This window comes from Eleutherodactylus coqui, chromosome 13, assembly GCF_035609145.1.
Source record: "Eleutherodactylus coqui strain aEleCoq1 chromosome 13, aEleCoq1.hap1, whole genome shotgun sequence".
Lineage (NCBI taxonomy): Eukaryota > Metazoa > Chordata > Amphibia > Anura > Eleutherodactylidae > Eleutherodactylus > Eleutherodactylus coqui.
The window spans coordinates 117,151,944-117,296,122 of NC_089849.1; the positions used below are offsets into that span (position 1 = coordinate 117,151,944).

The window sequence follows — 144,179 nt, forward strand, 5'->3', positions numbered from 1 at the left end:
ACCATTTCTGTGCACTTTCACCCCAAAGTAATACCAATGAAAACTATAGCTCTTGCCAAAAAAAAAAAAAGAGCCCCCCCCTCACAGAGCCCATCAATGGAAAGTTAATTTTTTTAATTTTTTTTTTTAAAGAAAGGTTATATTGTGCAAAAGTGAAAAATACCTAAAACCATTTTGGTACTAACCAAAACTACAGCTCGTCCTGCGAAGAACAAGCCCTCCTACATCCCTCAAATTCCCCACTGGCCGGCGGATAAAGGATGGGGGTTTGCGACCCTGCATTGATTTAAGAGAGCTAAACAAAATCCCCAAACGTCATTTGCACCCATTGCCTCGCATTCCCCATCTGTTTTCACAGTTAAATGGCGCCAACTGTTTTTCAAAATTGGAATTACGTGGGGCATAGAATTTGATTCGGATTAAGGAGGGGGACGAATGGAAAACTGCCTTTAACACCCCTGAAGGGCATTACGAGAACTTGGTGATGCTGTTTGGTTTAACAAACGCTCCTGCGGTTTTCCAGTCCTTTATCAACGAGGTCCTCTATAAATTTATCAGCCCCTTTGTTCTGGTGTACCTCGACGATGTTCTTATCTCTTCGTCGGATGTTGATTCACAGATTTCTCATGTTCGTCAGGTTCTCCAGGCATTGCGCAATAATTTGTTTGCAAAAAAGGAAAACTGTGTTTTTTTTCCGTACAAGAGATCACATTTCTGTGACACATTATTACCCCGAGGGGGTTAAAGATGGATCCAGAGACGGTCCGGGCGGTATGGTACTGGGTGCTACAAGAGAATGTGAAGGTGCTTCAGAGATTTCTGGGGTTCGCCGATTATCGGAAATGTATTAGGGGATTTTCGGTGGTGGTCAAAATTTTGACGGATATGACAAAGAAAGTTAGCTCCCTTCTAAATGGTCACCAAGGGCATTTAGAAGGAAAGCAACCTTGAAGAGATGTTTAGCGACAGGTCCGATTCTGGTCCAACCAGAGTCCTCCAGACCATTCTTATTGGAGGTTGATGCCTCAGAAGTTGGGTTTGGGGCTGTGTTGTTTCGGAGAACCTGTACGTTGCAAGATCTTCGTCCTTGTGCGTTTCTTTCATGTAAATTTTCTACTGCTGAGCGAAATTACGATGTTTGTGACGGAGAGCTGTTGGCTATTAAGCAAGCTTTTGAGGAGTTGTGGCACCTCTTAGAAGGGGCTCGACATAAGGTGGCGGTTTTTACGGACCACAAGAACCTGATCTACTTAGCCAAAAGACTCAACCCAAGACAGGCGCGGTAGTCACGGTTTATTTCGCGCTTCAACTTTATGGTTACATGTCATCCTGGCAGTAAAAATGTTATGGCAGATGCGCTTTCCAGAAGCTTTGTCCCGGTGGTTTCAGATGAACCCCCTGCACCCATTCTTTCTGAGGGGGTTGTAGTGTCAGCAGTTTCACTAGATTTGGAGATCTGTAAGGCACAGGATTTAGCCCCAGCAAGCTTTTTGTCCCTGTTTATTTGAGGCTGCAGGTTCTGTCTGCAGTACATTGTTCTGTGTTAGCTGGTCGTCCGGGGATTAATAATACCCGAAAATTACTCTCAAGAACTTTTTGGTGGCCATCATTACGATGAGATGCTTTTAGTTTTGTCTCTTCTTGTGAGGTTTGTGCCAGAACAAAATTGCCTCGTACTGCCCCTGCCAGGAAGTTGATGCCTTTGCTGATGCCAGTGAGATCTTGGACTCATTTTTTCTATGGACTTTACTACAGATTTGCAGCTTTTTGAAGGTAATACTGTCATCTGATTTGTGGTAGATCGTTTTAGCAAGATGTGTCATTTTATGGCTCTTCCCAATGCTAAAACGTCCAGATTGTTCATCACTTATATTGTGAGCATATATTACCAGCAAATATCCTCTCCAATAGTGGGGTCCAGTTTGTTTCTATGTTCTGGCGTTTTGTTTGCTCTCAGTTGGGAATTCAGCTCTCTTATTCCCCGGCATATCACCCATAGACTAATGGGCAACCAGAGTTTGGAACAATACTTGCAGTGTTATGTCTCAGAGAATCAGGAGGATTGGTCAGGGTTTTTGCTTTTGGCTGAATTTGCACTTAACAATAGATTGTTGGAATCTATAGGGGCGTCACCTTTCTTTTGTAATTATGGGTTTCATCCATGTTTTGTGTCAGAAGTACCAGAGGAAAATGAGCTCTCCTCTAATATAGAGGTGGCATGGGAAGTTATTCAGAAGAACCTCCAGAGGACTGTTGAAAATTTCAAGTGGGTAGTGGATAATAGGCGTTCTGAGGGGACTCATTTCTTGGTGGGAGATTTGGTGTGGTTGTCAACCAAAGACATAAAACTCAAACAACAGTCCTTCCAGTTAGGCCCACGATTTATCGGCCCTTTCAAAATCATTGAAAAAATTAATCCTGTCTTTTTTGGAGATTCCTAGTTCTATGAGAATAACTAATGTTTTCACAAATGTCTCTTAAAGAAGTTTGTTGATCCAGGAAATGGTTCATCTCCACCAGCCCTGAATCTGGTGGATGGAGATATTCAATTTGAGATAAGTCGCATAGTGAACTCTCTTCAAGTTAGGAGATCCATACAGTATTTAGTATATTGGCGTGGTTATGGTCCTGAGGAGAGGACATGGGTACCGGCAGCAGATGTGCATGCGGAACGGCTTGTGAAAAATTTTCACAGACTGAATCTGAATCAACCTAGTCCTAAGGGTCCTGGCACCCCTTCTAAAAGGGGAGGTACTGTTGTAGCAGTTCTGGGATTGCTGTCATGCTGATAGTCTGCTGCAGGTTTTGCAGGTGGTTCTCCATCTTGTGGCCCTGGTGGGTGTGGTATTAGGTGAGGCATGCTTAGCTGCACCTGTGGGTGATTGTCACTTCTATTTAGTCTGGCTGAGGCTGGACTGAATTGCCGTTAAATCTTCCGTCTAGCTCTGACTGTGGTCCTGGACCTATCATTTGCCTGCTGCATTGCAAAGCTAAGTTTGTGTTTCTTTTCTTTTGTGTTTCTTATGTTATTCCCCTGTCTCATGTAGGGTTAACTAAGGACCAAAGTACCAGGTCAGGTACGTCCTTGTCAGAGCAAATTGCCTGCATGCAGGCAGGTCCCTGTCCCTGAGATTATTTAGATAGGGAAAGAGTTCCCATGTTTTAGTTTATTATTGTTTCGCCACAATTTGTGTGTTTTTATGTGCGAGATCTGCGGGTTACGGTTCGAGTACGTCTTGGGTGAACGTGACCGTCTTCTTACCGCATCTTCTCCAGTCTCCTGGGTGACCTCCCTGCACACCGGCTGGATCCTTTTCTTCTTGTTATGATGCGTCCATTCTCTGCAGTCTTCCGGCAGGTCCGTGTAGGTTACGTCGCTAGTGACATAATGTTCACTGCCTAGCAAAGAATGCCGATCTATTGCTGAGACTGAACATGTGTGCTGTCTCGCCGTGAGTGTTCACATACTATTGCAGGGACAGTGCGCATGCGCAGTCTCGACAATAGCTCAGCATTCCCTGCTAGGCTATGAACGTTACATCACTAGTGACCGGGTACACTGACCTGCAGGAAGGAGAATGGCAAGAATGGACACTGCGCCACCGGAAGAAGAAGAATTGGACAGCTTACGGTGATGTGACTCGGGGACTGCGGGAGACAGGAGAGGATCGGCGGGGAGAAGATGCGGTAAGTAGACTGATGGGGGGGAATAGGTAAGTATAGGATTCTTTTCTTTTAACCCCTTAACGACCAGCCAATAGTGTTTTTACATCCTCCCGAAGTGGGCTTTATTCCCTGAGGACGTAAAAACATGTGTCCTGCAGAGAATAAAGCCACGTGGGCTGTGGACGTGACAGCTCCATGCTGTCGGTGTCCACAGGTAGCCGACAGCATGGAGCTGTCATCCCGGGCTGTTCGGACCCCCCCCCCCCCCCCCCCCGGCAATGGATAGCGCCGATCGCAAAAAAGTAAATAAAACTGCAAAAAAAGTGACATATTCAGCTGCTCTGATGGATCGGATCCATCGGAGCAGCTGAAATTACTCACCGAGGTCCGCCACACGACTCCCCGCTGTCCCGATGCTCCGGGCGCCATAGCCGTCCTTCTGCGCATGCGCGCCAGGCGGCATTACGTCAGCCGCATGCGCAGAAGGCCCGGCGGCGTGGGAGACTTAAAATCTCCTGGCTCCCGGATCCTGTAAGTAGCCGGAAGGCAGGAGATGTCAGCGGGGACCACGGTGAGCGGTCCCCGGTACCGCGATTGTCGTTATCCAATGGATAACGACGATCGCGGAAAAGTGAAAAAAAGTGTAAAAAAAGGAAAGTTTCACCTCCCCTCATGGATCGGATCCATGAGGGGAGGTGAAAATACTCAGCTCAGGTCCGCCGATGTCCTCCGGCCGGTGTCGGGACCCCCCGCTGGCTTCTGCGATGTGCCGATGTGGCGCGCATGTGCAGAAGGCCGGCGAGCCCGGCAAATTCAAAATCTCCCTGCACCCGGCTGTCACAGTTAGCCGAGTGCAGGGAGATATGACTGGGGACCGCTGTATGTGGTTTCCAGTCATATGATCACCGTTATCCATCAGAAAACAGTGATCATATAAAGTTAAAAAGTCAAAAAAAAAAGTTAAAAGTTAAAAAAAAGTTTAAAAAGTTAAAGTTTCATCTCCCCTTACGGATCGTATCCGTAAGGGGGGATGAAATTACGTACCCAAGGTCCTGGATTTGTTCCCTGGTGGGATGTTGATCTGTGGACCTTACCCCAGCTTCGGCGCATGCGACCGTCAGCATGATGGCGGACGCATGCGCAAAAGTGAAATATTGCCCAAGAAATGTAAAATCTCCCTGCTCCTGGCTACCAAAGGTAGCCAAGAGCCTGGAGATGTCACGGGGAGCCGCGGTATGCGGTTACTGGTCACGTGATTGCCGTTATCCAATGGATAAAGGCGATCACGTAAAAGTTCTTTATATAGTGGCAGTTTCATCTCCCCTCACCGATGCGATCGGTGGGGGGAGATGAAACCTCTTCTTGGAGGCTTCCGCATTTGAATCCAGATGCGATTATCCTCCATGGACCCTTCCGACTTCTGCGCATGCGCCCGCCGGCAAGATGCCGGACACATTCGCAGGAGCCGGGGAGCCCAGGAAATTTTAAATCTCCTTGCTCCCAGCGACCAACGGTTGCTGAGTGCTTGGAGCAGTGACCGGCGGCCTCGCTGAGCGGTCCCCGGTCACGTGATAAAGTAGCGATCTAACATTAGGCTGGTCACATATGACCGGAGAGGAATTACGGGTTCTGCGTGCGCTTAATCAGCGGTAATCCACGGATCAATCACATGCATTGGATCACACAATTCCCCCCCAATTAGCGGGTCGGAATTACGGAATCCACTCGCAGAAACAGAACACAGCATGCTATATTTTACCACGGATATCCGCGACCTAGAGCCCATTGTGCTCTATGACGGCGGATATACTCGCAGCCCATGTGCAAATACATTGTGTATGAGCTGCGGGTACCCGGGTCATCGCTAAGCGACGGCGCGGGAAATGCAGTTCCAGGAGCAGTTCCAGGAGCACCTTGTTGAGCGCCTTCTCTGTGAGACCGCCGCACCGCAGCAAGATTACAAAGCCTCACAGAGGGCCACTTTTTACACCCCATCCCCACTGCTGAGGTCACGAAATACCCCCCAAAATACATGAGAGATGGGGGGATACCCGGTTTTCTTGCCCCATGTGCCCAACCCAACCAGCCTCCGTAATTCTTCGGACATAAAACGCAGTTTATATTATTACCTTTATCTAATATTTAGGGAATGCCAAAAAATGGGGATGGCGGGTGTGGGGTGGGGGGGATTATTTTTAGGAAGTCAATTTTTTTTCTGTATAAGTGGGCAATGGGGCCTGGAATTTATTCAGTTCTGCCCTGAAATCCAGCGGGCATTCCCTCCATTATGGCCCTAGCCATGTGTCCTGTAAGTAGATTAGGGCCACAAAGGGTATGTTTCTGAACACAGGACAAACGGGGGTATCCATTTTGGGGTGAACGTCTTCATTCCTATGTACACTGTACAAAAAAAACAGTTTTTAAATTGACAAAATTGCCAAAAAAATGAAAATCGTAATTTTTTCCTTTTGCTTTGCTTAGATTCATTCAAATACTGTGGGGTCAAAATATGCAGTACACCCCTAGATGAATTTGTTAAGGGGTCTAGTTTTCAAAATGGGGTCATTTGTGGGGGCTCTCTATCGTTTTGGCCGCTCAATGGCTCTACAAGTGGGCAATGGGGACTGGAATTTATTCCGTTGTACCCTGAAATCCAACGGGTGTTCCCTCCATTACAGGCCTCGCTATGCTTCCTTTAAGTAGATTAGGGCCACAATGGGTATGTTTCTGAACACGGGACAAACGGGGGTATCCATTTTGGGGTGAACGTCTTCATTCCTATGTACACTGTACAAAAAAAACCTGTTTTTAAATTGACACAATTGCCAAAAAAATGAAAATCATAATTTTTTTCCTTCTGCTTGGCTTAGATTCATTCAAAAACTGTGAAGTCAAAAAAGTCATCGTACCCCTAGATAAATTCGTTAAGGGGTCTACTTTTCAAAATGGGGTCACTTGTGGGCGTTCTCCATCATTTGGTCACTCAATGGCTCTACAAGTGGGCAATGGGGACTAAATCTCCTTCAAGCAAAATTTCTGTTCCGAAAGCCACCGGTTGCTCCTTTCATTTTGGGCCCCATTGTGCATCCAGACGTAAAATTAAGGCCACAATGGGTAGGTTTCTGAGCACGGGACAAACAGGGGTATCCATTTTGGGGTGCAAGTCTTCATTCATATATGTGCGGTACAAAAGAAAATGCTTTTGAAATGACAGAATTACCGAAAAAATGAAAATCGTAATTTTTTTCCTTCGGCTTGGCTTAGATTCATTCAAAAACTGTGAAGTCAAAAAAGTCATCGTAACCCTAGATAAATTCGTTAAGGGGTCTACTTTTCAAAATGGGGTCACTTGTGGGCGTTCTCCATCGTTTTGGTCACTCAACGGCTCTACAAGTGTGCAAAAGGGCCTAAATCTCCTTCAAGCAAAATTTCTGTTCCGAAAGCCACCGGTTTCTCCTTTCATTTTGGGCCCCATTGTGCATCCAGACGTAAGATTAGGGCCACAATGGGTATGTTTCTGCGCACGGAACAAACAGGGGTATCCATTCTGGGGTGCAAATCCTCATTTTCATGTGTACTATAGAAAAAAGTCCTGTCTTTAAAATGACATATTTGCAAAAATATGAAATTTTAGTTTTTCTCTTCTAAATTGCATTGACTACTAAAAAAAAAAACTGTAGGGATAAAATACTCCTGACACCCCTCAGTGAATACGTAAAGGGTGTAGTTTTTAAAATGGGGTCACTTGTGGGGGTATCTATCATTTTGACTCCTATGAGCCTTTCCAATCTTGGCTTGGTGTAGGAAAACAAAGTGTTCCTCAAAATGCTGAAAAGTAATGTTACATTTGTACGTCTCCTAAATGGTTAAAAAAAAACAAAAGTTTTTCCAATGTGCGCCCAAAATAAAGTAAACGGATGGAAATATAAATCTTAGCAAAAATTTCTATATTATGTTTGTACATATTTGAGATATTGCAGTTGGAAATGTGAAAAAATGACGATTTTTTCAAAATGTTCCCAATTTTGGCGCTTTTAATAAATAAACACAAATTCTATCGGTCTTTTTTTCCGCCTAAATGAAGTACAACAAGTGGCGAAAAAACAATGTCAGAATCGCTTGGATATGCAAAACCTTTCTGGTGTTTTTCCATGCTAAAGTGACACATGTCAGATTTACAAAATTTGGCCTGGTCATTAAGGCGCAAACAGGCTTGGTCACTAATTAATGATGGAACCCCTTTATGGGTAGTTTCACATGAGCGATTGTGATATCATGCAAGAAAATGGTGGCAAGCAATTTCGCTCATGAGACATCTGAGCGTCAGCACTGCTTTTTCTTGCAAAAACATTGTTGCCACTTGCGATTTCTCGTGCGATTCTCTCGCGAAAAAGACAATAGAGCTTTCTAATGTTAAAAACGCATTGCGGGAAAATAGCAAGTTTGTGCGTTGCGATAAAACGAAGGCTACATATGGAAACATGGGTGATAGAAAAGAGCGAAACGCAGAAACATAGGGCATGCCACAATTATTTTTTCCCAAAACCTCGCAAATGTGAAAGAAATCATTGAAAAGCATGGATTTCATAATTCTGCGTTTTTACATGCTCTCGCATTGTGCAAAAATGCGCGATTTTATCGCCCATGTGAAACTGGTCTAAGGCCTGTGTCACATAGGTGTACGCGCATTTCTGTAATGGGTGTTGCATATATCCGTGCAAAAATGCATGCTTTACTTTCATTTTTGCGTGAGCAAAAAAACCCAATGAAAACACGCAAGCACGCGCCAATCATTAAAATGGGCAAATATGCTAATGAGCTCAACATGGGTGCCAACGCCCTGGAAAATAGAGCATGTTGTGTATTTTTTTTGTGCAAACACAACATACGTGTGTGTGAGCGACCCCATATAAACCAATGGATTCTAATCACTGCGCAAATGTTTGTGATACAGGCCTAAGGAGCGACTCACACTGGCGTATTGCTGCATCTGACAGCGGATCTTACGCACGCTATCATGAGCTGGCTTCCTGCTTTCATTTTTTTTTCATTTCCCGCTGTCGCTTAGCAACACTAATCTAAACATCAAACATTCGCAATGTAGTTGTGTACGTACAGCGTTTAGACCGCTCCCATAGAGAATAGGGCTCTGTCGCACGTAATAAGCGGTAGCATATAACACGCCGTCTTTTTTAGGCCGCCTGCAGACGGCCGTATTGTATTCTGCTGCGAGAATTCTCGCAGCGGGACCCGACCCGAGCCCCTGCAGGGAGCAGTGCGGCGCTCACTTCTCCCGCGGCTCCGGCTCTTTGATGTGTCGGCCAGCCGGCGCATGCGCAGAGCGAATCCGAGCAGGGGCGCCAAGAACGACATTTCTGTGCGGGCCTTTGCGAGCCCCGCAGAGAGAGAGAACATGCCGAGATTTGTTTTCCACGAGGACAAATCGCGGGCAGGGGCGGAAATTCTGCGGGAAATCCGGCCGTGTGCAGGGGGCCCTAGGCCTCCTTCCCACGGACGGATTTCCGCCGCTTAATACGTGGCGAAAATCCGCCGTGTTGCCCGCAGCAATTAGGTTCTATTGAACCTAATAGCTCAATGCTTACGGTGCGGAATTCCATCACGGAATTCCGCACCGTGAAATCTCCCGTCCTCACCCACCGCATGCTCTATTTGCCGCGGGTGTATGCGCGGACTGTTTCCATTGCAGTCAATGGAAGCCGTGCGTCACGCTATCTTCCGCTGTAGCACAGCGTAAGATAGCGTGAAACCGCTTCCCCGCCTACCGCGTCATATGATGTGGCGGGGCGGGTCGTGTGACGCTGTGGGTGTGTCATGTGACGCGGCGGTACGTCGAAGCGTCATGCAGGAGTAGGACGCCGGATCCGCAGGTAAGTATTGGTGTCTCTGGGGGGGGGCCGTGACAGGCGCCGCCGCGGAAAGGTCGTGTGCAGCCGGGCTTAGGCCGGCTGCACACGAGCGTGACAGGCTCCACCGCGGAATATTCCGCGGCGAAGACCGTCACGGCGCCCCCTACAGACCCCATACTTACCAGCGGATCCATTGTTCTGGGTCCCGCATGACGCTTCCCCGCCCACCGCGTCATATGACACGCCGGCCGCGTCATATGACGCGGCCGGCCGTAGGCGGGGAAGCGTTTTCACGCTATCTCCCGCTGTGCTACAGCGGGAGATAGCGTGAACGGACGGCTTCCATTGACTGCAATGGAAGCCGTCAGCGCGTACACCCCCAGCAAATAGAGCATGCCGCGAGAGAGTTCACGGTGCGCAATTCAGCGATGGAATTTCGCACCGTATGCCCTGAGCTATTAGGTTCAATAGAACCGAATAGCTGCGGGCAACGCAGCGGATTTTCGCCGCGAATTACGCTGCGGAAATCCATTCGTGGGAAGGAGGCCTTACACTTACATAATATATGCAATGAAAAAACGGAAATATGAGCTCGACAGTGAAAATCAATATATTTAAATTGCTGCCATATACCGCGTACAGTGCAATGTATAGCAGTACTGGCACTCCGCCGCTAGAGGACTTCCTCGCATCCTCCTTCCTGGCTGCATATTAACACTAATCGCTTCGGTTATGCACGCTGCCGATTCCAGCCAATAAGGTGGCTGGAATCGGCACCACGTGACTTACCATCATGCACGAGCAGCACAGTTCAGCAGCCGTGCACGATGAGAGCTGTGCCCACGCGTCACGTGACCTATGATGTCATCGACCCTTGAATTTGCCCGGGGATTCCGAGCCCTATTCACCTACAGAGGAAGCTGATGGTTGGAGCCTTTTATACAACTTACAACGTGGGAGAGGAAGATTTGTGCGCTACGTGTGGTGAGTACCCACCTGAGATTTGTGCGCTGTGCGCTACGTGTGGAGACACGGCCACCTGAGATTTGTGCGCTACGTGTAGAGAAGCGGTCACCTGAGATTTGTGCGCTGTGCGCTAAGTGTGGAGACGCTGTCACCTGAGATTTGTGTGCTCTGCGCTACGTGTGGAGACGCAGCCACCTGAGATTTGTGCGCTCTGCGCTACGTGTGGAGACGCAGCCACCTGAGATTTGTGCGCTGTGCGCTACGTGTGGAGACGTGGCCACCTGAGATTTGTGCGCTGTGCGCTACGTGTGGAGACGTGGCCACCTGAGATTTGTGCGCTGTGCGCTACGTGTGGAGACGCGGCCAACTGAGATTTGTGCGCTCTGCGCTACGTGTGGTGAGTACCCACCTGAGATTTGTGCGCTGTGCGCTACGTGTGGAGACGTGGTCACCTGAGATTTGAGCGCTGTGTGCTACGTGTGGAGACGCGGTCACCTGAGATTTGTGCGCTGTGCGCTACGTGTGGAGACGCCGTCACCTGAGATTTGTGCTCTATGCGCTAGGTGTGGAGACGCGACCACCTGAGATTTGTGCGCTGTGCGCTACGTGTGGAGACGCGGTCACCTGAGATTTGTGCGCTGTGCGCTACGTGTGGAGACGCGGTCACCTGAGATTTGTGCGCTGTGCGCTACTTGTGGAGACGCGGTCAGCTGAGATTTGTGCGCTGTGCGCTACATGTGGAGACGCGGCCACCTTAGATTTGTGCGCTGTGCGCTACGTGTGGAGCGCCGTCACCTGAGATTTGTGCACTGTGCGCTACGTGTGGAGACGCCGTCACCTGAGATTCGTGCGCTACGTGTGGTGAGTACGTCACTTGAGATTTGCGCGACGCCACCTGACGCAACCTGACTTTTTTTTGCAGATTTGTGCGCTACGTGTGGAGACGCGGCCACCTGAGATTTTTTGCGCCTTTTTGCAAACTTACGTGTGGAGAGGATCCTGACGTTTGGACGCGTTTTGAGAAAAATTTCGCTTCGCTCGGACACCATCTGACATAACTCGGCGAGGTAAGCTGCTGCATCTGCCAAAATTTTCATCGCGTGCATCTGCTCATACGTGCATATTTGCGCATATTAGCAGGTTTTTGCTTGCATCTGCTCATATGTGCATATTTTGCGCATATTTGCATGTTTTCGCTTGCATCTGCTCATATGTGCATATTTTGCGCATATTTGCAGGTTTTTGCTTGCATCTGCACATATGCGCATATTTGCATGTTTTCGCTTGCATCTGCTCATATGCGCATATTTTGCGCATATTTGCAGGTTTTCGCTTGCATCTGCTCATATGTGCATATTTGCAGGTTTTTGCTTGCATCTGCACGTATGCGCATCTTTGCAGGTTTTCACTTGCATCTGCACATATGCGCATATTTTCCGCAAATTTGCAGGTTTTTGCTTGCATCTGCACATATGCGCATCTTTGCAGGTTTTCACTTGCATCTGCTCATATGCGCATATTTTCCGCAAATTTGCAGGTTTTTGCTTGCATCTGCTCATATGTGCATATTTTGCGCATATTCGCAGGTTTTCGCTTGCATCTGCTCATATGCAAGTATTTTGCGCATATTTGCATGTTTTCGCTTGCATCTGCTCATATGCGCATCTTTGCAGGTTTTCACTTGCATCTGCTCATATTTGCAGGTTTTTGCTTGCATCTGCTCATATGCGCATATTTTCCGCAAATTTGCAGGTTTTTGCTTGCATCTGCTCATATGCGCATATTTTGCGCATATTTGCAGGTTTTCGCTTGCATCTCCTCATATGTGCACATTTTAATGTTTTTGCTTCCATGTGCTGAATTGCTCTCCGTTTTCCACAGGTTGACTGTTGTGGAGAGGAACCTGACATGTGGCTGCGTTTTGTACAACGTTCGGAACCGGAGATTGTCGTTTTAGGTGCTGATTTCACATTTGCCCACCTTTTGGAGAGGACGACTCGTGTGGAGAGGAATTTTGCTTCGCTCGGACACCACCTGACGTCACTCGGCGAGGTAAGCTGCTGCATCTGACAAATTTTTCATTGCTTGCATCTGCTCATGTATGTATGTATGTATGTATCTATCTCACACAGCCGGCCATACTTGCCAGCAGCTGCAGGCAGCAGCCGGACACTTCCTGGTTGCGTAACCGCGAGACCTCACTGACGCGGTCAGGAAGTATCCGGCTGCGGCAGCACCTGCCGGATGACATGATACCCGGTGTATAAGATGACCGCCGACTTTGGACAAGAATTTGCTGTGTTAAAAATTCTTATTATAGGCCAGAAAATACATTACATAAGATCTGAGTATTTTATTTTTCTTGTATTTTTGGATCCAGTAATTGCTTTTATTATCTTTCTAGCAAACGTACAGGTGCCGAATTAGTGAACAAACCTTCGCAAACATACCAACTGTCCAAATAAGATGTCTGTATGCAAACCTCCGGAATTAAGCCAATTGCAGGGTTCATTTTTCTTCTTCTTTACAGGTCAGCTGATACCTTTTTGCCTGAATACAGAGTTGACGCAGCATAGAGCCTGAGGTCCGAGATGTTGGCTCAGAAGGACGCTTACAAGCTGGTAATGGCCCATCACATACTATGGAAATACATAAACGGGACCTGATGGAGGAATACGATGAAGATTATTGTCGGGCTGCATGTGTTGCTGCTCACTGTCCCTCATTAGTGGCTTCAAAGTTTGTACACCAAGCTATTTAACCCCTAAGGGCTCATGTCCACGGGGAAAATAAGAATTAAAATCCGCAGCGGATTTTAACTCTTCTCCCGCGCGCGGATCCGCACCCCATAGGGATGCATTGACCACCCGCGGGTAGATAAATACCCGCGGATCGTCAATAAAAGTGATTTTAAAAAAAATGGAGCATGAAAAAATCTGGACCATGCTCCATTTTCATGCGGGTCTCCCGCGGGGACGGCTCCCGCGGGCTTCTATTGAAGCCTATGGAAGCCGTCCGGATCCGCGGGAGACAAAAATCATATTTTACTCACACGCTCCGGTTCTTCTCTTCGGCGCCGCGCCATCTTCTCTCAGTCGCGGCCAGATCATTTTGCTTCGGCCCGGCGCATGCGCGGGGCACGTCACCGACGTCATCATGCACATCCGCCGAGCCGAAGAAAGAAGATCCGGCCGCGATGAGAGAAGATGACGCCGCAGCGAAGAGAAGAAACGGAGCGGATGGGAGGTGAGTTTATTCTCATTTATTCTTATTTTCAGCGCTCATGTCCGCGGGGCAGGAGGGACCCGCTACGGATTCTACATGGAGAATCCGTAGCGGATCTGATTTTCCCCGTGGACATGAGGCCTTAGTGGCAAAGCCTGTTTGTGCCGGAGCGAACTTTTAGAAATCTCCCATGTGTCACTTAACATATCATAACTCTGTAAAGGCTTTGCATATCCAAGTGATTCTGACATTGTTTTTTCATCCCCTTGTTCTTCATTTAGGTGGTAAAAATAGACTGTTAGAACTTGTGTATATTTATTGAAATGGCAAATATTGGCAAAAATTTCAATAAACTACTTTTTTCACATTTTCAAATGTTATATCTCTAATATGTGCTAAGATATATATTTCCATCTCTCTACTTTATTCTGGAAGCACGTTTTGAAAACATTTTTTTTCCATTTAGGAGACGTACAAATTTAACATTACTTTTCAGTGTTTTGAGGAACACGGTGTTTTCCGGCACCAAGCCAAGATTGGAAAGGCTCATGAGTGTCAGAATGATAGGTACCCCCACAAATGACCCCATTTTATAAACTACACACCTTAACGTATTCACTGAGGGGGTCAGGAGGATTTTGACCCCACAATTTTTTTCAGGAATCACGCGCAGAAAACAAACTGCGGCATGCTGTAATTCTGTGCGGGGCTCGCAGAGCCCCGTACAGAAACGTCACTCTCCGGCTGCCGACTCTGCGCATGCGCCGGCTGCTGGCACATGAATCGGAGCTGCGGGAGCGGGCAAGTTCCGCACTGCTCTCTGCAGGCGCTCGTGTCGGGTCCTGCTGCGAAAATTCTCGCAGCCGGATCCGACACGGCCGACTGCAGGCGGCCATAGGCCTCATGTCCACTAGAAAAATACAATCCGCGCGGAATCAGCTTTCAATTGTATTATTTTTGCATGCAGATATCCTTACACATTGCTATCAATGTGGCCAATCCGCGGTAAAATGGAGCATGCCGCGTTTTTTCCTCCCACGCGTGAAAAACGCAATTCTATTAAAATTCCATCCGCGGGTGCAAAAATCAGTTTAATGGACCGCGGATGGCCAATGATTCCCTATGGGCAAATCCGCTGCGGAAACCGCAATTCCATTTTGCTAGCGGACATGAGGCCTTAAGGCTCCTTCCCACAGACTGACATCCGCTGTGTTGCCCGCAGCTATTAGGTTCTATTAAACCTAATAGCTCAATGCTTACGGTGCGGAATTTCACCGCAGAATTCCGCACCGTAAAATCACCCGTCCTCACCCGCGGCATGCTCTATTTGCCGCGGGTATACGCGTGGACGGCTTCCATTGCAGTCTATGGAAGCCGTCCATTCATGCTATCTTCCGCTGTAGCACAGTGGAAGATAGCGTGAAACCGCCTCTACGCCTACCGCCAGCCGCGTCATATGACGCAGCCGGCGCATCACATGCCGCTGCGGCACGTCGCGCTCTATTGCACATGCGCGCCGAGGCGTGATGCGGGACGTGGGACTCGGGATCTGGAGGTAAGTATTGGGGTCTCTGGGGGCCACTGTGACAGGCTCCGCCACGGAATTCCATGGCGGAGCCCGTCACAGCCCTGTGCAGCCAGCCTTACAGTGTGGGAAATCAGGAGTCAGAAAACATAAATAAGGTAAAACAAAAAACCAAATTCAAATCACGTTTTATTATTTATTAAAAATGTGGATTTTACACCAAGTGTCATTCCCTGATAAACAAAAGGCCGCTGTGTTTGCGGGTCTTTTCTGTTTACTCCATCGTAGTAAAATATTGTGCAGTTTTTCAGGATCCTCCGTCATAATTCTTTGAAATAAAAAGCTTATAATAAAAAAAAGGTGAGTCACAGGCAAAAAGCAGTCCATAAAACGAAGGGTTTCAAGATTGCTGAACGTCGAGGGTCTCTTCACTGTCGGACAGCCTTCCCATTCTCAAGGACGTCAGATCTGCAGGAAATGACGAAAAATCAGCAGGTTAACAGTCACATCACACCAGTATTACTGATCCCTAGATCCCTAGATCCGCTCCACCCACTTACATTGACCACTACTCCCCCAACCTGGACAGAAGAATCATATACACATATATACATACATACGTACGTACGAGCAGATGCAAGCAATGAAAAATTTGTCAGATGCAGCAGCTTACCTCGCTGAGTGATGTCAGGTGGTGTCCGAGCGAAGCGAAATTCCTCTCCACACGAGTCGTCCTCTCCAAAAGGTGGGCAAATGTAAAATCAGCACCTAAAACGACAAACTCCAGTTCCGAACGTTGTACAAAACGCAGCCACATGTCAGGTTCCTCTCCACAACAGTCGTCCTGTGGAAAACGGAGAGCAATTCAGCACATGGAAGCAAAAACATTAAAATGTGCACATATGAGGAGATGCAAGCGAAAACCTGCAAATATGCGCAAAATATGCGCATATCAGCAGATGCAAGTGAAAACCTGCAAAGATTCGCATATGTGCAGATGCAAGCAAAAACCAGCAAATATGCGCATATGAGCAGATGCAAGCGAAAACCTGCAAATATGTGCAGAATATGCGCATATGAGCAGATGCAAGCGAAAACATGCAAAATATGAGCAGATGCAAGTGAAAACCTGCAAATATGTGCAAAATATGCGCATATGAGCAGATGCAAGTGAAAACATGCAAATATGCGCATATGAGCAGATGCAAGCGAAAACATGCAAATATGCGCATATGAGCAGATGCAAGCGAAAACATGCAAATATGCGCATATGAGCAGATGCAAGTGCAAACCTGCAAATATGCGCAAAACATGCGCATATGAGCAGATGCAAGTGAAAACATGCAAATATGCGCAAAATATGCGCATATGAGCAGATGCAAGTGAAAACATGCAAATATGCGCATATGAGCAGATGCAAGCGAAAACATGCAAAATATGCGCATATGAGCAGATGCAAGTGCAAACCTGCAAATATGCGCAAAATATGCGCATATGAGCAGATGCAAGTGAAAACATGCAAATATGCGCATATGAGCAGATGCAAGCGAAAACATGCAAAATATGCGCATATGAGCAGATGCAAGTGCAAACCTGCAAATATGCGCATATGAGCAGATGCAAGTGAAAACCTGCAAATATGCGCATATGAGCAGATGCAAGTGAAAACCTGCAAATATGCGCATATGTGCAGATGCAAGCAAAAACCTGCAAATATGTGCAAAATATGCACACATGAGCAGATGCAAGCAAAAACCTGCTAATATGCGCAAATATGCACGTATGAGCAGATGCACGCAATGAAAATTTTGGCAGATGCAGCAGCTTACCTCGCCGAGTTATGTCAGATGGTGTCCGAGCGAAGCGAAATTTTTCTCAAAACGCGTCCAAACGTCAGGATCCTCTCCACACGTAAGATTGCAAAAAGGCGCACAAATCTCAGGTGGCCGCGTCTCCACACGTAGCGCATAAATCAGCAAAAAAAAGTCAGGTTGCGTCAGGTGGCGTCGCGCAAATCTCAGGTGATGTACTCACCACACGTAGCGCACAGCGCACGTATCTCAGGTGACGGCGCTCCACACGTAGCGCACAAATCTCAGGTGACGGCGCTCCACACGTAGCGCACAACGCACAAATCTCAGGTGACGGCGCTCCACACGTAGTGCACAGCGCACAAATCTCAGGTGACGGCGCTCCACACGTAGCGCACAAATCTCAGGTGACGGCGCTCCACACGTAGCGCACAAATCTCAGGTGACCGCGTCTCCACACGTAGCGCACAGCGCACAAATCTCAGGTGACCGCGTCTCCACACGTAGCGCACAAATCTCAGGTGACCGCGTCTCCACACGTAGCGCACAGCGCACAAATCTCAGGTGACCGCGTCTCCCCATGTAGCGCACAGCGCACAAATCTCAGGTGACCGCGTCTCCACACGTAGCGCACAGCGCACAAATCTCAGGTGACCGCGTCTCCACACGTAGCGCACAGCGCACAAATCTCAGGTGACCGCGTCTCCACACGTAGCGCACAGCGCACAAATCTCAGGTGACCGCGTCTCCACACGTAGCGCACAGATCTGAGGTGACCGCGTCTCCACACGTAGCGCACAGATCTGAGGTGACCGCGTCTCCACACGTAGCGCACAGCGCACAAATCTCAGGAGACGGCGCTCCACACGTAGCGCACAGCGTACAAATCTCAGGTGACGGCGCTCCACACGTAGCGCACAAATCTCAGGTGACCGCGTCTCCACACGTAGCGCACAAATCTCAGGTGACCGCGTCTCCACACGTAGCGCACAAATCTCAGGTGACCGCGTCTCCACACGTAGCGCACAAATCTCAGGTGACCGCGTCTCCACACGTAGCGCACAGCGCACAAATCTCAGGTGACCGCGCCTCCACACGTAGCGCACAAATCTCAGGTGACCGCGTCTCCACACGTAGCGCACAAATCTGAGGTGACCGCATCTCCACACGTAGCGCACAGCGCACAAATCTCAGGTGACCGCGTCTCCATCACAGCGCACAAATCTCAGGTGACCGCGTCGCCACCACAGCGCACAAATCTCAGGTGACCGTGTCTCCACACGTAGCGCACAGCGCACAAATCTCAGGTGGGTACTCACCACACGTAGCGCATAGAGCACAAATCTCAGGTGACCGTGTCTCCACGCGTAGCGCACAGCGCACAAATCTTTAGGTGATCGCGTCTCCACACGTAGCGCACAGCGCACAAATCTCAGGTGTGTACTCACCACACGTAGCACAGAGCGCACAAATCTCAGGTGGCCGCGTCTCCACACGTAGCGCACAAATCTCAGGTGACCGTGTCTCCACACGTAGCGCACAGCGCACAAATCTCAGGTGACGGCGTCTCCACACGTAGTGCACAACGCACAAATCTCAGGTGACCGCGTCTCCACACGTAGCGCACAGCGCACAGATCTCAGGTGACCGCGTCTCCACACGTAGCGCACAGCGCACAAATCTCAGGTGACCGCGTCTCCACACGTAGCGCACAGCGCACAAATCTCAGGTGACCGCGTCTCCACACGTAGCGCACAAATCTCAGGTGACCGCGTCTCCACACGTAGCGCACAGCGCACAAATCTCAGGTGTGTACTCACCACACGTAGCACAGAGCGCCCAAATCTCAGGTGGCCGCGTCTCCACACGTAGCGCACAAATCTCAGGTGACCGTGTCTCCACACGTAGCGCACAGCGCACAAATCTCAGGTGACGGCGTCTCCACACGTAGTGCACAACGCACAAATCTCAGGTGACCGCGTCTCCACACGTAGCGCACAGCGCACAGATCTCAGGTGACCGCGTCTCCACACGTAGCGCACAGCGCACAAATCTCAGGTGACCGCGTCTCCACACGTAGCGCACAGCGCACAAATCTCAGGTGACCGCGTCTCCACACGTAGCGCACAAATCTCAGGTGACCGCGTCTCCACACGTAGCGCACAAATCTCAGGTGACGGCGTCTCCACACGTAGCACACAAATCTCAGGTGACCGCGTCTCCACACGTAGCGCACAGCGCACAAATCTCAGGTGACGGCGTCTCAACACGTAGTGCACAGCGCACAACTCTCAGGTGACCGCGTCTCCACACGTAGTGCACAGCGCACAAATCTCAGGTGACCGCGTCTCCACACGTAGCGCACAGCGCACAAATCTCAGGTGATCGCGTCTCCACACGTAGCGCACAGCGCACAAATCTCAGGTGACCGCGTCTCCACACGTAGCGCACAGCGCACAAATCTCAGCTGACCGCGTCTCCACACGTAGCGCACAGTGCACAAATCTCAGGTAACCGCGTCTCCACGCGTAGCGCACAAATCTCAGGTGACCGCGTCTCCACACGTAGCGCACAGCGCACAAATCTCAGGTGACCGCGTCTCCACACGTAGCACACAAATCTCAGGTGACCGCGTCTCCACACGTAGCGCACAAATCTCAGGTGACCGCGTCTCCACACGTAGCGCACAAATCTCAGGTGACCGCGTCTCCACACGTAGCGCACAAATCTCAGGTGACCGCGTCTCCACACGTAGCGCACAAATCTCAGGTGACCGCGTCTCCACACGTAGCGCACAAATCTAAGGTGACCGCGTCTCCACACGTAGCGCACAGCGCACAAATCTCAGGTGACGGCGTCTCCACACGTAGTGCACAGCGCACAAATCTCAGGGGACCGCGTCTCCACACGTAGTGCACAGCGCACAAATCTCAGGTGATCGCGTCTCCACACGTAGCGCACAGCGCACAAATCTCAGGTGACCGCGTCTCCACACGTAGCGCTCAGCGCACAAATCTCAGGTGACCGCGTCTCCACACGTAGCGCACAAATCTCAGGTTACTGCGTCTCCACACGTAGTGCACAGCGCACAAATCTCAGGTGACCGCGTCTCCACACGTAGCGCACAAATCTCAGGTTACCGCGTCTCCACACGTAGCGCACAGCGCACAAATCTCAAGTGACCGCGTCTCCACATGTAGCGCACAGCGCACAAATCTCAGGTGACCGCGTCTCCACACGTAGCGCACAGCGCACAAATCTCAGGTGGCCGCGTCTCCACACGTAGCGCACAAATCTCAGGTGACCGCGTCTCCACACGTAGCGCACAAATCTCAGGTTACTGCGTCTCCACACGTAGTGCACAGCGCACAAATCTCAGGTGACCGCGTCTCCACACGTAGCGCACAAATCTCAGGTTACCGCGTCTCCACACGTAGCGCACAGCGCACAAATCTCAAGTGACCGCGTCTCCACATGTAGCGCACAGCGCACAAATCTCAGGTGACCGCGTCTCCACACGTAGCGCACAGCGCACAAATCTCAGGTGACCGCGTCTCCACACGTAGCGCACAGCGCACAAATCTCAGGTGACCGCGTCTCCACACGTAGCGCACAGCGCACAAATCTCAGGTGACCGCGTCTCCACACGTAGCGCACAGCGCACAAATCTCAGGTGACCGCGTCTCCACACGTAGCGCACAGTGCACAAATCTCAGCTGACCGCGTCTCCACACGTAGCGCACAAATCTCAGCTGACCGCGTCTCCACGCGTAGCGCACAGCGCACAAATCTCAGCTGACCGCGTCTCCACGCGTAGCGCACAAATCTCAGGTAACCGCGTCTCCACGCGTAGCGCACAAATCTCAGGTTACCGCGTCTCCACGCGTAGCGCACAAATCTCAGGTTACCGCGTCTCCACACGTAGCGCACAGCGCACAAATCTCAGGTGACCGCGTCTCCACACGTAGCGCACAAATCTCAGGTGACCGCGTCTCCACACGTAGCGCACAAATCTCAGGTGACCGCGTCTCCACACGTAGCGCACAAATCTCAGGTGACGGCGTCTCCACACGTAGCGCACAAATCTCAGGTGACGGCGTCTCCACACGTAGCGCACAAATCTGAGGTGACGGCGTCTCCACACGTAGCGCACAAATCTGAGGTGACGGCGTCTCCACACGTAGCGCACAAATCTGAGGTGACGGCGTCTCCACACGTAGCGCACAAATCTCAGGTGGCCGCGTCTCCACACGTAGCGCACGGCGCACAAATCTCAGGTGGCCGCGTCTCCACACGTAGCGCACAAATCTCAGGTGACCGCGTCTCCACACGTAGCGCATAGAGCACAAATCTCAGGTGGCCGCGTCTCCACACGTAGCACACAGCGCATAAATCTCAGGTGACCGCGTCTCCACACGTAGCGCAGAGCGCACAAATCTCAAGTGACCGCGTCTCCACACGTAGCGCACAGCGCACAAATCTGAGGTGACCGCGTCTCCACACGTAGTGCACAGCGCACAAATCTGAGGTGACCGCGTCTCCACACGTAGTGCACAGCGCACTAATCTCAGGTGACCGCGTCTCCACACGTAGCGCACAAATCTGAGGTGACCGCGTCTCCACACGTAGCGCAGAGCGCACAAATCTGAGGTGACCGCGTCTCCACACGTAGCGCATAGAGCACAAAACTCAGGTGACCGCGTCTCCACACGTAGCGCACGGCGCACAAATCTCAGGTGACCGCGTCTCCACACGTAGCAGCGCACGGCGCACAAATCTCAGGTGACCGCGTCTCCACACGTAGCAGCGCACAAATCTCAGGTAACCCCGTCTCCACACGTAGCAGCGCACAGCGCACAAATCTCAGGTGACCGCGTCTCCACACGTAGCGCAGAGCGCACAAATCTCAGGTGACCGCGTCTCCACACGTAGCGCACAGCGCACAAATCTGAGGTGACCGCATCTCCACACGTAGCGCACAGCGCACAAATCTCAGGTGACCGCGCCTCCACACAGTGCACAGTGCGCAAATCTCAGGTGACGGCGTCTCCACACGTAGCGCAGAGCGCACAAATCTCAGGTGACCCCGTCTCCACACGTAGCGCACAGCGCACAAATCTCAGGTGGCCGCGTCTCCACACGTAGCGCACAAATCTCAGGTGACCGCGTCTCCACAAGTAGCGCACAGTGCACAAATCTCAGGTGGCCGCGTCCCCACACGTAGCGCACGGCGCACAAATCTCAGGTGGCCGCGTCCCCACACGTAGCGCACGGCGCACAAATCTCAGGTGACCGCGTCTCCACACGTAGCGCAGAGCGCACAAATCTAAGGTGACCGCGTCTCCACACGTAGCGCACAGCGCACAAATCTGAGGTGACCGCGTCTCCACACGTAGCGGACAAATCTGAGGTGACCACGTCTCCACACATAGCGCACAGCGCACAAATCTGAGGTGATCGCATCTCCACACGTAGCGCACAGCGCACAAATTTCAGGTGACCGCGCCTCCACACGTAGTGCACAGTGCGCAAATCTCAGGTGACGGCGTCTCCACACGTAGCGCAGAGCGCACAAATCTCAGGTGACCGCGTCTCCACACGTAGCGCACAGTGCACAAATATCAGGTGACCGCGTCTCCACACGTAGCGCAAAAATCTCAGGTGACCCCGTCTCCACACGTAGCGCACAGCGCACAAATCTCAGGTGGCCGCGTCTCCACACGTAGCGCACAATTCTCAGGTGGCCGCGTCTCCACAAGTAGCGCACAAATCTCAGGTGGCCGCGTCCCCACACGTAGCGCACGGCGCACAAATCTCAGGTGGCCGCGTCCCCACACGTAGCGCACGGCGCACAAATCTCAGGTGACCGCGTCTCCACACGTAGCGCACAGTGCACAAATCTCAGGTGACCGCGTCCCCACACGTAGCGCAGAGCGCACAAATCTCAGGTGAGCGCGTCTCCACACGTAGCGCACAGCGCACAAATCTCAGGTGAGCGCGTCTCCACACGTAGCGCACAGCGCACAAATCTCAGGTGGGTACTCACCACACGTAGCGCACAGCGCACAAATCTCTGGTGACCGCGTCTCCACACGTAGCGCACAAATCTCTGGTGACCGCGTCTCCACACGTAGCGCAGAGCGCACAAATCTCAGGTGACCGCGTATCCACACGTAGCGCACAGCGCACAAATCTGAGGTGACCGCGTCTCCACACGTAGCGCAAAAATCTCAGGTGACCCCAGCTCCACACGTAGCGCACAGCGCACAAATCTCAGGTGGCCGCGTCTCCACACGTAGCGCACAAATCTCAGGTGACCGCGTCTCCACAAGTAGCGCACAGCGCACAAATCTCAGGTGGCCGCGTCCCCACACGTAGCGCACGGCGCACAAATCTCAGGTGGCCACGTCCCCACACGTAGCGCACAGCGCACAAATCTAAGGTGACCGCGTCTCCACACGTAGCGCACAGCGCACAAATCTGAGGTGACCGCGTCTCCACACGTAGCGCACAGCGCACAAATCTGAGGTGACCGCGTCTCCACAAGTAGCGCACAGCGCACAAATCTCAGGTGGCCGCGTCCCCACACGTAGCGCACAAATCTCAGGTGGCCGCGTCCCCACACGTAGCGCACGGCGCACAAATCTCAGGTGACCGCGTCTCCACACGTAGCGCAGAGCGCACAAATCTAAGGTGACCGCGTCTCCACACGTAGCGCACAAATCTAAGGTGACCGCGTCTCCACACGTAGCGCACAAATCTGAGGTGACCGCGTCTCCACACGTAGCGCACAGCGCACAAATCTGAGGTGACCGCGTCTCCACACGTAGCGCACAGCGCACAAATCTGAGGTGACCGCGTCTCCACACGTAGCGCACAGCGCACAAATCTGAGGTGACCGCGTCTCCACACGTAGCGCACAGCGCACAAATCTCAGGTGACCGCGCCTCCACACGTAGCGCACAGTGCGCAAATCTCAGGTGACGGCGTCTCCACACGTAGCGCAGAGCGCCCAAATCTCAGGTGACCGCGTCTCCACACGTAGCGCACAGCGCACAAATCTCAGGTGACCGCGTCTCCACACGTAGCGCAAAAATCTCAGGTGACCCCGTCTCCACACGTAGCGCACAGCGCACAAATCTCAAGTGGCCGCGTCTCCACACGTAGCGCACAAATCTCAGGTGACCGCGTCTCCACAAGTAGCGCACAGCGCACAAATCTCAGGTGGCCGCGTCCCCACACGTAGCGCACGGCGCACAAATCTCAGGTGGCCGCGTCCCCACACGTAGCGCACAAATCTCAGGTGACCGCGTCTCCACACGTAGCGCACAGCGCACAAATCTGAGGTGACCGCGTCTCCACACGTAGCGCACAGCGCACAAATCTCAGGTGACCGCGCCTCCACACGTAGCGCACAGTGCGCAAATCTCAGGTGACCGCGCCTCCACACGTAGCGCAGAGCGCGCAAATCTCAGGTGACCGCGTCTCCACACGTAGCGCACAGCGCACAAATCTCAGGTGACCGCGTCTCCACACGTAGCGCAAAAATCTCAGGTGACCCCGTCTCCACACGTAGCGCACAAATCTCAGGTGGCCGCGTCTCCACACGTAGCGCACAAATCTCAGGTGACCGCGTCTCCACAAGTAGCGCACAGCGCACAAATCTCAGGTGGCCGCGTCCCCACACGTAGCGCACGGCGCACAAATCTCAGGTGGCCGCGTCTCCACACGTAGCGCACAGCGCACAAATCTCAGGTGACCGCGTCTCCACACGTAGCGCACAGCGCACAAATCTCAGGTGACCGCGTCTCCACACGTAGCGCACAGCGCACAAATCTCAGGTGGGTACTTACCACACGTAGCGCACAAATCTCAGGTGGGTACTCACCACACGTAGTGCACAGCGCACAAATCTCAGGTGGGTACTCACCACACGTAGCGCACGGCGCACAAATCTCAGGTGGCCGCGTCCCCACACGTAGCGCACAAATCTCAGGTGACAGCGTCTCCACACGTAGCGCACAGCGCACAAATCTCAGGTGACCGCGTCTCCACACGTAGCGCACAGCGCACAAATCTCAGGTGACCGCGTCTCCACACGTAGCGCACAGCGCACAAATCTCAGGTGGGTACTTACCACACGTAGCGCACAAATCTCAGGTGGGTACTCACCACACGTAGCGCACAGCGCACAAATCTCAGGTGGGTACTCACCACACGTAGCGCACAGCGCACAAATCTCAGGTGGGTACTCACCACACGTAGCGCACAGCGCACAAATCTCAGGTGACCGCGTCTCCACACGTAGCGCACAGCGCACAAATCTCAGGTGACCGCGTCTCCACACGTAGCGCACAGCGCACAAATCTCAGGTGGGTACTTACCACACGTAGCGCACAAATCTCAGGTGGGTACTCACCACACGTAGCGCACAGCGCACAAATCTCAGGTGGGTACTCACCACACGTAGCGCACAGCGCACAAATCTCAGGTGGGTACTCACCACACGTAGCGCACAGCGCACAAATCTCAGGTGGCCGCGTCTCCACACGTAGCGCACAGCGCACAAATCTCAGGTGACCGCGCCTCCACACGTAGCGCACAGTGCGCAAATCTCAGGTGACGGCGTCTCCACACGTAGCGCAGAGCGCCCAAATCTCAGGTGACCGCGTCTCCACACGTAGCGCACAGCGCACAAATCTCAGGTGACCGCGTCTCCACACGTAGCGCAAAAATCTCAGGTGACCCCGTCTCCACACGTAGCGCACAGCGCACAAATCTCAAGTGGCCGCGTCTCCACACGTAGCGCACAAATCTCAGGTGACCGCGTCTCCACAAGTAGCGCACAGCGCACAAATCTCAGGTGGCCGCGTCCCCACACGTAGCGCACGGCGCACAAATCTCAGGTGGCCGCGTCCCCACACGTAGCGCACAAATCTCAGGTGACCGCGTCTCCACACGTAGCGCACAGCGCACAAATCTGAGGTGACCGCGTCTCCACACGTAGCGCACAGCGCACAAATCTCAGGTGACCGCGCCTCCACACGTAGCGCACAGTGCGCAAATCTCAGGTGACCGCGCCTCCACACGTAGCGCAGAGCGCGCAAATCTCAGGTGACCGCGTCTCCACACGTAGCGCACAGCGCACAAATCTCAGGTGACCGCGTCTCCACACGTAGCGCAAAAATCTCAGGTGACCCCGTCTCCACACGTAGCGCACAAATCTCAGGTGGCCGCGTCTCCACACGTAGCGCACAAATCTCAGGTGACCGCGTCTCCACAAGTAGCGCACAGCGCACAAATCTCAGGTGGCCGCGTCCCCACACGTAGCGCACGGCGCACAAATCTCAGGTGGCCGCGTCTCCACACGTAGCGCACAGCGCACAAATCTCAGGTGACCGCGTCTCCACACGTAGCGCACAGCGCACAAATCTCAGGTGACCGCGTCTCCACACGTAGCGCACAGCGCACAAATCTCAGGTGGGTACTTACCACACGTAGCGCACAAATCTCAGGTGGGTACTCACCACACGTAGTGCACAGCGCACAAATCTCAGGTGGGTACTCACCACACGTAGCGCACGGCGCACAAATCTCAGGTGGCCGCGTCCCCACACGTAGCGCACAAATCTCAGGTGACAGCGTCTCCACACGTAGCGCACAGCGCACAAATCTCAGGTGACCGCGTCTCCACACGTAGCGCACAGCGCACAAATCTCAGGTGACCGCGTCTCCACACGTAGCGCACAGCGCACAAATCTCAGGTGGGTACTTACCACACGTAGCGCACAAATCTCAGGTGGGTACTCACCACACGTAGCGCACAGCGCACAAATCTCAGGTGGGTACTCACCACACGTAGCGCACAGCGCACAAATCTCAGGTGGGTACTCACCACACGTAGCGCACAGCGCACAAATCTCAGGTGACCGCGTCTCCACACGTAGCGCACAGCGCACAAATCTCAGGTGACCGCGTCTCCACACGTAGCGCACAGCGCACAAATCTCAGGTGGGTACTTACCACACGTAGCGCACAAATCTCAGGTGGGTACTCACCACACGTAGCGCACAGCGCACAAATCTCAGGTGGGTACTCACCACACGTAGCGCACAGCGCACAAATCTCAGGTGGGTACTCACCACACGTAGCGCACAGCGCACAAATCTCAGGTGGCCGCGTCTCCACACGTAGCGCACAGCGCACAAATCTCAGGTGACCGCGTCTCCACACGTAGCGCACAGCGCACAAATCTCAGGTGACCGCGTCTCCACACGTAGCGCACAGCGCACAAATCTCAGGTGGGTACTTACCACACGTAGCGCACAAATCTCAGGTGGGTACTCACCACACGTAGTGCACAGCGCACAAATCTCAGGTGGGTACTCACCACACGTAGCGCACGGCGCACAAATCTCAGGTGGCCGCGTCCCCACACGTAGCGCACAAATCTCAGGTGACAGCGTCTCCACACGTAGCGCACAGCGCACAAATCTCAGGTGACCGCGTCTCCACACGTAGCGCACAGCGCACAAATCTCAGGTGACCGCGTCTCCACACGTAGCGCACAGCGCACAAATCTCAGGTGGGTACTTACCACACGTAGCGCACAAATCTCAGGTGGGTACTCACCACACGTAGCGCACAGCGCACAAATCTCAGGTGGGTACTCACCACACGTAGCGCACAGCGCACAAATCTCAGGTGGGTACTCACCACACGTAGCACACAGCGCACAAATCTCAGGTGGGTACTCACCACACGTAGCACACAAATCTCAGGTGACAGCGTCTCCACACGTAGCGCACAGCACACAAATCTCAGGTGGCCGCGTCTCCACGCGTAGCGCACAGCACACAAATCTCAGGTGGCCTCGTCTCCACACGTAGCGCACAGCGCACAAATCTCAGGTGGCCGCGTCTCCACACGTAGCGCACAGCGCACAAATCTCAGGTGACCGCGTCTCCACACGTAGCGCACAGCGCACAAATCTCAGGTGGGTACTTACCACACGTAGCGCACAAATCTCAGGTGGGTACTCACCACACGTAGTGCACAGCGCACAAATCTCAGGTGGGTACTCACCACACGTAGCGCACGGCGCACAAATCTCAGGTGGCCGCGTCCCCACACGTAGCGCACAAATCTCAGGTGACAGCGTCTCCACACGTAGCGCACAGCGCACAAATCTCAGGTGACCGCGTCTCCACACGTAGCGCACAGCGCACAAATCTCAGGTGACCGCGTCTCCACACGTAGCGCACAGCGCACAAATCTCAGGTGGGTACTTACCACACGTAGCGCACAAATCTCAGGTGGGTACTCACCACACGTAGCGCACAGCGCACAAATCTCAGGTGGGTACTCACCACACGTAGCGCACAGCGCACAAATCTCAGGTGGGTACTCACCACACGTAGCACACAGCGCACAAATCTCAGGTGGGTACTCACCACACGTAGCACACAAATCTCAGGTGACAGCGTCTCCACACGTAGCGCACAGCACACAAATCTCAGGTGGCCGCGTCTCCACGCGTAGCGCACAGCACACAAATCTCAGGTGGCCTCGTCTCCACATGTAGCGCACAGCGCACAAATCTCAGGTGGGTACTCACCACACGTAGCGCACAAATCTTCCTCTCCCTCCTTGTAAGTTGTATAAAAGGTTCCAACCATTAGCTTCCTATGTAGGTGAATAGGGCTCGGAATCCCCGGGCAAATTCAAGGGTCGATGACGTCACGGGTCACGTGACGCGCGGGCACAGCTCTCATCGTGCACGGCTGCTGAACTGTACTGCTCGTGCACGATGGTAAGTCACGTGGTGCCGATTCCAGCCACCTCATTGGCTGGAATCGGCAGCGTGCATAACCGAAGCGATTAGTGTAAATATGCTTCCCGGCTGACTGACTGCCCTTATGGAGCTCCGAGCAGTCCGCCAGCCGTAGCCCCGCCCCTAGGAATGTGTGGATGACGCGCATCCAGGAGACCACGCCCCTTACCCACGTTCTCGGGCCCAACTTTTATGTATAGGGGGCGTGGCTCTGGACAGCCAATGAGCGGCTTTCTAGTTCCGGTTAGCGAGCTGTTCCCGCCACAGTAAGGCTGACTGAGTAGAAGCGATGGTTGTCATGGTAACGAGCGGGAAATGGAGCGGGATAACGATATTATTAACGTTTATTGGTTTTAGTGAGGAGGCGGCGGGCAGTAACGTATCGGTAGCCGCTGTCTGAGCGCGGCTCTGGGCTCACTCAGCAGACGTGCTTGTAGCGCTGCAACACTGGTTAGCTAGCCGCCATTATTGTTACTTCTGAGGTAACAGTGTAGGGGACATCATTGGATAATAAGGCTTGGAAGGGGCTGATGATTTCCTGCGCACGGAAGTTCGCAGCATGCTTCATTTTAGGCTGGGTCCACACGGGGCGGATTCCCGACGGAAATGTCGCGGTTTGGCCGCAGCGAAAAACCGCGACATTTCCGCCAGAAGAACCGCTGCTTCAAAACCCGCGGCCATTTTGAAGCAGTCTGGCTGCAGCGGAAGAAGAGAATAAGCTGCATTCACACAGGGCGGATTTGCCGCGGTTCTGCCGCAGCAGATCCGCCCGCGGCAAAACCGCCCGCGGCCGCTAATCTCGGGATTAGCCAGCCATGTGGACGAGGTTTCTCAGAAACCTCGTCCACACGGGACGGCTAATCCGCTGCGGTAAATCCGGTTGAAACCGCGGCTGCGGTCTCCAAAGATTGAGCATGTCTGTTTACCTTCCCTTTTTTGTTTATTTACATCGCGGCCCCGCTCTCCTCTATGGAGCGCCGGCCGCAACGGAAAAGCATGCGGCCGAGCCGTTTCAAAGCCGCCGCGGCTTAAACCGCGGCGGTTCTCCCGGCAGAGATCTCGCGGTTTGGCCGCAGCGAAAAACCGCGACATTTCCGCCAGAAGAACCGCTGCTTCAAAACCCGCGGCCGTTTTGAAGCAGTCTGGCCGCAGCAGAAGAATAAATGAACATGCTGCGGTCGGCAAATCCGCTGCGTCCTGTGTGAACGAGATTTCTGAGAAATCCACATGGCTGGCTAATCCCGGGATTAGCGGACATGGGCGGATTTGCGCGGCGAAATTCCACACGGAATTTTCGCGGCAAATCCGCCCCGTATGAACCCAGCCTCAGCGTGGTGTCCGCACGGACGGCTTCCATAGAAGTCAGTGACATTGCGGATGGGTCGCTAAGCGACAACGTGGGAAAATGTGCTACGGCGAGCCGTCCAGACCATCCGCAGCACAGATAAGGAAGGCGCGGATGCCGGCCGGGCTCCCGTATCTGACCCGATGGTGTGCTGCCACTCCATCACTCGCTAACCGTATCGTTGGTCAGCCGTCTGACAGCGCATATGGGGGCCCGGTGGAATCATTGGGTGTTACTAATGGACCGCGGTTCACCACAGCTGGCAGCGTATGTAGGCGTCTCGGGCGTGCCGCGGTTCCTGCCCGTCTGATGGCTGACAGACGTTTACGGTTTCACCTCAGATCTCTGCCGTTACCGCCGCTCTCCCAAGTGAAGCCCTTTAAAGCCATGAACCCACAAAATGCGCTGTAAGGTCTTCGACAGACAAGCGCATACGCAAATACGCTCACCGCTGCGTGTGAACTCGGCCGAGGTCCTTTTTTTCTTTTTGTTCGTTTGCAGTTCAGCCTCGGCGCTTTGTGTGCAACCAAAGTAGAAATGCGGGTTGTCCGTGCGAGATCCGCGCTGTGCGAACCGAACCATTGGAATCAATGACTTCACTTCATTTTGCACTTCCGGTCTCGACCTCCGCGACTGTATTTGCACGCGCAATGTGCAGTTAATACAACCGTTCATGTCTGAGGGTGGTTCACATGCTTTATTTTCCTGCGCATTTGCGCACCAAAGAGCGGCGTGGAACGCTGCATAATTGCGCAGGAAGAACTCATCTGGAGCACAGCGGTGCGCATTTATTTCATTGTGCGTGCAGAATATACGGTAAATTACCCCGATGCGCGAGCAAGAAAAGTGAATTTTGTCCGGGAAAAATGCTGCACTCAAGCATGCGCAAATATGTATTCGCTCGCGTGAATCCGGCCTGAGGGCGCTTTCACAAGTAACGGATTTTACGCCTTTAATTGAAGGGATGCAATATGTTGTGGATCTGCTCCCAATGATGCGGGCTTGCTGCAGGTATTCTCTGCTGTGGCACATCTGCCCCGTGTGAACGGACTCTTAGACTGGGCGGATTTGCCATGGAAATTCCATCCGGAATTTCGCTACAGCAAATCCGCCTGTGGCCGCTAATCCCGGTATTAGCCAGCCACGTGGACGAGATTTCTCAGAAATCTCATCCACACGGGACGGCGAATTAGCCGCGGCAAAGCTGGTGCTGCGGCGCGGATTCGCTGGCTGCAGCATGTTTATTTTTTTCTTCCGCCGCGGCCCCGCTCTCCTCTATTGGAGCGGTGGCTGCAACGGAAAAGCGAGTGGCTAGGCCACTTCAAAACACAGGCTAAGCGCCGTGGGTTTTGAAGCAGCGGATTTCCAGCAGAAATCTCGCCGTTTTTTGCTGCGGCTCCGCCCAGTGCGAACCCAGCCTTAAAGTGCATGCAGTTCTTGCCATCTGGTTCTCAGTATCATGGCTGAAACCTCATCACAACCGCTACGTGTGTATCAACTCTCAGGCCCCCTGTCCGCGGGCGGTTCGGATCCTATCCGGGTCTTCTGTTTTCTTCACTGCCGATGTGTGTGGATCGGCTGGCACGCCGCCGTACATGTGCAGTAGAGGTTTTTTATTTTAAACTCCTGCTTTCCTGCGGAATCCACCGTCTGGGAACCGCACTGAAGTGGAGCAAGCTGAGACTTGTCTTCAGGACTAAAAGGTCCGCAAAACAAATCTACATGCTTTAATTCATGTGTGACACCCATGCTTCCGCCAATCAGATCCGCCTGTGGACATTGGCCTTAGGGCTCATGCCCACGAACGTATTGGTAAAATGCTGCGGTATCCCTGTCGCGCTTTACCGATTTTACAATCAATGGCTCTGCCGGCAGAGACCGCGTAGGGCTGCGAGTGTACTGCGTGTGCCCACGTATCACATGCACACGGTGACTTTTTTGCATATGGACAGTGTTTCATACGCAGCCCATACAAGTATATAGGGCTGGCACAGCGCGGTGGGCAGAGAAGTAGAGCATGCTGCCATTTATTTCTCAAGTGTATCTATGCGCAGTGTCTACATGTGCAGGGGCCAATGAAAGTCCATTGACTCTATTCACCGTGTATCAGGTGGCCTCACTTCGCACGCATAATACGTGGTGAAAACGCGGTCGTGGACACAAGCCCTTATTAGTGATCTTAGGCTTTCAAGAACACTTAACGATGATATGGCTACTAAAATTAGGGTGCCCGAATGCAGCAGAGCCGCACAGTCCCTGTGTGCTGCCCGACAGGCTCTGTTACTTGCAGTACCAAGATATGTAGAAGCTGCTAGAGGATATCGCTTCCGTATCAGCAGAATTTACTGGAGCCTGCCAAGTCTCTGAAGCATACGGAGGGTCGGTGAAGGCCCTATGCACAGCCTATTGGGGGTTCTGTACAAACCAGAGGCATATTATGGGCATGTGTACATGAGTTAAGGATACTCTTAGGCCTCCTTCCCACGAACGGATTTACGCCGCGTAAATTCGCGGCAAAAATCCGCTGCGTGGCCCCCTGCTATTAGGTTCTATTGAACCTAATAGCACAATGCTCACGATGCGTAATTCCACCGCGGAATTACGCACCGCGATTTCTCCCGTCCTCACCCGCAGCATGCTCTATTTTCTGCGGGTGAGGACGGGCTGTACGCGCTGACGGCTTCCATTGCAGTCAATGGAAGCCATCCGTTCACGCTATCTCCCGCTGCAACCAGCGGAAGATAGCGTGAAAAAAACGCTTCCCCGCCTACCGCCGAGCGTCATATGACGCGGCCGGCGCGTCACATGACGCGACGGCGGTGGGCAGGGAAGCGTCTTCACGCGATCTTCCGCTGGTAAGTATGGGGTCTCTGGGGGGCGCCGTGACGGGCTTCACTGCGTAATATTACGCGGCGGAGCCCGTCACGCTCATGGGAAGGAGGCCTTATTGAGGCCTCATGTCCACTAGGAAATTCGGGCCTGCGCGCATTCTCCATGCAGAATTCCGCAGCGGGTCCCTCCTTTCCCGCAGACATGAGGCCTGAAAATAGATAATACTCACCTGTCCGGACGCTGTGGGTTCCGGTCCGTCGCAGCCGGATCTTCTTTTTTTTTTTGCCTGGCGGATGTGTGCATGCACCTTGCACACTTTTTTTTTTAACTACTGCTTTCCCACGGCAGAGCAGAAATACAGCTGCGGGTGTACCGCGGGAGCGGACGGCTCCCATAGGCAGTAATAGAAGCTGCAGAAGCGTCCGTGCGGGAAACCTGCAGAAAATGGAGCATGCTGCGGGTTTTTTCCCGCACGTGTGATCTGCGCGGCAGGGAAAAATGACATCCGCAGGTATTTAATTACCTGCAGGTGTCCAATGCATCCCTATAAGCGCGGATCACGCGTGTGGGACACCCGCACGGATTTACTAATTACATTTTGCTTTCATATGTCAACCAAATTGCACAATTTTCCAGCGATGCCAGGGTGCTACAAAACGCATGTTTGTGAAATCCAAACATGGTTACTTTCACATTAGCAATGTCTAATCTGATGATCTGTTGTGAGAAAAAAAAAATCGCAGCATGCTCTATCTTTCTGTGATTATTATTATTCTGTGACTATTTTTTTAATTTCCAATGTTCCCCTATGGAAGGGGGCGGGGGGGGGGGGGGGGTCTTGTTATTTCTATAGCGCCAACTTATTCCGCAACACTGTCAGGTAATTTATTTACTACCCCTCCCCCCAGTCTCAACCCCCCCCCCTTCCCCACAGTCCTCTCTGTTTTCAGGATATCACAGGCTGCTGCAGCCAATGACAGAGTTCAGCGTTCAATAGCTGAGCTCCGTCATTGGCTGCAGCAGCCTGTAAACATGAAGTGAGACACGTTGGGAAGGAGAGTGTCTTCCGTCAGCCGTGGCGGAGGATTGCGGAGTGTCTCCCGTTTTCAGTTGGGAGACCTTGCATCACTTCACACTCCTGTGCACCTAGCCCATGGTGCGATGCTGCCGCCGGCGCCATTGAGAAACACCCAAAGATAGGATGTGCGGAAATTTGTTTCTCATGGGTATGACCCCATTCTTGTATGATTTTATCGTCTCTGTAAAAACAGCCTAAACTGCACATATTCTACTACTCATGGGAACTGTGTTGTTTGTAGCTACTTGCTGTCCGGATTGACTTTCTGAAATCTTTTTCTTTTAGATCTTGTGAGATTCAAGTGATTGCAAAATGTCTCAGATTGAGCACCTAGTTACATTACAGAGTCCAAATGGAGGCCTGTCCAAATCCAAAGCTCAACTCCTATACTGGAACACAGAGGTCTTTATCTGTAATGGGACCAGATTTGTGTATGTCTTCAGCATCGAAAAAAAGCATATAACCGTGAGAAACTTTAGATTCTATCAATGCTATGTACATTGGACCGCACAACAATTGCCACATGTTTTAGTACTTTTTTATAGTTAAGTTGAAAATGAAGGTGAAGGCGTATGAAAGAGACTACAGTGGGATCTAAAAGTCTACACATCCCTGGTAATATGCCAGGTTTTTGTCACGTTAAACAATCCAACCAAGATTAATCCTTTCAGACTTTTTTCTACCTTCAATGTGACCCGTTATTGGTATAATTCCACTAAAGAACAAACTGAAATGATTTTAGGGTGGAAAAATAAAAATAAGCGAAAATAATGTTGTTGCGTAAGTGTCAACACCCTCCTATATTTGGAGATTAGATTCTGTTCAGAATTAACCAATAACATTTAAACTCATCTTAACCCCTTGAGTGGCACGCCTGGAAATTTTCCGGGACGAGCTCCACTGCCCATAGCGATATAGCCCGGAAGATTTCCGGGCTATGTATCACTATGGGAGCTGCAGAGCACAATGCCACAAGCTGTGGCAGTGTGCTCTGCCTGCACAGTCCCACAGAGAACCAGTGCAGAATTTGAAAAACAGAAGCTGGGAGATACTGCCGATCTGCCGGCAATCTCCCGCTTTTAATTTCAAACTCCTGCACTAGTTTGTATACAGGTTGCCATAGAGACCACTGGCTTGTCAGAAGCCAGCCCATGGTCTCTGTGGCAGGGAGAGCTGGTGCTTGGCTGTCAGAGGACAGCCAGGCACCAGCTCTTACAGCAGAGATCAGAGAGAACCTCTGATCTCTGCTGTGTTAACCCTTTAAATGCTGCAGTTTATGTGACTGCAGCATGTAAAGGGCTGTCACCATTGCACCCCCGGAATGTGATCAGGGGGTCCCGATGGGTCTCTGTAAAAGTCCCCTAAAGGGACAAAAAAAAAAAGTAAAGAAATTATTAAAAAAATAAAAAACAAAAACACTTGTCTCCCTTTACTTTGTAAAAAATGAAAAATAAAATGACATGTGGTATTCCTGTGTCATAATGACACAGAGAAGGAAGTTAGTACATTATTTAACCTCTTAATGACACGGCCCCTTTTTTCTTTTTTCCCCATTTCTTTTTTTCCTCCCCCTGTTTAAAAAATCATAACACTATTATTTATTCATCGACGTCGCTGTATGAGGGCTTGTTTTTTGCGGGACGAGTTGTATTTTTCAATGCTGCTATTTAAAGTACCATTTAATGTACTGAAAAACTTTTACAAAATTCTAAGTAGAGTAAAATGAAAAAAAAAACGACATTCTGCCATCTTTCAGTGCGTTTTGTTTCTACGGCGCACAAACTGCAACAAAAATGACCTGATAACTTTATTCTATGGGTCGGTACGATTACTATGATGCCAAACTTGATTATTTTTTTTTTGCTGTAGTACTTGTATTTTTTTCCAAGACATTTAATTTTTAAAAATTATTTTCTGCTGCATCTTCTGCGCGCAATAACTTTTTTATTTTACCATTGACGTACTTGAGCAAGGGCTCATTTTTTGCGGGATGTCCTGTAGTTTACGTTAGTGCTAATTTAGAATACATACGACTTTTTGATAGCTTTTTATTGCATTTTTTCTGAGAGACAGGGTGACTGAAAAAGTGCATTTGTGGCGTTTTTAATTTTTTTTTCGGACTACGTTCACCATGCTGGGTAAAGATTGCGCTACTTTAATAGATCGGACATTTACGGACGCGGTGATACCAAATATGTATTTTTCTTTTATGATTTAGATTTTTTATTATAGATATGGCAAAAGGAGGGGGATTTAAACTTTTATAACTTTTTTATTTAAGTCTGAAAAAGTCGTGAAAAAGAAAAAAGAACTATTACAATTCGGTATTGGCATAATTGTACCGGCCTGTAGAATTACTTTAATACATTATTTATACTGCTCAGAGAATGCAGTGGAAAATAAAAATACAAAACATGCAGAATTACAGATTTTGTTAATCTTGCCTCTAGAAAAAATGGAATAAAAATTGTATAAACTTGGTATCGGTGGAATCGTGTGACTCAGAGAATAATGTTATCACACTATTTATTCTGCACACTGAATGCCGTAAAAATGAAATAAAAAAAACAAATGGCAAAATTTCTTTTTTTCCCCCCAATCTCCCTACAAATGTTTTTACAAAAGTTATGCAATACATTATATATACCCAAAAATGATGCCATCAAAAAGTACAATTTGTCCCGCAAAAAACAAGCCCTCATATGGCTGAGTCAGTGGAAAAATGAAAAAGTTATGGCTCTTGGAACTTGACTTCAAAATTAGTTGAAATTAAATGATTAGACCATTTAAAAAACCTGCCCTGGTGGGTCTGACAGGGTGGTAAGAAACCCCTCACTCAAGGGGTTAAATGGTCGCCAGTACACAGCTGCCATTATTTAGGTACTTTCACATGGCCGAGAAAATCACGAGATTTGTGTTTTGCAAGATGCACAAATCTCACATGAATATGAACCCCGTTGAATGGGGTCATATACCTGAGCAGAAATCCGTAAATTGTGTGCACCAAAGCACTGCTAGCGTTGACATGCTTCCAACTTAAATTCCTCATGGCAGGTCGATTTTTCGCACTGATTTAGACCTCATGTCCACGGGCAAAAGAAGAATTAAAATCCGCAGCGGATTTTAACTCTCCCGCCCGCGGATCCGCATCCCATAGGGATGCATTGACCCCCCGCGGGTAGATAAATACCCGCGGATGGTCAATAAAAATGATTTTTTAAAAATGGAGCATGAAAAAAAATGGACCGTGCTCCATTTTCGTGCGGGTCTCTCCCGGGGACGGCTCCCGCAGGCTTCTGTTGCAGTCTATGGAAGCCGCCCGGATCCGCGGGAGACCAAAATCAGAATATACTCACCTGCTCCGGATCTTCCCTTCATCGCGGCTTCATCTTCTCTCCGTCGCGGCCGGATCTTTATTCTTCGGGCCCGCGCATGCGCGGCACGCAACCGACGTGCCATGCACATCCGCCGGGCCGAAGAAAGAAGATCCGGCCGCGACGGAGAGAAGATGAAGCCGCGACGAAGGGAAGATCCGGAGCGTGTGAGAGGTGAGTTAATTCTTCTTTTCAGCGCTCATGTCCGCGGGGCAGGAGGGACCCGCTACGGATTCTCCATGGAGAATCCGTAGCGGGCCTGATTTTCCCCGTGGACATGAGGCCTTAGGGCAGATTTTTAGTGCAGTGATTTTGAAAGTGTCATCCACGTTGCTGCTATTGAAATCGCTTTGGATTTTTCTTGTGAAACATTTGAACAGAAAATCAACAGCAAATCTGTGATTAATTCCTTACAGCGCAGAAAGCGTGCATTTTCTAAATACATCTATAGCAAATTCTTTCTCCAAATAGCAGCACAAACTGGCTGTGGTCCAGGCTGAGATATATAATATAGTGAGGATGACGATCCAGAGACGAGTTAATCCCACTTGCTTACTAATATATATGTGTATATATATATATATATATATGTATATATGCATACATACATACACACACACGTGTATATTAGTAAGCAAGTGGGGTTCAATCGTCTCTGGATCGCTGTACTCACGGTTAGGAAATGGTCACCACACGCATGCAAATAGGCTCCAGCAGACTTGAGTTTCTTTAAGTTTGGCTCCTGCCGGCTTTATTCCACAGCACATGAAATTAAAGCAACTGGATATAGCAAACAATTGCGGCCTTTTACCTCGGGATAAAGCAGCGAAGTGAACGAGATTTACAAAAATCTCGTCCACGCTGCGGCTGATCCGTTGCGGCAAAGCCACGCTGAAATTGACATGCCGCGCAGAATTCAAAGACACGGCATGTCAATTCTTTCCCCGTTTTCGCGGCGGATGCTCTCCTCTCTATGAGGAGAGATGGCCGCAGGGGAATGCAGGCGGCGAAGCTGTTCCAAAATCCGGTGGCAAAAGGCCGCAGGTTTTTAGGCTGCATTTTTCCTGCGGAAGTCTTGCGGTACTTCTGTGTGGTCACTCCGCTGGATTTCGGTCCTGTGTGACCCCAGCCTTAAAGCACCCTACCTGGGTGTGAGAGTCAAGGGTTGTCGTCCCTGTCTCACTCGAGGCTTTTGCTGGCCCTCACTGGACCTCAGCTTGCAGCCCATTCAGCCCTGCTAAGCTGTCACTTCCCCCTGATTCTGGCATGATTTGCTCCTTTTATCTTGTTCTTATCATAGAATGGTAGAGTTAGAAGGGACCTCCAGGGTCATCTGCTCCAACCTCCTGCTCAGTGCAGGATTTACTAAATCATCCCAGACAGATATTTGTCCAGCCTTTGTTTGAACATTTCCATTGAAGGAGAACTCACCACCTCCTGTGGTAACCTGTTCCACTCATTGATCACCCTCACTGTCAGAACGTTTTTTCTAATATCTAATTTGTGTCTCCTCACTTTCAGTTTCATCCCATTGCTTCTAGTCTTTCCTTGTGCAAATGAGAATAGGGCTGATCCCTCTGCACTGTGACAGCCCTTCAAATATTTGTAGACCGCTATTAAGTCTCATCTCAGCCTTCTTTTTTGCAAGCTAAACATTCCCAGATCCTTTAACCGTTCCTCATAGGACATGATTTGCAGACCGCTCACCATCTTGGTAACTCTTCTCTGAACTTGCTCCAGTTTGTCTTTGTCTTTTTTAAAGTGAGGTGCCCAGAACTGGACACAGTATTCCAGATGAGGTCTGACTAAGGAAGAGTAGAGGGGGATAATGACCTCACGTGATCTAGACTCTTTGCTTCTCTTAATACATCCCAGAATTGTGTTTGCCTTTTCGGCTGCTGCATCACATTGTTGACTCATGTTCAGTCTATGATCTATTAGTATACCCAAGTCTTTTTCACATGTGCTGCTGCTTAGCCCAATTCATCCCATTCTGTATGTGCTTTTTTCATTTTTCTTGCCCAGATGTAGGACTTTGCATTTCTCCTTGTTAAATACCATTCTGTCAGTCGCTGCCCACTGTTCAAGCTTTTCTAGAACTTTTGAATACTCTCTCTCTCTTCCCTAGTGTTAGCTATCCCTCCTAGTTTTGTGTCATCAGCAAATTTGATCAGTTTCCCATCAATTCCCTACTCCAGAACGTTTATAAAAAAGAATTCTAAATTTCAGCTGCACATTTCTGCTACATGAGAACTTTAGAATCCATGGGAGAATAGCCCAGGGCAAATCCTAACCATATGACTGTACCCTAAAGGCCTTTTTACATCACAGGATTATCATGCAAACTTCTTGTTAGATCTTTTATGCAGACCTAAACATCATCGTTGGCCTGCTGCTGCATCGTTCTGTGTAAACTGGAAGTCGTTCATTTATATGTGCAGCGTCCTGTTTACTGTGAATGGAGGCGGGTGGCCCAGAATGATTTCTGGCCGCGCTCAGCCTCCATTTACTAAATGCGATGGCGCAGGAGTGATCATCATTGGGACAGCTTTAGCACCTGTCATGGAATATAAAGTGTTAATTTTCAGAATGCAATAAGTATATGTTTCTTACCTTGTATTGGACTATTGACCCTTAAATAAAAGACTAAAACCTATGCTTTGTAGTGCCGGGAACTAGGATTTTAAGATAAGAAGTCAACAGACAAATTAAATAAGGCTAAGCTATGTTAACAGAGAAGACACACAACTGTTACAGAAATATTGTCTAATGCAACAGCAATATCCTGACCTAAGTAATTGCTATGTCTGAGATGAGCCTTAAGAGCTTTGAGACTATTTGGTAGATGTCAATAAGCCTTTTGATCAATAAGCTTTGTCACCTATGTAACACTAATCTTTGTACCAAGTAATTTTGAATCCGCCTTTTCTTTCTGTATAAGAGTTGGTAATGTTGATAATAAAGTAGACTTCATTGAGTTCTCATGGAGAAGTGTCTTGACATAACAGGGAGTGATTTCATGCTATTGATAGATATTTGCCAGCAAATCTTCTCATCACGGGCTTCCATATCTACCAATTTGGCACCTGGCAAGGAGGTCATCAGATTGGTACCGGTGTGGTCCGATAACACACCCAACTGTCGTACCGTGTAGGAAGGCCTTAACACATGACTGCGGGATTAGATTGTACACTGGGCAACTTTGAAAATACTCTTCATTAAAAATCCTCTCTCTTGTGCGGGCAGTGGAGTGACACGATTGTAGGATCAGACCACAAAAGGTTTCTTTGTAACTATGTAGACGCATAGGTCTGCATAGAGCTGTATACACTAAATGCTGGGAGATTTTTACTCAAGACCTGAGTAAAAAAATCTTGTATTTTTATATTTTGCAGGCTGTCTATCAATTTCCCTCCATAATTTGGCACATAGAACTTTGTGCAGGTTCGAGCCAGCTTTATGTCCTTTGTGCCCAGAATGGATTATACCTTCTAGAATGGAATGAACAAGGAAGGTGAGCTGACATATTGAAACTGGTGCTTTCTGAAAGGTGGTGTGTGTTCTATCTGATATCCTGTCAGAATAGTACTAGATGGTTTCACCCTTTCATCTACTACGAAGGTAACCCTGAATAGTTGAATATGTTGCAGCCAATGGTCTGTAATATTGTCCTTCTTCTTCTAAAAAAGGCGTGAAGGGGTTAAAGAGTCTACAAGGAATTGAGACCACTACAGCAACTAAAACACTCCCTATCCTATGTCATTTCCCGGATTTTAGTTCACACCCAGCCCCGTTGGCAGATCAAGTTTAAACTGGACCAGAAAAACAATAAATCAAACTATTGCTGGCTGTAACTTTCTCTTTTGATATATATATATTAATGTTCTGTTTGTCGCCTTTGTAATGCACAACCTGTAAGGCTGGGTTCACACGGGGCGGCTTTACCGCAGTATTTTGCTGCGGCAAATCTGCCTGCGGCCGCTTATCCCGGCGTTAGCCAGCCATAAGCACGACATTTGTTAAAAATCTCGTCCACACAGAGCGGACAATCCGTCTCTGCAAAGCCGGCGCTGCATGTCAATTCTTTTCCCTTTTTTTCCGTTGCGGCCTTGCTCCTCTCTATGGGAGAGTTGGCTGCAACGGAAAAGCATGTGGTGAAGCCACTCCAGAACCCGCGGCACTTATCCTGCAGAAATCCTGCGGTTTTGCAGTCTTGCGCCGCAGCACAACCGCGAGATTTCCGCGGTGAAACAGTCTTGTGGGAAGTCAGCATAAACGTTCCATCACTATTGAACACAATCTCATTTGTAATTCTTTTCTATTTAGGTTGCTGATGGAACCAAGCTCTGCAATGAATAAAGGAGACCTGACCGTATACCAGATAGGCTCCCATTTTGGCCTTCTGCTAGATCCATCTCTCTGCTCATTCACTGTCGCCAATGAGGTTCTTGTTGTTGTACTAGTTCAGCAGGATAAATGGAAGATCACAATGTTTCAAAGGGAAAGCTTACACCGTGAAGACTTGTTCACAGCCCCGTCCAGAGAGGTGAAGTTTTCTCACAGCCATGGAATGAATAGTCGTGGTCTGCAGCCCGTGCTCTGCTGCGCTTCTCTGTGGAAAGAAAAAGCAGTGCGCACCGATGCTGCATGTAACGTAGCACTGAATGCAGTGTTATTTACCAGGCTTTTTGGAGTTGATGTTGCAATTTTGGAATCTCCCATGATCCTTTGTGGGTTTCCAGATGGTCAGGTAGTTAGCTTTCCATTGAAGAGTGCTGGCATGCATCAGTTTGCAAATCAAAGCTTATCAAAGCTACTTTACCACTTAGAGCAACCCGTGGTTTCTATCGGCGCCATAAAGATGGAACCATGCAACCAATATGCAGAGCAACCATCGATGGAAAATAGAGCCTGTAACTGTTTACTAATTGTTGGCCAGAAGGGTCTTATAGTGTCGGTAACAGGCAGTGATAATCCAGATGCTGTCTCTTGTGTATACAAGGATTACAAATTACCTGCTCCTGTGAGCTGCACCTCCTACTCTGCATCTGGTGTCTTCTGCTGCACATCAAGCGACCTCATCCATGTAACCATACCACACCTGGAGAAAGAAGCAGCAGCCAGCACTGCCGATTTCACAGTGTCATCCTGCTTTCATAATATACCTATGTTGGTGGCGTTATCACAGGCGTCTACGTTGGGTGGTAAGTTACAAGGAAAAACTATTTTCATTAGACTTAAAACCTCTGACTTTGCATTCGTCACATGTATGTTGGGAAGGAGAATTACTATGAATTTACTACCACGAACATAAGAGGATTTTGCATTGGTTGACCCCCTTTGTCCTGCACTATGAGGCTAGAACATGCTTGCATGCCGTGGAACTGTATTACTTGTAAAGGTTTTTAGTTACTGTATTTTGCGCTTTATAAGACGCACCGAATGATAAGACGCACCCCTGTGTTAGAGGGGATACATAGGCAAAAAATATTTTGTAACTCCCCAGGGACAGGCGACGGAGCAGAAGGAGCAGCAGAGGTCTGAAATCCCGGAGCTCCGTGTCACAGCGGTGCTTGTTCAGCAGGAGGAAGAGAAGAAGCCAATTGGTGGAGGCGGGGAAGCAGCAGCAGTTCCCGCCAGCGCTCACCACTAATCAGGGGCACGTATGGGCGGCAGTGGGGAGGAGAGGGAAGTGGTAACTGATCCCACATTTGTTTGCACGATTACAATTTACTTATTTTTTGCACGACAGCGATTTAGTTAGCACGATCGCACGTACATTTCAGTACATTCGCTTTAACCCCTTCATGACACGGCCTATTTTGGCGTTGAGGACCAAGCGATTTTTGGTATTTTTCCATCTCCATTTTTCAAAAGCCATAACTTTTTTATTTTTCCGTCGACGCGGCCGTATAAGGGCTTGTTTTTTGCGTGGCGAACTGTAGTTTTTATCGGTGCCACTTTTGGGTACATAGACTATATCGTAAAACTTTTATTATTTTTTTTATGATAACAGGGAGAGAAAATGCATCAATTCTGACAGTTTGTTTTTTTTTACAGCGTTAATCATGCAGAATACATGACACACTAAATTTTTTCTGCGGGTCGGTACGGTTACAATGATACCATAATTCTTATATTTTTTTAGGTTTTTACACTTTTTTTGCAATAAAAAGCCTTTTTTTTGGAAAACTTTTTTTTTTCTCTATAGCTGCATTCAAAGTCCTGTAACTTTTTTATTTTTCCATGTACGGAGCTCTATAAGGGCTTATTTTTTGCGAGACGAGCTGTAGTTTTTATTGGTACCATTTTGGGGAATTTACGGCTTGTTTGATCACTTTCATTGCAATTTTTGTGAGGCAAAATGCTAAAAATTAGCATTTCGCCTGTTTTTTAGTGTTTTTTTTAAACGCTTTTTGTTGTACAAAATAGAAAGCGTGTTCAACTTTTTGTACACATCGTTACGGACGTGTCAATACCCAATATGTGGGGTTTAAATTTTTTTTAACCTTTTTTTTATGCTAATATTAGAAAAAGCCTAAAAAAAGGGGTTTTTTTACATTTTTTTTTACATTTTTCATTTCTTTTTTTTACACTATTTGAGTCCCTCTGAGGGACTTGCAGCACTGTGCCTATGATCGCTGTCATAAGGCATGGCAGAGCTACTGCTCTGCCATGCCTTATCGCTTATACAGCGATCATAGGTATAGGCAATACAGGACGCCAGTGTCTGGCGTCCTGTTGCCATGGTGACAGGCCGGGCTCTCGCGATAACATCGCGAGAGCCTACTGGAGACACAGAGGGAGCGCGATCCCTCTGTGAACTCTTTCTCTGCCGCGATCTACTTAGATCGCGGCAGGGAAGGGGTTAACAGCGGGGGGCGCATCTCCGATGCCCCCCCGCTGTTGCAGCGGGACGCCGGCTGTGACTGACAGCCGGCTCCCGCTGCGAGATAGCGCGAGGTCAGTCATGATCTCGCGCTATCCCGATGACGTACCGGTACGTCATTTTGCACGAAGTACCAGGCACCCATGACGTACCGGTACGTCATGGAGCGGGAAGGGGTTAAAGATGCAGAGACTTTTTTTCCCCGCTTTGGGGGGGAGAAAAGTGCGTCTTATAAAGTGAACAATACGGTAGTTTTATCTCTGGCACCAAGGTTTTTTTTGACTATGTGCCTAAGTGAGGAGCTGTGTGATAGCTTATGTACCAGAGTCCTTTACTTCATGGTTCTCTTCTATTGTTGCTTCTGGTGCATGACTCCCATGTGTTATCATCTGCTGCCAGATTCAAATATAGCAAAATTTAACTTGACTCTTAATGCATTTTTTTGCCACAGTTTGTTTCCCCTTTCAATTATTTTGCAGTGTTTTTTTGTTGTGTTAACATAACCTAACAATAGAGTTACAATAGCTATCCAACACAGAGGATTCATTGGATGACTTACTGCTGTTGAGGTCTACTTAAAGCAAAGGAAAAAGCGAGGGTGGGCGCTTGCAAGGGTGTTTGAGTTAAAGTGTGGTTGTTTTAGTGTTTGTGACTTAAAATCAGGTGGAATCTTTGCTTATTTTTATTTGTGTTTTTATATCAAGTCACAGCGGTCTTATAGGTTTTACATTGTAACTTTGTCCTTCCTAGAGGTTACATTGTGCTGAGCTGGTATATTGGGGATTACATTGTGCTATATTGGGGATTACATTGTGCTATATTGGGGATTACACTGTTACATTTAAAAACACACCTGAAAATACTAGAGGACAAGATTATTCTAAAACTTAACCCTTTCCAATCCGATTTGTATCCTGGTTTTCCTAGGGGGCTTACTCTCTTTCTGTTGTTATACAACGGCGCTATATGCTGGCTAAAGCCAGTACTGCATGAGGTGACACGTTGGATAGGCTCCGACAGCAGAGAGGCTGGCAATATACAGTAAGAGAACCCCGACAGACGTCTTCCAACATCGGAGCTGTACAGCCTTAAATCATAATGTCTTCAGAGGTCAGACCGTGGATTGGAAAGGGTTAACTCAGCATTTTTACCCAAATCATAGAAACCAGGAAATAATCCTTCCTCCATTCTGCAATAATGCTAAAACCAGTGGAGACATTTCACCACAAAAAAAAAAGGAGGCAGGACAAAAATTTGTTTATCCAATTTGAAGGAAAAAACAAAAACAAGGAAGCTTCAAAGAATGCGCAAAAGAAGTGGAGCTTCTCCAAATAAATCTGAAATCCAATTGGTGCAGTGAGGTTTGAGAAATTGTTGTGAAGATATTCCTAAGATGCTGCCGGCCCAAAGGACACCACCATTGTGCAACAAGGAGGGAAAATAGAGCGGGAAGGAAACTAAAAAGGCTGGGATAAATGGCGCAACTCTTGATAAATAACAGGAGACGGGCTCCTCTTTAATGAATACACAGCCAGCACATTTACGGGACATGACCCCTTTTTCAGAATAGATGAGGGAACGCCAGTCATAACAATAAAATACAGAAACGTGAAGGAAGAAGAGAAAAGAATATAATAACAAATAAACTACTTAAAATCCATGAGCAATATGTAAAGTATTACTTAAAAAAAATCAGTATGACAAACAGGAAGTAAATGGATAAACGCATAATTAAATATATAGACATTTAATAAAACTATATATTAAAAATACATTTAAAAAATTCTCTCCACGCATTAAAAATGTATAAGTTAACGATAACTACACTGGGATACACCATCAACCATAATAAGGTATACCCAAAATATACCAAATGCCCAATTATTTCAATAAAATATCTTATGGTAAAAAGCAAAAAAATCATGATTGTAGAGATAGCAGGTTGCACTCTAAACCATGGTATGAATGCATTCTAGCCAATATAATTCATAATCAATAGTGGAGAAATTACTGGAAACAATGGATACTAAAAATACAGCACACATAGTAAAGGGCCCAATGTAAAAACATGACCTAACAAAAGTATAAAAGATATACAAGCGTCCAGGGCAATTTAAGTAAGGTGATACAGTTAAGGATAAAACTCGGCAGTGGAGCGTGATGATATGCATCTCATGTAGGTGGGGCTGGAAGTGAATAAACAAAAGATTGGATGGTATAAAAAATATAAATCAAAGAAAAATGGCAATCCAACATTAATGTGATAGAAATCCTAGATGGGGTCATTTCTTACTGGCTCTTAAAGCAAACCAGATCCAGGACACTTTCAAGACTAGAGGATGTGACAGACTGCCAGTGTCTGCGCGGCCAACTGGTGATGTCTCATAACAGGGGAAGCCATGGGACGTGTGCTGCTTCCGTGGTCCCATCGGGGGCAGCGAGTGATGACATAACAAGGCAGAGGATCCATTTACCAACGCATCCGTACTGAAACGAGTAGTCCCAGGACGCATATATCTATATTACACTCAAGCTTGACACTAGCAACCAATTAGGTTGAATCAGGGAACCCAAACAACCAATCAGGTTGAATCCCACAACCTAAACAACCAATCAGATTGCTGGAATTGGGAATCAGAACCAATGATGTTGCTGGAATTGCTCCATAGTACGAAGCTTGAGAGTAAGAGGCTAATATGCTCCCAGGACAGGGCTGGAGGGAAAAACCCACTGCCTATGCCCCTGTAGGGTGCATTCAGACAAGCGTGTGCTGGTCCATATTTGCCCACAAATCGGCGCGCCCACGTACATGCAAAAGCACGCGTGAATGCAGGTCTGTGTAGCATTGCTTTTAATGGGGCCATGGCTGCTGCCTGGTGGCCCCATCGAAAGCAAAGGTCTGCCGACAACCCCTGCAGTGATTTTCAGGGAAGGGCCCTGTCACGGTAATGAAGTTCTTTCAGCAGGTGTAATTCACAGAGGCAGAGGGATATAGAAGAAAGGCTTTCTCAAAATATTCACTGGGTATATCCCTTAAAATATAACTTTTATTAATCAATAAATATAAAATGATTGGGCCTCACAAAAAACAGACAAACTGGAACTAACAAACACAGAGCAAGAATTTTAAACCCTGGAAAAGGACCAGAGAAAATACATGCAATTGACACCTCTATTACAATGCAGAAGTATCCTGCAACATGAGACACTCTAATGCACTCTTTTTCAGTCACCATTGGGGATGGATGTCACCCAATAAAGATTAGAGGACCATATTAGGATGCGTCCTTCACAAAAAGATGAAAGGAGGATGATCGTTCCATCAAGGTTAGTGGTTTACGGAACACCTCCAATGGTGACGTACATTCGGGCTCCTATTGTGTCTCATCAACAAGGATCAGAATTATTAGAGGTGAAATGACAAGAGGCCACCAGGCCTATGTCTTCTTAGTACACAAACCCTCTTAAATAAGAGATAAAATCTGGTTCTTGACCAGGTAACTGCCCTATCTGGATAATAGCACCGGGCTAAAGATGCTGAAACAGTAGGACACCAGCAGCAGCCTATGATAGGTCCTTGTCCGTGATGAAAAAAAAGAACTGTATATAGTTTCGTTTAGATTAGAATGGACAAACCACAAGCAAAGCTTCTGCTGATGCCCCCCGAGAAAAAATACACAAGTGGCTGATAGATTATCAACCACAGGTTATCAATCAATGAAGAATCAAATTCTGCTAGAAATATCCAGAGAACCACCATTAAGGTACTGATGCGTTCTCATGCAGAATATAGCTTCAATAACCATTCAGGACGAGATTCAGAAAAACCTTCTGAGAGAATTATTAATGCAGAAATGGTTCGTACTGGTTCAACGCGTTTCTGTCATACACAGACTCATCAGGAACCGTAATCTATGATGGTGTCATCAAACACGAAATTGTCCTTGGTAGTTATAACGTATCTCTAATCTATGATACAAAGGTGCCATACACTGAAAATAATGCTGTTATCAGGCAATGAATATGCTACCCTGAACTTCCCTAAGTAATTAAGTCCTCCTAGATGAGAAAAGGAGGAATTCGCTCCTCTAGATAAACCTAACCAGATTAAAACGGGACACTAAAATAGAAGATAACGCGTCCCGCATAACCCAAAAATTGATTAAACCCCTAAAAAAGGGGAGTTTTGGGATAGAAATGACAAACTGGGAACAATATCCACAGAAAACCAGCAACCCCACGATATGTGGAGAAAGCTTCTAACACAAAGGTAAACCCTAATCCGGTAGGAGACAGAGCAAAAAGTTGGAAGAAAAGAGTGAGAACAGCAGCTCCTGTCTTGATGGTAGACAGGAGGGAAATCATCTACCATCAAGACAGGAGCTGCGTTATAACTACCAAGGACAATTTCGTGTTTGATGACACCATCATAGATTACGGTTCCTGATGAGTCTGTGTATGACAGAAACGCGTTGAACCAGTACGAACCATTTCTGCATTAATAATTCTCTCAGAAGGTTTTTCTGAATCTCGTCCTGAATGGTTATTGGAGCTATATTCTGCATGAGAACGCATCAGTACCTTAATGGTGGTTCTCTGGATATTTCTAGCAGAATTTGATTCTTCATTGATTGATAACCTGTGGTTGATAATCTATCAGCCACTTGTGTATTTTTTCTCGGGGGGCATCAGCAGAAGCTTTGCTTGTGGTTTGTCCATTCTAATCTAAACGAAACTATATACAGTTCTTTTTTTTCCTCACGGACAAGGACCTATCATAGGCTGCTGCTGGTGTCCTACTGTTTCAGCATCTTTAGCCCGGTGCTATTATCCAGATAGGGCAGTTACCTGGTCAAGAACCAGATTTTATCTCTTATTTAAGAGGGTTTGTGTACTAAGAAGACATAGGCCTGGTGGCCTCTTGTCATTTCACCTCTAATAATTCTGATCCTTGTTGATGAGACACAATAGGAGCCCGAATGTACGTCACCATTGGAGGTGTTCCGTAAACCACTAACCTTGATGGAACGATCATCCTCCTTTCATCTTTTTGTGAAGGACGCATCCTAATATGGTCCTCTAATCTTTATTGGGTGACATCCATCCCCAATGGTGACTGAAAAAGAGTGCATTAGAGTGTCTCATGTTGCAGGATACTTCTGCATTGTAATAGAGGTGTCAATTGCATGTATTTTCTCTGGTCCTTTTCCAGGGTTTAAAATTCTTGCTCTGTGTTTGTTAGTTCCAGTTTGTCTGTTTTTTGTGAGGCCCAATCATTTTATATTTATTGATTAATAAAAGTTATCTTTCAGCAGGTGGGGGCAATTCAGTGATGGCCGAGAGCTGTGACCAATCGCAGGCAGCGCTCAGCTGTCATTCAATGAATAGTTGAGCGCTCAGCCAATCAGATACAGCCCTTTCAGCATTTAAAATCTCCGCTTGCTGAAAAAACTTCATTACAATGACTGGACCCAAGCGGCTAGACGTGCTTGAGCCCCGGCAGCAGCAGAAAGGTGAGTGTATATATTTTTTACACCAGATATGAATTATTTTCGGGAAAGGGCTTATATTTAAAGCCCTTCCCTGAAAAATCACTGAGGGGGTGCCAGCAGCAGCGGCTGCCCCATTGAAAGCAATCTGAGACCTTTGCGATCCTCTGTCACAGCTGTGTCAGGGGATTCTTTACTCTCCACGGGGAGTGCCCTTGTCACTCAACACTGACAGTGCTGTCACAGTCTTCAGTGACAAGGGGACTCCCCGCGGGGAATATTGACACGGACCTATGGTGCACGCATGTCCTATATTTTGTAGGTGTGTGTGTTTGCATGCGCGGGAACTAATGATTCTAATAGACGCATGGTTATGTGCGCACTTAAATACGCTCGTCTGAATGCACCCTAAGTGAATGGAGAGTCTTCACAGGTGCTGGATAATGGAAGCTATGAGGAGCTTGATTAACAAGCAGAGTGGAAAATGCATATCAGTCTTTAGTATCCATTGTTTCCAGTAATTTCTCCAGTATGTATTATGAATTATGTTTGGCTAGAATGCATTTGCCACTAGTATATTGGTTATATTGGTTTCTGCTTTTCCCGTGTATCGAGCCAGTCGCCCATCTAGTTACTGATCATGGTCCTCTTCAGTGATGTGGGACAAGAGTTAATAACATTGTTATTCACATCCTAGTTTTTAGTGCACCCGCGCTATATCTGTAATCATGAATGTTTGCTTGTTACCATAAGATGTTTTAATAAAATAATTGGGCATTTGTTCAGCTCTTGTGAACCAGGCTGGTTGACCTGAACCTAGAGATCGCTCCTGAGGAAATAGTGTTTGCTAGAGATGAGCGAACGTACTCGGTTCGGGTGTTTGTGGACTTGAGCACCGCTTTTTCTGAGTAACTGACTACTCGGACGAAAAGATTCGGGGGGTGCCGGGGTACGGCGTGGTGGAGCAGGGGGGAACACAGGGGAGCTCCCCCCCCCCCCACTCCCCTCTGCAACCCCCCACGCACCCCCAGCGCCCACCCCCCCCCCCCCCCCGAATCTTTTCGTCCTAGTAGTCAGTTACTCGGAAAAAGCGTTGCTCGAGTCCAAAAACACCCGAACCGAGTACGTTCGCTCATCTCTAGTGTTTGCCATTAAGGTGTTAAAACTCAAAAAAGGCCATGCCCATATGCCTACACTGCCCTGATATAAAGACTGTTAAGCCATTGTGAGCAGCCAGGGTCTGCAAAATCAGCTTTTTGGGGGCTGGATCGTAATCTCAGACCCATTATACATTGTTTGCAATCTTCATGTTGTGTATAGTGAGTTTGCATTTATAGCTATAGAGATCCACTTTCCACGGTGTAAACCTTTTGTGAATAATGTGTTTTGTTTTTTTTTCTTGAAAGACACTCATTTAGTTGCCTTGTCCAAAAGGGGATGTCTTATGCTTTACAAGGTAAATCCGAAAAGAAGCGCAGATCAGCAGCATGGATTAAACTGTGTGAATGCTGGAGAGCGGATCAAGGAGCTGTTATCTGGAATAGGCTCTGCGTCCGAAAGGTGGGAAAATATTAAGACGTTTATTAAGATAGAAGTTTTAAGTTGTGTTACATAGGCCCTGCCCTCCCATCGTACTTGTGCTTATGTGATAACTAGCAAAAGTGCAGATTGCTCTATTTGCCTAAAGTGATGTTTTTGTGCTGAAAAATTGCTCCAAAATGCTGCCCACTGCGACTCTCCCTTTTTATTTGCTGTCCACTGCCTGGTTTAAAGGGGTTGTCCCGCGCCGAAACGGGGTTTTTTTTTTTTCAACAGCCCCCCCCCCCCCGTTCGGCGCGAGACAAACCCGATGCAGGGACCTAAAAAAAAATCTGCACAGCGCTTACCTGAATCCCCGCGCTCTGGTGACTTCTTACTTACCGGTTGAAGATGGCCGCCGGGATCTTCTCCCTCGGTGGACCGCAGCTCTTCTGTGCGGTCCATTGCCGATTCCAGCCTCCTGATTGGCTGGAATCGGCACGTGACGGGGTGGAGCTACCAGGAGCCGCTCTCCGGGACGAGCGGCCCCATTGAGAAAAGCAGAAGACCTGGACTGCGCAAGCGCGTCTAATCTGGAGATTAGACGCCGAAAATTAGACGGCACCATGGAGACGAGGACGCCAGCAACGGAACAGGTAAGTGAATAACTTCTTATAACTTCTGTATGGCTCATAATTAATGCACAATGTACATTACAAAGTGCATTAATATGGCCATACAGAAGTGTATAACCCCACTTTGTTTCGCGGGACAACCCCTTTAATGTAAAGTCTTTCTGTAGTAATAGAGACAAGACAGATTCTAGGATATAGGTGGTGTATTCTCTCATGCTGTCCATAGAGGTCTGAGGAGAGGTGGAGATGTAGTTGCTACAGGCAGATGGAGACAGACTCACATAGACATGATTGTAGCTTCCAGCAAGTGTATTATTTCCTGTCACTGCTCAAAGATTATACAAATCGGAGGTTCTTTATCAAGCAATCACTGCACGACTTACCCCCATAAAATATATAAACTCTATCACATTGTATTACTCTAGAGCCGCCTGAACACGAATGGATTTGCATTGCGGAATCCGCAGTCGGCGTCTGCGCCAAATACAGTTCATAGCATGCTATGGAAAATCGCTTCTTCCTATAGTGTTTTATATCGCCTCAGTGCTGGATTCACATTCCAACTGCTGATCATAGGCTGCTGATGCTTCTGTGTGTGTGAGAGATAGTGTTAGGGGGGCGGGATCTCCTCTTATTTGTGTGCAGTGAATGGGAGACGACATAGCGGCTAGAGGAGTAAACTGGTGAGAAATGCAAGATAAGTCATAATAGTCCATAATGGAGTTATTCCTCTGGTAAATACAGCAAGTTACTCTTGGAAAATCATCTGAAAGAGTTGGTGTCCTTCTACTTATGTAAATATTTGGTGGACACTTAGACTTTATTGGGTTCCAAAGATACACTTTTATAGATTATACATTGGACATAAAATCTGCAACTTCCCCTGAGGGCTGAGAGCTTCACCTCCCCACCGAGATTACAACTATCTATCTCTCTATCCCGAACCCCCCCCCCCCCCTTTTTTTTGATCATTTTTGTTTTTACCTACCCACTAACTCTCTTATTTATGGATGTAACTGTCTGAGGGCTTGTTTTTTGCGGCATGCGTTGCATTTTTCAATGGTACTATTTATGTACCATATAAAGTGCTGAAAAAGTTTTAAAAACTTCTAAGTGGAGTAAAATGGAATTTAAGTAAAAAAGACATAACTTTATTTTTTTGGGTCAGCGCAATTATGATGCCAAATTTCAATTCCCAATTCTGCCCCATACAAACCCCGTATCCCCGTGACATAACTTTGTCCTTGGGTGTTACCTGTTGGATGAATGCACATTTGACCAACAGCCATTCCTCAGCATACATTGTTGTGAGGTATGGGGAGAGGAATAAGATACCTCTGGTAGTGGCAAACATGTTCTGAGGTGTGTGTGCGGGGGCCTCCCATCTCCCCTCTGACCACATTTAGACTAGCTGGCCTGGTAGAGTTGAACTAAATGTCGTAGTTTTGTCTAGTGCTAAACTGGAGATAAATCTATGCCAGCTTAATGCTAGACAAAAGTACGAAATGTAGTTCAACTTCTACCAACCGGCGATCGCATGGACTATTCATATGTATTCAGTGATACAGCATTTCCTATAATAGAGGTACAGTTACTCTTATTTAGCTGGATTTGCCTGCTCTAATTAGCACTGATTAGCTGTGTAACCAATAGAAGAAAATACCAGAGAACAGCATGAAAACCCAGGGCTCCCAACGCACAAATACACAGATTTGCATGACGGATTTTTTTGCTCGGACTCTGCAACCAGTCTGCTGCGAATCCTATTACTTTTAATGGGAAAGTACACCCTAGTCCATTCGGCTTAGATTGGTTTTCCACATGTGGATTTGCTGTGCAGTTGGGAAGGGAGAGAAGTGACGTGTCGCTTCCTGATGTAAACGCCACATGCAGGTTCGCTCATGGTAAAGGCCTAAATCTGTATGCGTATCCTCGGGCATAAAACTGCATAGCTATGGCAGGGCTGAGCTGCCAATTTCCACTGCTGTTTTTGAGGTGGAATCCATACTGGAAAGTTGACAGACATTCAGCCCTTATGAAAACCTCCTTTGTGTTCGTCACATTTGGCAGATTTGTGGATTTTTCTCTGGAGAACAATTCCCAGAGGATTCACGTTAAAATCCATACCAAATGGGATGTAGACCGGCGCGGATGTCACCTCTTCAAAGGTCTGCACCATTTAGTGTGGATTCGCTATGGATTTTTCTGCTGTGTGAAATCCACAACAAATCTGCCAATGGTGAATGCACTGGCAAGTGCGATAACAATGCGTGAAGCTCGGCCCGATATTGTACTCGCCAACGGGTGATGCCCCGCAGAGCGAAGCGTTTTTGTGTTAAAACTGCCTCACATCACTTCAGGATAGTAGCGATTCTCCACTGCAGCTTCTAGCCGCGGCGGAGGATCGAGGAGTGTTTCCGATGAATAAACATTGCATCGCACTCACGTGCACCTCGCACACCATACTCTGCTGTGCCAACCCCAATGAAAACAATGGGTGATGCCAGGCGTTCCAAGGGAATGCCCAAAGATGGGAGACAAACTATTGGGCACAGTACAGAGCATTTACTCTCTTCATCCTGAACAATTAACTTAATAGCACAACCATAGGACCTTTCACTCACCGGGACACATAGGCTGGCATGTTTTATATAGGTAGATGGCATTATCTGCACCACATTTATTTAAAGGTGCATTTTCATGTCCTACACTCAGAAATTGCAGACTGACAAAATTTGTGCCATTTGCACAGATTTTTCTTCTTTGCAGACCACATCCACTTTTCTCGGTACTTTCTGAATTTGATAAGTCTGATAAATTTGTAAATTGCACCATTAAAATTCTCCACATAATCACAACATTGTAGCCACACAGTCTGCGTTAAAACCCGGTGTCCGCTGCTTAATAAATGTGAGCCATTTAACTAGTAGAGAACCACTTGAGGAAGCCCACTGAGAGGAACATGATGAATATATATAGATTCTCCTTGTGTGGAATTGGATCCAAGGCCTCAGTAGTGACCAATTTCGCCCCCTGCTGCTTGTAATGTTTACTGCAGAGAGACATGGAAACACTAAAGCTGTTTAGAATAGTATCATCTGTGCTCGCAGGTAGTTTTACAGTATGGGCACAGATGATGTTATATTACAGCCACCTGCAACCCAGAATACATTGTCACATTTCTTATTGGACTCTTCCGTCGTGTTCAGCTGTCTCCCCCTAATGTGTGTATTGGGCCTTTAGAAACTGAAGCCAAGTTATCGCACGTTACTGGGATGTCAGATAAACGTATTCATTTTATCCTTGTTGCTCAATGGATATGTAATATAAAGCTTTCCATACTTGGAGCCTTTTCCATTTTATTGAAGACTTCTCCCCGTTTTTGTCATTCTTTTAGATTCTCTGCATTGAAGACTGTGGCAGATGAGAAGAGGGGATCTTTGGCCAAGCTCAGCCAGGCCATGTCACTGAGCCAGGAGCTGCTGTCTGGACTGTGGACGACTTGTCCAGTCAGATGTGCCATCAGGGTGTCCTGGACCCACATGCTTCACAAAGCCTATATGACTGTATACTGCAATCTGCAAAACAACAGTGACTATGTCTTGGAGCACGGGTGGACCTTGTGTCTCCTCATAAGTACAGACCCAATCACTTCATATACCTTTCCTGTTTTGTTATTAAAATCAAGGGAGACAAAAGAATTTGCTTTTCCTTTATGTGGACAGAAATCGCACAGTGTGAATTTCCCTCTGCAAATAACTTGCTTCTTATTTTATAGTTTAAAGGGATTTGCTGAACATTGTGGCAATCCTTCAGAGCTGTACATGTGTTCCTCATACCAACACGGAGTCTGCATACCTGTACAGGATCACGTCCTTGACATATTGCAATGCCTGCGGCTAAGCCCTTCAGCTGCCTATTGCTCTGGTTTATCACATACTTTCCCAGAGGATGCAGTGCAAGCTATTTGGAAATCATCTTCTGAAAGTGACCAGTTGGGGGCGTCCTCCATGACTGTTTCTAATCAGGGATCTAATTCTACACTGCCTTTGAAAGCTTCAGTTCGGTTGTCCGCTGTACTGTTGGCTCATGCTTTAAGGAATGAGCCATCAGGTGAGTATCTGCTGTGTGTGATATCTGTAGAGGATATATATAATCTTGGGGTGCTTTTAGACAACGATTCTAGAAAAAAAAAATCATTCAAACGAGGGAAAGTGAACGCTAATCATTCTGTGTAAACGTGCGCCAACGACCGAACAACAAAGATAATTCGCTTTTTGCTCGTCGTCCCGGCATAAAAATCATCGTTTGCTCGTTTACTTATAGTTCGGTTTAAATAATGCTTTTTCAGTCGTTCTCGGACACTGCAAGACTTCTATTTACCCGTCGGGGTTTTCTCTCTTCTGCACTGCGGATGTGTGCGGAAGCGCCGGACGTCACGCTGCTGCACATGCGCAGTTGAGTTCTTTTTTTCCTTTTTTTAAACTCCTGCTTCCCTGTGGAATCCGCGGCCCATCCATAATTCAATTGCGGATCGGACAGTTTCCATTAACTTCAATGGAAGCCGTCCGTGCCAGGTCCACAGTGAAATGGAGCGTGCTGCGAATTTTTATTTAATTTTTTTTCCAGACAAAAAGGTACGCAAATCAAATCTGCATGCTTTATTTCAGACACCCATGCATCCCTTTTGGTTTGTGGATCTTCTGCCTGTGGACATTGGGCCTAAGATTGTGAGAATAGAATGTGGTAATACGGTACCTGCTTCAGATTTGTCATTGCTTAGTCACTGCTGGAATGCATTTCTGTTCTGTGATTGATGTCAGTGGAACGCTTCGCATCGGTAAAGAGGTGTAGCTTGAGTTGATCGGTGTCTTGTAAAGAAAACAAAAGGTCAATTGATATTTCGGGCAATCTCGAGTCATTCCAACATTTCTTGCTTCCATTCTAGTCTATTTCTGCCTTTTTTATATATGGCTGAACCAAGGATATTCATTAAGGGTAGTTAATTGGGTGACATAATAATTTTACTGAATTCATATAATTGTCAAGGCTTCTGTGTGTAATGGAGCTATGATAGTTATGCTGAATTCATTTTTAAACAGATACTAGAGAATCCCGTTGGATGGCATTGACTTATAATGTAGTCTGCACCACTGGCAGGCCTGGACTGGCCCACAGGGAAACAGGTGAATGCCCCTTTAGGCCCTGAGCCTGGAGTGGGCCAATGGCGTGGTACATCCTCCGCACTACAAGCGGATGGGCAGTATACAGCATCTCAGATGAGTAATATTTGCATGTAGCTGTTCATAGGGAACCCAGAATAAATGTAACTGATTGGCCTTAGGCTCTCTTGTCTGACAATGACCATGCATCCCGCTGCTGAATCCTCCACTGATCAACTTTTTATGATAATGCAGCCCGTTGCACATTTCCAAACGTGGTAGTGCATATGGGCAGGGGGGCAAGCTGCTGCATGGCCACAGAAATCCTGCACCGCATGCCTTGTAGTCTTGTATTGTGGGGGCTGAATAATGTAAGCTAAAATTATAATGTCTGCTAACTTCAAAATATGTTAGTCCAAGTAAAATAACATCTGAGTTATTTTAATTACAGCGTTCTGTAGCGTTGTTTGGCTGATTGAACACAACTCCCAGCAGGAATCTAATATTTAAAGCCAAAAATTGGGTCAGATCCTGCCATACTGTATGTAATTGGGAAACCTTTCCTGAAGCTTGACTACACTGGATGGACAGGTGTCTTTTTTTGGCCTTACATACTATGTTACTATGTATATTACACTTGATGCAATTCCATTTTTGGCTATAAGTAGTTGGCTTCTACAAGGAGCTGTATTACGTCTTTACTTAGACAGTGCAGCTACAAGGAGAGAACTTGGTGCCGACGCGGGACCACCAATCTCACAAGCGAGTATGAAGACTTTATTGAATCGTAGGGAAACAGCTACAGGTATCAAAGCCAAACTGATTTCTTCCTTAGGCAAATCACTCCTGATACAGTGTCCTAATGCCCAATTATATACACCTGATAACCCACAATCATTCATCAAACGTGCAGGAAAAAACGATAAAAACAAGTCACTGGGCATGAACAAAATAAGACACATTTAACGTGGATCAATTCATATAAATTTACATGCACAAATGTCATTCTGGGACCAGTAGTACAACTGAGGCAGACGGTCTCCCCTATAGAGACTATTTAAAAAATTTTTTTTTTATTTCCATTTTTATTTTTTGGATAGACCAGGACATAAGAGGGAGGCAGGTCTCTCCCTGTTAACCCACCGAGGAGTGCAAACAGAATGGAGTTAAAGGGGTTGTCTCGCGGCAAGCATCAAAATTTTACATTACCCCATTCCCCCTGTCACCCTCCTGGCATAAAATAGCAAATTAAAGCGGTTTTTAAACCGCTTGCTACTCACCGATCCGACGAAATAAGGAGTTTAAAAAATCTTCTCCCTAAGATGGCCGCCGGTCCTTTCCCAGGGATGCACTGCGGTTTTCTCCCATGGTGCACCGCGGGTCTTCTCCCATGGTGCACCATGGGCTCTGTGCGTTCCATTGCCGATTCCAGCCTCCTGATTGGCTGGAATCGGCACACGTGACGGGGCAGAGCTACGATGACGACGCGGTGACCAGCTCTCCGGCACGAGCGGCCCCATTCACCAGGCAGAAGACCGCACAGCGCAAGCGCGTCTAAAAAAGCAAGAAGCCAGCGAAATTAGACGGAGCCATGGAGACGGGGACGCCAGCAACGGAGCAGGTAAGTGAATAACTTCTGTATGGCTCATATTTAATGCACGATGTACATTACAAAGTGCATTAATATGGCCATACAGAAGTGTATAACCCCACTTGCTTTCGCGAGACAACCCCTTTAACCTTCTGTTGTCTGCCCGGTCCCTCAGAAGACAAGGAGGCATATTCAGGACCTAACGTTGATGTGACCCGACAGCCATAGAGCCCCCCTACTGTTTCTCTTTTGGTTTAGCACCCCCTTCCTTCTCAAAGGCAGGCGATGGTGGGGAAAGAAACCTCTGCTGGAACTGGGGAGACTTCCTACCTCGGTCAAGAGGTAAGTATGTTCCTTTATTTATTTCTTTACAACAGGGTGTACTCCTGCTTTTATTAATGTATGTAGTTTGTCGCTGGGGGCGACAGGTAGTGCTCTGGGGCTGCCGGCACCCTGTACTGTATGGGTTTTTCTTTTTTTGCTAGTATGCACTGAGTCCCTTTCCCCCTCTCTCCCCCTGCTGACGCTAGCTTGCATCAGGGTAGGGGACTGGCCTCCATTCTTGTTGCCCTGGACTCGGCACTGAGTCTTCGGGTGCAGACCTGCGCTGGTTTCCCTCTATGGACCGGGACCCATGCTCTGGTCGGGGTCCCCTGTAAACCCGTCAGTCCTGGCCTTGTGTTCTAGCGGGGGCTGCAGTCTTACCTGCAGCGGCCTCTCCTCTAGCTCCTGGGGTTCCACGGCATTGTGCCGTCGGGCCTCTTATATTGGGATGCCTGGCTCGGGCCCGCAGGTAGCCTACTGTGCTTGTTTTTGGCCGGCCAGTGCTGGACGCCCGCCAGTAATGTAGGCGCTGGGCCTACTTAGTCACCCATCACCCTGACGTGGGGTAGGGAGAAGGAGAGAAAGATAGAGCGGGCTCTCCCTTCCAATCACAGCTAAGCGCGTCAACGGGCCTGAGTCCTCAGTGGCTTAGTAATTAGACCCGCCCCCCTCATCTCCAGAGTGGCCATCTTTCACCACGCTGGGCCCTGCAGTTCCACACAAGCGCTTTGTAAGGCTGAAGCGACCTGACGTCATGTTACCTTCGCTCGTTCTACACCCGACCCCTTAAATGGACCATCTTGTCAGGAATGGAGAAGGCAGTGACTTCCCTCGATCCAGAGGATCAGGATTCCGCTGAAGACACTATTCTCCCTCCATTGGTGGTTAGACGCCCCTCAGATTCAACTGGACCGATCATTTCTGCCTCTCCAGTGGCAGATCCTCACCACAGACACCAGCCTTTCCGGCTGGGGGAGGGGGTGGGAGGGACTCTACGGAACCTGGTGGCACAGGGAAGCTGGACCAGACGGGAAGCTGTGCTTCCGCTCAATGTGTTGGAACTTCGGGCCATATTCCGGTCACTACAGCATCAACTGACGGGGTTACCCAGTCCGGGTGCAGACGGACAACGCGACGGCTTTCGCATATGTAAATCATCAGGGAGGAACCCGCAGCAGAAGGATCACGGAGGAAGTGGGAAACATCTTGAGCTGGGCCGAAGAACATCTTCCCGCACTGTCGGCAGTGCACATACCAGGGGTAGAGAACTGGATAGCCAATTTATCTCAACAGGAAAACGGTCGATCCAGGCGAATGAGAGCTACACCCCCAAAGTCTTTTGAGATGTTTGCAAGAGGTGGGACAACCAGATGTCGATCTAGTGGTGTTCAGATTCAACCACAAGCGTCCGCTCTTTGTGGCCAGGTCGAAGGACGCCAGAGCACGAGCCATGGATGCGCTAGCAACTACGTGGATGGAATTCCAGTTTCCTTACGTGTTTCCACCTTTCCCACTCATTCCCCGGCTGCTCAGGAGGGAAGGGCTCCCTGTAATTCTCATCGCCCCGGATTGGCTCCAGCGAACGTGGTATCTGGAACTCATCCAGCTGCTGGCAGACTCCCCCTGGCATCTTTCTTTGCGAAAGGACCTTCTCTTACAAGGACCCCTCTTCCACCCGAGTTTATCCACGCTATGTTTGATGACATGGCTGTTGAAGTGGCGGTCTTAAGAGCCTGGGGATTTTCGGACCCGGTGATCTAAACAATGATCAGGGCCAGAAAGCAGTCTTCATCAAAAGTGTACCATCGAGTGTGGAAGGGGTTCCTCCTATGGTGCGAACGGCGTTTTAACCCTATGCGCTTTTCGTTGTCTCACCTCTTGTCCTTCCTACAGGATGGCCTGGAGATAGGTCTCAGCCTTAGCTCCCTCAAGGGATGGATATCATCCTTGTCCATTCTTTTTCAGCGTCCTTTTGCAGCTAGTTCAGCAGTGTGCACTTTCCTTTAGGGAGTTGCACATGCCGCACCTCCGTACTGCTCCCTGGTACCACTTTGGGATTTGAACCTGGTCCTCAATGTATTGCAGTCTCATCCTTTTGAGCCGCTGAGGGAGGTATCGGCATGACTATTGACCTGGAAGGTGGCTCTCCTGGTAGCAGTTACCTCCATCCGTCGAGTCTCTGAAATCACAGCGCTATCGGCAAGTTTACCTTTCACAGTGTTCCACCAGGATAACGTAGTATTACCCTAGATCCCTTCTTTCCTCCCTAAGGTGGTGTTGGCCTTCCATCTCAACGAGGACATTGTGTTGCCATCATTCTGCCCTTCCTCAGTTTACCCGAGAGAAAGGGCTCTGCACAGGCTAGACCTGGTGCGAGCCTTACGAATTTACCTGAAGCGGATAGCATCATTTCAGCGCTCTGACTCCTTGTTCGTAATTCCTGAAGGCCTAAGACGTGGCCTGGCGGCCTCCTAGGTGGTCCTCTCTTGCTGGATCTGTTCAGCGGTGGTAAAGGCCTACCGTATTAAGGGCAGGACGCTACCGTTTCGGGTGACGGCACACTCTGCGAGGGCAGTGGGAGCTTCATGGGCGGTATGCAAGGGTGCCTCAGCCTTGCAAGTGTGCAGGAGGGCGGCTACTTGGACGTCCCTGCATACTTTTTCTAGGTTCTATCGAGTGAATACCTTTGCGTCGGCGGACGCCTCTCTCAGTCGAAGAGTCTTACAGACGGCTGTTAACTGACCGCATGTGTCCATAATTCTCCCGCCCCCGAGGGACTGCTGTAGAACGTCACACTCTCTTGGCTGTGTCCTCCAATGACACGAGCGAGAAAAGAGAATTTTTGACTTACTGTCAAATCTTTCTCGTCTTGTTCATTGGGGGACACAGCACCCACCCATGTAATATTTATAGGTCACAGTTGCACATGGTTGTTGTTTAGTTGCAGTTGTAACTTTTATTCCTGTTTTATCTCATATTCAAATCATAAAATTCTAGAATGTTAGAGTTGGAAGGGACCTCCAGGGTCATCGGGTCCAACCCCCTGATCATTCCAAGATCCTGCATGGCTGCTCCTACTGCTGGCATACAAACTGATCAAGCAAAAAAAGTATTAACCCCTCCTGCCGACATCAGGCTAGTGTCGCCTCCTAGTGGCAGTAGCTATACCCCACAGTCTTGGCTCTGTCCACCAATGAACGAGACGAGAAAGGGATTTTGCAGGAAGTCAAAAATCCTCTTTTTAACCTCCCATTTTATGTTTCTTAACTTATTTTTTAGACACGTTTCATTCTTATGCATATTTTATGGATTCCTTGGGTTTTAGTGTGGGTCAGTAGACCTGTGGCACTATGATCCATGAATGGCATTTTTGCATGTAAACTTGTATGCATTCATGCACTGTCATTATTTTTTATTCTTGTACATAGATATTGATATTGAAAAATTTTAAAAAGAAAAATCACTTAACCCCTTAGTGACGGAGCTTTTTTGCTTTTTTCAATTTTTGTTTTTTCCTACTCCCTTTTAAAAAATCGTAGCTCCTTTATTTATCCATCGACGTCGCTGTATGAGGGCTTGTTTTTTGCGGGATGAGTTGTATTTTTCAATGGCACTATTTATTGTACCATATAATTTACTGAAAAACGTTTTAAAAATTCTAAGCGGAGAGAAATGGAAAAAAACGACATTCCACCATCTTTCGGTGCGTCCTGTTTCTACGGCGCACAAACTGCAACAAAAACGACCTGATATTTTTATTCTATGGGTCAGTACGATTGCTACGATACCAAACTTATATAGTATTGTTTTTGCTGTAGTACTTGTATTTTTTTTTTAAGATATTTAATTTTTTTCAATTATTTTCTGCGGTCATTTTGTGCGCTCAATAACTTTTTTATTTTTCTGTCGACGTAATTGAGCAAGGGCTCATTTTTTGTGGGATGTCCTGAAGTTTCCGATAGTATCAATTTGGAATACATACGACTTTTTGATCGCTTTTTATTGCGGTTTTTCTGAGAGACAGGGTAACTAAAAAAGTGTATTTCTGGCGTTCTTTATTTTTTTTTTCGGACGACGTTAACTGTGCAGAAAAAATAATGCACTACTTTGATAGATCGGACTTTTACGGACGCGGCGATATCAAATACATATTTTTATTTTATGATTTAGATTTTTTAATAATAGATATGGCAAAAGGGGGGTGATTTAAACTTTTATAACTTTTTTTTTTTTTTTAACAATTAAAAAAACTTTATTGCTTTTTTTTTTTTTAACTTTACTTTGAAGTCCCCCTGGGGGACTTTAACATGCGATGCTTTGATTGCTCCTGCAGTAGGACGTAATGCTATAGCCACCCTGTGTGGATGGCTTGATAGGCAGTCTGTTAAGGCAGCCCTGGGGCCATTCATTAGGCCCCCGGCTGCCATGACACCTGCACGGCTCCCCCGATCTCACCGCGGGGGGCCGTGCGGGACCCCCGAACAGCGTTCGGGGCATTTAAAGGGTTAATAGCCGCGAACGGCCGAGCGCAGCTATTGCCCGCGGGTGTCAACTGTAATAAACAGCTGACGCCCGCGCTGTATGGAGGGAGATAGCGGCGCTACCTCCCTCCATACACGTCCTGCAACAGCAGGACGTAGTTTTACGATAGCGCCGTCACTAAGGGGTTAAAGTTCTTAAGCCCTTTTAACACAATAACTTGATTTTCTGATGACCTTCCCTTTAACCCCTTCCCGCCCCATCACATAATGGTACGTCATGGCAGGGTGGTACTTCCCGCAAAATGACGTACCCGTACGTCATAGGGATAGCGCGAGATCATAGAAGGTCTTGCGCTATCCCACAGCGAGAGCCAGCTGTCACTAGTAGCTGGCCTCCCGCTGCGACAGCGGGGGGCATCGGAGATGATCCCCCCCACTGTTAACCCCTTCCCTGCCGCGATCTAAGTAGGGTTCACAGCCGGCTCCCGCGATACCGGCGTCCTGTATTGCCATAGCCTGTGATCGCTATAGTAAGCGATAAGGCATGGCAGGAGAGAAGTCCTGCCATGCCTTATCGCAGCGATCATTAGTGCTGTAGTAAAAGTCCCTCAGAGGGACATAGATGGTGGGAAAAAAAAGGGAAAAATAAAGTATAAAAAATGAAAATGTAAAAAGAATGTTAAAAAACCCTTTTTTTATGCTTTTTCTCATATTAGCATAAAAAAATTTAGAAAATTAAAAATCCCACATATTTGGTATCAACACATCCGTAACGACGTGTACAATAAATTAAACATGCTTTTTATCCTGCACGGCAAAAAGCGTTTAAAAAAATGCTGAAAAACTGAGGCAAAATGCTAATTTTTAGCATTTTGCCTCTCAAAACACAATAAAAGTGATAAAAAAACGTGTGTACCCCAAAATGGTACCAATAAAAGCTACAGCTTGTCTCGCAAAAAATAAGCCCTCGTAGAGCTCCGTACATGGAAAAATAAAAAAGTTATTGGACTTTGAATGCAGTGAGTTTAGAAAAAAAAAAAATTTTTCCAAAAAAAAGGGGGTTTTATTGTGGAAAAGTGGAAAAACCTAAAACAAAAATAAGAATTTTGATATCGTTGTAACCGTACCGACCCGCAGAAAAAAATGTGCGTCATTGATGCTGCATAATTAACGCTTTAAAAAAAAAAATCTATGGCAGAATTGATGCGTTTTCTCTCCCTGCGATCATAAAAAAAAATGATATAAGTTTTACAATGTCGTCCATGTACCCATAAATGGTACCAATAAATCTACAGTTCGCCACGCAAAAAACAAGCCCTCATACGGCCGTGTCAACGGAAAACTAAAAAAGTTATGGCTGTTGAAAAATGGAGATGAAAAAATACTAAAAATCGTTTGGTCCTCAACGCCAAAATAGGCCATGTCCTTAAGGGGTTAAAATGTGGTCATCAACTAGGACCTTCCAAAACTAGTATATTATGCAGATAAGTTACGGGTGACTAAAATGTACTGTGCATTCATATACTTCTAATGTGTTTATTTTTATATTTGCGGACTATTTTATAAAAGTCAGTTCTAAAGTGAAGCCGAGGCGCTTTAGTGCTACGATGAATATGTATTCTATATTCCTGTACTTCTTTCCTTAGGGAGGTCCCTATGCTGTGTCGTACTACACTGGCTGCTGGCAGATGTATTGGTCAAGAAGCAAGATCTACAGGAGGTGCGAGGTTTAACCCCCGATGGAAAGGAGTTTTGTATCCGGGTTCAAGAGGTCAGCTATTCTGTATAAATTGGATAAACAGTATGTAACTATATAGAGGATGCACTTCTATAGGGATTAACCGCTTGGTATATAAGCAAGAATATTTCACAAATCTTTGTGTTGTCCTAGTGAGCTTCCATCAAAGCAATGGAATAAATATTGTGCAGCTTATTGAGAGATCAGCTCCAGATTTGAATGCAGATCAAACACCCCTTTTACATCGCAATACATGATCTGTCGATTGACTACGTTGACATTTGTGATGCAAATAAATGAACAATGTGTAAGAATTTCTGGTGACCATGCTTACACCTAAGGACAATGCATTTTAAACTTATGCTTCTACTCCCAAAAGCAGCTAGATGTAAAGCGTTTCGACCCGGCAAACATTTGTACATTTTTCTTTTAGGTATCGGTGTCACATCTTTCATTAGAGAGATCCATCCAAGCTGTTGAAGTACAAATACTAAGCTCCTATTTACATGTTGTGGCCGCTCTACATCTGGCCGTCATCTGCCGCTTCAAGGTAACATTGCAACAACAAGTCACATATTATTATTTAGTTTCGAATTGGAGCATAAAGAGTGTGTATAGCGTCACAGCTTATTATATCCCAAATGCTGATTCCTTAGGACCTCTGTTGCAGGGAGCCATTACTTGTCCACATGTGCTCACTATGGGATTAATTTCTGAGTCTCATGACAAATGAATAGCAAAAATGTGTCAGAATTGTCTTTATATGGCATACATGTGCAACAGACATTGGTAATCAGTCCTATAGAGCGCTCTTACATGCAGTCACTGCTCGATTGAAGCCATGGTCTCTGAGATTAATGATCAGGAGCCCAACTGTGACATGCAACTGTAGTTGTAACTGGTAACCCTACACATGCTCAGTTCTTAAGGGAATATGTCTTCGGTAAATGATGTATTGTTTAAATCATGGTAAACATATCTTGAAGACTTATTTTTTTGCATTTACACATCACATTCTATTTTTGAGAAAATCCTGAAATATTGAAGTTTTCATTCTGGCCACATAGCTTCATAATAGACTGACACTTCCTGTTCCCTAGAGGTCACTTTTAAATAATCATCCCATTATCTTTACAGATTTACAATGACGGGTAACATCTATAAATAACGAACACAGAATAACCCCATTCACAGTGATGGTCACAGCTCACCTCCTCCTCCTGCGCAATGACCTCTGGTTAGGTCATAGAGCATGCCCACAACACTCTCCCACAAAAGTCAAAATCAATTTACAGGTTCCTGCAGTCCATGTGGCTGCTGTAAAACATATCTCTAAATTGTGTTATTAGCAGCTAAGACTAGATGAACATTCCCATAATCATGTACCGAAAAAAAAAAAAAAAATCTAAGATAAGAAAATAAAAACAGATTAGAAAAAAAGAAAATGTATCAGTATCTGGTTTTATTAATAAAAATATAAGCAGTGCCTTCCCTTTAACCAGTGTGAATACTTTATGCAATGAATAGTTACTCATTAGGGTATTAGTATAATATGTCTCCACCAGAAGTATGGGCGTTCCGAGGCTGAGCTAGAGGTCAGTGGGCGTGACCTGAGCACTACCTCTACTTCAGCCCGGTCACGCCCACACTTCTGGTAGAGACATATTACACTAATAATACCATAATGAGTAACTATTCATTACATAAAGTATTATATTCACACCGGTTAAAGGGAAGGCACTGCTTCTATTTTTATTTATAAAACCAGATACTCATACATTTTCTTTTTTTCTAATCTGTTTTTATTTTCTCATCTTAGATTTATTTTTTGTTTTCTGTACCTGATTATGGGAATGTTCATTTAGTCTGAGCAGCTAATAACACAATTAATACCACTCATTAGTCCCTAATACTAAAAAATTGTCTAATTTTATTTCCTAGATCTTACTTCAGCAAGATGAGCCAAACAGTGATGGCCTTTGCCAGGGTTTGAATTTTCAGAAGGTTCAGCATCTGTTCACTGCTCAAGAGGTAAATCATTTTTTCATCTTACTGACTTTACAATGTGAAACAATCTAGGCCGGTCACATCAGAGGATCTAAAGGCTAAGTAAAACATGTACCGCTTATGATTCTCATGACTTGGAAAGTGGATCCTCAGGCTGCAGCTGGTTTTGTGCTGGTTAGATTGGGGTGCAAAAAATCTAAGGGATCCCTAGGTTTTCTTCCTTAAACCCTGCAAGGAGGTATGAACTTTAGTGCAAAGTAATCTCCACGTCGCAGTCCCCAGAATAGTTAGCAGCAAGATGGAGCAACTCGTACTGGACAGGGGTGTGAGGACAACACAAGAAGGTAGTTCATGTACAAAATAGGGTTATCAGAACTTTTTTTTTTTTTTTTGCTGTACTAGTTATATTTTTTTTTAAATATTTAATTTTTTTAACATTATTTTTTGTCTCCATCTTCTGCGCACAATAACTTTTTTTATTTTTATGTCCTTTTCCGTCAATATAGTTGAACGAGGGCTCATCTTGTGCGGTACGACGTGTTGTTTCCGTTGGTACCATTTTCGAATACAGAGGACTTTTTGATTGCTTTTTATTACATTTTTTCTTGGCAACAAGTTCACCATGCGTGGTAAATAATGCATTACTTTGATAGATTTAATTTTTATGGACACAGCGATACCAAATATGTATTTTTGTTTTATTTAGATTTTTTTTTATTGTAAATATGGCAAAAGGTTTTTTTTTTTCTTTTTTTTTTAAATATTCACTTTTTCTTTTAGTCCTCCCGGGGGACCACAACTAGCGATGCTTAGATCGCTTATGCAGTATGATGTTATGCCACTGGGGTGGCTTGATAGGCATTCTGCCATGACAGCCCTGGGGCCTTTTAGAAGGACCCTGGTTGCCATGACACCTGTACGGCTCCCCCAATCTCACTACGGGTGAAGGGGGGGCGTACGGGACCCCCGAATATCATTCGGGGGATTTAAATGCCGCTGTCAGATTTGACGGCGGTATTTAAAGGGTTAACAGTCCCGATCGGCCGAACGGGGCTGTTGACCGCAGGTGTCAGCTGTAATAAACAGCTGACACCTGCGATGTATGGAAGGAGATAGCAGCGCTATCTCCCTCCATAAACGTCCTGCAACGGCAGGACGTAAAAACACAATAGCGTGGTCACTAAGGGGTTTGAATACAGTTTACCACCTATAACCACATTGTGTAAACTTTTAAATGAAAGTAATCCAGTCTTGTATAGCTCTATAGGGAGCTCAAAGTGTCTTATTCAAGTGTCCTACGGTAAGTAAGGGCCATGTCCACCTTTGCAATTATTGCATCCTAAATATAGAAAAATGTGATGAATTGGTCTTCATCAAAAACATTCCACCATTTTATATATGCAGCTTCTCTGCAGAGTTATATACACTAGTTATACTCTTCTATGCAGAGTTATATACACTAGGTTGATGCAGCTGCATTTCCATAGTTTCAGGTTGCAAAAAAATCCTGTAGTCTGGTCCTGGAACCATGTGTTAGGCCCAATGTTCACGGGTGGATCTACTTTGCGGGTCACTCACAAATCAAGCCGCCCATAGGGATACATGGGCGTCCACAAATGAAATAAAGCATGCAGATTTGATTTGCGGACCTTCTGGTCCGGAAAAAAATATTGTAGCATGCTCCATTTCACTGCGGATCCCGCATGGACTACTTCCATTGAATTGTGGATGGGCCGCGGATTCCGAGGGAAAGCAGGAGTTTACAAAAAAAAAAACCTCCATTGCACATGTGCAGCGGCGTGACGAGCCACGCTTTCGCACACATCTGCAGGGAAGAAAATGAAGACCCGGACGGGTTAGCAGAAGACGGGGTCCTTGGCCATGGGCATGGTTGGATTCCGCTGCCCGCGACTAGAGCAGTGCAGCTGTGCGCACAGCTGAGCGTTTGATTAATCACACCCTAGGCTCTGCAAACAGCTTGTGGAGGCCCATTTACATGCAAATGTAGATGATAAGATGTTAATGGCCATCAATCTTTTGAAAGATTATCTTTGCGTGTAAATGGGCCTTTAGGCAGACAAAAGTTCCCCACTGCTTGTAATGTACGGAGTTCATTCAGATTTCAGTGTTGACGTTAGAAATTGAAAATCAATAACCAGATTACAAATCCTCTGATGACTTATTATCCATATTTAGCTTTTACTAAAGGAAGTGAAGGACCTGAGAGCGCGCTTGGGTATGGATGAAGACATCATTTGCTCTGCAGCTGCCCAAAGACTCCTTCACATCTACAGAGACTTGCGTGATCCTGGCCTGTTCTTCGTTTGAGTCTGAATGTATTCTTCATTCCTACGCTGAGGATGAAAGGTGCCTCCATAGTTATGTTAGGATCAGGTTCCAGTTTAGAAATGTGAGCGCTGGTTGACACTATGCAATGTTTTTTTTTGTTTTTTTTTTAAGCGACAATTTATTAACATTTTTTCAGCCCAAGCCATAATAGAACATTGTAACAAGTACATCATTGCCACACGCTGTGGTACTGTTATTTGTGTAGTGATGGTGTGTGCTCAGGAGCTATGCCTGTGGTATTACTTGCAGATGCCAGTTCCATTATACAGCTGGCACCCTACACTAATTTTCCAGCTGCCGCAAATATGCAGTGTGAACACACCTTTAAAAAAAAAATAAAAAGGTGTGCGCACCTGAGAGGATGCCCTGGCAGTTCAAATCTTCTGCTTTCCTAAAAAATCGCTATATGAAATTTAGCTGGTTTTGTGGTGCGCTACTTTGTTTTCAAAATGTAATTCTGTAATTCCATGTAGTGAAAGGGAACATTTAATGACACAAAAGGTATAAAAAGTTGTCATTCACAGCAGCATCACAGCTTCAGGACGTCTATCACTAACTTCTACTAAGAAACCAGGCCAAAATAGCACAGCAAGCTGTAAAATGCTAGCTTTCAGTCCGTTGGGCTCTGCCATAAGACAGATCCGTTCGGCCATGAGTCATCATTGTTTTTTTTGCTTCCCAATCGGAGTAGAAAATAAAAAAACGAATCCCGGAGCACCAATGTAAATGAGCCCTAAGTGCTATAAAAACGTAAATGTGCGTGGATGCCTTTTCCTATTTATGTATAATACACGAGAAACTGTAGTTGTTTCCTCTGCTGGAAATGGAAGGGAAGAGAACAGCATGATGGCTATATAATAGAGTAAGGGCCAATTCACATCTGCGGTATGGAAATAATACAGAAATAAACGTTTCCACTTTTTCCCCCACACAGAAAGCTCTCTTTTTGCTTCCATTCTGTTTGGTTTCCTTTCTTTTGGATGGAAAAATAGCGCAGGCAGCACCGTCATCTAACCGTCCGGGAAACTGACAACATTCTGCTTGCTTTCTGTTTAGTTTTTTAAACCCCATTGAAATCAATGTGGGCAAATATGCAAACCTTTGTTTCCGTTTTAATTCTACCTCTCTGCTCTTGTCTGGGATGATTTAGTGAATCCTGCACTGAGCAGGGCGTCGGACCCAATGACCCAGGAGGTCCCTTCCAACTCTACCAGTATAGGATTCTCTAAAAACAGAGCAGAGGGACAGAAAGACCAAGCGAAGCCCTAAGACAGGTGTAAACAGACCCTAACTGCTTCTAAGGCGTCATTCAGATGAGCGCTGTTTTCATGCTGTTAGAAGTGTACAGAACGCACCTCTAATAGGAACCAAGTGTTCACATGACAGAATGTTAGGCACGCTGAATCAGCGCATCTAACAACGGTAGGACATGTGAGTGAAAACCTACATGTCAGCTCCGAGGTGCGCACAAAGATAGGACATGTCGTATCTTTGCTGCGTGCTTTCCATAGGCTCCTACGGGAGTCTTAAAAGCACGCGGCGCGCACCTTGGAATGTGTGAACAGTCTACTTCACGTAGCTTGAAGTAGCCCGTTCACGCGATTTTTTTCTCTATAGTGCGTGAAAACGGCGCTTGTCTGAATGAGGCCTAAGAGGAATGGCCACAGTGACACATCGGCATTGAGGAACACCGCACTCCGTATGAGCGCTGTGTCCAGAGAAGTTTGTGATGGAGAACCAATTATTTCAGTTCCCTGTCACACTAGAGGATCAGACTGCCAATGTGATCCGTGTCAGCGTACGGCGCCATCACCCTGTTAATTTGCACGTAGTGGTCAAACGGGTTACATGACCATTCTGGAGAATCCTTGTGCTGTTCCTCTGTTGACCTTCCTAAAAGTGTATGAATAGATTAACAGACATGGCAGACTGGTGCCGGGTGCTCTTCAGTGCCCATTAAAGGCTCAGGATCTTAGTCCTGCAGATAGGCTGCTGCAGCCTGTAAGCCATACGTCACAGTGAAGACCCTGAGGTGTCAGCGGGGGATACGCTGGGAGGGGGAGTATTGCCTCACTTGTTGGTTTCCAGCTTAGGGAACCTGTTACGATATAAATGTATGTTGGACATCCCTTTAAGAGAATGGGTTTGTGCTGCAGTACCGGGAACAACCACTGGACACACGTTGCACTGTTTCTGGGACAAAACGTCAGACCCTTTTTCTACTCTCAGGGTATGTTTTCATGTCCCGGAAAATGATGTGGGGCGTCTGCAGAAGACAATCCACACCAATGTCCAAGCCAAAACCGTTGCGGAAAATACGGCAAAATCCACCCAGTGGTGCAGATCTTGATGTGTTTATATTTTATATGCGGATCCTCAATTTAAAGAGTTTGCATCAAAAATTGCGTCAAAATCGTATCTACAAAAAATATTTGCATACAGAAACGACAGTGTTAGTCAATTTATGGAAATGTGGGAACCATGGATAGTTTACTCCCAATTAGATAACTTTGCACCTCATCAAATAAACACAAATAATACAGAGGCACAAGATTAACAGTCCGAGTGGTCGCTACAAGAAAAGTCTTGGTTCAATTATATATTTGCTTGGCTAGAGTTCTGGATTAACACCCTGTCATTCTACACCCCCCTCCCCCCCCCCCATCCTTAGTTGTACCTTTTTTTTCATATGCTTCAGTTCATATGTAGATTTAAAGAAAAATCGTAAAACTGCAATCACATCTCTGTATAATTAAAGTTAATAGTTTATGACAGTCTAATTGTTGAATGCAAGAAACAACATGTAAGGAAGAGAAATTACCAGATTGTTATGTAATGATGTGCAAAATGTTAGTAAAAATTTACTGAACATTAAAAACTGCGTCAAAATCCACGTGACGTGTTATGGACCACCGTTTTGATGTGGACTTTGGTGTAGATTGTCTGTTACGACATCCCACACTGTTTTCCAACGCGTATGCGTTGCTGGTTTTTGCTTGTGTAAGGCATGTGTTGAATGCGCAAAAAAATACACAGCAGTGCTCCCAGCCTTTGAAATGGCTAATTAGTCTAATGAGTTGCAGATGTGTTCTTTCCCTGCGCAATTCCGCAGCATATCCTCATGCATTTCTTTGCATTTTAATGACGTTTATGCGGACTTTTGGAACGAGAATAGAGCATGCTGCGTTTTGGGTTTTTTTTTGGGGTGTGTGTGTGTGTGTGTGGGGGGGGGGGGTGACCGATTTGTGCTCTTCTGGCCCTATTAGCAGGCACATCAGGTGAGCCGTCTGGGTCACCTCTGACGTCACAAGGCCAGCAGTGATGCTAAAGTGGCTCCATGATTATACTGGGTGCTTCCGTTCACGCTAAGTGATGTCTTTTAGCTCAATCTAGTAAGTAGCGTAATTATTGTGATTGAGCCTGCAAATTAGTCTGTTTCCTGTGGAGCAGAGAACAATATTCTGTGCATTCAGCAATGTAGTTAACACTGCGGATAATTCAAATAAAAGCTCTAGGAGTGTCAGAGAGCAGCAGGGTAATGGTGTTGTATGTACCGCGTGTTATCGTCATGGAAGCTCGCAGACTTGGGTTCTCCTAAGGACACAAGTATTAATGGGGTGAGAGTCTTCGTTCCATTTTTCTGCGCACCCATTGGGTTAAATGGGTGATTGAACTGTCATCCGAAAAGTTGGACCAGATATGACGGGCTAGGATTTATTTTTTGTGAAAATTGATTGTATTAACCCCTTAGTGACGGCCCAACAGTGTTTTTACGTCCTGCCGTTGCAGGACGTGTATGGAGGGAGATAGCGCCGCTATCTCCCTCCATACAGTGCGGGCGTCAGCTGTTTATTACAGCTGACACCCATGGGCAATAGCCGCGATTGGCCATATAGCCGATCGCGGCTATTAACCCTTTAAATGCCGCTGTCAATTCTGACAGTGGCATTTAAATCCTCCAAACGATGTTCGGGGGTTCTGTATGGCACCCCCCGCGGTGAGATCGGGGGAGCCGTGCAGGTGTCATGGCAGCCAGGGGCCATCTAAAAGGCCCCAGAGCTGCTTTGGGAGACTGCCTATCAAGCCATCCCAGTGGGGTGGCTTGATAGGCTGCCTGTCAAAAAGCAGTATGACGTAATGCTATAGTATTAGGTCATACTGCAGGAGTGATCAAAGCATCGCTGGTTGTGGTTGTCTAGGAGGACTAAAAAAAAAGTATAAAAATAAGACCAAAAAGTTTTACTAATTTATTAAAAAAAAAAACAAGCACTTTCGCCATATTTGCAATAAAAAAATTCAAAATATTAAACAAAAAATACGTGTTTGGTATCGCTGCGTCCGTAAAAGGCCGATCTGTTAAGTTAATACATTATTTACCCCGCACGGTGAACGTCGTCCAAAAAAATAAAATAAAATAACGCCAGAAATGAACTTTTTGGTCACCCTATCTCCGAGAAAAAATTTAATAAAAAGGATCAAAAAGTCAATTGTTTGCAAAAATGATACCAACGAAAACAACAGGACATACTGCACAAAATGAGCCCTTTTAACTATGTCGACGGAAAAATAAAAAAGGTATTGTGCACAGAAAATGGACACACAAAATTATTTTAAAAAATTTAATATCTTAAAGAAAAAAGTACTACAGCAAAAAAAAAAAACTACAAGTTTGGTATCGTAGTAATCGTACTGACCCATAGAATAAAGTTATCATGTCATTTTTGTTGCAGTTTGCGCACCGTAGAAACAGGACGCACCGAAAGATGGCAGAATGTTGTTTTTTCTTCCAATTTACTCCACTTTGAATTTTTTTAAAGTTTTTCAGTACATTATATGGTACATTAAATAGCACCATTGAAAAATACAACTCGTCCCGCAAAAAACAAGCCCTCATACAGCGACGTCGATGGATAAATAAAGGAGTTACGATTTTTTAAAAGAGAGGAGGAAAAAACGAAAATGGAAAAAAAGCAAAAAAGCTCCGTCACTAAGGGGTTAATAAGGGCTTAAGAATTGGCCATTTAAAAGGTTTTATAAGGTCCAAGAAACGTGGCGGCACTCGTTTGAAAACCTTCTTGTCTTTCGGCTATGTATTACAGTAGATACGTGAATGGAGCCACAATGTCAGACATAACCTACGGACGAGTGTGCATAACAGGAAGTAGCCATGGTTCTGCATCCTCATAGATCGCCTTTAAATGGCTCCTCACATTCATACTTGTTGTCATTATATTCCTATTTCATGAAAGGAATTCTATAAACATTTCCTAAAACTATTTATTAAACAGGGAAAAGAAATGCGGGGTGCAGATGGGTTACCATGACAATCCAGAGGTCCGCCATAGTACAGTAGCAATGCCAGAGGGATACCAAATATTTTGAATCATTATGTAAGAAATAGCAGCTTCATGTGATAAAAAAATAACATTTATACAATTTAGTAAAAAAAAAAAAATCTCACAACCCAAAAAATAACTAAACCGATTTTTCATTAAAATCTATTGATATGTTTGTTGTTTAAAAGTAATATACTAAAAAATATATAGTTTGTTTTGCTTATTTATATAAGGCACGAATATTCCTCATCACAGCAGTAGCGGCCCCCGAGACTGCGCTCACAGACACATTTACCACGTATTACGCCCGTGTGATACACAGTAACTCGCAAGCAATCAGTTACATTGGTGTGTCAGAACTGTGTAATACGCGAGCACAGAGAAAAAAAAAAGCGCAGCATGCTTTATTTTGCCACGCAATGGTCACGTAATTACATTGTGTATGGGCAGCGCAGCAAATATAATTGAAAAAAAAACAACTGATGGACTACCCATGATAGTGTACATGAGATACGCTGTCGTGCGCAGTACAATTTCACCGCTATACATGGCAGTACACAAGGTCACGGCCAGTTCCACAGCTGTAAAAACGCTGCGGGACCCCCATGTGAGCCCAGCCTGAGGCGGACTATTGAAATTTCAAACTAACCTATTTGGACTGTGGGAAGAAATCAGAGTAACTGCAGGAAACACTGAGGGAACATACAAACTGCATGCACATGCTGCCCTTGGCTAGAGATGAACGCAGGGCGAATCCCTTTCCGAATCCCTCTGGCCCAATGGCTCCGTCTCAGGATGTTCAGTTCAGTTTCTGCTCACCTGCCCGGCTTTTATACGGAAGAAAGATCGCTGCATGCAGCCGGATCCACTGCGGAACCTCCGCCCGGATGTGAAACCACCCTAAGCAACAGTAATCATTGAGCTTTACATAAATACAAATTTGCTATTGCCACAAATGTGACAACATGTCGAACAAAAGGAGTACAGATAGTCCCCGACTTGCGAATGTTTGATTTACAAACTTCGCAAGATGCGAACAATCTGTCCTGCACAGTATGATGTACTGCTATGGCACAGTGTGATGTACTGCTATGGCACAGTATGATGTACTGCTATGGCACAGTATGATGTACTGCTATGGCACAGTATGATGTACTGCTATGGCACAGTATGATGTACTGCTATGGCATTACATCATACTGTGCAGGGAACGCACAAGCTTCTATCAAGCCTGATAGAAGCCTGTCCGGTCAGCTTGCGGGACACTGTGTGGTTGCTAGGCTGCCTGGGGCCTTCTGAAAGGCCCAGGGCTGCCTATGCAGAGTGCCTATCAAGCCGTGCGCTTGATAGGCACTCTGCATAGGCAGCCCTGGGGCCTTTCAGAAGGCCCCAGGCTGCCTAGCAACCGCACAGCGTCCCGCAATCTTATCGCGGGACACTGTACAGGCCCCCTGAACTTCAGGTGCAGGCTGTTTCTTACAGCCGACACCCGTCGGCAGCAGTTCCGACGAGCCGCACTGCTTGTCAGAACTGCAGCCGCCGGGTGTCCGCTGTAAGAACAGCCTGCACCTGACATTGTATGGAGCGGGATCCACCCGAGATCCCGCTCCATACAAACATTTGTTCGGACTTGCGAACAAATGGACTTGCGAACAGGTTCCTGGAACGGAACCTGTTCGCAAGTGGGGGAGCATCTGTATATTATTATTAATACATTGTGGTGCATGGAATAAAGTAAGGCAGATTTTGTTTTGTTTTTTTCTCATTCTCATCAAAAAAAGTATTCAGTAAATGCCATGGCTTGTCATAGGCAGAAATAATAATACACTGCAATACAGATCTACTGCAGTGTATTACATAAAATGATCTTGACATCAAAATTTCAAGTCCCCTACAGGATTATAAAAAAGGAAAGATTAGAATTGTCAAAAAAACCCTATTGTGTACTTTTCTCCTTATTAGGGCTTAGGCCGCCTGCAGACGGGCGGGTCGGATCCGGCAGCGGGTGAGTGACGTTTCTGTTGTTTGCCGCGCTAGATTTCGCGTGGCCAAATCGCGGCCATCTGCATAGGATTGCGTTTGTTAACGCAATCCCATGCAGGCTTACAGCGGCGGAAATCCCGCCGCGGAATTTCCGCTCGTGTGCAGGCGCCCTTAGTCAGACGAGCCGTTTTTTCCCGCATCTAAAACGGCTCTATTAGAACCAATGCTTTCCAATAAAAGCGGTCATATGTCTATTTTACAAGCGAAGAAAATTTGCTCCGGCAAAAAATAGGTTAGAGTTTTGCGATTTGCACAATGACCTGATCCTAAAATTCGCACATTAAAGCGGCCCCATTGAAAGCACATCCAGGGGTTTCACCTTGTTATCAATGGGGCCCCATTGAAAACATAAGGAGAAGATGCGCTCCTCTGCCACAGCTGTAGCAGAGGATTCCTTCATCCCCGCGGGAGTCCCTCCTCACTGAGCGCTGTGTCAGCCGCTGCAGCAGGGGATGGCGATGGGACTGCACTTTTATGTGCAAATTTTACCATCGTGTGACCGCACAAGTACAAATAAAAACCGCATCTGCCGCTTCAGTCGCATGTTTTTTGTACATCTGTTTTGCATTTTTCGTTTTCATGGACCTATACATCAGTGGAAAAAAAAAAAACACTCGTCTGACTGAGTCTTTAAGGTTTTTCTTATTTTTTAAACAAAAAAAAATGTCTGTCCTAATGGCATCCATAACCGCACATCCCCTATATGAGGCCACTGACCCCGTGCGGCAAATACTGGAAAAAGGAAGAAAAAAAAAAGGAGGCCAAAATGTTTTTAAAAAAAATCTTTTTATTTGTTCATCTGCCTTCTAAAAAACAAAGGTTATTAAGCAAGTCTTATGTACCCCGATGGTTCCAATAACAATATAACTCGTCACACAAAATACAAGATATTTACATTGATGGATAGACAAAAGAGGGAAAATGAAAAGAAAAAGAGGGGGCTGCACCCTGAAGGGGTTAATGTGAACGGCCCCTCTAATATTTTTCTTTTTGCATTATTTTGTTCCACTTCCTGGAGCATTTATCATTGCTTCTATTATGGATGTGACTTGCAGCACGATGATTTCTGTACTGTGTAGTGTACATATTGTCTCTCTTCAGTCTTGGTGCGACCCCATTCTGTACATGAATGTCTGCCGTTAACCCTCGACCTTCCACACGGTTTGTATTCATAAAACCGGCGGTGCAAGTATTGATGTAGAGGTACAACGAGTTCTATGGATGGACGAAACCCCCTCCACCTGTTGATTCAGGACTGCAGTGTGAGAGGGTTAATGCAGAACCCACATCCCCCTTTGTTCTGTGCCGGGTGTCTAGAGGTATGGATTTAAGCTAATGGACTGGTAGCTTGCAGGCAGCTTCCCAAAAGTGCTGACAGCTTATCAATTATTGAAGCGCACTGTATCGCTTCTGAAAACCCGATCAGAGCTCAAGTCCGGTGAAAAGCTCTTCAGATGTAAGAATAAGGTCATGGTGAGCAGAGACATAGGAGGCCAGAAGCTTTCACAATGAAGCATGTTCTGGATGTGCTCCACTAACATGATGGAACACGGAGCGCTTTGTCTCACCCAGGCTAATGGGAATTAGACAAGCAGAGCGCTTCCTTTTTCGTTCTTTTCTTGTATTTTTTGTTACCTGAACAGAAGATGTTTCTACATTTATTGGACAAGTTGTGACTGTTCTAAATACATAGATGTAATATTAAAAGGTGAAATCTGCATAACACCCATTATATTCTCGCACCACTTTTGTGTCATGCGCACAAAATTCCATTGTTTTGAATGGATTCGATCACACAAGCGATTTTGCAGCTTGTCCTGTCTGTGTGTGGCCCTCGGAACGCCATTAATTTCAATGGGACCTTGAAAGACATCGAATGGCCCTCACATGCAAGTGCGATGCAGTATTACCCATTGACCTCAATAAGAAACAACTGCAATAGTTTCACGCACGGCAGGATTGCATTTTCACAGAAGCAATGCGATTTAAAAAAAAAATCAAAACCGCTTTAACGCCATCAAACTCAGACGTTGGCACTTGGGTGAATGTGTTTTGTATGCTTTTTACCCTCTTTTTGAGGCTACATTCACACAAGTGAGCGTGATATCGGGCTTGTCAGTGTGCGCTTTACCCATAGATGTGAGCCGTTTTTCATGGAAAAATGCCTCGCATCTGTGAAGCTGCAATCCTCACGTAGCACAGAGGGTCACAAGTATTCCCTCTAGAGATGAGCGAGCACCCAAATGTTCGGGTCCGCGTTATTCGAGTTGAGATTTTCGTAAAATTCGAGAGCTCTACTCGAGTAACGAACCCCATTGACTACAATGGGAGACTCGAGCATTTTTGTATGTGGGACACACCGGGTGTCGAGCTTTTTTTTCTTTTCTAGGTTCGTCGCTCTCTCTACCCTGCCTGCCAGACAAAAAAATTGCCATTGACGCGCGCTGCGGTGGGGAGGGGCCAAAACAGGCACGTCACAGCCGAGAGGAGCCAAAGACTGGGGCCGGGTCAAACACAGCTTTATGCTTGTTCGAGTAATGAGCACCATCGAGTACGCTAATACTCGAACGCGCATCAAGCTCGGCAGAGTACGCTCGCTCAACTCTAGCTCTCCCTGATTTGGATGGGAAGCCTCTCGCCGCACTCGCATGCACATCTCACGGCACTCAACTCCCAATAACATTTTTTTTCTCCTAATAAAATTAAAGCCAAGAAATGTTTAAAGAACTCTCGTCTGTCCCAGCAGATTGGCCCTGGCTGTCTTGTGTGCCGCTGGAAGTCTACATCAGCATTGGCCATATTTATACTTCATAGTGAAAAGTCCTCCTTGGATTTGGAAAATGTGGATCTTCAGCAACTGTCTGCAAAATAAATGAACACGCTGCATATTCGCTGTCCGCACCGCAGGACAGCTGGACGTGAATTATTTTTCACAGCGTGGAACCTTAGTAAATCTCATCCACTATGCTGCTGCTGCTGTAAACTGTTCTGATTTTCTGTATGCAGTTTTGCTGCAAAAAATCCACAAATTACTCCTCATGCAGACAACTGGCTGCAGCAGAAGCCTCCCCCTCTGCCCTGTATCAGCAGGACTCACAGGTTGTTCACTCCTACACCCTTGGCCAAGTCCTGCTCACCTCAGCTGTTAACCAGCCTAAAATAAGGCAAAGGCTACTAAGCCCCATTTACACACAAAGATGATCGCTCAAAATTTGTTTAAAAGATAGTTTGATTGACAGTTTGAGCGATCATTTTGCATAAGCTACTAATGTCCATTAGTAGCTTATTAGCATGTAAATGAGGCTCCCTTTCCTGTATGCAGATAACAGCAGATGGTCTGCTATGTGCATGCAGCCTTTTTGTGCTGCTAAGGGACTGCAGCTGAAAACAATGTTATCAGCGCTCCCGTGGAGAACTCAGCATGCCGTCCCTGCTATCACGAATGATGGATTTCAGACTCACATGAAATCCATCGTTCTGCAGAAAAGCAAGCGATGGCAGCATTTACGCTGCACGATTATAACTGAAAAGCCATCATTTGAACGAATTTTATCAATGATCGTTGTGTGTAAATCAGCCTTCACTTTGATGCAGTCCGTGTACTTCGCTGTACTGTGCAAGAATTATAATGGACCACATTGGTGGAATACCAGCATATGCAGTGGCTAATCTTCTCTGGTCTCGTCAGTGTAAGAGCACTCCATGATTATCTCACAAAGGCATATATTGTTAAATATTGATCTACAGGTGCGCCGTGTGCGAATTCTGTCCGACTCTAGCATGAAGCTGCCCCATTTGGGATGGATTGGACAGGGTAGAGTCTGGCACGGTGGAGGCCGACCATCAGCGAGTTGCAATAATTGAGCCAAAAGTGGATGAGGACAACAGTAAGCGTTTTTAGCGTGTCCACGGGGAGAAAGGGGCGGATTCTAGCAATGTTCGTTAGGTGCAGCTGACATGTTCGGGCCAGAGATTGGATATAGGGGTTAAAGGAGAGATTGGAGTCTAATATAACCCTAAGACAGCGGGCGTGCTGGGAGTTATTGTGGTGCCACACACTGATATGTATGTTATCAACCTCTACTATATTCATTCTTGGAGAGGATCAGTATTGGAGATGGGCGGCAAAGATGTCACTTTTCTCATAATACAATTAACTTAAGAACAGTTTTTGTTTTCCTTGCCAGCTGTTGTCATGTGCACACAGAGCTGATTATTCTTCCAGCAGTACCTTAGTCTCAGTCCTATAAGTTCTATTTCCCAGTTAGGGTGGCTGCACAGTCGGATTCTGCATGCAGAGTGGCATCTAGCTCTGACCGGGACTGGCGACACTGCATACCTGCCTTCTTCTGTATTGCAAATGACCGTGGAGGCTCGCCGTCGGTCATGCACAGTACAGATTTTTTTAAATCTATGTTTTTCCAGCGCCATCGATAGACGTTGACATAGGTACCCACGACCTATCCGCAATGTCAATTGCAGATGGGTCGTAGGTCAGACTGCTCTTACTGACTTCTGTGGTTTCCACCAAAAAATAGAACATGCTGCAATTTTAAATCCGCTCCCGCAAATCGCAATTGCCATCCGCTCATTATCAATGAATAGCTAAGCACTGCCTGTAATTGGCTGAGCGCTCAGCCAATCAGCACAGCTCTTTTAGGAGGCGAGGATTTTTAAATCCCCGCCTGCTGTAAGTGCTGGACAACAAATTCTAGGCCTTTATTTTATACCATACTAATCGTAGTCTGCTCAAGTCGAGATGTAGGGATTGAGTATTACCAGCAGGATACATTGCAACATCAATAATAGTAAGGTGGTCAATCACTTTAATTGGAGGTGGCATTTCACTGTAAACCAAGAGAGCAATCCAGTAACTCGGCTCTGCTTCATATATATAAATGACTTGTATTGCTTCCTGGTAAACAAAAACACGATGAGCCCCTTGGAATAGCAAATACATTCACTTCCACGTTTCAGACTGTGCTTTTCCACGACCATCGGAGGTCTCGGAGCTGCTCCGCCCCAGGGGGAGGTCTCGGAGCTGCTCCGCCCCAGGGGGAGGTCTCGGAGCTGCTCCGCCCCAGGGGGAGGTCCTGGAGCTGCTCCACATAAGGGGGCGGTCTCAAGAGAAGCAGTGACTGCACTACAGAACAGCCACATACTAAAGGGCACAGTAGACAAAAAGGAGCAGCTTGCCAGATCACTATTGCAAACTCTTAGTTGAAGTGTTTGGACATTCCATAGAGTTTACAGGAAAAAAACTATTAAGTTGTCAGGAGACCTCTTCCAACATAGCTTGCAAAAAGCATTCAACCCTCTGGGCGGTTTTTCCGTTTTGTTTTTGCATTACAATTGGAATTAAAATTTTTATTTAAATTTAATGTAACGGACTTGGCAAAACAGTCCAAATTGTTAAAGTGGGATAAAAAAAAAAACTTGTTTAAAGAAATAACACCTGAAAAATTGTGATGGCATATGTATTTACCCCCCTAAATAAGGTCTCGTCCAACCTATTTAAAATCAGGAGTCACGTAGTTGAATAAGGTCTCCCAGTGTGCAAAATATAACCTGATGTCAGTATAAACACACTGGTTCTGAAGGTCCCCTCAGTTTGTGACACCGCTAAGCAAGGAACATGGAGACCCAGAAACTCTCCAAACAGGTCAGAGGCAAAGTTGTGGAACAATATAGATCAGGGTTGGGTTATGAAGAACATCCCCTCCAAAGCGCCATTACATCCATTATAAGAAGAGGGAAAGAATAAGGCAGATCTACAAACCTGGCAAGAGAAGGTCACCCACCAAAACTCACAGACCGGGCAAGGAGGGCATTAATTGGAGATTTGACAAAGACACCAATGATAACTCCGAAGAAGCTCTAAAGATCCACCACAGCGGAGATGGAAGTAGTTGTCCAGAAGACCATTCTAAGTTGTACGCTCCACACAGGGAGGCTTTATGGAAAAGCAGTCAGACAAAAAAACATAGCTTATAGAAAAACATAAGAAAATATAGAGTTCACCAAACATGTGGCTGACACCAGAAAATGGTCCTACATGCTTTGCACCACATTTGCTATGTTTTTAGATACTTTCAGACAGTTTTTCTGCCTTATCTGAAAAGAGGCGTGGTCTAAATTGTGTATTAAAAAAAATTGCTATGAATTACACCAAAACTTTGAAATGGGCAAAAATCTGGGTGTCTAGATATGCTAAGCTAATAGAGATGCTCTCCAGCAGACTTGCATCTGTGGTTGGCTTTATACCTGTGTGTCGCCATTATTGTGCTGCAGTTTAGATGTCATTTATCTATTAAATGCTCCACAAACATTCAGAAGGGGAGACGAGTCGGGGCAGTCTGGGACCCGTGCATAGATTTTGGATTTGGTATTTAGGCCCTTTTACACAGAACGATTACGGTTTAACAAATCGTCCAGTGTAAACACAGTCAACGATCGAATAATAAATCGCTGGCTTTTCCTTCATCGTTCATTTGATGCAGGCATAAAAATCATTGGCGCGTTCAGTAAGCTTTCGGTTTAACTAGTAGTTGTTCAGACCCTCACTTATATAGCCAGTGTCAACGAGCGACAATGTTTCTGCCTGTAGAAACGGGCTGCAAGTTTAAACTCATTGGCCCATTTAAATGAGAAATCGGCATGTCTAAACGGACCCTGATAGGGTTTATCGGGGGTTGACCATCAGTTGACATAGGGGCATCCTTTCTGAGTGCTCACCTTGTAGGGTCTGATAAGGATACCATATAATTAAAATTGTTTGTCTGCTACTCACAAAGCTGAAAACCCCTGGAGCCCTATAAGGAGACTCTCACGGCACGTTCCCCCAGACTGTCCCCACCATTTGACTTATCTACTGCAGACATCGAGAACATTTTGTACAGCACACATCCATCTTCTGTTTCTGGGTTGGTATATATTAATAAAAATTAAGTTTTGTGGAGGGAGTATATGACAGATAGTAGTTCTGCTTCAGCATACCATATATTTTGATGCAGTGAAGTTACACCCCCAAGAGACTTGCGGTATCATTGTATCTTGACGCCACCAGAAAGTACTGGTGGAGTCAAGATTGACAGGGGGGTGACGCCTCCTTGTATGTGATTGGCTGCACTGCTGGCTGGCCTGCAGGTCCTGGAAGCTCACAGCACAGGGGGAAGAGAGTGTGAGCGGCGGCAGACTGCAGCGGTATTAGTGTATCTTGACGCCACCAGGAAGTCCTATTGGCGTCAAGATTGACAGAGGGGTATGCCCCCTGTATGTGATTGGCTGCACACCAGCCTGCCACATAGGTCGTGGAAGGGCACTAAAAGTTTTCTTGAAAATACATTGATTGCTGCGTGGTGCAAAGGCACCGCCAGAGCTAACAAGCCCTTCATGCCCACTGAGGCAGAAGCCGCAACATGCCTGCAGTTTTTTTTCACTAGGGCAAAAGGCTTCTGACTAGAGATGAGCGAACCTACTCGGCCACGCCCCTTTTTCGCCCGAGCACCGCGATTTTCGAGTACTTCTGTACTCGGGCGAAAAGATTCAGGGGGCGCCGTGGGTGAGTGGGGGGTTGCAGGGGGGAGAGGGAGAGAGAGAGGGCTCCCCCCTGTACCCCGCTGCTACCCCCCGCTCCACCACGACTCCCCCTGCCCCCCGAATCTTTTCACCAGAGTATGGAAGTACTCGAAAATCGCGGTGCCCGATCGAGTAATTACTCGAAACGAGTAGGTTCGCTCATCTCTACTTCTGACGCTTTACCTGTGCCGCAGCACAACTGTCAAAGGCAACCCCAAGGAATGAAATTAGTACATTAGCAGGGAGTCCGCAGCCCCGGGGAACACAGAGTTTTATGCACTGGCTGCCCAGTGCTTCAGCACACTATGCCACCATTTCCCCCTACCTCCCCAACCGGATGCACCTTTACCAGCAGCGGCGGAGCAGAAGCGAGGAGGCGCCCATCTGTCAATAGTGGAGCGCCTGTCACGGATCTTAGAATGCAGACGGCGGTGAAGAAAAACTGGGAACGACAGAACGCGGGGGAGTGTCATCCACGGAAGTAGCTCAGAGTGCAGACGGCGGCAAAGAAGAACCGGAGAGGGCAGAACGCAGGGGAGCGTCATCCATGGAAGGAGCCAGAGTGCAGCCGGCAGAGAAGAAGAACCGGGGACGGCACAACGCGGGGGAGCGTCATCCACGGAAGTAACAATGAAGGCTGCGGAGTGAACTGGATCATATTTTCCTCCAGCAGGTTTCGGGGTATTCTGTAGCTTCCAAATTGTATAGTGTGCACACATCATCGACCAGATCAGACACAAGTGCTGGTCTAAAACTGGGAGAGTCTCTACCCAAATGTGTAAAGTCTCAGGCTTTTATTGTAGCACATGATAACCGCCCTTTTATGGGCGTGCAACAGATTACATCAGTAACATACATATATTCTTATTCGCTAGGTTATATAGAATCCTCCCCTCCTTCCTGCCCACCTTCTCTCAAGTCCCGTGTAGTTTGGACTTTGTCCTCTTTAGCATGCAGTTTAGACATAGGAATTTCTGTGTACGTGACAAGTCATTGTTTGAGAGGTCTCTGTGTTATTTAAGAAGTTTCTGTGTGGGGGCAGGGCTGGGGAAACATCCAAGATGAACACAAGCAATATATATATAGCACTGTGATTTAACTCTTTCCTTATGCAGTAGAGTTCCACATTAGGCTGAAGTCACAAAACACACATCTTTTCACAATGCCATTGTCCAGCAACTACCATAATGAGATTATGCAGTCGTTAGCCTCTAAGAGTTAAAGTCACTACAGCTGCGTAATACATCTAGTTTAGTACAAATCAATAGACATTTTACACTGACTAATCATCATGTCTATCACATGGAGCACACACGCTGAGGCCGGCTGCTGTGATCGGTGGAGCGCCGGACACTGAGCTGACAAGGCACGCAGCGCAGTCCAACTGGTTAGTGCGGCAGTTCTGAGCGGGGAACATTTGTAATGAGGATTACAGCATTACATGCGCATTCTGGCATTTAACAGCAGTAACATGGCTACATATACGCCTCATAAAAATGCTACCCTGCCCGTAAGTAAGCCTGCTGGTAACGCTGACATTTATTCCACACTGTGTTAGCAGGACCTGCCAGCCTTGGCCCTATCGGAAGCTGGAGGTGTGAGAGGGGCGTTCCTCCTGTCAAACCCCGAGCTTCCGGTGGCGTCAAGATGCACTAATACCGACTGCAGCTACAGTAACTGCGCTGCAGCATTAGGAGCGTTTGGGGCACCAGCGGCACAAGCGCAGACCTGCATCTGTGATTGCAGCAAAAGGAGACCCCACTAAATATTAACTTTCACAGGGTACTTCTGCACATTAAAGTTCTCTATTTTTTTCTTAGTACCAAAGTAAATCAAAAAATATTTTGCTGCTATGTTGTCTTTTTTTTTTTCTGTTTTTTTTTTTAAATCTCTGGGCTCATAAATGATAGGTCAGCCTGATGCTTGCAGCATGTCTCTTACCGCCCTCCCAACTGGTTTTTGTCCTCCCATTTTCCAGTTAATGCTGTCTCTCTCACTAAGCAGAATGGGCCTCCCCATCTACACCATGTGACTGCTAGAACACTACATTTCCCAGCAGCCCTCTGCCGCCCACTCTGCCCCAGGCTCCTCCCTGGCAGATACATGTTTGCCTTACTTGTGATAACGCCATGCTTTGTATATGCAATCACCCACCCACATAATCGGCTCTAATGTAATTCATGCAGGAGCTGACTATTTCAGCTGACCTTCTGCTCCCCTGTTTCAGTCCTGTGGCCGGTCCTTCCTCAGATGCCTCTACCAGTCATGCGCTGTATCAGCACTCAGCTGTTCTCCACTCCTGTCCCACTCAGCTGCCTTTATAGTACAAGCCATGTAGAGAAGATACATAAAATGTTGCCCACGTGGAGTCATTCTGTATGGACTGCGCAGCGTCTTGGAAATACACTGCGGATTCTATATAGAATGTGGATTTTGACACTCGATTTCGATCATTCAAATAAAAAGGTAGAAACCAGCAACAAATTTGCACCGAAAACCGCACCACTTAGGTGCTGCAGATTGGTTGCATAGAGTCAATGGGGTCCGTTCACTTCTGTCATAAGACTGATCTGCTCAGCCAGGAGTTGCCACTTTCCTGATTCCTGAACAGAGCAGGAAGACAGAAACCGGGAGCGCTGATGTAAATGAGCCCTGAGTACAATAAACAAACGTAAATGTGCGTGGATGCCATTAGTATTTACTTAGAATACACGAGAAACTGTAGTTGTTTCCTCTGTTGAAAAGAGAAGAGAACAGCATGATGCATTGTTGGTTACCAGTCAGTTCACCTGATTATGGCCACATACATGCGTATTTGTAAGAGTGAGGGCCAAGTCACACCTGCATTATGTTATATTATGCGCGTGGGTTTTGCACATGTAATACGCTTCACATTACTTACAACTATGCCTCTCACACACTGTGCGAAATGCACACGCAAAAAAGAAGGTGGCATGCACTATCTTGACACGTATTTCGTACGCATACACGCCAAGATAGTGTCTGTTGCTTGACGACAAATCCCCAGTACGCAGTGCATCGCTTCCCGCGCCATAAACGCTCACGTGAAAGAAGCTGCACTAAAATGTTTCTTTTTCAGGGAAGGGCTTATATGTAAAGCCCTTCCCTGAAAAAGAATGCAGGGGGGCCTGCGGCAGCAGCCGCGGCTCCATTGACCAAAAGCATGCAGCTATGTCCACGCGTGTTTTTGCTCATACATAGGTGCGGACGTATGTGCGCACCTCAGTATGCACAAAAACACGCTCCTGTAAACGCACCCTTAGACAGCAGGAGCCTTGGCCTTATCAGCAGCACACTCCTGGACCCAGAATGAAATATACTTACTGGTACTACTCCCCTAGCTCTGTATGCACAACATGGAAATAGAGTGGATTCCCGCCTGGTCACCAACATTAAAACATGACTACGTGGCCAAAATGGGAACATTGCTCTGCAAGAGGTGGCCAGGTGGTCGACATTGCAAAAACAGCTGAGTAAGGCCATCTTGAGCTGTTTTTCAGTAACTCCAGTTGACTTCTACTACACCCGCTACTTCCTACAGTCAAGCTGGGGACCAGAATAGGGTCTTCATGGCTTAGTACCTCCAACTGTGAATATCCCATAGACGAGCCTAAAATGAAGAATGCAGTCCAGTTACTGCCTGGAAATAAGAGCCCAGTGCTATACAGTTTTACAGAAAAATATTACTAAATATTTTCACCCCCAACGTCTGTTACATTGGGGGCTTTTGAGGAAAGTCCATAATGCCAATCCCTTTGCTCCATGGGCCACAGAGGCACATGTCGCAGTCCTCCCTAAACCGGTTAGGAACCCGCAACTCAATTCAGGCTACAGGCCAATCTCCCTCCTGAATGTGGACCTGAAAATTTTCCAAGGATGTGAAATCTTGACTTCAATGGTTTGGCTGTGTTAACATAATTAAAATAAATATCCTCTCCAGACTTCTATACCTTCTCCAATCAATCACCATCCCATCGTTTTTTTGGCAAACCCTGCCTTGCCTATTTCATAACATTATATGGTGAAGAAGTTATTAGCTCCTCTGCTGGAAGGCACTTACCAGACTCAAAGATAAAGAAGGCTTAAGCCTTCCAGACTGAAGGAATGACAGTCTAATGGCTATCCATACATGTGTCCTGGACACATATTAGCCTATTACTCCCCACTTCTACATGAGCCAACCTAAACAACCAATCACCGTGAATCAGCCAAACCAAATAACCAATCACCGTGAATCAGCCAAACCAAATAACGAATCACCATGAATCAGCCAACTCATATAACCAATCACCGGGAATCAGTCAAGCCAAATAACCAATCACCGGGAATGAGTAAATCCAAACAACCAATCAGGTTGCGAATGGTGTGCATTTGGGGGATATATGCTTCCTGGATGTCTTCCATGGACCCTCCAGAAAACGTTGGATTCAGATAGCTCAAACTAACATCTGCAAGGCTCTCACCACTATCCTGTGGACTCTGCACATCTGACCTTTCTCCTTCAGCACACTATTGCCTTTTCAATAGACATTAAAGGTCCACTGGTCTCATTATATACAACCCATTTTCCCCACCTGGACATTCATCTAACCGATTCTTGGTTAGAAATACATATATCCCTTTACACTTGATGCACATACTATTACCCTCATGCTCTGTGATTCCCATAGACACACCCTTGAACGGAGCACCTGATGACTATTTTGACTATTTTCAGTTATCAAACTTTTACTCCACAGCTAAAAAAGATATAATCTTACATAAGGAACTGTCTGGGTGTCTATGTTCACAAGCCTCACGTCGTCCCCTCCTGAACACTCAATACACTGTCAGCTGCACCTCAAGAACATCGCACTCACGGCTCGATTATTGCAAATCGTTGCTGATCGGCCTCCCCTGCACCAGACTCTACCCTCTCCAATCCATCCTAAATGCGGCAGCCAGGCTCATCTTCCTGTCCAGCCGCTACTCGGACGCCTCAGCCCTGTGCCGGTCACTGCACTGGCTGCCCGTTAAATACAGAATTAAATTTAAACTCGCCACCTTCATCCACAAAGCCCTCCACAGCGCAGCGCCCCCCTACATCGCCTCCCTCATCTCAATCCATCAACCAGCCCGGGCTCTCCGCTCTGCTAACGAAACCAGATTGAGCGCCCCTTTAATTCGAACTTCTCATTCCCACCTCGAAGACTTCTCCAGAGCAGCACCGGTCCTCTGGAACGCACTACCAAAGGATACCCGAGCAATCCAGGACTCGCAGAACTTCAGGCGTGCTCTAAAAACGCACCTCTTCAGGGAGGCATACCGAATTCCCTAAACAAACCCCTCTGTACTCCGCCTGATAACATGCTCCCTGACCTACTGACTGCCATCCCTGCTAGCCATCATAAACCGCTCCTGCAGTCATACTGTTTCTGCTGTCACACGGAAAAATGTCTGACCATTGTCTATGTGTATATCACCCCTCACTCTCCACCTCGCCATACAGTGCACATCTCCAGCCCCTTTACCTTCTGTATCACCCCATTACTTGTAGTATGTAAGCTCGTTGGAGCAGGACCCGCACCCCTATTGTTTCCATCAATTGATTACTATGTAACCGTGCTTCTGTAATGTTTGTACTTTTGTCTTTCTGTATTCCCCCCGTCTATGTAAGCGCTGCGGAATATGTTGGCACTATACAAATAAAGTTTATTATTATTATTATATCCATATTCTAGGCTGTTTTAATAAATAACTCATTTTGAAATCTTCCTTCCTGCTGTTCTGTGTAGAAAAGAGAGTTAGATGCTAATCCTAATGAGGCACAATGGGCCAAGTGCTTTTTATTCACCCATAAAACTCTAATTGAAATCAAAGCACAGGAAACATCCTTCAAAATTTTGTCTTAATGATACACCTACTCTTCTTCATAAATGGTATCAAGAAGTCCTGGAGGTTTCCTGGAGGTGTGGAGAGGGGCACAATGTCCCATTATATGGTGGAGGTCCAGCACCAGTACATAATTTTGACGCGGGTACTCACACTTATCAAACGAATGACAGGAATCCGTATCCCAAATACTCCCGAAGATCTTCTCTTTAATGGGTTCACCGGGTACAAATTATCATTGGCAAACTAGCTTATTCAAGCGGCGAAGAACGCCCTTTCTCACCATTGGAAGAGCCAGAAAGCCTCTTCTGTGGAGGACAGGCTTGGGAAGGTATCCCCCCTAGATCAGATGAAAGAAGTAAGCGCCTGCTGCCAATGACTCATACTCTAATATATAGAATTCCAACGCTATGGTTCTTATCGACTCATCCCAAGAACAGTGCCTATTTATGCAAAACAATCGCTGATGTTTCAATCCTTTGAAAGATTATCTGTGTGTGTAAATTGGCCTGTAATCCCTAAAAATTGCATTAAACATTACCGTTTCTTAGTCCATCTTGTCAAGTGTACTCAAGTTGTCTGTTTATGAGCAGTATCAACACCCCACCCCTCTGTTTCACTTGATATGCAAAATAGAGCATCTTGCTTGTGCAAATAAAGGCCCAGTTAGACATAATGATTATCGTTCAGAATTTGCTCAAAAGCAACCTTTGGAGTGATAATCGTTGTGTGCATTTACACGGCAAGATGATCGCTCAAAATTAGCTCAAATGGCAGTTTGAGTGACAGTCTTGAGCATTCACTTTGCATAAGCTCCTAAGTAGCTAATTAGCTACTTAACAGCTAATTAGTGTGTAAATGAAGGCCCCCGATGTATAAAGAAGACAGCGGGAATGCTGTGTTCTGTATACAGCTGCTGTGTTCTTGGAGCGCTCAGCTGGTATACAGCTGAGCGCTCCAAGCGGGGAAATGCAGAAGACGGTTGTAGCGCTGTCTTCTGTATACAGCTCCTTTCTTTTACATGCTTTAAGCTGGTGTCCCGCTGAAAACTGTCAGTGGGATACTAGCTGAGAGGATCTTATCAGCGCTGCCGGATGACATATCAGTCTGCGCCGCTGATAAGAGTCATCGCTCATTTCTAGAAAACTAGAAGTGAGCGATGAACAAAAAGTGCACAATGTTCAGGCGTTTAGACGCAACGGTTATCGCTCAAAAGAGGCTTTTGAGTGATAATCGTTCTATCTAAATGGGCCTTAAAACTGTTCTAGCACAAGGATGCATCACTGATGATGTCAGGATTCAGAATAATCCCAAACTAAAAGAACTACTTTGAAGTGTTTAGTTAAGGTCGAAGCTGAATTCTTTGAATCTGAAAGTCAAATCCTAACTTTTGACCAACTGCCTCTTGCAGAAGTGGACACAGGCAGCAGTATATGGGCTTCTTCGCTTTGACATACCTTTTTATTCTACTGTAATTAGTTGCATAGTAGACTAAGCTATTCAATGCAGAGACAAACAACAAAGCACCGTAATAGCTATTGTCCTACCCATGATGTATTGCAGTACATGGTGGCATACATTATAGCCTTCCATTGGAAGGAATGCATTGGAAATTTTCAACATATACCTTAAATATTAGGCTCAATCACAGTCTGAACAGAGACTAATGGAATAAAAATGCTGCTGTGTTGCTAAGGTGGTATTGGACCCCTTAGACTACAGGGTCCCTGTACAGCTGCACAAATTACACATATGGTATGTCTGCCTATGGTCTTGCTGCCCTCTAAGGCGATAACACCATCCTCCTGTCAGGATCCCATAAGGCATGTGAGGTGTACAGGCACTTTTGAGAGGCTCCCATTAATGGATCAGTCCTCCCTGTTCAAGTTGGGGTTAAATTGGGTCAAGTAGGAGCTCACACCGATTATGGCATTTTTTGCAGTGATTGCATATGCCTTTAATTATTATTGCAATGTGATGCATGCAAGTGTTTATATATCCTTTTACTGTGCGGGAAATGGTTATTTCTCTTAATAATGGTGCTTCGGTTGGGCGTTTGGTCAGAAAACCTTGCTGTGCAGCTCCTTAAACAGTTTTACAGTCCAAAACTCTTGATGATCCTCAGGTTGGTGCAATGCAAAAAGAATCAAATAGCACATACAGAGTGCAATGAGTGTATTTAAAGGAGATGTCCCGCGCCGAAACGGGTTTTTTTTTTTTTTAACCCCCCCCCCGTTCGGCGCGAGACAACCCCGATGCAGGGGTTAAAAAAACCACCCGCACAGCGCTTACCTGAATCCCGGCGGTCCGGCGTCTTCATACTCACCTGCTGAAGATGGCCGCCGGGATCTTCTACCTTCGTGGACCGCAGCTCTTCTGTGCGGTCCACTGCCGATTCCAGCCTCCTGATTGGCTGGAATCGGCACGTGACGGGGCGGAGCTACACGGAGCCGCTCTCTGGCACGAGCGGCTCCATAGAAGACTGCTGAAGACCCGGACTGCGCAAGCGCGGCTAATTTGGCCATCGGAGGCCAAAAATTAGTCGGCTCCATGGAGACGAGGACGCTAGCAACGGAGCAGGTAAGTATAAAACTTTTTATAACTTCTGTATGGCTCATAATTAATGCACAATGTACATTACAAAGTGCATTATTATGGCCATGCAGAAGTGTATAGACCCACTTGCTGCCTCGGGACATCTCCTTTAAGTGCATATTACTTCTTAAGCAGCTGAAATGCAAACAGCGCACACATAAATGGTGTAGCGGGCACACTAAGAGCAACAAGAAATGTTCCAACGCGGAAAGCATAGATTTGAACTACATTATACTGCTAAATTTACTACATTTATAATTGAAATTCTTAGTGTATATTTTGATCAAATTGTGAGAGCCCATCTGCCGGCAACAAGACGACCTCCGCAGATGGAACCCTACACTAGCAGATTCACCTCTCCTTGGACCTATGGGCTGCAAGTGAACTTGGCATGTAAGGTCCAAGCTTGTAATTAAAAATTAAAAATCATTGAAAAGTGGCCATACTTATTAAGGGCTCCTTCATACGGGTGCTGCGATTTTCGGCTACCTGCGTTGTGGCCGCATCGCAGGCGAAAATCGCATGAATGGGAGGCAGTTGCGACCAAGTTGCGTCTGCATCTCCCGTTTTAATGCCCATTCAGATGTCCAGGTGCGGTGTGTATACGCTGCGCTCAGAATACCATTGGGCAAGGGGAGAGAGTTTAGCTCTGCTAAATTCACTCCCCCTCTGCACCCCTCGCTCGCTGTTGGCAAAGGGAGAGGGGGGAGCTAGTGTGTTAAACTCCCGCCAGAAAGGGGAGGGGGCAGAAGCTTAGAAAAGCTAGTGTGCTAATCTCTCGCTGGCAGCCAGCAAGGGGCAGAGAGGGGGAGGGAGTTTAGCAGAGCCGCTGCTAAACTCCCTTCCACCTCTCTTTTCCGGCAGCTCCCATAGGAGTCTATGGGACCGGCCGGCATATTCCGGCAAAAGATCAGCGTATTCCGGTCAGTGTAAAAGCGGCCGGCCGGAATGTGCACCGTATGCACTGTCTTTTCCATCCGGATGATTTTACACACCGGAAAATCGCCCATCTGAAAAAAATGCATTGGAATCCAATGCATCAGATGGTCGCGATTTTCGGGCAGCATTTTTTCGCAAAACGCTCGTGTGAATAAAGCCTAGCGGATACAAGGGCAGGTACTAACACCACTACCCAGCAGCAATGCAGAAAGCTACTATGCATTGGGAGGTGCCTGCTTAGTATTAAACTTGTACACATATAAAGCTTGTATAGAGTCCCAGTACCACAGGTACATGTAGTGCACCACGCAGGCTGTCAGCCTACTAGTTACACACATACTATCAAATTATACCACACACAGCACCCTGCACTCCCCCAGGATCCCTAGACCAAACTGCATATGCAAATATATATGGGGTATTGGTTGATATTGTGGCCAAAATACACAAGTTCACAACCCACATCAAGGGTCCTCATGTCTGGCTAGTCCCTACACTAACATTATATTACAATTTGTTGTAAAAAGGGATTAAGTCCATACAAAAATCACTGAAAAGTGGCCACTTTTCAGTGATTTTTGGCTGGATGTGATCCATTTTTCCTAATTAAAATCAGCCTTTGAGAGATGGGGGCGAAGTGCATGTCCAAAAAGGAGGCAGCCACACGTGCAAACATTTGGCACATGTAAGGTTGCCGTCCAGCCAGTAAACCACCTGCCTGGCCAATAATTACTTCTAGAGGCGGCTGTTGGTAATTATTCTTTACCGGCAACATTAATTGCTAGTAAAAAATAGTTAATCTGCTTTGGGGCACCGGGCCAAATGGCCTCATCCCACCGCTGACTCGCCGGGCCCACTCCCACACCTCTGGCCCGGCAGCAACAATACAACTGCTTTTACTCACTCAGCAGTTCCAGATGACCTGACTCCTCTCCTACTAAGTACAACATGTGCAGAAGGACAGCAGATGAGTCGGGTTATCCTCTTCATAGAGTTTACAGCATCCAAAACTACTGTACAAGTAATATAAGGTAGTTGTATGCCTCAGTAGCCGCTTAGGAATGGGGGTTGTGCACTGCAGGAGGAAGGGGGTGCTATTACTAAGTGGGGTCACTGTAGGAGCCCTATAACTGGGGCCATAGTTACTAATAGGAGGCACTGAGAGGGCACAGGGGATAACAGCAGGATGGGGAAAGAGTGTAGAGACGAGTTGTGGCAGAATGAGAACAATCATGGAGATCTGGGCCGAAATAATCCAGTCAGAGAAAACATCACGTGATCACGGGAGGTAACCGCACTGTAATCACTATTAGGCCAAATTCAAACAAGTGTATTATGAGAGAATTTTCATGAACGATTGTAGTGGCATGACCAGACACTCAAGCGAGTATATAGGCCCAATCACCGGTCTACTGACCCAGACTTATAACATAATAGAGGGGCCAGAACACTGTAAATTATTATGGGCAGAGGAATGAAACCTTTCTCATTGTGTAGTACAGGTATCTAACTATTGTTGGGCGGAGGGTCTAGATCTGAATTTTGCTATGGAGCCCCATGAGTTCTTGAATGCTCCTAACTACAGTAGGTCATGAGTTGCCCCCAAAGCACCTGTGCATTTTTATGAAGGCATCAGCGTCTAGTGGCCCAATATGGGGGGCATTTGTGGTTGACACCTCATTACAGAGTCCTCTTCATCTGGCGACAACACAGGAAGCATTGGCGGCTGGCATGTTAATACTAGTGGCCTTAGAGCAGCACAGCCCCATATTATAAGAATGGTAGCAGCAGTTTATTTATACGTTTCCAGGTGGACTAATAGAAGTAAAATCACATACCATGTGCTAAGTCACGCCTCAAACCAAGTCCTGTTTCTAACCCTGGCTGGTATTTTTGGGTGAAAAAGGTGTCAACTAGAGATGAGCGAGCATACTCGCTAAGGACAAATACTTGAGCGAGTATTGTCCTTTTCGAGTACCTGCCCGCTCGTGAGAAAAGATTCAGGTGTTAGATGGATTTTTGGAGTAGTGTTCAACCTCATCAAACATTCTCTCCAATAGTCGTCGTTTCCTAAAAGTATGATGCAGAGTAAAAGCAGGAATCAGGTTCAGGAGGTGCAAGTGGGAATGTGAAGCAGTTTTGCATCCCTTGGAGTATTGTGCTTGTGGTTCTGTCGGTTAGGATTTGACACTCTGCTGCATGCATGTCCCACAGAGCCCCCTCTTCAGGACAGCATGGTCCAATTGGCCTCTCCAAGCTGACAGATCTGGGTCTTGTGCAGCCGCCCTGCAGGGATAACCTAATTGGATTTCAGCCAGATGAGATAAACAGACACACTGCACTCCTTTAATACAGAGTATGTTGCATTTAACTCTAGAGGACAAGCTGATTCCCTTATCTCAGACTAGGAGTAATTGGTACTCCTAATAGAACATAGAAGGGAATCAATTCCATTACCATAGCTCTCCTGGTTAAAGCTGACAGTAATGAGGTCTTCTATCGTTAATTGTTGCATCTATGGCAGTAAAATGATCGAATACAATCTTCTGGAATCCAGTGCGATTACACAGTGCTGCCATATAAGACAGGACTATTACACAGAACCTTGCAGACTTTCTATGATGGCCTTTTTACAGGTTGGGTTCACATGTCAAGTTATGGCCAATATCACATATTGTTTTTTTGATCCTTTTTATTTTTTCCTTGTAAAAAATATATATATTTTTTAATGCAATTATTTCTTGTAACACTTTAAACATGCATTTTTTTCTGTCGCTCTTCAAGTCCTATAGAGATCCAATGGAAAAAAACAAAAACAAAAAAATAAAAGCCCTGTACAGTCAGCTTGCTGCATTTTGAACAACAGCCAAAACACTAAAAATACTCAAACATAAAAATACCCACGAAAAAAAAAAGCTTGACTGCTTCTGCGCTTCATACTGTGCACTATAGACTTTAGGGCTTATTCAGATGACCGTATATCGGCTCGGTTTTCACGGTGTCCTTGTCTGCAGGTGGGGGAGGATAGAAGAGCCAGGAGCAGGAACTGAGCACCCGCCCCTTGTCACTATTTGCAATAGAAGGGGGCGGGATGGGGGCAGAGCTAAGATCAGGGACTTAGCTCCACCCCTGTCCAGCCCCCTCCTATTGCAAATAGTGGTAAGGGGTGGAGAGGGGGCAGGAGCTCAGTTCCTGCTCCTTGCTCTTCCATCCTTCCCCCCCCCTGCAGACAATAAGCCCTCAAAGGAACATATGGACAAATATAAAAAATACTAAAAAAGGAAAAAAGAAAACACCTTTATGAAGCATTACTTAGGGCTTATTCAGATGACCGTATATCAGCCGGGCATTCACGCCGGCCGATATACGGCGTCGCTCTCTGCAGGGGGAGGAGGCTGGAAGAGCCAGGAGCAGTGCTCTGAGCTCCCGCCCCCTCTCCGCCCCTCTGCTCCAAAAATTAGCTCCGCCCCCATCCCGCCTCCCCTCATTGCAAATAGTGCAGAGGGGGTGGAGAGTTGGCAGAGAGGGGGCAGGAGCTCAGTGCACTGCTCCTGGCTCTTCCAGTCTCCTCCCCTGCAGAGATGGATGCTGTATATCGGCCGGCGTGAATACGCAGCCGATATACGGTCGTCTGAATAAGCCTTAAAAGGGGTTTGTCTGATGAGGAATCCTTCTGTCCATGTGCCTTTTTAGGGCATATGGAGGTCAAGACTAGGGGAATCCATTGTATTAGTCAGATTGGAGAGATGCTGCAAAGTGTTGCTCCTGTACTGGAGGACTCCGCTCAACCCCACAGAAAACACTTCCTCACGCAGCTCCATCAACAGAAAAATAAAAAAGTTAGAAGTCTTAGAATATAGAGACAAAATGCAGTTTTTTGGGGGGGAAAAAGTTTTTATTTTGTAAAATATAAATTAGTTATAGCTCTAATCGTACTGACCCACAGAATAAAGTTAACAAATCATTTTCCGTACAACTAATGTTGTAAAAACTAAACCCAAACAATGGCGCGATTGCATTTTTTTCCCATTGTATCCCACCTAGAAACAGAAAATAAAATCCCATTCAGATGTTAGCCTTGGCCAGATTCAAACCTACAATGCCAGCACTGCAAAGTAGCAGTGTTAACAACTGAGCCACCCCACCTGTCCCTTTTTCGCCAAAGGAGGAGAACAGAAAAAGTAAACACTATGAGAAAATAAAAATCTATTTGTGGCCCTTAGGGCTATTTCAGACGACCGTATATCAGCTCGGTTTTCATGCCAAGCCAATATACAGTGTCCTTGTCTGCAGGGGAAGGAGGATGAAAGAGCCAGGAGCAGGAACTCAGCTCCCGCCCCTTGCCCCTATTTGCAATGGGAGGGGCGGGATGGGGGCGGAGCTAAGTGCAGATACTTAGCCCAGCCCCCGTCTTGCCCCCTCCTATTACAAATAGTGGGGAGGGGGTGGGAGCTCAGTTACTGCTCCTGGCTCTGCCATCCTCCTCCCCCCTGCAGACAAGGACACTGTATATCGGCTCGGTGTGAAAAACGGTCATCTGAAATAGCCCTTGGAGTTTTGTGAATTTAGACCTCCAGCACTGCAAGGCAGCACTGCTAACAACTGAGCCACCACACGTGTCCTTTTTGTTTCAGAGAAGGAGGAAGAGAGCATAAAAACACCATCTAGATAGTGTTTTTCAAAGTCCATGCAGGTGTTATCCTTAATGGGATTTGAACCACATTCATAGAACCATTTGTACCCTAGTTAAGTTCGTTTTTATTCCCATTGATGTCAGTGGGGGTCGGATTTGGCTGTCCTGATTCACGATTATTTTTTCGAAAATCAGGTGGGGTAGTGTAAACCCAAATATTTCAATAGTCGCTTAACACTACTTTCACCTAATGATATAACCTTTATTTATATAGCACCAACATATGGCACAGCACATTACAGATTAGTGGGCCTGTGTACAGACATTACATACAGTATCAGGAAGGCCAGACTTCTCATGTATGTCAGTTGCATGGATACCTTTCCGTGTGCACAGATATACATTAGTATGTCATATTTCTCATCCATGACTCAGACAGGAGTAGAACATGCGATGGGTTTTTCATGCAGACCATCAGTCCATGTGAAAAGAGCATTAATCTGCACAACCCCATAGGCTATAATGGGGCTATCTGCTGTCCGTGAATTAACAGCCCCAAATCCGCCAGTGTGACAGAGGCCTTCAACTAAAAACTATTTGAATAATAGGAGTGAGGGTCCTGCTCACAAGAGCTCACAGTCTACGAGGAAATGGAGTTGATACAAGAGGTAGTGGTGCAGCCATGGTATACATGAATAGCTGTATGAGCGGCTCACCAGCCGTTTCTGCGTATGTACAAATATGAAGGGTGTTTGGGGTGTAGGACGGAGAGTAGAGAATGGGAAACATGCTGCTGTTGACTGTGTAGTGGTTTGTGAATGTGTTCTCTGCTTTGTATTGGCTCTTCTGTTCAGTAATATATTTGTACGCAGAAAACATATAAAATAACGTATAAATAGGAGCCCCTGTAAGGCTGGGGTCACTTGGGACCGAAATCTCGCGGAAAGACCGCACGGAAATGCTGCAAGATTTCTGCGGGAGAAATGCAGCTTCAAAACCCACGGCCTTTTGCCACGGGTTTTGAAGCAGCTTCGCTGTCTGCATCCCGCTGCGGCCATCTCTCCCGGTAGCATGCAGTTTAGACATAGGAATTTCTGTGTACGTGACAAGTCATTGTTTGAGAGGTCTCAGTGTTATTTAAGAAGTTTCTGTGTGGGGGCAGGGCTGGGGAAACATCCAAGATGAACACAAGCTATATATATATATATAGCACTGTGATTTAACTCTTTCCTTATGCAGCAGAGTTCCACATTAGGCTGAAGTCACAAAACACACATCTTTTCACCATGCCATTGTCCAGCAACTATCATAATGAGATTATGCAGTCGTTAGCCTCTAAGAGTTAAAGTCACTACAGCTGCGTAATACATCTAGTTTAGTACAAATCAATAGACATTTTACACTGACTAATCATCATGTCTATCACACCCTCAGGCGATCAGTGTAAGCGCAATTGCACATACCTTAGCAAAACTTTTTCGCTATGAATGAGGCTTTTTTGCACACATTTTGGCATATTCTACTGTATGTATTCTGCCCGCAGGGCACAGAAAAAGGTAGGTGCTTTCTTGCACGAGGAACACAAACATGCACTGATTGAAATGGTTTATTTTTCTGAGCTCCAGATGTGTTCTTTTTCCAGCAGAATTACGCAGTGTTCCACGCATCTCCTTCTTGCACATCCCCATTGACTTCTATGTGGACCTTTGGTGTGCAAAAACGTACGCAAGAAGATGCGTGAAACACGGCATAATCGTGCTGAAAAAAGAACACATCTGGAACTCATTAGATGAACTACTTATTTCAATCGGTGCGTGTTTGTGTCCCGTGTGCAAGAAAACAGGCCTTGCAGGCAGAAAAAGTACAGTAGAGCACGCCGACATGTGCGCAAAAAAGCCTCAATCATAGCGAAAATACATTGCGCTAAGGTGTGCGCAATTGTGAAGCCGGCCTAAGACAGGCAGATAACCATATAGTGCCTTCCAATCATGTAGATCACCTGATGGGACTCTAAACAGGTAGTGAACAAGCAGGGAATGCCAGCAGATGTCCTTTCTCTTGTGGGATAGGTGATGGTTAGGTGTGCTCAAGGCCGCATGCAGAATCCCGCCCTAGCAGCCGCACGTACCTGCTGTCTTCTTCTTCTCTCCGCCTGGCTGGCCGTCAGACATGTGCAGTACAGATTTTTTTTAAAAAGCTCCTGCTATTCCCGTGGAATCTGCACCCCTTCTACAATGTCAATTGCGGACGGGCCGCGGGTTGGACGGCTTCCATTGACTTCAATGGAAGCCGTCTCTTCGGAATCCGCAGAAAATGGAGCATGCAGCGAATTTTCATCTTTGAGCAGAAACCGCAATCGGTTTCTGCTCGTGTGCAGGACTTTTGCATTGCATGTTATGCGCGGTATTTGCTGCAGAATCCAGAGGCAGCACCGGCTTCAGATTCTGCAATTCAAATCCGCCCGTGTGCATGCAACCCAATTCTGACAGCACCCTGCAGGTTACCCACTACTGCTATGAAATGGTGCTTTGTGTTTTTACATGTACACTTCTCAAACAAGAGGAGCAAATAGGGGAACAGCTTCTTAAGCCAAGTGTTGCCAGGGAGGAATTCCAAAAGAATCCTAGACGGGCCCTCCCAGTGATAGTCTCTTGAGGTGACCCCCCTTGGCTGGAGAAGATCAGGGTAGATATTAGTCATGAGTCCAGGGAAGGAGAGGCTGTAGGGTGTAGGGAAGGGTATGGATGAGGAAATGGGTTTGAAGACAAGCAAATCCAGATATTGTTCTGCGGAGGATTCATCTGAGGCCGGGGAAACCTAATCTGGTTTCTGAAGAGTTTAGAGGAGGTGCACTTATGCCGAATGACTCCACAAACCATCATACCATATTCTTCAGCCTCCACCAGGGGGCAGCATCTTCTCTAACATGCCGCGTTTGGCAAATGTGAATACTTAGAGGACCATTGCCCAGTGTTTTAAAAATAAATAAGAGAGACTTGTAGCATTCAGAGCTTACAAGGCATGCAGCACTCCCCAAAGGAGAGGAAGCTCTTTGTTCTGTGACAGCTCCGATTATCACAAGCGACAGCGCAGGCAGAGATTACTGGCTGCAGAAGAGAGGAAAACCACATGGTGTTACCGAATAATCCACAGGGCTCATGTGCTTCCTGCCAGGTGCTAATCATATGGAGAGCGGCTGCAGCCCCTTACTACCTTCACGCCATTCCCTCCACAACCCATGAAGGCCGACGCTTTAGTCCCCCCAAAAAATAAACCCCTGGATATGTACAGCATGTTCCTGCTCATGAAAGTGTCTGAACCTAGAACACAAGAGCGATACTCAGCGCAGAGGCCTGGAAAAGAAGTGCAGTACCACCCATGGACACTAGAAGGAGCTCTTTGACCATGAAGGCCAAGACTAACCCAAGTGTATTGATGGCTTCTATGCTAAATGTAGCTGTTTGAGCATCAAAGGACATCATCTTATTTATTTATTACGCATTACTTCAAGAGTGCTGACCTAGTCTGAAGCGCTGTGCAAAGAATACACCAATACTGGAACTGGTGCCCATTGAGGGGAATACCAAGGATTTCTTGAAGGAGAGGTTATGTTACACATATGTATCCTTATGGCCTAAGACACACATCCATAGATGTGGTGCAGCCCCTGGCTTTTGCAAGGAATGAAGACGGCTTGATGGGCACAAGCTCCAAGTACCCAGTGCTGTTGAAGTGAAGGGGGTTGATGGGCACAAGCTCCAAGTACCCAGTGCTGTTGAAGTGAAGGGGGTTGATGGGCACAAGCTCCAAGTACCCAGTGCTGTTGAAGTGGAGGGGGTTGACCCATGCCATAGGTCTACTGTGTCTTTCAATCTGCAACCAATTTCCTAAGAAGGCAACTAGAGTCCACATGTGGAATATGACTATCTCCAGGGTAAATCCCATGCAAACTCGTATTGTAGGCCATGTCCCGTGGTGCTGCCCACCATGCTTTACTCTTACTACCAGACAATGGCATGTCTGTACACCCAGTACGGAGTGTGCTGAAGCTCCTGGTGTTATGCTGATTGTACAGCCTGGGAGAAGAGTTTGATGGACCATATGTGAAGGAGGGATACTGCTGACAGGGGTGGTCTACCCTGGGCCCCCCTCTTAAACAGTGCCCCCCACCTTACTGGAACACACTTCTTTACAACATCTCGCTGCATTACATGAACTGTTACACTGACAAGACGATGGCGATTAAGTATTTTTTTAAGGAACAGTTTTATGTTACATGGGGAATGATGCCCACTGTAGCTGCACCTTCTAACAACTTTGTTTACTTGCTTCTGCCAGCAAAAGATCGCAGGAAGTAATTTATGAATCACTAAAAGTTAGCAAGCGTGGCTGTTCAATTCCACAAACAGCTGAGGTTTTATGTGGGGTGGGCGGGGAGGGTGTAGATGGGACCTCAGTACACTCATCTGCCATGTGGGGGCAGCACCACTTCTTAAGATCTCCAACCAAACAGTGCAAGATATTTAAATCCCAGTCAGCTGGATGGTTAACATCTGTTTCCACAATCTCACAGCTCATCTTTGGAATAAATTTCGGTTGCTTCCTGGTTATTCATTCTTAATATCAAACATGCTTCCATATATAGCAACACCGCGACGCGATGCCGATTCGTAAAACACTGAACCTTTGAATGGGTTAAAAGCTACCGGGAAACCGTCTGCTTGATTAACCTCGTTCTCTGGACTGGATTATGGCTATTGGATCTGTATTGAATGGGGACGCACTTAAAGGAACATGCAGAAACCGAGGTGGGAGTGTCCTGTAGGAAGAAGAGCTGCACAAGTAACCCATCTGTGCGCCGGCCTCTCCCTGTCACCTCACAAGGTTTCATTGCAGATTCTCCTTTTATGGCTCAGTCTTTGCACAGACACTGCTGGTTCCTCACATCCCCTCCCCCAAAACACAACCAAGTCATAAGCAGGAAATTGCATGGGGAAGCACACTGAGCCATGTGAGTCAGCCGGCCCTGCGATCCTGACACATCATGTCTCCTCCCGTCATTATCTTTTATTAATATGTCAATTTGTAGAGAGAGAGAGAGAGAAAATGCCTAACATGGACTCAATTAGCGGCAGGACTCCAAGTCAACAACTGTTATTGCAGGGGGCAACCACATCACCTATGGCACTCACCGAAGTCCATGCAGAACCATGCACTATATAATTCTCCAGTGCATGAACCATTTCTGCCCCGGCTCTGTCTGTCTATTTATCTATCATTATAGGCATTGGTTAAAGGCGTATTCCGGAACTTTTAGCTACAGATGACCTATCCTAAAGGCCCATTTACACGGAGCGATGATCACTCAAAAATCGCTAAAAAGTGATCGTTTGAGTGATAATACTTGCACACTTTTCAGGCACTGCTAGCTGATCGTTAAATTCAGTCCAACCTAAAAATCGTCCTTCAGCCTTATCAGCAGTTCTCCACGGGCAGTGCTGATAGCATTGTTTCCAGCTGGAGAACAAAAGAACTGAAAAGCTGATAAGAGCCCTCCAGCTATTAACTGCTTTCAGCACACTTAAAGGGGTTGTCCCGCGGCAGCAAGTGGGTCTATACACTTCTGTATGGCCATATTAATGCACTTTGTAATGTACATTGTGCATTAATTATGAGCCATACAGAAGTTATCAAAAGTTTTATACTTACCTGCTCCGTTGCTGGCGTCCTCGTCTCCATGGTGCCGACTAATTTTCGGCCTCCGATGGCCAAATTAGCCGCGCTTGCGCAGTCCGGGTCTTCTGCTTTCTTCAATGGAGCCTCTCGTGCAGGATGCCGGCTCCGTGTAGCTCCGCCCCGTCACGTGCCGATTCCAGCCAATCAGGAGGCTGGAATCGGCAATGGACCGCACAGAAGAGCTGCGGTCCACGGAGGAAGAAGATCCCGGCGGCCATCTTCACCGGTAAGTATAGAAGTCACCGGAGCGCGGGGATTCAGGTAAGCGCTGTGCTGTTTTTTTTTTAAGTCCCTGCATCATCGCTTCTTGTAAACGGGTCTTAAGGATAGTCCATCTAGGTCATCGATTTGGGTCCGCCGCTCGGAATCCCCATCGATCGGCTGATAGTTCGTCAGGCTGGACATAGCCATTGGTGGTCAGAGGCTGAAACGTAATAACTGGCTTCACTCCTATTAAAATCAATGGAAGCGTTGCCACCTATTACACTTTCGGCTCCGTCGGACATCCAGAATACCCCTTTAACTTCTAAGTTCTGAGTCACAGAAACAATAGGCACCCCATATTCACCAGCAAGGAACGGGAAGAGGTTAGGGGTTTCTGTATGTAGAAGGCATTGGGAATTAATACAATTCTTTATTTGCAAGCCGCAAAGTGATTAACGAGGCGGCGTAGGACTGGGGGCAGGGGGGTGAGGGGGTTAGTCAATTAGCGAGCAAGGTAGTGGGGTGGGAGGAGTTAGAACAGGAAGTAGTAAGGAGAAGAGCGGGAAAAGCCACAAACGACCGAGGAGTGGAAGAAGAAGGACGTAGGAGGAGAGCAGACGCCCACCCACCCGCCCAGGTAAGGGGTAGGGTGCAAGGATGCAAGGCGTTCTAGAGAGGCGGAAGTTGTCACAGCTGGGGAATTGTAGGCCGGGAGCTTCCCATGCGGGCTACGGCTTAGAGGAGGGTTTGCAAGCCCGAGGTAACAAGGGGCTTACGAACGTCCTGTGGCCGTTCCGGTAATAAAAGTTCGACAGTTTAGGCATGGGAAAGCGTGAGGAATTTAGACTTAGGTAGTTCAGGTTAAAAAATAAAGGTTATAATATATGTTTTAAAATGTTAATAAAGCTGTGGCCAACCCACGTTTTCAGCAAGAAGTTGTAAGTATTGGTTATTATAAGATATGTTTTATGATATGGTAAGCGAGCATACGCTTAGGACTAGTATGCCCCCAGTCTTGCAAAAAAAACCTCCCTGCCATTTGCGTGCAGTTGTATATGATGTTACAATAAGACCATTTCAAGATCATTCTACGCCTTATATTGGGGGGTGATTTGGAACGGGGCGGAGTGTTGCTTATCTTCCAAACTTAGGAGATGTTGTGTGACCTTAAAGAACCCTTCACCAGTTTGAGAGAGTATATATATAATGGCATCCGACTGCCCCTCCCCCAATTCTTATGTCCTCTTGTATAAATCTAGTGGCCTTCATGAAACCAGAGCCGGGGTCCTTGCTGAATCTTTTATAGATTATAAAACGCTTGGCTCATCACAGCTGCAGGCAGGAGGACGGCAGCTGCAGCGCCGAGCCGGCTGGACCACGCAGGCCTGCCAGGCATTGTAATATCCTCCGTGGAGGTATCAGGTTCCACAGCCACATCCCCAGCCTTGCAGTCTTGACGTAGAAGAGTATATCCCGTATACACATAGGGAGTTACTGTTGCAGCAGCAGGCCACTTGGGCTTTGATCTTTCTCAAAAACTACAATACCAGATTGAGAAGATGCTAGGCACTACCATTGCTGCTTCCTACTTGGTGTCTGCATCCTGTGAAGATTGTCATGATCCAGATTTTAGGCTGAAAGTTGTTCAGGTTTGCATACAGTACTGTAGGTAGCTGGGGTTTCACTTGCTTGGTGCCCTAACAATCAGATTTTGTCTTGTGGGTACCCAATGACAAATCCATCGCTTACAACAGATGTTTATGGTCGAGATAAGCGTTAGATGTGGGACCTATCTTCTATCTAACCCTCTACCCAAGAAGGGCATTTAACACGGGGTTGTCCGAATAATCGCTTTTAATAGTCGCTAAAGCTTGCCCACAACTGTTGTTTATGTGCTGTTACACAAGAGCGATTGTTGTTTAATTCCAAAATCTTCCGAAATGGCTGAACAAATTGTTGGGAGTATTTAAACGGGATGAAATATGCTTTGTCGACTATTTACGGGGCGTGAGGTTCTTTGTTGGGCATGTATTTGAAATTTCATCCCGACCCGAACCCACGCTCATTGGTTGTTGAGGCCACTGAACACACATAAATACGTGCTGGCGCAGTTGTGAGAGGCCATAGCCCCAAGTGTTCCGCCAAAGGCCACACTAACGAGGAACCGGAGAGTCTATCCTAGAAGATCAAAACCAACCAGAGACTATAGCAGTGAGGGATGTTCTGAGGACCTGCAGGCACTGTTCAGTTGAGGATCGCTCATATGTACCTATGTGTTTTTTTAGGAACCAATATGCATTAAGTGGGAGGGCAAAATGTTCCCAAAAAAGGCAGGAAGTGCACGCTGAGCAAGCGCACACCTCCCTACAAAGTTCTTGGCTGGTCGTTGAAAGACAAGGATTACCTGTTTACACCAGAAGATAATTAATCAACCAGCGACTATTTTTAGGTGAGCTGAAACGAAGTGACTAGTAAATGAATGAATTCTTAGTCATCACCCGGTTGGTGGCTGTGTCTACATGGAGCAACCGTCGCTTACATTCGTTCATTCAAGCGACTATGAAGATGATAGTTGTCCTGTTTAAAGCCACCTGAAAGCAGGGTAAACAGAAGCTTCTGGCCACCAATAATGGCACTCGGCACCAATAAAAATCTATACACCGTAAAACAGCCATAATGATATAGAGCCTTCTGGAGGAACCGTTTCATTGTGTAGTTCTTTGGTGGATGATAAGCCCTCTTCGCCACCCACTTATAGTACCAAACTTCTCAGACGTTGTTGCAGAGCCTCATGGGACTGCAACTTCTCAATTGCTTGTAAGATGGGGAGGTTCAATGTGATTGTGAATATAGTACTGGATGAAACATGAACATCTGGCTTGTTGGACTGAATTAGACCACAGTAGACCGTTGTCCACAGATATCTATAGTTCAAAGAGAAGAAGGATCGATCCATCGTATTTGGACTGTAGTGACAAATGGATCAATGCCTCTGGGGTTCCACCACATGAGAACCTCCACTACCCCACATGCCCAGCAGCAATCCATTGCCACCACCGAACAGCCAACAGGATTTGAGGTCTGCTTGGATGGATAGCACATAGAGATGAGCGAACCTACTCGTTTCGAGTAATTACTCGATCGAGCATCGCGATTTTCGAGTACTTCCGTACTCGGGTGAAATGATGCGGGGGGAGGCGTGGCGGAGCAGGGGGTAGCAGCAGGGAACAGGGGGGAGCCCTCTCTCTTTCCCTCTCCCCCCCACTCCCCGCTGCAACCCCCCACTCACCCACGGCGCCCCCAAATCTTTTCGCCCGAGTACGGAAGTACTCGAAAGTCGCGGCACTCGGGCGAAAAAGGGGAGTGGCCGAGTACGCTCGCTCATCTCTAATAGCACACTTATCATGATGCTATCAGAGGTGTAACTTGAAGCTGCTGGGCCCAAGTGCAAAATCAGTAATAGAGGACCCCAACTTTCCATGTGCTGGTGTCTACTCAGGCTGGTTTCACGACCGGATTTCAATAGCGGAATCCGTGATCGTCACCCGCTGTATTCTGCACACATTACAAAGATCGAACATTCTCATATCCGCTCAGATGAGCGATTGCGATTTCCGCGAGCGGAAATAAAATCGCAGCATGATCTATTTTTGTGCGGATTCCGCATTGAAAGCCGTCCGACCTGAAGCCCATCTGTAATTGACATTGCGGATAGGCTGCGGGTTCTGTAGCGACGGTGCAGGAAATACAACTATTTAAAAAAAATCTCTACTGCGCATGACCGGCGGTAAGCATCCACGGTCATCCGCAGTAAAGATGATTCAGGTACACGGGGTTACCGGCCGCGGTCAGGGACGGATTCTGCTGCGGGCTCCTGCATGCAGACCCCAACCCGTCTGTGTGAGACCTTGAAAGCACCTGCTACCTGTGTAACCCATGTAGCTATGCTTTAGACATTAGTATTCACAGGGTATCGTTCTCTGCTACTATGTGGAAGTACTTGAGCATTGTATGGTGGTATTACTTTTTCACTCTACGTCAATCAGTAACCAGAGTTGTTGAGAAGACATCTCCAGCTCGGGTTAATAATCATGCATGCTACATCCCCCCATGCTATTCCTAACAGGAGGACAGATGGTTTTTTCCTGTGCATTGCTCCTCTGAGTCTTATCCACAGCTTCTCAATCCCATTTAACCCATTAGCGCAGACTTTGGCAGCTGGTCTGAACTGATGCTCCCAGGAGAACGGGCTTTATAGGCTTTTACTGTGGTCTCTTCGCTCTTTCATTAGGTAAGCGAGTCTTCCTCCCATACTGTGTCTTAGAGACTCGTCAGCCTAATTTCTGGCTGCTTGCAATTCTTCCTGAATGACAGGATCACGTGACTGCGCATGGCTTATAGGAACACGCTAATGGTCGTCACTATGTTGGCCAGATGATATCAGTAGTAAGATAGTCGTGTCATCTGAAGAATGAGGATACCAGTCCCATAGTGACCTACATATTAGATGATTGTGCAAAGGATATTCCACTGATTCTCCTGAGACAGGAGTGGCCTACAAGACGCCTATGCATTAACCCAGGATAGATAGGATATGCCTTTGTCTCATGTATTTCTTATTCTGGAAAGCTGCTGCCTGTCAGAAATAAAACATATGAAGAAGTTTGACTTGGAGTTAAACTCTTGCAGCGCTTGAGTCGGAGGGGCGGGCCGCAGCATCAAGAGTGACAGCTCCCCTCCCTGCTGGGGTATAGGGCTGTCAGTCTTGATGACGTGGCCTGCCTCTTTGACTTGGAACTCGAGTCAAACTTCTAAGGATGTCTTTTTTTCTGAAACACAACAGCATTTCAGAATAAAGCATACATCGGCCAAATGGGCATATCCTATGTATCCCGAGTTTAGTCTGTCTGTGGTTTGGGCAGCATGAGTCTGGTGACAGGTTCACTTTAGGCTAACTACCTGCAAAGTAGGACCGCCCACCGGACTCCTAAGCCGAGGTGTAGATCAATAACTGAGTCTTTCCCCATAGAACTACATACAATCTGCTCATCTCCTCCGGCCCTATAGCATGCTGCCTGCAGGATGGGCTTCATGTGCAGCCCGACAGGTTGCCTTTAGGCTTGCTACTGGTGTCTACATCCATTACTGTATCATCTTGGGTGGGACCCTGTAATAAGTCAGGTGCTACACAGAAAAACTGGGCGTCCTGTACACATTTAGGCCGGAATCACACGGCCGTATGTGAATTACGCCTGAGAAATTTGGGCGTACCTCGCATAGGACAGCACACGGACACCTGAGTACTATTTTATTCAGTCGCCATCAGCAAGAGATAATGTTTGCATTGAGTAAAGCGTTGCATAGACCCAAGAACCTTTCTTGCCCGTGGGTGTGGCACCAGGCGACGGTATATAAGCACAAAGTGTGTGCGATCCCCAGATAGCGGGGCCTGCGCTCCACGGCTGGAGGACACCGGCTTCCTTCCTTGTCCTGTGCTGCTATAGCTTCTGCTATGCCAGGAATGTGCTACAGTGTAGCTGCAGCAGGAGCCCCTCCAGGGCGCACACTTCCTGTTGCTACTTCCAAATAGGAGATCGGAGGGGAGGGAGAGGGGGTGGCGATGGTAAGGGGGTGGGGGTGCTGATGCAGCCCATTAAGAAAGCCTAGTTCATCACTTCCTTCTTCTGTGTCCACGAGTCATCATCAATTATTTAGGGCCTATCTAGCTGGACTGATGTCTGCTGATTGCCCTGGGACAAAGAGGATGTACGGATTACCCGCCTGGCACAGTCTGCTAGTGCTGCCGGAGGCTTGGGTGTCACCCTGGCGCAGAGTGCTGCTTCATGCTGTGACTTACATGGTTGTCATGTATCACATGCAGGTGTAGCAGAGCTGATTATGCTAGGCTCACACCAACGGATTAAGTGTGCAACGTACGTGGTAAATGGCGTCAATGCAAGTACATTGATTTTCATTGTTTCACCCACACTTGCGTATATTTATTGCGTATGTAACGTGCGTAAAAAAGAACGCAGCATGTTCTGTTTTACGGCGTATTACATGCGTAAGGACCTTTTTGTTCTCTATGGAGTGTTTGAAACGCAGTGCATATGCAGTTACATCACGGTTTCTTATGCCTGTTGCTAGGAGACATGAGAAGGAAATTAATGAAGAAGAAACCAGGAAGCCGATGCGGGACTGCGCACGTAAAATACGTGTACATGCGCAGGCATACGCGAGCTAAAACGCCACAATATGCAGGAAAATGCGGCTCCATACACCGGTAAAAGGCCTCATGCACGTGGCACGCACAGATTTCCGCAGCAGAGGACCTGCGTGGCAGTGCGAAAAACATGTTAAACTGATCGCGGATGCACAGCGGATCGACCGCACAAAACCCCCCCAAAAAACACAAGCCCAAAGTGACGGCCGTGCCCCTCCTCCCTGCTGGGTCTCCAGAGAGGTATCTGCATACAAATCCAAAATGCATCCACACAGAATCCATAGAGATCAATGAAGCCCATCCGTGCGCAAAATTGAGCATGCTGCGATTTCTTTTCCGCACAAAAAGTACGCAAAACAAATCTGCATGTGCATGGAGGTGCGGACGCTTCATGATAGCCTATGCGCAGCTTGAACTGCTTGATCGCGGATTTTGCAATTCAAATCTGTCCGTGTGCATGAGGCCAAACGCTGTGATATGGACGTGTGAGCGCAGGCCTTAAGGGCTCCTGTCCACGAACGATAACCCGGCCATGGGTAACGCAGCGCACGATTTCCATAGCGTTGCTATGGAAAGCACAACTCCGTCATCCACGAGCGGAGAATCATAGCGATTCTCCGCTCCCGTCAAATTGCGGTATGCCACGATTCTCCACGGTGAGCCTATCTGTCAGGCTCAGCGCAGAGACCTGACAGCTCTCTCCCATGCTCCCCCGCGGCGGAATATCGCTAGCGATATTCCGTCATGGCCGTGGACAGGGGGCCTTAAGTGAATGATATAGATAAACCACCGGGTCCCAATGGCATACATCCCCAGATACCAAAGCCTACCAAGGGCGATTGTAATTGAGTCGTAGGGGCTCGTTCACATAAGCGTATTTGCGCAGCATATTCTGCGCACAATTTTTGTGCGCAATACGCAGTGAATAGAACCCACTGATTTGCAATCCAGTGCAGTGGTATGAAAAAATATGTGGCATGACCTATTTTGGTACGTATTATACGCCCCATAGGCCCTAGAAGTGAATGGGTGGGTACAAATATGCAATTAATGTGCAGGAAACCTGCCTATTTGCACCATTTCACTGTCCCGGTCTGCGTTTCATGTTTGCATGCGTGAATAAGCAGTGTATTTTGCACGTAAAAACACTGCAGCCGAAAAACACATGAGAAGGTGATTTTTGGTTGCGCAAATGCTGAAGTGCACTTATGCCTATGTGACCGAGCCCTAATAGTGACCCCCATAGTGGCCCCAGTAGTAATAGTGACCCTCCGATAGTGATTCAAGTGATGCTGCCAGAAGCCAATAGCAACCCCCCTACTGGCTTCCAGCTGGGCAGCTAACCAGAAAGCTTTACACCCACCAAACCTGCAGCCCCGATCCAGCAGCCGCAGCAGTGTTTGTAACCGCTGTCCTTTCACCATGGTGCAGACGCCAGTAGGGAACAGTCAGCGGTCACAGACTCAGCATTGCGTCGCCAGAGTTTGCACGGAGGTGAAAGGTCAGCGGTCACAGTAGAGGCGTGACTTGAAGCTTCTGGGCCCCAATGCAAAACCTGTAACAGGACCCCCAACTATAATGCTTTATTCATAGTACTGGGCTCCCTATATGGAGAGGAGAGGCCTTATGGGCCCCCTGAGGCTCCTGGGCCCGGGTGCACCCGCATCCCCTGCACCCCCTATAGTTACGCCCCTGGGTCACAGACTCATCAGCGGCTGACACTGTTACCCCTCATTCACTTCTCTGCTTCTGTAAATTCTGCCGATTTTCTGTGTGGAAATTCCATATGAAAAATGCGCTGGACATCAGATCCACTTTGTCGCAGTCACTGACTAATGTACGGTTATGCCAAGATTACTTGCTGAATGGGGAAACTGACATCAAAAGGACTTACAAATCCTAGTTAACTGACTGGAGCAACAAGTGTCAGGCGGCTCCTGCGAAGGCAGATAAGATCATGGGGTGCATCAGAAGCAGCATAGATGCTCATAAGGAGAACATCGGGGGACATTTATTACCACTTTACAGTTTTGCGACTAGAAGAGTCAGAAATGTTTGTGGAAAGAGGGAGGAGGTTGCCAGGAGGGAGGTAGCTGCCCCGCAACGACAGATCTATGTAGAATTTACGTCTGGTTGGCACCAGGTATACATTTCTGCCAAGGTGCCCGGAGGAGCGGGAGATGCATGAAGAGGCTATGTGGCCCATGGGTATGAATGAGAATGTCACCTGGTCTATCTGATGTGGAATGTTTACTCATGTGGATTTCAGATCCGCCTGTGGAAATACAAGAAGTGACATGTCGGGGTCTGAGGAGGGAATTCCGCACATGGTTTTGCCCATTGAAAAGGGCTATGCATAAATATATCTGGGGTCAGTAAATAGATCTCTCCCACGATCGATTTATACCCATGACTGTGACTATAACATGGGGGCGCCCTCTACATCTAGAGGAAAGAAGGTTTCTACACCAACTGAAGGGGGTTCTTTACTGTAAGAGCAGTAAGACTATTGAGCTGTCTGCCTGAGGACGTGGTGATGGCAAACTCTTATAGAAGAGGGACCGGACGCCGAGTGTAATAATATTACAAGTAAGCCTAAGATCCCATCTGTGTTGGAATCTCTGGCATAGATCCAACCTGATTCTATAGTAATATTGTGATGTGTTGTCTGGTAGGGCTGCAGCTACACCTAATGCATTATCATGACGGTTATAACAAAGGACACCGCCCCACTGAGATACCTGATGTAGACGTCTCATGCCCAGCCTTCCTGTTAGACTGCACAGACCTCTATGGCATTGGGTAGCAGGGGGGGCAAAAACATATCAAGTAAAACTTGTAATGGCTGCTAGTAGCGTTCACATTCTTCCTGCCTTGCCCCCTCGCTTGATTGGCTGTCACTCTCTGGATGACTACTATTTATATTGCAGTCACATCCATGCAGTGCAGCCTCCTGTCTGATGCTTATCAGGCACCATCTTGATGCTGAGAGTTCCCCCTGTTCACTTTCTCTTGAAGTCAATGGAAGCCGTCCGACCCGCAGCCCGTGTGCAATTACCATTGCGGGCAGGTCGCCGATTCTGCATCATCGCCTGGCGGATGCATTGCGGATCACTCGCTTCAATAGAGATCGATGGAGTCCATCGGCATGGAATCGACGATAAAATGGAGCATGCTGTGATTTATTTTCTGCATGCGGAATTTGCAAATCAAATCTGTATGTGTGCGTGGAGCTGAGGAAGCTTCATGATTTCCTATGGGCAAGTCGTACAGCGAATCTCCTGCGCAAGCACCGATCGTAGATTTCGCAAATCAAATCCGCCCGTGTGCATGAGGCCTTTCTGCTGCAGATATGCTAAATGTGAAAGTACCCTAAGGTCTTATGCCCACGGCCGGGTCGGATTCCAACTGCGAGATTCATGCAGTGGGATGCGACCCGTGCCCCAGCATTGACCTCCGGCTTACCTGTCCTGCGTCTTCGCTCTGTGATGTGCCAGCGGGCGCACAGCCGCACATGCGCAGAGCAGGGCCGATGCATCCGCGGTGACGTTTCTGTGTGAGCCTTTGCGAGGCCCGCATAGAAATAGGACATGCGGCGATTTTAATACTGCGCGAGTTTTCACATGATCAAATCGCGGCTGTCAACATAGGATTGCATAAACTAATACAATCCTATGGCAGCGGGCAACTGCGGTAATTCCGTGCGGAATCTCACCATGGAATTTGCGTCCGTAGGCATCGGGCCTTAAGCCTCTGACACATTAGCGTTTTTTTTTTTTAATCTGTGTGTGGGATATGAAAAAAGCGGATGCCACATGGCCAGCGCACAGACCCGTAACATTCAGTGAGGCGGCACACACCACCGTCTTCAGTTCACGCAAACACTGACTGCGTGAACACACCTCATCGCGTGTCATGTCTACAGGATTATGTGGTTTCTCCTCCTGGGAACAATCACATTTTACTCCACTGGCGACACCGGAACGAACCTTTATTGTTGTAGTCTTGTCCGTACGACGGCTGAGAATTAGGGCATGCAAATCATTACTGTTACATAAGTTGTCACCTAACTTTTCTGAACTCCTGAATGGCTAATGAACGTGTGCACTTTATTCCTTGGGTTCAGAATCGTAAATCGTGACCTGCTTGGTTGGTTCGGTCCATTTCACATGACAGAGGTGAGCTTTGTGGCACTTTCCAGAGGTTGTCACCCAGCTTTCCCAGATTTCTGATGTACATTTCACGTCTCTCTGAAACCGCTGTGTTTGTTTCTGCTTGAATGGTAACGAGTGATCCGCATGGTTGATTGAGCCCTTGTGGCATGATGGGGACGGTTCATCTACCTGGATGGCCTATAGTCTGATGTGTGCGGCCCATCCCTGATGTCAGGGCGGTGGAGTGCAGGAATGCATGCTTGCTCCGGCACGCTGTCCTTCAGGTATGTTTCCTTATAAGGAGCCAGAAGGAGCGGGTGACATCACTGGGTGCTGCTGTCCTCGCTGACATGATGGAGGGCAAAGCTGCAGAAGCTGCAGGGGCATTGGCAGCAAGCTGTGCCAGCTGTCTATAAATCTGCTGATTAATTCCAACCCACCCTCACCTTCTCTTCCTACCAATAGCTAGCTGGCGAGAACATTCAGCCATTGCATGAATACCAATTCCCATCACTCTTCTAGGACTCTCAGGCTGTTTTGTGATGCTTCTTCCCCATTGACAGAATATAGGGGGGCATAAACAGCATGTAAATGACATATTCAAGGGATAATGGGGGACAATGTGACTCCACACAGGCCCATCAGCTTATGTATATTAGCCTGTTATGGGATTGCTAATCATGCAATTGTCCCGGGCTGACCATAGGTATTCTCACCCCAACCGCAAGCGCTATTGCAATCCAGGATGCTCGGAGTTCAGGGTCAGAGGACTCGCATTCAGGGTGGACACAGATCTGTATGACGGATGTCTAAGGACCCTTCTATACAGAATGATTAGCGTCCAAAAACATTGTCGCATCCTGCGAATTTGAATGATAATCGCTCAGTGTAAACACGGCCGACGATCGAACGCCGAAGGAGGATTGGTTCGCTTCTCATTCGTCGCTTATTTTATGCAAAAATAATCGTTTGTTCGCACGTCGTTGCGTGTAAACAGCGACCGTTTAGTCGTTCACATTCACTGCTACAGTAACGACTGAATGATATGCCAACAACTTATCTGCCTGTATGAATAGGCTGAACAAGCGAACTTTGTTGCGGTTTTCTCGTGTGAACGATTTATCCCTCCATGTATAAGGAGCCTGAATGCAGGTAGAATACGCCGGTACAGATTCTCGTTCGTCGTTCACTCTTTGGCCGTGTTTGCGATTATCGTTCCAAATTTGCACCACCCTTCGATTTTTGAACGATAGGCGTTCTCTGTAACAGGGCCTAAACTTTTCATTTAATTTAGTCCACCGCTCGGAACTCCAGCCAGTCAACTGATCACAAAACACAGAGGTACGGAGCTGAAGCTGCTGCTCCAACCCATGTGTAATGGCCGGCGCTTGTAACTGCAGGTGCAGTACCCATTCACTTTAATGAGATCTGTGCCTGCAATTACAAGCACCGACCACTACACATGGGTCAGAGGCCCACATGCTGTAGTGCTGGCAGCAGTCAGCAAGAATCCCGAGTGTTGGACCCCGGCCGATTAGGTATTGATGACCTGGCCTGGGGATACATCCTGGAAAACCTCTTTAAGGGCTTATTCAGACAACCGTATATCGGCCGTGTATTCACTCCGGCCGATATACAGCGTCCCTCTCTGCAGGGGGAGGAGGCTGGAAAAGCCGGGAGCAGTGCTCTGAGCTCCTGCCCCCTCTCCACCAACTCTCCACCCCTCTGCACTATTTGCAATGAGGGGAGGCGGGATAGGGTGGAGCTAATCCCCCCGCCCTGGAATTTAGCCCCGCCCCACCGTCTCTCATTGCAAATAGTGCAGAGGGGTGGAGAGGAATATGGTAATATGAACAAACCCACTGAAATCAAAGGGTTCTATTCTCTGCGTATTGTGCACACAAATATGCCCATGTGAAGTCTGCCCAGGGTTCTAATTTTGGCCAATGACATGAGGTCAGGGTACGGCTTTGGGGGTGTGCTACACAGGGAGACACGGAGTGGCGTTGTCAGTGATCATCACATTCCAGATTAGCGGGTGCTGGCTTTAGGGCCGCATGGACACGGGCGGATTTGAATTGCAGAATCTGGAGCGGGTGACCGCCTCTGGATTTCGCAGCAAATACCGTCCATAGCATGCAATGCAAAAGTGATTCCTCATGCACACGAGCGGAAACCAATTGCGGTTTCTGCTTGTGTAAGAAAAATCGCAGCATGCAAAATCCACAAGGACTGCTTCCCTTTAGATCACTGGAAGCCGCCCCATCCGCTGCTCGTACGCAATTGACATTGTGGACTGGCCGTGGATTCTGTGGGAAAAGCAGGAGTTTAAAAAATAAATGGTACTGCGTATGTCCGACGGCGAGGCGTGCGGACCATCCACAGAGCAGAAGAAGAAAATCAAGGTACACGCGGACTCCGCCCGTCTGCATGCGGCCTAAAGGAAGTTTACAGAGTTTCATAAGTCGTCTCTGCTGCTGGAGGTTTCACTCACCGCAGGCAGGAAGTTTCTGAGAAATCTCACCTTACACGGTTCTTGGTTTGGCTTCCTGTTTGTATTGCAGGCAAAACCTGGTGAACCTTTAACATGATCTTTGCCCGGAGAGTCCTATACCATAAAAGCATTCCTGGTAACCATGGTAATCGGACTGTAGCAGTACTTGGACAACTGTTAATCATTTCTGTAGGCCTCTGCCAGGGCACTCCAGGGGGTAATAGGCCCTATTAGTTGTCAGAGTGTTCTTCACTTTTTAGTGGGATGAGTGCAATAGCAGTTAATCCCCCCAGGAGAACAAAGGATGGGGCATGATGAAATTCAACATGCCTGATCTTTCTGTACCCCGACTACTGTTGTCAGGGGAGGGTCAGGACACACACGTCACATAGTCAGCTGCTTCTGGTGTGTTTGGCCAACTCTTATCTAATGTGTATGGGCACCTTTATATATTCCGCAGCGCGATACAAATCAGAGGGCACATGTACAAAGTCAGACAGCGTATTCAGGATTAACTAATGAAAAATAGGAGTGAGGGCCCTGCTCAAAAGAGCTTACAATCTATCAGGAAATAGGGGTGACACAGTCTATATAAAGCACCCTGAGCCGGTCAGCAGCCGGTATCTGACTACAAGATGCACTCCAGGTTTAGACAATAGAAGACAGGAAAAAATATTTCATACTAATTTAAACGTCTCTGGGGGTCTAACAGAGTGGAGGGGCTACCGTCATTAACTTTGGTGTTCTAGTATAGAAAAGGGTTAACAGTTAACAGTCAGCTCCTATTAAGCCTAGTGTGTTCATTCAAACAGTGGTGCAAGCATCTATGTTTACATTGTACACAGCAATGCTACAAGCCCATTATACATGCGCACAACACACACAGTGTCGCAACATGCACAGCTCTGCTGCATACACATATACTGCTCTGCTACATGCACACATACAGCTCTGCTACATGCACATATACAGCTCTGCTACATGCATATATACAGCTCTGCTACATGCACACATACAGCTCTGCTACATGCACACATACAGCTCTGCTACATGCACATCTGCAGCTCTGCTACCTGCACATCTGCAGCAAGCATGTTAAACACTGATTTTATTAATGCTAAATCCCCATATACAAGTGTAGTAATACCTAACCCACTCTAGCTGATTCCTGGTCACATGGTTATGGCATCATCTACGGTCCTGCTGCTACTGCTATTGTCTGTCCCTGTGTGTACAGAGGAGGACTGGCAGCCCAGGGAGATAAGTGATCTTCAGCATTATCTGCTGCAGGGAGAGGGAGGACTGTGCAGCTCCAGTATGTATAGCTGCAGAGTTCTCCCTTGTATCAGTGTACTACAGCATCATCAAGGCAGCAGTCAGGGGTCTCTGGATCTATCAGACCTCCCTGCTCCGGACGATAAAGCAAAGACACTTTTCAGCAAGATTTTAACTTTCTGAAAACTTCACATTATGGTCAGAAAAATATTGTATGTACAGATAGGAAGTGCCTTGGGCTGTGGGGGGTCACTGCTGGATGGAAGGGTCTGGTCTGAGAGAGAATGTAGCAGAGGGGTAAATGGAGAAGAGTTTGGGGAATGTGATAGGCCTCCCTAAAGAGATGTTATTAGGACACCTGTAGTATTCCAGTGCCTAACTCAGTCATGTACAGCACAGGCTCATCTCTCTGCTGCGGTTCATCTAACTCCATATGCCCTAATAGGGTATCTATGAGTTATTACTTTAACCCATTATTACCACATCATACTCTAGCCATCTTTTGAACTAAGTGCCGTTTTGGGTGGACCGCCTAAGTTTAGCATTGGTCATGTACAGTCCGTGTGGATCTAGCGCTCTGGCCTGCCCTGTTGTTACACGGCCTTTGTTTTTAAATGGGAATAATATGCAGTGAGGTCGTCTCTCGTGAACCAATCCTTTACTTCCTCCTTCCAGGCTCTGTCCTTATAAGGTGAAACTTCAGAAATGTTTCTGTGTGAACTCTTGCTTACCCCTCCCTGCTCCCTGAGAGCCGTGCACTGAGCCGCTGGCTGCCTGACATTCCTCTGACATTACTGCATGCTCTTGTAGTACATCCCTGCTAGCAACTCACAGCACCTCTCCCAACTTTTTACTCACTATACTGCTTTTAACCCTTTTTATTAAGAGGGAGGGGGGGGGGGCACTTAAAGGGACAGCGCACCTAAATTGGGCAGCATATCGGTCACACGTATGTTAGTAAACATCTCAAATATGTGATATAAAGTATGGAGATTCCTCTGCACTTGTTAGCCAGAACTTACAATCAGTCTTTCCTGGGGGTAATCAAGGGATCTGATGGGTTCAGGTCCCGCTCTGCATGCACATGTGTCCTGTGTAATGTTGGCAGTTCTACCTGTGGCCCGTTCTTACAGGCGCTGCTGCTGTGTACAGAGGGATCGTGGTGTACGCAGTGTCCACAGCTGTCATGGTGACTTCCTGTGGCCTTGGACCGCAGCCCTTGCATTATTCAAATCGTTTCAACGTCCCTTCCAAATGTTGATTTCCTTTATTTTTCAGGGCACTCGGCCAAAGCCAGAAGTGATTGCGTCAGTAGTGGAGGGGCCGGGTCCCTCGCCTGCCTGATGCAAATAGTACCTATGTGAATGAGCTGGCCATAGATCCCAAGGCACCCCCATGATCCCTCTCATTGGGATGAAAGGATTCACATGCCGTACATATATGATATGGCTAAGAGTATGTGAACCCCTGTCTAGTATCCCCATAAGGGTGACTACCCACTAGAGGGTTTTTTTCTGCTGCGAATTTGCAGCTATTTTTTCTTCCAATTGTCAATGGGACTTCCTAATGTTAAAACCGCAACGCGACGCAACGCAACTTTGTGTTTTTAACATTAGAAAGTCCCATTGACAATTGGAAGAAAAAATAGCAGCAAATTCGCAGCAGAAAAAAAACGCTAGCGGGTAGTCACCCTAAAGGGGTTTTCTAAAAGGATTAGCTGCCCATACACATTCAACAACTGTCAGTCAAACGATCTTAGCTCTGTTAGGCCGTCTGCACACAGGCGGATTTGCATTGCGGAATCCGGAGCGGGCGGCCACCTATAGATTCCGCAGCAAATACCACCCATTAGCATGCAATGGAAAAGTGATTCTTCCTGCGCACGAGTGGAAACCAATTGCAGTTTCTGCTCACGGAGGAAAAATCGCAGCATGCCCCATTTTTGCGCGGATTCCGCGTGATCGTCTTCTATTGAAGTCAGTGGAAGCTGTCTGATCCGCAATTGACATTGCAGAAAGGTCAGGATTCTGCGGGAAAAGCAGGAGTTTAAAAAAAAAAAAAATCTGTACTGCGCATGTCTGACGGCGAGCCAGGCGGACCAGCAGTACAGAAGGAGAGAAAAAGAAACGTTTATTGATGGTGAGAGGGACGAGCTCATGAATATTTGGAAATATGTACCATGTATCCTGCTGGAGGTTGTGGAACAATATTACATTGTATTTCTACAATAAAAAACAAATAAACAGAGAATGAGAAAAAAAAAACTGAAAAAGAAGGCCAGTACGTGCGGATGCCGCTGCTGCCAGGGCCGGACTATACTGCGGGATCCAACCCGCCCGTATGTTGGTGGCCTTAAGGCAGAACTCTGCTGATTATAGTGTTGTCTGTCATGGGAAGTCTCCATAATAGGAGAATGCTGTCTCTTGCACTGTTATGGGGGCACTGCGGCTGGCTCTGTGAAGTGAGCCCTATGCACTGTTATGGGGGCACTGTGGCTGGCTCTGTGAAGTGGGCCCTATGCACTGTTATGGGGGCACTGTGGCTGGCTCTGTGAAGTGGGCCCTATGCACTGTTATGGGGGCACTGCGGCTGGCTCTGTGAAGTGAGCCCTATGCACTGTTATGGGGGCACTGTGGCTGGCTCTGTGAAGTGGGCCCTATGCACTGTTATGGGGGCACTGCGGCTGGCTCTGTGAAGTGAGCCCTATGCACTGTTATGGGGGCACTGTGGCTCGCTCTGTAAAGTGAGCCCTATGCACTGTTATGGGGGCACTGCGGCTGGCTCTGTGAAGTGGGCCCTATGCACTGTTATGGGGGCACTGCGGCTGGCTCTGTGAAGTGGGCCCTATGCACTGTTATGGGGGCACTGTGGCTGGCTCTGTGAAGTGGGCTCTATGCACTGTTATGGGGGCACTGTGGTTGGCTCTGTGAAGTGGGCCCTATGCACTGTTATGGGGGCACTGTGGTTGGCTCTGTGAAGTGGGCCCTATGCACTGTTATGGGGGCACTGTGGCTCGCTCTGTGTAGTGGGCCCTATGTACTGTTATAGGGGGACTGTGGCTGGCTCTGTGAAGTCGGCTCTATGCACTTATGGGGGCACTGCGGCTGGCTCTGTGAAGTCGGCTCTATGCACTGTTATGGGGGCACTGTGGCTGGCTCTGTGAAGTGGGCCCTATGCACTGTTATGGGGGCACTGTGGCTGGCTCTGTGAAGTGGGCTCTATGCACTGTTATGGGGGCACTGTGGTTGGCTCTGTGAAGTGGGCCCTATGCACTGTTATGGGGGCACTGTGGCTCGCTCTGTGAAGTCGGCCCTATGCACTGTTATGGGGGCACTGTGGCTCGCTCTGTGAAGTGGGCCCTATGTACTGTTATAGGGGGACTGTGGCTGGCTCTGTGAAGTGGGCCCTATGCACTGTTATGGGGGCACTGTGGCTGGCTCTGTGAAGTGGGCCCTATGCACTGTTATGGGGGCATTGTGGCTCGCTCTGTGAAGTGGGCCCTATGCACTGTTATGGGGGCACTGTGGCTCGCTCTGTAAAGTGAGCCCTATGCACTGTTATGGGGGCACTGTGGCTCGCTCTGTGAAGTGAGCCCTATGCACTGTTATGGGGGCACTGCGGCTGGCTCTGTGAAGTGGGCCCTATGCACTGTTATGGGGGCACTGCGGCTGGCTCTGTGAAGTGGGCTCTATACACTGTTATAGGGGGACTGTGGCTGGCTCTGTGAAGTGGGCTCTATGCACTGTTATGGGGGCACTGTGGCTCGCTCTGTGAAGTGGGCCCTATGCACTGTTATAGGGGGACTGTGGCTGGCTCTGTGAAGTGGGCCCTATGCACTGTTATGGGGGCACTGCGGCTCGCTCTGTGAAGTAGGCTCTATGCACTGTTATAGGGGGACTGTGGCTGGCTCTGTGAAGTGGGCTCTATGCACTATGGGGGCACTGCGGCTCGCTCTGTGAAGTGGGCCCTATGCACTGTTATGGGGACACTGTGGCTGGCTCTGTGAAGTGGGCCCTATGTACTGCTATGGGGGCACGCGGCTGGCTCTGTGAAGTGGGCCCTATGCACTGTTATGGGGACACTGTGGCTCGCTCTGTGAAGTGGGCTCTATGCACTGTTATAGGGGGACTGTGGCTGGCTCTGTGAAGTGGGCTATATGCACTGTTATGGGGGCACTGTGGCTCGTTCTGTGAAGTGGGCCCTATGCACTGTTATGGGGGCACTGCGGCTGGCTCTGTGAAGTGAGCCCTATGCACTGTTATGGGGGCACTGTGGCTCGCTCTGTGAAGTGAGCCCTATGCACTGTTATGGGGGCACTGCGGCTGGCTCTGTGAAGTGGGCCCTATGCACTGTTATAGGGGGACTGTGGCTGGCTCTGTGAAGTGGGCTCTATGCACTGATATGGGGGCACTGCGGCTGGCTCTGTGAAGTGGGCCCTATGCACTGTTATGGGGGCACTGCGGCTCGCTCTGTGAAGTGGGCCCTATCCACTGTTATGGGGACACTGTGGCTGGCTCTGTGAAGTGGGCCCTATGTACTGCTATGGGGGCACTGTGGCTCGCTCTGTGAAGTGGGCTCTATGCACTGTTATGGGGGCACTGTGGCTGGCTCTGTGAAGTGGGCTCTATGCACTGTTATAGGGGGACTGTGGCTGGCTCTGTGAAGTGGGCTCTATGCACTGTTATGGGGGCACTGCGGCTGGCTCTGTGAAGTGAGCCCTATGCACTGTTATGGGGGCACTGTGGCTCGTTTTGTGAAGTGGGCCCTATGCACTGTTATGGGGACACTGTGGCTGGCTCTGTGAAGTGGGCCCTATGTACTGCTATGGGGGCACTGTGGCTCGCTCTGTGACGTCGGCTCTATGCACTGTTATAGGGGACTGTGGCTTGCTCTGTGAAGTGAGCCCTATGCACTGTTATGAGGGCACTGCGGCTGGCTCTGTGAAGTGGGCCCTATGCACTGTTATGGGGGCACTGTGGCTGGCTCTGTGAAGTGGGCCCTATGCACTGTTATGGGGGCACCGTGGCTGGCTCTGTGAAGTGGGCCCTATGCACTGCTATGGGGGCACTGTGGCTCGCTCTGTGAAGTGGGCCCTATGCACTGTTAATGGGGGCACTGCGGCTCGCTCTGTGAAGTGCGCCCTATGCACTGCTATGGGGGCGCTGTGGCTGGTTCTGTGAAGTGGGCCCTATGCACTGTTAATGGGGGCACTGCGGCTCGCTCTGTGAAGTGGGCTGTATGCACTGTTATGGGGGCACTGCGGCTGGCTCTGTGAAGTGGGCTCTATGCACTGTTATGGGGGCACTGCGGCTCGCTCTGTGAAGTAGGCCCTATGCAGTGTTATGGGGGCACTGTGGCTGACTCTGTGAAGTGGGCCCTATGCACTGTCATGGGGGCACTGTGGCTCGCTCTCTGAAGTGGGCCCTATGCACTGTCATGGGGGCACTGTGTCTCGCTCTGTGAAGTGGGCCCTATGCACTGTTATGGGGGCACTGTGGCTGGCTCTGTGAAGTGGGCCCTATGCACTGTTATGGGGGCACTGTGGCTCACTCTGTGAAGTGGGCTCTATGCACTGTTATGTGGCCACTGCGCCTCACTCTGTGTAGTGGGCCCTATGCACTGTTATGGGGGCTCTGTGGCTGGCTCTGTGAAGTGGGCTCTATGCACTGTTATGGGGGCACTGCGGCTCGCTCTGTGAAGTGGGCCCTATGCACTTTTATGGGGACACTGTGGCTGGCTCTGTGAAGTGGGCCCTATGTACTGCTATGGGGGCACTGTGGCTCGCTCTGTGAAGTGGGCCCTATGTACTGCTATGGGGGCACTGTGGCTCGCTCTGTGAAGTCGGCTCTATGCACTGTTATGGGGGCACTGTGGCTGGCTCTGTGAAGTGGGCTCTATGCACTGTTGTAGGGGGACTGTGGCTGGCTCTGTGAAGTGAGCCCTATGCACTGTTATGGGGGCACTGCGGCTCGCTCTGTGAAGTGGGCTCTATGCACTGTTATGGGGGCACTGCGGCTGGCTGTGTGAAGTGGGCCCTATGCACTGTTATGGGGGCACTGTGGCTGGCTCTGTGAAGTAGGCCCTATGCACTGTCATGGGGGCACTGCGGCTCGCTCTGTGAAGTGAGCCCTATGCACTGTTATGGGGGCACTGCGGCTGGCTGTGTGAAGTGGGCTCTATGCACTGTTATGGGGGCACTGCGGCTGGCTCTGTGAAGTGAGCTCTATGCACTGTTATGGGGGCACTGTGGCTCACTCTGTGTAGTGGGCCCTATGCACTGTTATGGGGGAACTGCAGCTCGCTCTGTGAAGTGGGCTCTATGCACTGTTATGGGGGCACTGTGGCTCGCTCTGTGAAGTGGGCCCTATGCACTGTTATGGGGACACTGTGGCTGGCTCTGTGAAGTGGGCCCTATGTACTGCTATGGGGGCACTGTGGCTCGCTCTGTGAAGTCGGCTCTATGCACTGTTATGGGGGCACTGCGGCTGGCTCTGTGAAGTGGGCCCTATGCACTGTTATGGGGGCACTGCGGCTGGCTCTCTGAAGTGGGCCCTATGCACTGCTAGGGGGGCGCTGTGGCTGGTTCTTCGAAGTGGGCCCTATGCACTGTTAATGGGGGCACTGCGGCTCGCTCTGTGAAGTGGGCTGTATGCACTGTTATGGGGGCACTGCGGCTGGCTCTGTGAAGTGGGCCCTATGCACTGTATGAGGGCACTGTGGCTCGCTCTGTGAAGTGGGCTCTATGCACTGTTATGGGGGCACTGCGGCTGGCTGTGTGAAGTAGGCCCTATGCACTGTTATGGGGCACTGTGGCTGACTCTGTGAAGTGGGCCCTATGCACTGTTATAGGGGGACTGTGGCTGACTCTGTGAATTGGGCTCTATGCACTGTCATGGGGGCACTGCGGCTGGCTGTGTGAAGTAGGCCCTATGCACTGTTATGGGGGCACTGTGGCTCGCTCTGTGAAGTGGGCCCTATGCACTGTCATGGGGCACTGTGGCTCGCTCTGTGAAGTGGGCTCTATGCACTGTTATAGGGGGACTGTGGCTGGCTCTGTGAAGTGGGCTCTATGCACTGTTATGGGGGCACTGCTGCTGGCTCTGGGAAGTGGGCCCTATGCACTGTTATGGGGACACTGTGGCTCGCTCTGTGAAGTAGGCCCTATGCACTGTTATGGGGACACTGTGGCTGACTCTGTGAAGTGGGCCCTATGCACTGTCATGGGGGCACTGTGTCTCGCTCTGTGAAGTGGGCCCTATGCACTGTTATGGGGGCACTGCGGCTGGCTCTGTGAAGTGGGCCCATTCTCATCACTGTGTTTCGCACTGTTATGAGGACCCCTGCCCGCCGCTGCTACGTGATTTCTGACAATCTTATGGAAACGCTGTGGCTGGCTCACATATGGAAGCTGTAGCTACGCTCCTGTAGGTTGGTTTCACACGGCCATAAAATCGGTAGACGTTCGTGCGATGCGTGAGCGCGTGAAAACACAGATTTTTAAAAGCCACGCTTTTCACTGGTTTCCTTCACATCTGTGATGTTTTCACTCATGCGATCTTACGAGATTTAAAAATTGTAACTTGTCTTATCTTTCCGTGTTTTTCTCTCTTTTATCGCCTATGTTTCCATATTGAGCCTCTGTTTTATCGCATCGCACAAACTTGCTATTTTCGTGTGATGCGTTTTTAACATTAGAAAATCCTACTGTCTTTCTCACAAGGACATCACAAGCAGCAGCGGACTTTTACACATCTCATGAACAAAACCGCAATTTTGCGCGTTTTTTTTTACGGCGATATCACGATCACCCGTGTGAAACTGGCCTTAGACGTTTTACCTCAATTTCGTCCAGTGTTTTCCATCGCACGTTCCAGTGTTTGACAGCGTTTCTTTAATGCACCCGATCATTGTGATGTTACTCGTGTATGGGTTTCAGGTCGCACGCATCCATTAACGTAATTGGAGGCCGTCCGCAAGGAATCGGCGGTGAAATAGAGCATGCTGTGTGACTTTTCTGCCGCTTGCAGAATATGCAATATGTACCTGCGGTTGTGAAGGAAAATTCGAAAATACATGCCTTTCAATGCCCGCGTTTTACCACAGATCATCCGTGCAGACGGCGATCGTGGAATTCACAATTCACATCTGCGTTTGGGGTTCCGCTTCCATTTGGGAAGCAGGACAGGGGAATCCTCGTGGCTGAAAGGCTCTATATCTGGACAGAACCGAAAAGTGCCGGGCGGATGCCGTTCATTATAAAGCGGGCCACCCCCTTTCCACCCAGTTCCCGTTTTTGTGATAGAAGGAAAAGCGCAGCTTGCAGCACTTTTTCTTGCCGCATTTGCAGCTTGGATCTGTGACAAAACCTCCGCCCGGAGGTTCCAGCGCAGATGTGAGATCTGCCTTATTGAGGCACTGGTGGGCATCTTAAAATGGTGTGTCTGAATCTTTTGAAAAGTGGCATTAATCAGAATGTTGGGAGCGACCTCCAAGGAGCTGCAGCTGCTGATCAATATCTTCGCTTGTGTGGCGCCCGTACACCAGGCCCATCACGGGGATAGAGGCCACGACCGGTGATGTAGAGCGCTGGCACCGACGCCGCACTCTCATATCAATGGAATTCCTTGGGATTAATTAACTCTACAAGACTTTATCTCAGTTTCTCAAAGTTTACAGAGACTTCTATCGGCATCTTGCGAATGTGTAAGGGGTCTTTTCACACGGGACAGAATTACGCCGCAGGACGCAGCCAAATCCGTAGCTGCAGAATTCATCATCAGAATCCACAAGTCTAACTGCAGATTTTGATGTAGAATTGCAGGCAGGTTTTAAGTCATTTTCAATTCTGCATCAAAATCCACATTTTGCCTGTGGATTTTAGTGCGCAATTTACGGCGGCTTGCGGTGAGTCGTGCAGCCTGTTGCATCCTGTGTGAAAGGTCCATAAGGAGTGGCCTAGAGAAGGCTGGAAGGAAACTAGTTCTGCAGGTTAGTTACATACCAGGAAGGGAAGAAGAGGGTTCTTTGCAGTCCCCTACAGCTGACTGGGCTATGTTTTTTACTGCCCAATTACAGGTTAAGGCAGTAGCGAAGGGAACAAGGGACCCTTAGAGCGGATGCCGGGCATGACACGGGGGGGGGGGGGGGGGCAGGTCACCTATAGAAGTGAGGAGGTAGGAAAGGGTTAACTAGAGTTAGGGGAGGGTAGAGAATGTTCTGGAATAAGGGGGGTATGGCGGTGATAGGTAGAAAATTTAGGAGGCGGGGGGGATATATAAGGGAAGGGGTGCGAGGCAGCGCCATCTTAGAGATAGAAGTGAGAGTCCAACCCTCCCGCCCGTATAGTTTGGTGTGAGGAGTGGGGGTAATTTTATGTCATGGCAGCTTGGCGGGTGGGGGGTCCTTGGAGTCGTTGGAAATTGTGGGGGGGGGGGGAGTTGGGAGGGCAAAGTGCTCACCTGTTTAGACTCCCTCCTTAGTATATTGGTTGCTATCTGGTGCGGTTACTTGGTTGGTGGAGGGGGCAGTAGACTCCCTCCGGTTTAAGTAATGGGAGTGTTAGCCACCCAATGGGCGGTTAATGTTGCCCTTGAGCCTGTAGTCCGGCTGTGGGGCGAAGTATTTTCAGAGTGGTATAGTTGCAGCAGATTTTGTGGCTCCAAGGACCCTCCCCCGTAATTGTTCCTGGGTAATTATAATTCTAATGTTGTTTATTGTTAGTAATAAACTGGCTGCTGTGGCCAATTCATCCAAAGAAAGTTGTTGTGTCGTTATTGGGAAGGGGGCTACAGCATAGGTGGGTCTGCCCTTCCCGGGTCATGCAATATTATGTTACATTGGGGATTTGTCCCCCTACCTCCTCTGGATGAGACAACTGGTGATGCCTAATGTGGACACTCAATGAGCTCCAAAGTTATCAGTCAATTTACAGGGAATCTGTCAGCATGTTTTTGCAGCCCTAACTGAGAGCAGCATTAGGTATTACAGTGATACGTCTGCTGTGGGGATCCGTGCAGTAGTTTTGGAGAAACTTGCATTTAATTAGTAGCAGACAGACACAGAACTAGTCGTGCATATTCATGATCTGCATTCTAGTCATACCCAGCAAATGATTATCAGCCCTCTATGCACAGGAATAGGCAGGCAGCAGTCGATCAGTGGGTGGAGCTAGCTTGCAGCTCATGAATATCCAGGACTACCTTAAGTAGTCGTCTATGCATTTGCTGCCACTGATAAAGTGCACATTTTTCCCAAACCACTGCACAGATCCACACAGCAGATGTATCACTGCAATCAGAAGGGCAGGCACTACCTTGTGTTGCCATCAGAGAGGGGTGCTGCCATCAGTCACAGAGCAACTCCGGAGACCATTAAGTCTCTGCAATTTTCCAATATATATTTTGTGTTACAATTCCTCAATGTTTTAGGGCTCATGCCCATGGCCGTGACGGACTCCGCCAGTGGAATATCGCAGCGGAGTCCGCCATAGCAACCCCCAAAGCCCCCATACTTACCACTACAGATCCGCTGTACACATCCCGCATGGAGGGTGTACAGTGTCAGATGGCGGCCGTGTCAGATGGCGGGGCCGTGTATTCACGCGATACTTCCGCTGTGCTACCCTTATGCTCCATTTAAGCAAGACCTAGGTGAAAATGCATGTCTCTAAGTATTGTTTCTGACCCACCAAGAGACGGACACATGGCCTCTTGCACTGATAACTCTCTCCCACTAACTGCAACACTTTCTCAATGCACATTAAAAATATCAAGGCCTATGTCAATCAGCTATGCCCCATCCGAACTATAATGTTTCCCGACTCACCCTCCAAAGAACGATGCCACAACACCACCCCACTTAAATTACGCACTAAAGAGACCATTTCTTTATTGACCTTTTCCCTTGACTCCTGTATCCCGGGCATATTGCCACACAAAACGCGGTACCATCTTGGACCACATTAACTTTACCCCAGGCAATAAGCCAAGGATCCTCACCACAACCCTCTTCATCCACAGTGGGATCTCCTTTTCCCAGGTGGTTACCTCCCAACATGCAGAACAAGGATATTGAGAGATCCCAAAAGCTGTGCCAACCGTACCAGCTCCTGCCAAACATTCTTCCACCACAATTCCTGATAACCAAACCACCATAACTCAAAACTGGATTCAAGGCTGGACCCAACTGGACTTCTTCACAACAGACATTGGCTTTCTTTTGCACCCAGTACACATAAGAGTGTCTGAAAATCATCACTTGTAGAACAAACAAACAAAAACAGGTCACACAACCAAATAACCTCCCCAAGTTACCACCCAGGCTGCCAAACCCTCCCCAGCAGCAAGGAAAGTTTGTACCTGTTGGAAACCCACTGGCCCACCTTCTTATGTTCCGAGACCCCAAGCTCCAACCTAGTGGCCTCTATCGCAGGCCCAATCCAGAATGAGGGCATCCCAAATTCAAGAGGATCAGAACCCATCCCCACCAGACGCCGTCAGACTCCACAGGCCACTGTTTTGAAAACTCAAATGCAGCCTGCAGTAAACACAGTGCCTGTAGTATACAACAGGATCTGTTGTCCTAACCACTTCAGGTCTGTCTTGGATCGTTGCAGCCATATGCTCAAGGAAAAGTCAAGTAACACCACATCCTGCATAAGGAACCCACCCAGCGCCCGTTTGTTCTTGCTGACAAGCTCACCAATCAGAAATGCGCAGAAGAAACAGAAAGAAAAGCCACACGGAAAAGGCCACATTCATAAGGGGAAGCACAGATACCAATCAGGCTGCTCACTGGCCTTCGCAGGATCTCTAGTGTAACCGATTTCCTTCTATCAACGATCCTGCCCTTCCTTTGAAACCCCTTAAACTGCCCGCAGTATCCAAAAATATTTGGTCACATAGGGTCTTCCCACTTTCTTAAATAAAAAGGCCACAGCTATCAGCTTTCTGGCCAACACTAAGGTCATCCCTCCTTTCTCTACCAGTTTAGCCACATATAGCTCAATCACCTCTGAATCTCTTAAGAAGGCGTCTGTAGATACAAACAGATCATCCACAAAGAACATAGTCATCCCCCTTCGCTTCATAGAACCACTGGGTCATCAATTAGGGCTCGATCAGACTCCATAACTGTTGAGAGAGCCAAGCACCTTTCACATCTGCCCCCCGGACTGTTGGCAAGAAAGAACGCCACTCATGCCGTTGTTCGACCCTGTCGCATACCTAGCCCAATACACCAGATTCAGCTGTAGACAACGCAACACTAATGCCCAAAGTAAAGACCCGTGGAGAGGACGAGGACAGGTGATTAACCACTTCCCCCACCTTTATTCTATCCAAAAGAAAAAACACCTTCCTATCTCAAAACTGATCCTCCCAAACATGTATGGCTACTAGAATGGGGGAAAGTCCCAAAAATGTGAAATTTCTTAACAGGAGCAAACTCTGCCACTCCTTTGGCTACAACACTGCAACCCCAAAATGGCGCCAAAGCCCACTGGGCATGCCACATCTGTCTGTCAACAGAGTCAACATACCCAGCCTGAAAAAGTAAAACCCCAATGAATAGTTCAGCCTGTTTTAACCTCCCCCTTGTTGGTCCAGAGGAAGGCAAAAAACGCCCAACGAGCCAATTAGCTCCTATGAAGGTAAAAAATTTCTTCCTGACTCCATATGGCAGCCAGAGTAATTCCTGGATCAACATTTGAGATAAATAACCCCACTGGTCATCTAACATCTATATCCTGTAATATCCTTGCGCTCTAGAAAGACGTCTAGTCTCCTCTTAAACTCCTCTATTGATTTTGCTACCACCACTTCCTCAGGCAGAGAGTTCCACAGTCTCACTGCTCTTACAGTAAAGAACCCCTTTCTGTGTTGGTGATGAAACCTGCTTTCTTCTAAACGTAGTGGATGCCCTCTTGATACCGTTGCAGCCCTAGGTATAAACAGATCATGGGAGAGATCCTTGTATTGTCCCCTCATATATTTGTACATAGTTATTTGATCGCCCCTTAGCCGTCTTTTTTCCAGGGTGAATAATCCCAGTTTTGATAGCCTCTCTGGGTATTCCAGTCCTCCCATTCCATCTATTAGTTTAGTTGCCTTTCTTTGAACCCCCTCAAGCACTGTAACATCTTTCCTGAGCAGCGGTGACCAGAACTGTACGCAGTATTCCATGTGAGGCCTGACTAGTACCTTATATAGTGGGAGGATAATGTTTTCATCCCTCGCCCCTATACCTCTTTTAATGCACCACAAGACTTTATTTGCTTTTGCAGCAGCTGACTGGCATTGATTGCTCCAGTTAAGTCTATAGTCCACTAGTTTCCCTAGGCCTTTTTCCATATCACTTTTTCCTAGCAGTACCTCATTTAGTGTATATTCATCTACTACGTCACTCTGATAAAGTGACCCGGAGCCATAACCCCCAATGTCAATCAGGGCAGCCAATGAATAAAAACCCAACCAATCGGGGAAAAAACCCACAGGCAAAATAAATTTCACCCAACAGCGATTGAAGAACCTTTAATGTAACCTTCTTACTGGCCTTTATCACCTGCACTGACTCTAGTAGATCCCAAACTTTGTCCTCTGGAAGACAACTAACCCCCCGCCACCAAATCTAACTCTAAACCTAGAAAAGTCAAATTGGACACTGACCCCACCATTTTAACAGCTGTCATTGGAATCCTAAAGCCTAAGCTGACAGCCCTGCCCTGAATGGGCATCTGCCTCAGAGGCGACATAAGCTGTAACCATAATAGCAAGTCCATCTGATCCCACTGTGTTAGTGGGTGGGCTGCCAAACATTGCCAAAACTTTTCATCATACCTCTACCATACCTGCCATTAAAATTCTTACATGCCTCCCAAATACTGTCTATGTATATATTAGCACATATTCTCCTGGATATTTAGCCCTCCCCAAAATAGTAGAGTAAATGCAGAACACCCTCGGGCTAATTGGTTTCTGCCTTTTGTTTTTTTTTTGCCTTCTTCTGGATCAAGAAGGGGTTGATACAGGCTGAACTAGATGGACATGGTCTTCATTTAACCTAACACACTATGTTACCCTCAACCAATTCCCAAAGGTTTTAGGGGTCTTTCTATACATCCGCTTGCGCTCCTCTTCCCGTACCTGCTTCTGCTTTTCAGTAGTATCAGACTCTCATTTCTCTGGAAATGTATCTAATGGCAAAAGGAGAAAAAAGCTCTTCAAATTCCCACTTCTCAATTTTTTCTCAAACGTCCTGCTTGAAGAAAGCCCCAGAGGACCTAAAAAAGCCATATATTACCCCTGCCGAGCCACGTCTGACACTTCTGGAGTCACCTTGTCACCATCACCCCTATTGTAGAACACACCGACTCTGATCATACCAACGCTGCTTCCTACAATGACCATTTCTTAGACAAATCCGCTGAATCACCCATGCCAAACCACACCTTCGCCAACCACCCCCCATCGCTGGACTATGGCTGGACAGTCTGCCCACACCCAGCCTGGCCTGCCCTTTGACTAACTCACCAGTCTCTAAACTTCTACCAGGCCTGCACCTTGCTGCAACGCCCTCCGCTCCAATCTGATCCGCTAGAGCCTTCACGTATCCATAATGGCCTCCATCTCTTGCATGGCACCGTTGACCTCCGTCTTCACACATTCCAAGCAGGAAGGTGTCTCCATGTGAACTGATCTTCTGCAGCATCATCAAAATGCTCCTTCCTAAATCCAGAACTCCCATAATGGGACATACATTTTATAAAGTAGGAACCTATATCAGTAGGTAGCTGATTCTATGGGGGAGGGGGTCTACTTTACATATTTATAGCATATGGGTAGGCTTTGTTATGATACTTTGACTGGTGGGGGTTTGAGTACGCAGCACTGTGATCCCTCGTTCACGGGAGAGAAGTGGATCATTTTCTACTATAGTGAATATGAAACAACCCAGACTATAATACAATAGAAGGCGGTCGGAGCATGCTAGGGGTTGTAGTTTTGCAACAGATGGAACCACAGCCGTACACTTTTATTTGGTCGCGATTTTGCAGTAGCCACTGTAAATAAGCGTGACATGACCACTATATTTCAGTATAACCTTCTAGTAGTTTCTGGTGGGGTGGGTAAGAGTAGTAGAAGCTGCTCCCAGGGCTCCGCTGGACTCCTGCCTCCCAGCCCCCATCTTCATTCTTGTCTGCAGAATCACACCAATGAATGAACAGCAGGCCGCTCAACATTACAGGGTGCAGAGAAGGAAACCTCACACCTGGTCACCCATCAAAGCACCCGGCCAGCCATTGTTTGGTGAACGCTCCTTCTGTCCAGCCGCTGCCTCTCACATAGTGGAGAACATGTGGCCTGCCTGCTAAATGTCCTTATAAGGAATCCCATAGACAAGATGCTGCCCTCCTTGTAATGTAAAGCACTGCAGACCCAGCAGGAAGCTGATGGTTATCGCAGGAGCCGGAGACAATACGCCCAGTCATGTGACTGCCATGTGGCACTAAATATAGTATCCTAGTAATCATAATGGGGAATCTGGAATACAATTAAAAAATAAAATAGTTTAAAAAAAATCTGATTACTAATGCAGCCTGCGATGAGGAATGGCCCTGCGTGACACTTGCCAAACTACATTCCCATTTTGTTCTGGCAACACAGCGCCAATCCAGTTTTCAGCTTTTTTTTTTAATCAGCCAATGGAAGCCGTCTGATCCGCGACACAGCCACGGATGACACTGCGGTTGTGCTGCGGATCCGTGGGAAAGCAAAAGTTAAAAAGAAAAAGCATGGCACATGCGTGCGGCGCGCCGAGTGCATCTGCCGTGCAGAGGAAAGAATATTCAGCGTCAACAGAGAAGAGCCCCGCACTGTCCGGACAGGTGAGTAAAATGACATTTTTGGCCTCATGGCTGAGGCCCGGGTGGAAACCGCTGCGACATTCTTACTCTGGAATCCATGCATGCCCGTGGACATGAGGCCTTAGAGCTGGTCAGTATTGGGGGCTTTTTTGCCTTCCTATAGATCAACATGGAGGGGGGATGGGGGTGGTGGAAACATACTACGTTACCCCGAAACATGTTGCCTACTATTATTTATGTTTTTCGTTTTGTTGTGTATATTTGTATAGTTAAACCCTTATTAAATGTATCCATTATTAAATATGGAATATCTGACTGGTAATCACTCCTAAATCTTGAAGCAACTTCTAATCTGCAAACCTGGATTGGAGGGACCTGGTGGCACCCAAGTCCCCCCTGTGAAGTAAGTCTTTCTTTTTACTACACCTTCAACCACTTAAAGGGGTTGTCCCGCGAAAGCAAGTGGGGTTATACACTTCTGTATGGCCATATTAATTACTTTGTAATGTACATCGTGCATTAATTATGAGCCATACAGAAGTTATTCACTTACCTGTTCCGTTGCTGGCGTCCTCGTCTCCATGGTGCCGTCTAATTTTCAGCGTCTAATCGCCGGATCAGACGCGCTTGCACAGTCCTGTCTTCTTCTTTTCTGAATGGGGCTGCTCGTGCCGGAGAGCGGCTCCTTGTAGCTCCGCCCCGTCACGTGCCGATTCCAGCCAATCAGGAGGCTGGAATCGGCAATGGACCGCACAGAAGCCCTGCGGTCCACCGAGGGAGAAGATCCCGGCGGCCATCTTCAGCAGGTAAGTAAGAAGTCACCGGAGCGCGGGGATTCAGGTAAGCACTATCCCGTTTTCTTTTTTAACCCCTGCATCGGGTTTGTCTCGCGCCGAACGGGGGGGCTATTGAAAAAAAACAAAACCCGTTTCGGCGCGGGACAACCCCTTTAAGCAGGGCAGGAATGTTTTCTTTCACCTTGTGACTATTATACTTTCTGTGACCGAGGTCATCTGACCCCGGGTATTTCCATTGTCGCTCTCCATGCTATACAACATCTGACGGGATTATGTGCCTCTAGTGACTACTAAAGGCGAACTACAGGTGTGGAGCCACCCCAGGTGAGTCCATCTATACACTATATATATATATATATATATATACTTTTATTGTATACTATTCTTTTCCCTCCTTCGAGCGCAGACACTATCACATATTTTTCTAAATATAAGGGTGGACACCCACTGGCGTTTTATTTTATCTTGCACTGCGAGAGCAAGTGAAAACACTCGCCTCGCAGCGCAAGAAAAACGCTGGAACATTGCAAGTGCCTTCAATGGGGCCAGCGGCAGCAGCGCTAGCCCCATTGAACACATAGGGAGAATACCGAGGACTTCTGACACAGCTGTGACAGGCTGTGGCAGGAGTTTCCTTCCTCCCAGCGGGATGAAAGAATCCTCTGCCACAGCTGTGGCAGAAGTGCAGCATGCTATCCCATTGCTTTCAATGGGATCGGCACTGCTGCCAGTCCTGTTGAAAGCAGTGGTTTATGGCAACCCCCGCGGTATGATTTTTGGGGAGGGGCTTGAAGTATAAGCCCTTCCCTGAAAATCATCATTACCTGGTTAAAAAAAAAAAAAAAAAAATTACTTACAGCTGTGACAGTTGCGGCAGGAGTCCGTAATATTCTCCCTATGTTTCAGTGGGGCTAGCGCTGCTGCCGCTGGCCCGATTGAAATGACTGGCGATATCCAGAGAGAGAATAAAACGCCAGTGGTTTTAGCCCTAAATAAGATGTTACACCCTTCGTAGCTCCAGAACACTCAAGAATATTCACCAAAGGGTGTTGAACTGTAAGCACAGGTACTGACTGGGCCAGAGCAGCAAACATATATCATAACTGAAGGAACTAGAAGAAGTAACTATGGGGAACATCGTAAAGCTCTCTGAAATATTCAAAACTATAAAAAAGACTCCCAGAATGTACCTGTTTCAAAAAGACTACCCTTCTCTTCTCCTATGGTGAAAATCCAACCTAAAAAATTCAATTTCGGATTACTCCAAAGGGGGTATATAAAGTAAATACATCTAGTTGGAAAATCTGCATAAATTTATTCCATAATTTAATTATTAAAATTGCCGGATATTACCCCTTTTTTAGGGAGCTACAACCTGTCATTTTAGAAACTAATCTGCCATTCAACCTCAGTCCATTCCCCCCCCCCCCTTCAACTGTTGCAATTGAGACACCAAAAAATCTACCCAAACATTTGGAATGGCCAACCTTCCAGACCGTTTATCCCTTTGAAGGGTCTCCAATTAAATTCTAGCAAATTTCTTATTTTACGGTTAACTTCTAAATATCGTATGGAGTCTGAAACATATTGTGATGGAATCCAAACCAGAGAGTTTTGACGTATATAAAGTTGTCCCATCAAAACCGTTTTGATAAGACTTCCCCTGCCAATTATCGACAGTAGGGGATGATTCCAGACCTTGACCTCATCCTCACACTTGTACCAATGAAAGCAGATTTTCAGAAATCTAGTATTGAGGCTTAGAAGATACCACAACTCCCAAATATTTGTAATTGTATATGTTCCAATGAGTAGTCCACCAGCAAGGAATCTAAAGGAACAATCACAGATTTCCCCCTGGTAAGGCCTTGTTCACACGAGCGTGGTTTTACTGCATTATAGGACATGTGTGTACAATGCTCGCATCTAAGGTCCATGGTGTGAAAAAAGATAGGACCTGACCTATCCTTAGTGCGTGCTGCGCAGGGGTTTCCATAGGCTTCTATGGGAGCTGGATGACACACGCACCACGCAGCTCTGATTGTGTGAACATGCAATTTCACTGCAAGTTAAGCTGGAAATCACCCATTCACGCTATTTTCTCCCGAGCGTGATGCGATTTTTTTGCGATGCTATTAGGGCATGAAAAGCACGCTCGTATGAATGAGCTCTAATAGTAAGATCCGACTTCATACCAAATATATCAGAAACTGACATAATAGGATTCATTGATCTACTCACATCCCCATATACAACAACATTATCTGTATATAGTGAGATACGGTCCTCAATTTTTCCATATTGAAATCCAACTATATCAGGTGATTGCCTTATCAAAACAGCCAGCGGGTTAATTGCCAAGGCAAAGAGGGGAAAGGGGATACCCTTGCCTTGTTCCTCTCTCAACACCTAAAGCCTCATTTAAATGGGACGACTGTCGGGCAAACGATGTGCGACACTCATCCCTGCATGTACTTGCTCCCATGCTGTTGCATAGGAGCAAGTATCGTTGGCTCGCCATGGGGCAGCTGGAGATTTCTCTCCTCGCGCTCCCCCTGTCCATTCACTTTAGCAGCGGACGTTCTGTACTGATCGGCTGCTATTTACACTGAACGATCATCATTGTTAGGCCCCCTGTCCACGGGCATTGCGAAGTCCCACGGCGAAGCTTCGCCGGTCAGCCCTACCTGATAGATATTCTGACAGCGGCATTTAAATCCCCCGAACGCTGTTCGGGGGTCCTGCACGGCCCACCCCGCGGTGAGATCGGGGGAGCCGTGCAGGTGTCATGGCAGCCAGGGGCCTAATGAATGGCCCCAGGGCTACCTTAGCAGACTGCCTATCAAGCCATCCACACAGGGTGGCTTGAAAGATTGCCTGTAAAAAAGCAGTATGACATAATGCTATAGCATTACGTCATACTGCAGGAGCGATCAGAGCATCGCATGTTAAAGTACCCCAGGGGGACTTCAAAGTAATGTAAAAAAAATAATCAATAAAGTTTTTTTAATTGTTAAAAAAAAAAAGTTATAAAAGTTTAAATCACCCCCCTTTTGCCATATCCATTATTAAAAAATCAAAATCATAAAATAAAAATATGCATTTGATACCGCCGCGTCCGTAAAAGTCCGATCTATCAAAGTAGTGCATTATTTTTCCCGCACGGTGAACGTCGTCTGAAAAAAAAAAAAAAAAGAACGCCAGAAATACACTTTTTTAGTTACCCTGTCTCCCAGAAAAAACACAATAAAAAGCGATAAAAAAGTCGTATGTATTCCAAATTGATACTATCGGAAACTTCAGGACATCCCGCAAAAAACGAGCCCTTGCTCAACTACATCGACGAAAAAATAAAAAAGGTATTGCGCGCACAAAATGACCGCAGAAAATAATTGAAAAAAATTAAATATCTTAAAAAAAAAATAAAAGTACTACAGCAAAAAAATACTATACAAGTTTGGTATCGTAGCAATCGTACTGACCCATAGAATAAAAATATCAGGTCGTTTTTGTTGCAATTTGTGTGCTGTAGAAACAGGACGCACCGAAAGATGGTGGAATGTCGTTTTTTTTCCATTTCTCTCCGCTAAGAATTTTTTAAAAGTTTTTCAGTACATTATATGGTACAATAAATAGTGCCATTGAAAAATACAACTCATCCCGCAAAAAACAAGCCCTCATACAGCGACGTCGATGGATAAATTAAGGAGCTACGATTTTTTTAAAAGAGAGTAGGAAAAAACAAAAATGGGAAAAAGCAAAAAAGCTCCGTCACTAAGGGGTTAACTTTCTGCAAATCATTTCTTGTAAATCCAACATCCTCTTTCAGGCTACAAACCTGAGCTGAGAGGGAAGCCAGGACAGCATTGCTTTTAGTCACAGCTGGAAAAACATCAAGTAGAGTAGGTTCATTTTGTGTATCATTTTGCATTTCCACACCACTAGCTTGTGCTGAAATGGCCTGCATAATAGTATTCACAGAGGCAGAAGAAGTATATAAAGCAGGGCCATGCTTACCTTTCTCAATTATGGAGTGAGATAATGTATTAAAATCCCATCAGAGGAGGCAAATATAACTATAGATGTTTCATGCATATTTCTTATTGGGGTTGCAGGAGGAGTTGAACAGTCAAATTCTGCCAACCTGTTTGCTGCATCGCAGCATTTCTCAGTAAAGCACTCAGAATGGTTAAAGCGTTCCATGCAACGAGCACGATCACCCGCTCAATATTCACTATTGTCTCCAATGTTGCTCGGGCAGCCTCACGGTGCAAAATATCTGCAATAGCGTTCACAGATTCCTGAGCGCCATTCTGGAACGTAGGTGCACCGCCGGCTTCTTACCTCTTTGTTATTGCAACTGGGTTAAACAACAGACACACAACAAACTAGCCTAAACTATGACTGCCCCTCTGCTTCTCTGCTCTTTTGCTCCTCTACAACAGGAACCGCGGTGCTACACAACCAAAGGCCCAGGGACCAGCAAGGCAAGCCAGCACAGCAGAGCCTCAGGAAAAAAACATAACCTTAGAATAAAAGGTGTGAGCTCTCCTGGTGTGTCTCCACTGCTCACATCACGCTCTAGGCCGTACCTCAGAGATCCAACTTTGAGCTTTATTTCCACAGAAGTGATGACACCAAAGCGCAAGGAGGCTTGGAAGTATGTATTGTACACGTTCTCTTGCCTTGGCATGTATCACTGTACTACCCCTTTTCATGATACTACATCTACCCTCTAAATTTCCTATAATGGGATCCGTCTAGCTTTGACGAATGCCTGCAGCAATGCCACCTTGTGTGACCGTACCCTTAATAAAAGTTAATTACTATGTTACGTATAAATAACCCAAAATTGTGGCATTGAAAATTACAATGTATCCCATGAAAAAGAAGTCCTCAAACTTTTACGTTACTGAAAAAATCCCAGTGGGACGGCCGGGTCCTGGAGCTGATGCAGGGGTGGCTACTTTTATTTAATTTGGGAAGTGTACAAAAATAAAAAATATATAATTACCTCTGTGGCTCCTTCCACTTTTGGCCTCTGCAGTCGGTTCTGCACTGCTCACCCGCAGGCTATACAATAGAGCGATCACATGATAAGCACACTTGCTCACTGAGGCTAATCCTCAGCCTTAGCATTGGTAAGCGATCACATGATCGCTCTACCATGAAGTCCTTAAAGTGGCCAGTGCAGGGCTGATTACAGAGGCCAAGAGCTGGAGGAGCCACACAAATGAGTTTCATATGTTTTTTATTTTAATTTCTAAATGGCATTCACATTAAAAGGAGGCCATGAGGGGAATTAGTATTAAAAGTGGGCAATGTGGAACATTCTTTTTTACTTAATTGAGGCTTTGAGGGATATTATTTCTGAGTAAAGGTCATCAAGGGCATTATTACTGAGTGAAGGCGCTTTTACTGTGTGGGGCAGAATGGGTGATATTATTGCTATATGGGGCACTATGGGTGGGGAGATTATGTAGATATTTAGAAAACAAAGCCAGATGGTTGGAAAATTGGGGAGTTAAAGATGTCTGTATGTTAAATTCTGCTGAGACCGGGAGAAGATGTTATGGCATCTGGGCCAGATGGAGAAGAAAAGGGAAAGCTAACGACTTCAGTCATAGAGGACGTCACCTGTGATCACTGGGTATAACGGTACTGTAATCACTTATCAGTCTGCAGAGCGCCCTATAGAGCTGAAATACATTGCTATATAGTCACTATATGGGGATAATATTGGTCTTTGTATAGCATTTTTTCAGCAACACTATGGTCATATTATGTGGTTACAGTTTAGGAGTATTATGTGGCCCACATATAGTGTTATTATTGGTAATGTTGGTATTGGTATAATGGGTTTTGTTCAGTGACAATATAGGGGTAATTATACGGGTTATGATGATTGCAGTAATAAAGTGTGTGTGGTGGGGGGTTATTCACTTTCACAAAATAAAACAAAAATGCTTTCATTTTTTTTAACTGCGTACTGTATATTCCGGCGTATAAGGCGACTGGGCGTATAAGACGACCCCCCAACTGCCGCCTTATACGCCGGGAATACGGTGTAAAAAAAAAAAGAAGCAGTACTCACCTCCCCTGGCGTACTGCAGCGCTGCTCCAGGCTTCGCTCCCTCCTCGTCCCCGATAGAGCATTGCTTTCTGGATGTGGGGCTTGAAATCCCCGCCTCCAGAAAGCTAATGCTGTGATTGGCTGATGCCGCGTGAGTTAGCCAATCACAGCATTAGCTTTCTGGAGGCGGGGATTTCAAGCCCCGCATCCAGAAAGCAATGCTCTGTTGGGGACGAGGAGGGAGCAGAACGCTGGGGGAGGTGAGTACTGCTTTTTTTTTTCTCGTATACCCAGCGTATAAGACGACCCCCGACTGCAGAGCAGATTTATCAGAGTTAAAATGTCGTCTTATACGCCGGAATATACGGTACACTTTTTAATAAATTATATTAACATTTATTTTGTTATTTATCTAGTTCCACTATGGACATTGCACTGCGATTGTTAGATCACTTTTATAATGCTTTGGTATACCCAGTATAGCAAAGAATTGGGGTGGCTTTACACAGGTCAACTATCGGGAAAAAGAATAGCTAAAGCGAGCGATTTTGAGAATTGGTTGTCCCTTGTAAGCATGGGACCCAACAGGGTACTAAGCAAAATCAGCCTTATTCTCTATACAGTACATCTAAAACTGTTAAACAATCTATTAGCCTATGCTGAAGTTAGAGCCTAATGGGCATACAGCTGTGGCTTTCCCTAGGCCTCTAGCCGCCAGGGTTACCCATTGGCATTCTGCAATTGCATTTTTGGAGATCTGATGGGTACAGAGGGAGCTCCTTCCCTGTGTCTAACTACCTAGATGCCATGGTCACTATTGCCCATGACATCTAGGGAGTTAAATGACAAGGATCAGCATTTTTTCTGATCCTGGCCGTTACTGCGAGAGCCCGAATGTTAGTCAACACAGGGCTCTCGCAGTGATCATGTGGGTGCAGGATGTGAATATCCATCATAAAGGCTTAGGGCAAGCCAGTTTATGATGTTCATTTACGATCTGGAGGCTTTAAGGGGTTTTCCAGGTAGTTTTTTCTTTTAGTAAAACCTCATTCCCCAGGTAGTAAAATAATTAACAGGCATATGCTTACCTTTCCTCGCTGTGTTCCGCCCCACTGCTCGGTCCTCCGCTTTGGTGTTTGTTTAGAGGCTGCAGTCCTGCCTGGTTTACAGGATATCACAGGCACTGCAGCCAACGACAGCGCTCAGCAATCGATCACCGAGCTCTGTTATTGGCTGCAGTGCTTGCCACTTCCTGTAAATAGGCTTGGGCAGCCTCTAAACGTGACCAAATGAGAGACCCTAAGTGGCGGTGCGGGACACAGAGGGGCGTATATGACTGTTATTTTACTGCATGGAGAACGGAGTTTTACTAAAAAAATTAAAACTACTCAGAAAACCCCTTTGAGGGGTGAAAAATAGGTGGCACCTTAATGTACATCTCTAGTTCTACTTGTTCTGTGCTTTATAGAAAACCTGCTACAGCGAGCTATGCACGTCACATAGGCTTCTCCCCATCTACCACCAATGTGGTTGCTGCTGGCGGTTTGCTGATTATTGCTTTGGGTCCACCTATAACATGAAGCCACATTATAATATTTTTTTCAGGGCCACTTTGGGTTCCCAGTCTTCCTCTAGTTGGGAGCTATACTTTATAACTGCTACACCCTGTTTCTTGCCGGAGGCTCGGAGGCCTGTGTGTGGTGCTGTGCCCATCCTTATCGCAGACTCTCGGCCTACAGAACTTCCTGTCCTGACGGTCCAGACTCCTTCCAGAACAGCTAGACTGCCTTTGAGTAATCAAGCTATCTCTGCGGCTGGGAAAGCTGGATGACAATATGGCTGCCACTATGGCTCCCATAGCTCTTGTAACCCAGCTTTTCTAGGGTTCTGCCTGGTTTTATAATTCTATATGTCACCTATTCCTGGAGCTGGATAATACTGCAAGCTCTAGAGCCAGGCCTGTCCTCAGGGTTGTCTCCATTGTTGCTCCGCTGAGTTGTGAATGTAGAGCTGTAATTCCTTTTCAAACAGGTTTACGGCCTCCTGAAGACGGGTGTATGCATTTTTGCATTTGCCTAAGTGCAATACATTTGTGTGTATTTTGGTGCATTTTATTGTATTTTCGCACTCATGTTAACATGGATGCGGGACCCCCCCCTCCCCCGCGCCCCCTCCCTTATTTAGAAGGCTAGTTAGCCTAATGAGGTCAAGATGTGTTCATTTCCCTACGGTTTTACACAGTATTTCGCACATCCCGTTGCGTATTGCATTCGCGCACCACTCATAGACTTCCATGGGGCCCTTTGTTGAGCAAATGCACACAAAATACAGCATGTTCTATTTTTTTGCGCATGTGAGAAATGTGCACGCAAAAAAAGGAAATGAGAACAAACTCATTGGAATCAATGGGTTCTTTTCTCTGCATTTTGCATTAACGCGCACAAAAACGCCCGTTTGAAGGAGCCCTACGGCTATTTACACATGGCAGATTTTCTGCAACCCAAAATCCACATTGAAATTCACTCCGCAGTTCAATTTAGGGCCCCTTTCACACGGGCGTATGTGCAATTTTGCGTGCCTCAGTGCAGCGTATTTGCACACTGAACGATGCTTTTTATAAAACCGGTGTATTTTGCTGTC

At 47.3% G+C, this 144,179-nt stretch overlaps 1 protein-coding gene and 1 long non-coding RNA gene across 3 annotated transcripts; one reads left to right on the top strand and one right to left on the bottom strand.

Moving 5' to 3' along the window:
- Positions 1-754: 754 nt before the first annotated feature.
- Positions 755-72,542, top strand: FAAP100 (FA core complex associated protein 100). 2 transcript variants are annotated; one of them, XM_066586053.1, is made up of 10 exons: positions 755-804; positions 34,434-34,613; positions 40,918-41,036; positions 41,849-42,726; positions 51,307-51,460; positions 55,451-56,166; positions 65,258-65,382; positions 65,783-65,899; positions 67,291-67,380; positions 69,553-72,542. In XM_066586053.1, exons 2-10 carry the CDS (start codon positions 34,461-34,463, stop codon positions 69,682-69,684), a joined length of 2,484 nt encoding a protein of 827 aa, XP_066442150.1. In that variant the 5' UTR covers positions 755-804; positions 34,434-34,460; the 3' UTR covers positions 69,685-72,542. The 2 variants fall into 2 exon arrangements, with proteins under 2 accessions (XP_066442150.1, XP_066442148.1); XM_066586051.1 differs by lacking the exon at positions 755-804 and adding an exon at positions 29,125-29,194.
- Positions 15,426-28,907, bottom strand: LOC136588063 (uncharacterized). The gene is made up of 3 exons (XR_010787535.1): positions 28,678-28,907; positions 15,923-16,093; positions 15,426-15,717 (listed from the first exon to the last, which is right to left on the bottom strand). It is a non-coding gene; the product is annotated as an uncharacterized lncRNA (long non-coding RNA).
- Positions 72,543-144,179: the final 71,637 nt, after the last annotated feature.

What these genes read in the sequence shown, in the direction of transcription:
- FAAP100 (XM_066586053.1), top strand. Translation starts at nt 34,461, where the DNA reads ATGTCTCAGATTGAGCACCTAGTTACATTACAGAGTCCAAATGGAGGC. An exon ending in TCGAAAAAAAGCATATAACC is followed by an intron (nt 34,614 to 40,917) that starts GTGAGAAACTTT and finishes TATATTTTGCAG; the next exon opens with GCTGTCTATCAATTTCCCTC. An exon ending in GAATGGAATGAACAAGGAAG is followed by an intron (nt 41,037 to 41,848) that starts GTGAGCTGACAT and finishes TTTTCTATTTAG; the next exon opens with GTTGCTGATGGAACCAAGCT.